The following is a 104414-nucleotide window of genomic DNA, read 5'->3' as shown; positions in this document are numbered from 1 at the left end:
ACGGCAGGCTGCTCAGAGCCTCGTCCACCCTCATCTGGAAGAGCTTAGGGCTTCCATCACCTCCAAGCACAAGCTGTTAACGAGGCTGGGGTGTTAAGAAGATGGAGACCACCTCAAGAAGTTCAGGAGAAGAAGCAGCAGGAAGAAAAGGCCTGAAAGTCTAAAGGAGAAATCCACAGAGTCCGGACATGGCAAGACATTAACATAGAGGATTCATTCTGGTGGCAAGCTGCATCCTTTCTCCATCAGTGAGCACTGCCCAGCCAGCTTAGGCTTCTCAGAGCCTTTTTTGGGGTGCTGAACTAACTAGGGTGTCACCTGAGACCTAAGCACACAGAGGTGCAGCCTCAGCAGTGCCCAGCACAGGGGCATGAACACTGCCCTCCCAGTCTGGCTGGCCACGGCATTATGGAATGACTCAGGGTCGCTTTCTCCCTTGGAAGCCGACAAGAGGAGGAGTGAGTGTGGCACCATGACCTGCCACAGCACTGCCTGCAGGGGGGGTGGACAGATGACCTGGAAAGCTCCCTTCCCACCCAAACCCTTCCACGATTCCCACTGCTTCCTCCCCACTCACCCACTCCAACCCCTGCAACACTCAAGCGTCCTCAAACAGCCTGGCAAGCACAGGCTGCTTCCTCCACCCCACCTCAGAGCAGGGGCTGCTCACTGCTGTGCCAAAATTCCCTCCTCCCTTCCCTGGCCTCTTTCCAGCAGTGCCAAAGCACAGCAGATAGGAAGAAGACGACAAACAAAATCCTTGCTCTCTGCCGATCCCTGGTGCCAGCCCCAGAGCCCAGCAGCAAGGTCCTACCTTCTCTGCCAGCTGCCTGCCAGCTCCCAGGCTGGTGCCAGCCCAGCCCAGCCCTTCTCTTTATGCAGCCCTCGGGCTCTTGGGCTGCTCTCTGCTTTCTCTTTGTGGAGACAGTGAGGAGAGCTTCTCCCTTCCCGGAAAACAGGACTCTGACAGCAACCGAGTGTGAAAGTGAAACTGGGAGCCGCTGCCTGCACTGAGCTGCTCAGAAGGCAGCACAAGCCCCAGACACACACATTCAGCTCTTAGACCAAGTCCAGGGCTGGGCTCTGCACAGGGCTGCCTGGTGCCACTATCCAGCTGCTGCCTGCACTCAGGCAGAAAGGCAGCAGGCACTTCGCAGCACATGGAGCTGCCAGCTGGGAACTTTATTGACCTGCTCCTTTTAACCCCTGGATCAGTGATTACAGAAAGGTTTGAAGTGCAGGGGACCTCTTGAGGTGAACTTGTACAATTCCACTGCACTCAGCAGGGACATTTCAACTACGGCAGGCTGCTCAGAGCCTCGTCCACCCTCATCTGGAAGAGCTTAGGGCTTCCATCACCTCCAAGCACAAGCTGTTAACGAGGCTGGGGTGTTAAGAAGATGGAGACCACCTCAAGAAGTTCAGGAGAAGAAGCAGCAGGAAGAAAAGGCCTGAAAGTCTAAAGGAGAAATCCACAGAGTCCGGACATGGCAAGACATTAACATAGAGGATTCATTCTGGTGGCAAGCTGCATCCTTTCTCCATCAGTGAGCACTGCCCAGCCAGCTTAGGCTTCTCAGAGCCTTTTTTGGGGTGCTGAACTAACTAGGGTGTCACCTGAGACCTAAGCACACAGAGGTGCAGCCTCAGCAGTGCCCAGCACAGGGGCATGAACACTGCCCTCCCAGTCTGGCTGGCCACGGCATTATGGAATGACTCAGGGTCGCTTTCTCCCTTGGAAGCCGACAAGAGGAGGAGTGAGTGTGGCACCATGACCTGCCACAGCACTGCCTGCAGGGGGGGTGGACAGATGACCTGGAAAGCTCCCTTCCCACCCAAACCCTTCCACGATTCCCACTGCTTCCTCCCCACTCACCCACTCCAACCCCTGCAACACTCAAGCGTCCTCAAACAGCCTGGCAAGCACAGGCTGCTTCCTCCACCCCACCTCAGAGCAGGGGCTGCTCACTGCTGTGCCAAAATTCCCTCCTCCCTTCCCTGGCCTCTTTCCAGCAGTGCCAAAGCACAGCAGATAGGAAGAAGACGACAAACAAAATCCTTGCTCTCTGCCGATCCCTGGTGCCAGCCCCAGAGCCCAGCAGCAAGGTCCTACCTTCTCTGCCAGCTGCCTGCCAGCTCCCAGGCTGGTGCCAGCCCAGCCCAGCCCTTCTCTTTATGCAGCCCTCGGGCTCTTGGGTGCTCTCTGCTTTCTCTTCGTGGAGACAGTGAGGAGAGCTTCTCCCTTCCAGCAAAACAGGACTCTGACAGCAACCGAGTCTGAAAGTGAAACTGGGAGCCGCTGCCTGCACTGAGCTGCTCAGAAGGCAGCACAAGCCCCAGACACACACATTCAGCTCTTAGACCAAGTCCAGGGCTGGGCTCTGCACAGGGCTGCCTGGTGCCACTATCCAGCTGCTGCCTGCACTTAGGCAGAAAGGCAGCAGGCACTTCGCAGCACATGGAGCTGCCAGCTGGGAACTTTATTGACCTGCTCCTTTTAACCCCTGGATCAGTGATTACAGTTGTTGTCAGAGAGAGTGATTGGCATTGGAATGGGCTGCCCAGGGAGGTGGTGGAATCGCTATGCCTGGAGGTGTTGAAGCCAAGCCTGGCTGAGGCACTTAGTGCCATGGTCTGGTTGCTTGGCCAGGGCTGGGTGCTAGGTTGGACTGGCTGAGCTTGGAGCTCTCTTCCAAGCTGGTTGATTCTATGATTCTATGAATGACAGAACAACTGCTGACCCACAAGCTCAGCTTATCAGTAAGGAATCAATCATGGAATGATAATCCCAAAACACAAACCAGCAGAGCCTGCAGCCAGTGACATAGAATCATCATAGAATCAAGCATGTTGGAAGAGACCTCCAAGCTCATCCACTCCAACCTAGCACCCAGCCCTGGCCAAGCAACCAGACCATGGCACTAAGTGCCCCAGCCAGGCTTGGCCTCAACACCTCCAGGGATGGTGACTGCACCACCTCCCTGGGCAGCCCATTCCAATGCCAATCACTCTCTCTGGCAAGAACATTCTCCTAACATCCAGCCAAGACCTCCCCTGACACAACTTGAGACTGTGTCCCCTTCTGTTTCTGGTCAAGCTGCTTTCAGTTTCGGCAGCCCTTTCTTTAGACATGACAAGTTTTTGATCCTGGAAAACTTAAATTTTTTTTTGCCAATGTCTTTTCCACATCAGCTGATAAAAGTGCTACTTTTCCACCATCTGCCCTAGTGAGGACACCTCTGGAGAGCTGGGGCCAGTTATGGGCTCCTCACTCCAGAGTGAAAGAACTACTGGAGGTGGTCCTGCAGAGGCTATAAAGTTACTGAGGGAAATGAAGCATCTCTCTGATAAGCAAAGGCTGAGAGATCTGGGGCTGTTTAGCCTGGACAAGAGCAGCCTAAGGGGATCTCAATGCTTAGCAATAGCTGAAGGCCAGAGGCCAAGAGGATGGGGCCAGACTCTTTTCAGAGGTGCCCAGCAATACAACGAGAGGCAATGGGCACAGGATGGAACCCAGAAGGTTCCACCTGAACATGAGGGAAAAGTTTCTCCTTGTGAGGGAGCTGCAGCCCTAGCAGAGGCTGCCCAGAGAGGTTGTGATGTCTCCTTGTCTGGAGAGATTCCAAACTTGCCTGGATGTGATCCTGGGCGACCTGCTGTGGGTGATGCTGCTTTAGCAGGGAGGTTGGACTGGATGATCACCTGAGGTCCCTTCCAACCCCTACCAATCTGTGATTCTGTGAATTTCTGAGTGCTGGTTGGTTTCTTCCTGGAATCACAGAATCAGTCAGGGTTGGAAGGCACCACAAGGACCACCATCTAGTTCCAAACCCCCTGCCATGGGCAGGGACACCCTACCTGAGGAGCAGGCTGCCCACAGCCTCATCCAGCCTGGCCTTAACCTTCATTACTATGAGGTCATAGTAATGTCAGGGGTTAATGCAAGGGCTAACCTGCCTGCTCCCCAGCACAAGAGAGGAAAAGTAACACACAAAACTCAGGGTTGAGATAGAGATAAGAGTTTAATACAACATAAGATATCATAATCACAATGTGTAATCACTTTAGCTAATAGCCTAATTAATCCAGTAATGTAATGCATGATCACCATAGCTTAGCATACGTGCAGAAGTGCAGTGAAATACAGGGGGGTTGGAGGGAAACCCCAGCACAAAACAGAAACCCAAAGCCAGCAGCTGCCCAACTGCCACCCATCTCACTGCCATGCCTGCAGAAAACAGCCAACCCCCATGAAACCAGAATCCAAAAGCAGCAAGCAGAACAGGAAGCTTCTCAAGTTGCAATCTGAACCCATAACACTCTGCTCCAGGTAGCATTTTCAATTTTCCACATTGGAATCAGGGCTGTGGAGACTTGTAGCATTTCCTTCTCAAACACAAAGTCACTGCAGTTCTCCCTTCTTGTTAACTTGGCCACGAAGCCTCTCCAGTTCACCAAGTGCATCATCCTTTGTAATTGTCTTCCACAACGGAGGGATTTCTCCTTTGCCCTGGAATCTTCCACTGTAGAGCTTCTCCAAATTCACTCTGAAATGATACACAAACCATTTCCAGTATGCTTGCACGGATGTGTCAGGGGGAATGTTCCAAGTGTTGTAAGGATATCCTGCCTCCCTGTATTTCTTGTAGGGGATCCATGTGTCTGCATCAAGCAGGAACAGGTTATCGCTTGCAACATTGCTAGAGCAGATGTCAATGACCAGATGGTCTGTCTTATGCCACTTCCCCCCTGCTAAAGCTTGTGGACGATGGAAGAAGACCTGATGGTTTCCATCGTGGTTTTGTATGGTGTTTGTGCAAACAGACCCACAAAAGGGACACATATTCCAGCACCCTGCAAACTGCTTAGCCAGGATTGTGTGAGGCTGCTGTTCGAATGAGCTCATATCGGCACCAGCAAGCTCTTTCTTGAGTTGATCCTTCATGAAACACAGTGCTTCTGTCATGGCATTATTCAGGAACTCTATGTCTGCTATCTCCTGATGTTCAATGCTCTTCAGGTCCCTCCTGGGCAGGTTCAGCTCCGCTGCAAGCCTGCTGCAAAAATTGTCCAGCCAAAGGGAGATTTTGTCATTCCTGTCCTTTCGGTCCTTGACAACTTTGGTTGAGGCAAAAACTGCTGACTGGATGCTTTCGTAGAGGTGAGTAAGGGAGTCATCCAAAAACTTCTCTAGCCTCCTGTTCTCATCTAAACAGTACTTCCTAACACGTGTCTTGATGTAACGCTCCAAAGCATCTTTTGGGTTGATTAAGTACTGCTTGAAGTACTCAAAATTCTCTTTCTCTGCCAGGTACTTCAGTAGGCAAACCTCCAGGGAGTACCTGTTGCCTGTGAATTCTGGGACCTTACCCTTCACGTCTCGAGCTATGGCAAGGGCTGTCCTCTCGTAAACTGCCTGGCGAAGAGCTGGAGAAATCTTGTCACATAAAAAACCAGCAAACATGGTGATGGAGGTGGCTCCTTGGCAGGAAATCTGGAAGCACCTGAAGAAATCTTCTCTCTTGCTCTCCAGGTAGACAGTTGGATCATTTGCCTCTTCGAACGCCTCGCGCATGGCTTTAAACCTCTTCGCTGCCATTCTGCACAGGTAGATCGAGAGATCTATCCTGTAGTCTTTTTTGAAGCTGTATTTTGCATGGCTGGGGACGGTGTCCATGCCCTTCTGTACCTCGTTCAGTATCTCATGAATAAAACTTCGGCTGTAATCCCTTTTCTCCTTCTCTTTCCTGTCGATGTTCGCCTCCACGCGCGCTATGATGTTCTTAGTGATGTAGTTGATATTCTCCACCTCGGCGCTATCCAAAGTCCCGCTGATGATGCCCCACTTTTTTTTCTTGGCAACATGTTTCTCCGGGTCAAGAGCAAACTGCCTGTATTTGGGAAAGGTCCTGATTCGTTCATGTAAGTTGGGCTCCTTAAACTGCTCTAGGAGGACATTTTCTATTTCCACATCAATATCCACTTTTTCCAGAGGGGGAGCATCAGAGGCGACCTCAATAATCCAGGTAGCCCAGAGGGAAATAAAGTTGTCTCGCAGTTCCATTTCTCTGAGCCTCTTGCCTTTCAGAGACAGAGCCAACTGCCTACTCTTTTTTAGGAGCTCGTTTTCGTAGTCTGACTTCCTCTCATCCAATTTACACTGGCTCTTCTTCAGCTCAATGAGACTCTCACACTTCTTTCTTGTTTCCAGGAGAAGAGAGTCTTTTAGTTCTCTCAGCTTCAGTTCTGTGCTGCTCTTCCACTGGACCAGGATCTCACTGTCTGTGTCTTCACTGAAATATTGCTCCATCTTTTTCATGATGGCATCACTTGTCTTTTGCAATGGAATCTCAAGGTCTTCTGGTGTGATTTTCTGCAAGTCTCCATTGCGAATCCTATTGTCCAGTTTCACCTGCAAGTCTAAGACGTAACTCCTCAGCTGCCAGGTCCAGTCACTAAACGCGGTTTCCAGTTTCTTGTATGTCGCAATCTCCACTGAGTTCTTGAAGCTGAACACAAAGTTTTCGTTCAGCAAAGCACTCCAGAGGTCACTGATACGAACCTTCAAGCTTGAGAGCCTCAAAACACTGCCCTGCGACTCCTTCTTGGCAGCTTGGAGGATTTTGGTTTTTAATTCCTGAACGTTCTGGCTGTAGGTAGGGTTGGGTGGTGCCATCGGGGGGTTTCCTTCCCACAGGTGGGCAAAGTAGTGGATGTGGGTGTTCACATCAAAGCGGATGACGTCGCTGAAGCAGGAGGCATCACAGAATTCCTGCTGGGCAGCTGTCACTGTCATTTTGTCCAGCTTTTCCTGCAGCCGTCTTTGCCCTTCCATGTTCTGCTCCTTGGCTGTTATCTCTCCCACATTTTGGTGTACGAACAGGCAGCTGGGGGAAAGATTGACCTGCTTCATCCTCAGAAAAGCCTGCACAGCAATCTGAAGGACATCTTGCATCTCCGAAGGATTTTCCCCAAAGATATTTATCAGAGTCATGTTGCCAATGCCAATGACAAAGGTGGCCAGCTCGTTGTCATGATTGAGGGACTGTTTGTTGGCCACCTCTATCGCACGAAGCCCCTCTGTGTCAACGACTAGCATGTAGTCAAAGCCAGCATCTTCTTGCAGCTTCGTGTCCAGTTTAATTAGCTGCATAAATGCTCCCCGGGTGCATCTGCCGGCACTGACGTTAAACTGGAGACCAAACATGGCATTCAACAGGGTTGACTTCCCTGTGCTCTGGATGCCAAGCACTGAAAGGACGAACACTCGCTTATCTCCCAGCTTCTCAATTAACCTGTCAAAGACTGCTCCGATCCATCGTAACGGGACGTAAGATGCATCTCCATCCATCAGCTCAATGGGGTATCCTGAAACCATCAGATCAACTGCAACGTCAGGCAGTTTGGCAAAACACTGATCCTTTGAGTTCATTGACTCCAGAGCTTCGTAAATCTGCCCTACCTCTCTTAAAATGTGCTCAAGGCCAATAGAGGAATCGTTGATTTCGTTGGAGAGGGCCTCTAACTGACTCAGGCGCATGGATTTCAGATCATTTTCCTCACTGCACTTCTTCATGGCCAGGATGTCAGACCATAACTGGTGATACCGTCTCTTGAGTTCATCCAGGCGATCAGAGGACAAGTCATCCATAAAGACCTTCATCCACTGCAAGAAGTATTTCTTGGTATCTGCTGTCTGTGACTGGAAAAAGCCAAGGAACGACTTCATCAGCTCATTGAGGGGGAACGCTTTGCGCAGTTGCTTTCTCCTTATTTCTGACTTCTCTGATTCGGTTTGGCTCCGGTGATGCTCTATGCTCTTGTTCCCCTTCTCCTGCAGGCGAGTGAGCTCTTTGTCCTTCTTGCACCACATGTACCACAGCTTCCCTTGAAGAGGCAGCAGCTGGGATTTCATGTCACGCAACCTCTCCTTCTTCAGAAGCTTCACCAGCGCCTTTGCCTTTTCTTTGGCCGCCACACACGCTGCTGTATCTTCATCCACTAAGAAGCCGTGCTTGCGAGCTTTGTCCTGGCAGCCATCGAGGCTGAAAAGTGTGTTAGACCCTTCCAGCAGATCTTTGATTGTCTTGGTCAGCTCACCCACTAATTCTGCTTCGTTTCTGTTCTTGATACCTATTCTTACATTGTGGCCAGATCGTCCAGCTGCGACTTTCTCTTTTTCAGTGAAAAGACAAACCAAAGGCCTTTGCGACTCCCACAGCTGACGTAAAATCATCATCCCTTTCTTGTCACTCTGATCAGACTCAGCTACCAGAGCCACGTTCACAGCAGATATCTCCTGCAGAAAACGCAGCTGCTCTTCGGAATCCCTCGCGTCCCCACGCAGGTTACAGAAGGCCACGCAGCAGTCAAAGCTGTCATCGTCGCTGCCCCTGGGGCAGTACCAGGAGATCTCCACCACACCTTTCATCAGCAAACAGTCTCTGGTGCTGCCTTGGCAGTGGCGGTGGAAAAAAGTGTCATGCTTGCATTGGCTCAGCAAAGAGTTCAGGATTTGAGACTTGGAGGAGGAGGGAGAGCTGCCGATGCGGATGAAGGACACGATGGGTGTCTCTGCCTGGTAAATGAGTTTGTTTTTGTAACTGTTAATCCTTGTTTGCTCTCCCAGCTTCTCAGCCTCCTTCCAGCTCTTTTTGATTTGGCTGAGGGACCAGATCGGGAACTCAATCTGTGAAGTGCAGGGGTTTGGTACCAGGAGAGGTAACGCAAACTGGCAGAAAGCAAGTTTTGTTGAGATGTATTGCCTCATGAAGTCATCAGCACAATGGAAAATTGCCATCTGGAGGTCCATGGGGTGCACATGGCTGTCCCCAGCTGCAGATTCAGATGCTTGTTCCTCCAAATCAGAGAAAAAGTCATCAAAGGAATTTGAAGGTTCACACTCTTGCTCTGTGGGTTTGGGCACAGCTGCTACTGGGTTGCTCTGGTTCTTGCAGGTCAGGTACCTCACTCTATAGTCCACAGTCAAAAGCTTTTGCAAGAAGTAAAATGGTAGCTCGCTGTCCTTGCTGGGCTGACTGTCATGTAAAGGTGTCTTGTATATGATATGGAAGTCTTCTGTCCCCATTTTCCTTGGGTAGTGACTTTCTAGCCCAAGGCGCTCAAGCAAATGGAGAAACTCTTGGTTTGCAACAGGTTGGTTTGCTTGGGATTCACTGCCTTCTGGTTTGGATTTGGACTGACTGGAAGGCTCTACCCTTTGAAAAGTGTCTTCTATGTCTTGGATTATACTGGCTTTCTTCAGCTCATCCCATGTGTCATCCACGTGCCCCTCGATGAAAGAATTCAAGTCACTCTCCAGCATCTCCCAGTCTTTGAATCCCTTGTGCTTTTTGAGGAGGGTTCTTATCTCCTCAAGCCACAGAGCTTCCTCTTTCTGTTTCATAACGTCCTTGCTGTGGCTGCGGCTCTCATGATATTCTTTCAGCTCCTTCAGGGCTTGCTTGGCCTCTTCCTGCCTCTGCTTTGTCATCTTCAGGCGCTCCTTCTGCAGCTCCTCAGAAGTTGCTTTGCTGTCTGTGACTTGTAGGAGCTTTCGGAGGGCTCTGGTTTCCCAGGGGTACCGAACTTTGCACTCCAGCTTCAGGTAGTCTTCATATTGCAGATGTTTCAGGGCTTCTATGGACTTCACTCCCAGTACCTCAGACAGTTTGGGGAGCCAGTATGTATCATCCAATCCTTCCTTCATACAGGCTTCTGCCAGTAGCCTTCTGGCAAGAAGTGCCTTTTCATCATCCCCCAGCACGTCCTTCTGGGAATCCATGGCTGCAGAAGAAGGAAACAAACACTGTTTTAAGTGTGTTGTAAAAGGTCTCAGCCTCTCATCAGAGGGCTCCCAGAGAATTCTAGAAGCACAGCTCTGGTTTGGTTGGAAGAGAAATTTGAAAGCATCAAATCCAACCGTTAACCCAGCACTGCCATGTCACCACTAAATCATGCCCCTCAGCACCACATCTGCGTGGCTTTCACACCACTCCAGAGATGGAGACTCCACCACTACCCAGAGCAGCCCATTCCAGGCTTGACAACCTTTCAGAGACAGAAATTGTTCCTTGTGTCCAATCTAACCTGCCCTGAGGTCATTTCCTCTGAGGCCATTTCCTCCTATCCTATTGCTTGTTCCCTGGGAGAAGACAATGACCCCACCTCACTCCAAACTCCTTTCAGGAGATTGCAAAGAATGGGAAGGTCTCCTCTAGGCCTCCTCTTCTCCAGGCTCAACAAGCCCATTGAGTCCACCACTCCTCAGCAGCTCCTAGAGATTCCCAATACCCAGCTCCTGGAGCCAAACCTGGGGTGCCCCAAGACCCAGAGATCTCCATTCTGAGACGATGGATATGCCTCCTGCTTCCCATTTCCAGGTTCAACCCTGAAGCTTAGTTTGTACCCCAGAGACAATCCAAAGGCACACACTGACTCGGACACAAAATCTGTCATAGACCAGGTGCTGCCTTCAACAGCAGCCATGGATACCCTACAGGGCTCAGTGCAGTCAGTTGTGGACACTCCTGAACCCCTCAAGCACCAGCACAGCCCCTCAGTCCAGCCAACACCCTCCTGCACTCTCTTATCAGCCTCACAGGTCTCCTGCTTGCTGGCTGGTCCAGCTTGAGGCTCACTGGCAAACACAGACACACCACACTCACAGAACACACTCACACCAAAATCCTAGCACCAGAGGCATAGGTTGTGCACTCTGTAGTCCCACTCCAGCTACCAACACAGCCCTTCATTCACATCTGTTCCTCCTGGGAGCTGCTTCCCAGCACACCAGCATCATAAGACTCTCACCAACACAGGTATTGAGCCAAGGTGCTTTTGAGTGGCCTCTTGGACACATAGGGAGCATTCTGTGTCATTTTTTTTCTGTATAGGGTTAACACTCCTGGGGGAGTGACCCTGAACCTGACCCTAGGGGTCTTGGCCCCTCCTCAGGGGTGGGCCACACTCCAGGTGATGGTTAGCCCACTCCCCCCACTTCCTGCGGTATAAAAGAGACAGGACCTCCCTGTCTCTTCCTCTTTCTCTTTCCCTCTTTCTCCCTTCCTGCGTTCATGATCACACACACACTGATACTGCATACCAGCCACGAGGCAGAGACACCATCACACTACTCGGGTTGTATCCATCCCTGTTTGTATTTTGCTGTTTTCCCTTCCTTATCCTTTGTAAACTCCCCCTACCTCCAATCCCTTTTTTCTAAGTTATTGTTAAACTTTTCCTTTTTAACTTCCAAATCGAGTGAGATTGATTTATTTGGGTGTCCCTACCTTTATCTCTCTCCCTGTCTTTTGGGGAAAGGAGGGGGAAGAGGGGAGGGCACTCTATAAATTCTATAAATTGTCATTGGGTCTACCAAATTTATAAGAGTCTCTGGGAACCTGCATTTGAACCCAAGACAATTTATTTGGCGCCCAACGTGGGGCTAGGTAGAAAGAATTCTTTCAGAGAAGATTTGGAAGTTAAAAAATGGATATTCTGACAGTCTTAATCATTAACGCTTTTGGATGTCTGTTTTGGGGCTGGCTGTTAAAGTTTATAAGTTACCATGTCTTCTGGATTGTCATTGATATGCTCTGGGAATATTCTAAGCATTTGCCTGCCCGAGTCTATGCCTATTTCCTGAATTCTGTTAGTAATATCACGGTGTTTAGAAATGTTTCTGGAACATGGAATCAATCTGAGTATATGCATTGGAGCACAGAAGCTCCAGATATTTTGGGGGGAAAATGGTACTGGATAGCTGTTATTTCACTGTGTGTAAATGTGGGTTTGGGAATGAACAAGGTAGCTGTGAACTGGGACACGTGGAAATATCGGGTGGGCGCCGCCATTAGGATGCTTAGGGGGAGGGGTGGTGCACACTGCCCGAGCTGCAGCTGCGGGGGTTGGGCGACAGGTCAGGCTGTTCCGGCCGCCCCGAGCGCAGGCACCGCCCCTAGCGCGGCTCCGCCCCGAACTCCGCCCCCGGTCCCGCCCAGGGCAGCCCCCCGGACCCTGCCCCCTCAGCCCAGCCCCATCCATCTTGCCCCCATCACCACGCGGCCAGCCAAATCAAACGCAAACCCTCCCGCAGATACCGATCCAGGGCAAGGGACCTCTTCGGGAACCAGCACCCCCCAGCAACAGCAACCAGCTGGAAATGGACCTGATAATGGAGTGATCCTTATCAGCTCCACGCCCAGAAAGGAAATCAGGCACATAAGGCAGGAGTATGCAAGGGCAAACGGACAGTCCCTTTTAGCCTGGCTTTTGAAATGCTGGGATGCAGGAGCAGAAACCGTGGACCTAGATCAGAGGGAGGCAAAGCAGCTGGGATCCTTGTCGAGGGATGGAGGTGTGGATAAGGAGCTGGGAAGGCTCGATGGTACCCACTCACTTTGGGCCAGGCTTCTGATAGCTGTGAGGTACAGGTACCCGACTAAGGATGACATGATTTTCCATCCCCTTAGATGGACAGATATGGAACAGGGTATCTCATACCTGAGGCAAATGGCGGTTCAAGAGATAATTTATGGAGCCGACCAGAGGCCCTCGGACCCTGATGATGTCCGCATGAAGCCAGCCCTCTTAAAGAAACTGACTCAGAGTGCCCCTTCCACATATGCCCCCACATTGGGAGCACTGCTGCTGGGCAGAGACCCCAACAACCTTCCCGCAATCAGGGAGTTTGTGAATGACCTAAGACAGTTTGAAGACAGTTTGTCGAGGAAAACCTTAATTGCCACTGTAGAGACCCTCACCCAAGAAATGAACGAGCTAAAAGCCTCTTTCTCTGAAATGCAGAAGGCAGAGGATGACTGCCCTTCACCTTCAGAATGGGTGCAAGTCTCAGCTGTAAGGAACACACGCCGTGCTCCTCCTCCTCCCCGCAGGAGACCAGCCCAGAGCAGACAGGGTACACACAGGGGGTCACTCTGGAGAACACTCTGTGACCATGGGGAAAACATGGACAGATGGCATGGCCAGCCCACCTCAGCTCTATGGGCCAGGGTAAGGGAACTGCAGGGGACAAACACAGGGAATAACTCCTCCAGAAGAGGGGTTGCCCCAGTGTCCCGCAGGCAGCCCTCTCGCTCAAGGGGTGGTGAAGCCAGTAACTCAGGTCCATGTGCCTCATGCAGTCACACTGCTCAGAATTAGAGGTGCCCTGTCTCCAGCCAGGCGGAGGCCAGGGATAACAGAGTATATTGGGACGTGTTTGTGAAATGGCCTGGCACTTCTGAAGCCGAGAAGTACAGAGCGTTGGTAGACACCGGTGCCCAATGCACTCTGATCCCCTCCAGCCACAGGGGGACAGAAACTGTTACAATTGCAGGAGTCACAGGGGGGTCTCAGGAGTTGACTGTGCTGCAGGCTGAGATAAGCCTCACCGGGAATGTGTGGGAGAAGCACTCCATAGTAACTGGCCCTGATGCACCTTGCATCCTGGGGATCGACTTTCTCCGGGAAGGGTACTTTAAAGATCCGAAGGGGAACAAGTGGGCTTTTGGCATAGCAGCTGTAGAGACTGCAGACAAAGAGCAGCTGTCTATCATGCCTGGCTTGTCAGATGACCCTTCCGTGGTTGGTACCCACAAGGTGGAAGATGTTAAGTTACCTATTGCTTCTCGTGTAGTTCATCGCAGGCAATACCGCACCAACAGAGACTCCCTGCTACCCACACAGCAGCTGATTCGCCGCCTGGAGCAGCAGCTTGTCATCAGCAAGAGCCACTCGCCCTTCAACAGCCCGATATGGCCAGTGCGAAAGGAGACAGGGGAGTGGAGACTCACGGTGGATTTCCGAGGCCTGAATGAAGTGACTCCTCCAATCAGCGCAGCCGTGCCTGATATGTTGGAGCTGCAGTATGAACTGGAAACGAAGGAGGCCAAATGGCATGCCACAATCGACATTGCTAATGCCTTCTTCTCCATCCCCATTGCAGAAGAATGTAGGCCACAGTTTGCCTTCACCTGGAGAGGAGTCCAGTACCACTGGAACAGACTGCCTCAAGGGTGGAAGCACAGCGCTACAATCTGCCATAGCATCATCCAGACTGCACTGGAGAAGGGTGGCGCTCCGGAACATCTGCAGTACATCGATGACATCATTGTATGGGGTGAGACAGCAGAGGAGGTCTTCCAGAAGGGTGAGAAGATCATTAATATCCTGTTGGATGCTGGTTTTGCCATTAAGAGAAGCAAAGTGAAAGGGCCTGCCAGAGAGATCCAGTTCCTGGGGGTTCGATGGCAGGATGGCCGACGCCACATCCCTATGGATGTGGTGAATAAAGTGGCCACTATGGTGGAACCCACTAACCGGAAGGAGACACAATCCTTCCTGGGGTTTGTGGGCTTTTGGAAGATGCACATTCCCGGGTACAGTCAAATTGTGAAACCCCTCTTTGACGTTACAAGAAAGAGGAATAACTTTGGGTGGGGACCTGAGCAGCAGGTGGCATTTGACCAGATCAAACGAGAGGTGGTCCATGCCATGGCTTTGGGACCAGTTCGAACCGGCCCAGAGATTAAGAACATTCTCTATACAGCAGCCGGTGAGAATGGTCCTAGCTGGAGCCTATGGCAGAAAGCTCCTGATGAGACAAGAGGCCGCCCACTCGGGTTCTGGAGCAAGGCGTACAAAGGCTCAGAGAGCAACTATACCCCCACAGAGAAAGAAATCCTAGCTGCCTATGAGGGAGTCAGAGCTGCCTCTGAGGTGATTGGGACGGAGTCACCACTCCTTTTAGCTCCAAGGCTTCCAGTCCTGACTTGGATGTTTAAAGGGAAGGGTTCGACTCCGCACCATGCCACAGATGCCACTTGGAGTAAGTGGATGGCTCTGATAACTCAGAGGGCTAGGATGGGGACTCTCGAACGTCCAGGCATTGTGGAGGTCATCACCAACTGGCCAGAGGGCACTGACTTTGGAAAGCCAGCAGAAGAGAAGGCAGTGACCCGTGCCGAGGAAGCCCCCCCATACAGTGACCTTCCTGAGGAGGAAAAGGCATATGCTCTCTTCACAGATGGATCCTGCCGCCTGGTAGGCAGCAAGCGGAGATGGAAGGCTGCCGTCTGGAACCCTACACGCAGGGTTGCAGAGGCAAGAGATGGAGAAGGTGAATCCAGCCAGTATGCTGAGGTGAAAGCCATCCAGCTGGCCCTGGACATTGCAGAACGAGAGCAGTGGCCAATGCTATACATCTACACTGACTCATGGATGGTAGCAAATGCCTTATGGGGGTGGCTGAAGGAGTGGAAGAGAAATGATTGGCAGAGAAAAGGGAAGCCTATTTGGGCTGCTGATCTCTGGCAAGACATTTCTGCACGCCTGGACAAACTGCCAGTTAAAATCCGACACATCAGTGCTCACATCCCAAAGAGCAGAGCCACTGAAGAACAGCAGCATAACCACCAAGCTGACCAGGCTGCCCACATCTGCCAGATTGACCTGGACTGGAAGCACAAAGGTGAACTGTTCTTAGCTCGGTGGGCACATGACTCTTCTGGTCACCAAGGAAGAGATGCCACATACCAATGGGCCCGAGACAGATCCGTGGACATATCCATGGAGGCCATAACTCAGGTTATCCATGAATGTGACATCTGTGCCACCATAAAGCAAGCTAAGCGCATGAAGCCTTTGTGGTACGGGGGACGGTGGTCAAAGTACAGGTATGGGGAGGCCTGGCAGATTGATTACATCACTCTACCTAGGTCTCGCAGTGGCAAGCAGTATGTGTTAACCATGGTGGAGGGAAGCACGGGGTGGCTGGAAACCTACCCAGTACCTCATGCTACTGCCCGTAACACCATTCTGGGCCTGCAGAGCCACATCCTGTGGAGACACGGTACCCCAGAGAGAATAGAGTCAGACAATGGGACCCATTTCAAGAACCACCTTGTAAGCAACTGGGCAAAAGAGCATGGGATAGAATGGGTTTATCACATCCCATACTACCCACAGGCTGCAGGAAAGATTGAGCGACACAATGGTCTGCTGAAAACCACCCTGAAGGCTATGGGAGGTGGAACTCTCAGAAACTGGGAGAAGCACCTTGCAGAAGCCACTTGGCTGGTGAACAGCAGGGGATCAGTTAACAGAGCTGGTCCTGCTCAGTCTGCCCTACTGCCCACAGTTGAGGGAGATGGAGTTCCTGTAGTCTGTGAAAGGAATCTACTGGGAAAGACTGTGTGGGTTGCTCCTGCCTCTGGTGGGGGAAAACCTATCAAAGGGGTGGTATCTGCAGAGGGTCCTGGTCACACATACTGGGTGATGATGGAAACTGGTGTTATCGAGTGTGTCCCTCAGAGAAATCTCTCTTTAGCTGAAAAGGTTTTGAAATCTCAGAGTTGATTCCATGTGTTCCAGATACTTTCAGGTTATCTTGTATTATAGTTGTATCATAGTTGTATCATAGTTGTGCAATACTTGTATCATAGTTGTGCAATACTTGTATTATAGTTCATAAGGGGTTACAAGTTGTTTTTGTAGTTATACCCTCACCACTACACGGCGTCCAACAGAACCTACATGACAGCAGCAGCTATCCAGAGTCCTACAACATCGCATCACACCACGGCGTCCAACCAGAACCCTGCATCTGATTCGTCACTGATGCCCTGCAGTGAGAGACTGTTCCTGATTTCCCTCCGGAGGATGTCTACAGCCATCTCATCCACACCTGTTCCCCTGATGCCAGACACCAAGAGACTGTTCCTGATGTTTTTCTTCACAGAGGGAAAAGACTTTTTTTCCTGAGTTCCAACAAGAACTGTTCCTGTTTCACTGACTTTTTCTTCTGTTCCTGTCCTGCTCACACCTCACCAACCTGCACCGGACCAGAGGAGCACATCGCCCTGAGATACAGCCGGGGACCAAGAAGGACTTCACGAACTCTTAACCCATGGACACTTTTCCCATCTTTGGAGAAGAAGACTGTTCTTAGGAAGGTGGAAGTGGTCTAACCAAGGGGTGGAATGTATAGGGTTAACACTCCTGGGGGAGTGACCCTGAACCTGACCCTAGGGGTCTTGGCCCCTCCTCAGGGGTGGGCCACACTCCAGGTGATGGTTAGCCCACTCCCCCCACTTCCTGCGGTATAAAAGAGACAGGACCTCCCTGTCTCTTCCTCTTTCTCTTTCCCTCTTTCTCCCTTCCTGCGTTCATGATCACACACACACTGATACTGCATACCAGCCACGAGGCAGAGACACCATCACACTACTCGGGTTGTATCCATCCCTGTTTGTATTTTGCTGTTTTCCCTTCCTTATCCTTTGTAAACTCCCCCTACCTCCAATCCCTTTTTTCTAAGTTATTGTTAAACTTTTCCTTTTTAACTTCCAAATCGAGTGAGATTGATTTATTTGGGTGTCCCTACCTTTATCTCTCTCCCTGTCTTTTGGGGAAAGGAGGGGGAAGAGGGGAGGGCACTCTATAAATTCTATAAATTGTCATTGGGTCTACCAAATTTATAAGAGTCTCTGGGAACCTGCATTTGAACCCAAGACAATTTTCCTTTAAAGCCACAGAAGATTTTGGTAATATACTCAATGGATTGTGGTGGCTCCAGAGCTTTCCCCCACCATGAGATTCACCAGACTAACTCAGCTGGCTGGGAGTTAAGGATGAAGCTGAATTTTACAGCATAGCACAAATTTACAAGCCTAGATACAGATATTTACAACTCCATACAAATATAGACAAGTTAAAAGTAAACACCCTCCTGAACAGCAGAACTGCCCAGCAGGGCTCCCAACTAACTCCCCTCCTTCCTCCAACCCCTTCCCTTATCTCAGAAGGCTTATGTGCAGGGGTGAGATGCCAGATAAGGAGTTAGAAGCAGAATGATTAAATTGAGTTATACAAGTCCAGGCAAAGGAGTTAATGAAGCAAGCTGCAGCCAGACAGAGACTGAGAATCTTTGTTTATGTTCTCTCTTTTTATATCCCTGGAGGTGTTTAAAAGGAGAATGGGTGAGGCACATAGTGCCATGGTTCAGTTAGTTCGAAGGGTTAGGTGATAGGTTGGACTTGATGACCCTGGAGGTCTTTTCCAGCCTGGTTAATTCTGTGATCTCTAAGCAAAAAAAGTGGGTAACATAGACATCGCTAGTATTTACTCTTCACAGCCAATGATCTGATTTCTCTCATTAAAATGTTCCACTTAGCCTCAAACCAGCACATGGGTGTAAGGTTGTGGTGGAGGGTTGCACAAGCCCACAGCCGCTGTTCTTAGCTGTGGGAGAATTTCTCCTGCAGAGGGGCATGAAATGTAAACATGAGACCTTGTTATGAGAAAAGGACCTTAAGTTAGGAGGCACTGTGAGCACCCTACACACACCTGCTGGGGGCTGACCCTTGCCAGCCCCTGGGGTGGAACCACAGGTTGTTTTCATAAAAATAACCTATCTGTGCCTTACACATAACTTTGAACCAATCTGTATTGTCCACTTGTGTCAGCCCAGTCTGGCTGGATACACCTCCTCTGGGCACTATTTAAGATGCTGCATTACCTTAATAAAATTGTACCGATCGCACTCACACACACACACACGCACACGCACGGCACTCGCGTTGTGCTGATGGCACGGCACGGCACAGCTCGGCACGGCTACAGAGCCCACTCGTCTGCGCTCCAATCCGCGCCTCGCCGGCCTCTGGACACCAGCGCCCAGCTTGGCTCGTACCCGCGGAAGCTCAGACAGCACGCCCCAATCCACGATGTTTGGGGCCTTTCAAACTGACTCCAGCCAGTGAGTAGCTGAGAAACTCGATCTAAGCCAGAATGATCTCTCAATAAGCCTACCAGTGGCACCTTCAAGCCACAGACTCTCTTCCTAAATCCTTTCAAATCTTTGCTAAGTTTCTAATTTGTTATTCATAGACGTTCTGTAATAATAATCTCACAACCGCATGCAAAGAACTTAGGTGGGGCAGTTATAGATAAGTTTGGGGAGGGGGATTCCTAGTATATATAATATCAAATCTTTTTAAACTCTTTAGAAATCGGCCTCGTATTTCATTCCCCCAAAACCCTGACAAACTCCTCCACGACATAATGGCGCAGACAGACGAGGCAGGGTTTGCAATGAACGAATTATTTTACAGAATGGCATCTATTGTTAACCTTACAGATTTAAAACAGGCTATGCAAGATTTAGCTAGACCGGAGCAAATTATAGAGAAATTGGCAAATAATGTGATCGAGTTGTGCACGAATTTGCAAGACGCAGATAAAGAAAAATCTATCATGCTCACGGCGTGCACAATTCGAACTCAAGACGAATTTAATAACATGAAAAATATTATCAAGAGTCTCAGACTTAAAATGAGAGAAACGGTAGAGAGTTTAAATGAGAAAATCAGCTACTTGAAGAGAGTATCAGAAAACTCAAGACGGGAGAAAGAAAGACTAGAAGTTCAGTATCGTGGACTGCGTGACTTACTTGCATTGCAAATCGAGAAAGAGATTGCTCCTGCCAAAACACCGAGATTATTAACCGAATCTGCGATCCCATCTGAGGACCCCAGAGTTCATTCTTCCGAAGAACGGTCCGAATCGCCGACTTTCCAGGACTTGCCGGACGCAGCAATCCCGGAAGGGACACCCCCGCAGCAGTCGCCTCTGCAGTCGCCACTGCAGCCACAGCCACAGTCGACACCAATCCCTTCACTGCCACCATCATCACTGCCGCGAGGAACCTCCCGCCACTCCAAAGCATCCCAGATGACCCCCCATACCGGATCGCAGTCACGCCGTGACCAGGACCACGCGCAGCACCGTCAGAAAGAGAAGCACCGATCTGAGCGACAGTCGCTCAGAAGTACACCAAACAGCAGCAACACGGAAGAGGAATGTTATGGAGGAAAGTCTTTCCACCTGAGACCCATGTTTAAAATGGAAACCATCAAGGGAAAGAAAGGCAAAGGTACCACAACCACATGAATCCAGCCATACTCCGGGGCTAAACTCCGTGAGTTAAGGGAGATTTTTGCCCGTGCACCGCACAAGTCAGTGACTGACTATGTCTGCCGCGTGGTGGATAACGGGGCAGATTCAATAGTCCTGACTCGCGATGAGGTAAAGGGATGTTCCTGGGGTCCCGAAGTGTTCCTAGGTGCAGGTCCCGAGGGGGATTATGCATTAAGTTCTAGAATATTTTATTGAGCAGGTTCTTTGGATCCAATGGACAGGCAAGAACCAACAGAGGTTCATGTTTCGGACTCTGCCGAATTAACCGAAGCGATCAAAAAACTCACATGCATACAAGCTGTGTATCAAAAGGGGATTTATCCGTATCCTTTGGATGCCCCGATAGACCCAGAGAGACTGAAATTATTAGTAAGGGGTCTCCCAGCAGCTCTGAAAGGCATGTGTGACGCCAAAAGGGAGCAGATTGAGTGGGCGTTAGACTCGGACAATCAAATGGGGGATACTTTACCCCACCACACTATGTGGGAAGAGCTGCTGGAGGAATTGTCCACCAAAGGGCGAGACCTGGGCTCTTCCAACCCTGTGCCCTCACCGGCACTCTTTCACAAAAGGCGGCAGCCAGGAAACAAAGGCAGCAACATGGCCGCCCTGGGCGGAAAGAAACAGGAAGCGCGGCACGCTAAGGCATACACCTCCTCTGGGCACTATTTAAGATGCTGCATTACCCTAATAAAATTGTACCGATCGCACTCACACACACACACACGCACACGCACGGCACTCGCGTTGTGCTGATGGCACGGCACGGCACAGCTCGGCACGGCTACAGAGCCCACTCGTCAGCGCTCCGATCCGCGCCTCGCCGGCCTCTGGACACCAGCACCCAGCTTGGCTCGTACCCGCGGAAGCTCAGACAGCACGCCCCAATCCACGATGTTTGGGGCCTTTCAAACTGACTCCAGCCAGTGAGTAACTGAGAAACTCGATCTAAGCCAGAATGATCTCTCAATAAGCCTACCAGGGGCACTTTCAAGCCACAGACTCTCTTCCTAAATCCTTTCAAATCTTTGCTAAGTTTCTAATTTGTTATTCGTAGACGTTCTGTAATAATAATCTCACAACCGCATACAAAGAACTTAGGTGGGGCAGTTATAGAGAAGTTTGGGGAGGGGGATTCCTAGTATATATAATATCAAATCTTTTTAAACTCTTTAGAAATCGGCCTCGTATTTCATTCCCCCAAAACCCAGACAAACTCCTCCACGACAAAGGTCTAATTCATAGAATCATAGAATCAACCAAATTGGAAAAGACCTCCAGGCTCATCCAGTCCAACCTAGCACCCAGCCCTGGACAATCAACTAAACCATGGCACTAAGTGCCTCAGCCAGTCTATTCTTGAACACCTCCAGGCACAGTGACCCCACCAGCAATGTGGGCAGCCCATTCCAATGCCAATCACTCTCTCTGACAACAACTTCCTAACAACATCCAGCCTAGACCTCCCCTGCCACAACTGGAGACTGTGTCCCCTTCTTCTGTTGCTGCTTGCCTGGCAGAAGAGCCCAACCCCACCTGGCTACAACCTCCCTTCAGGTAGCTGTAGACAGCAATGAGGTCAGCCCTAAGCCTCCTCTGCTGCAGGCTGCACACCCCCAGCTCCCTCAGCCTCTCCTCACAGGGCTGTGCTCCAGGCCCCTCACCAGCTTCCTTGCCCTTCTCTGGACACCTTCCAGCACCTCAACATCTCTTTTCAATTGAGAAGCCCAGAACTGGACACAGCACTCAAGGGGTGGCCTGAGCAGTGCTGAGTGCAGGGGCAGAATAACCTCCCTTGTCCTACTGGCCACACTCTTCCTGATCCAGGCCAGGATGCCATTGGCTCTGCTGCCCACCTGGGCACACTCCTGGCTCATCTTCAGCTACTGTCTACCAGCACCACCTTGCAGCAGAAGCTCCTATTGGTCAGATCCTTGACTTTCAGAAGACACATGCAGCCAAGGTTCACAGCTCAGACCCAGCACACTGCCACATATCAGGCTGGGTAAACAACAACTATGAAGTGTCTAGAGTTGGAAGGGACTTTCTTGTGGCCTTTTGGTGGCCCTCTCTTGCTCCAGCCTCCATTCAGGGAGTTGTAGAGAGCAAGATGGTCTCTCCTCAGCCTTCTTTTCTCCAGATGAAACAACCCCAGTTCCCTCACCTGCTCCTCACAAGACTTTGTAGCTCAGTGAGCCCATGATTCATCCAGACATCAAGGCAGAGATGTAACCTGCCCATGGGCACATGATAGGTCAACTGACTTATCCATGGATGCTATCACCCAGGTCATCCATGACTGTGACATCTGTGCTGCTGTTAAGCAGGCTAAGCAGATCAGGACCTGATGGTATGGTGAGAGATGGTCACAGCACAGGTATGGTGAAGCCTGGCAGGTTGACTACATCACTTCACCTCAATCTCATTCTGGCAATCAGTATGTGCTAACCATGGTAGATAACAAGGGAATGGTTGGATAACAATGGTAGATAACAGGGAATGGCTGGATAACAAGTTAACCATAGCACAGCAATGTGCCCTTGTGGCCAAGAAGGCCAATGCGATCCTGGGGTGTATTAAGCAGAGTGTGTCCAGCAGATCGAGAGGTTCTCCTGCCCCTCTACTCTGCCCTGCTCAGACCTCATCTTGAATACTGCCTTCAGTTTTGGGCTCCCCAGTTGAAGAGGGACAGGGATCTGCTGGAGAGAGTGCAGCAGAGGGCCACGAGGATGATGAGGGGACTGGAGGGCATGGCTTATGAGGAGAGGCTGAGGGACCTGGGGCTGCTTAGTCTGGAAAAGAAAAGACTGCTCCCTACAATAGGACAAGGAGCAAGTTGAAGCAAAAGAGGTTCCACCTCAACACAAGGGGGAACTTCTTTACTGTAAGGGTCACAGAGCACTGGCACAGGCTCCCCAGAGAGGTTGTGGAGTCTCCTTCCCTGCAGGTGTTCCTCTGTGATCTGTGTTAGACAGCATTGTCCTGCTCTGGCAGGGGGTTGGACTCGATGATTTCCTTGGGGCCCTTCCAACCCCTAACATCCTGTGAGCCTAAGATCTGTCCTGGGAGATTTTGCCCAGGAGCCCTAATGGTCTCTAACAGCACAATTTAAAGCTGTTTCCTCTTCTCCTATCATTTCTTCCTTGGCAGAAGAGATGAATCTCTACCTCAACCCAGCCTCCTTTTGGGGAGTTGCAGAGAGCAGGAAGGTCTCTCCTCAGCCTCCTTTTCTCCAGGGTGAAACAACTCCAGTTCCCTCAGCTGCTCCTCACAAGACTTGTGCTCAAGACTCTTCACCAGCACCCTGGCCTTTTCTGGCCATGCTCCAGCATCTCAATTCCCCTTTTTAAAGTGGGGAGCCTGACAAACAAACACAACATTTGAGCTGCAGCCTCAGCAGTGCCCAGCACAGGGGCATGAACACTGCCCTCCCAGTCTGGCTGGCCACGGCATTATGGAATGACTCAGGGTCGCTTTCTCCCTTGGAAGCCGACAAGAGGAGGAGTGAGTGTGGCACCATGACCTGCCACAGCACTGCCTGCAGGGGGGTGGGCAGATGACCTGGAAAGCTCCCTTCCCACCCAAACCCTTCCACGATTCCCACTGCTTCCTCCCCACTCGCCCACTCCAACCCCTGCAACACTCAAGCGTCCTCAAACAGCCTGGCAAGCACAGGCTGCTTCCTCCACCCCACCTCAGAGCAGGGGCTGCTCACTGCTGCCCCAAAATTCCCTCCTCCCTTCCCTGGCCTCTTTCCAGCAGTGCCAAAGCACAGCAGATAGGAAGAAGACGACAAACAGAAGCCCTGCTCTCTGCCGATCCCTGGTGCCAGCCCAGCCCAGCCCTTCTCTTTATGCAGCCCTCGGGCTCTTGGGTGCTCTCTGCTTTCTCTTCGTGGAGACAGTGAGGAGAGCTTCTCCCTTCCAGCAAAACAGGACTCTGACAGCAACCGAGTCTGAAAGTGAAACTGGGAGCCGCTGCCTGCACTGAGCTGCTCAGAAGGCAGCACAAGCCCCAGACACACACACTCAGCTCTTAGACCAAGTCCAGGGCTGCCTGGTGCCACTATCCAGCTGCTGCCTGCACTCAGGCAGAAAGGCAGCAGGCACTTCGCAGCACATGGAGCTGCCAGCTGGGAACTTTATTGACCTGCTCCTTTTAACCCCTGGATCAGTGATTACAGAAAGGTTTGAAGTGCAGGGGACCTCTTGAGGTGAACTTGTACAATTCCACTGCACTCCGCAGGGACATTTCAACTACGGCAGGCTGCTCAGAGCCTCGTCCACCCTCATCTGGAAGAGCTTAGGGCTTCCATCACCTCCAAGCACAAGCTGTTAACGAGGCTGGGGTGTTAAGAAGATGGAGACCATCTCAAGAAGTTCAGGAGAAGAAGCAGCAGGAAGAAAAGGCCTGAAAGTCTAAAGGAGAAATCCACAGAGTCCAGACATGGCAAGACATTAACATAGAGGATTCATTCTGGTGGCAAGCTGCATCCTTTCTCCATCAGTGAGCACTGCCCAGCCAGCTTAGGCTTCTCAGAGCCTTTTTTGGGGTGCTGAACTAACTAGGGTGTCACCTGAGACCTAAGCACACAGAGGTGCAGCCTCAGCAGTGCCCAGCACAGGGGCATGAACACTGCCCTCCCAGTCTGGCTGGCCACGGCATTATGGAATGTCTCAGGGTCACTTTCTCCCTTGGAAGCCGACAAGAGGAGGAGTGAGTGTGGCACCATGACCTGCCACAGCACTGCCTGCAGGGGGGTGGGCAGATGACCTGGAAAGCTCCCTTCCCACCCAAACCCTTCCACGATTCCCACTGCTTCCTCCCCACTCGCCCACTCCAACCCCTGCAACACTCAAGCGTCCTCAAACAGCCTGGCAAGCACAGGCTGCTTCCTCCACCCCACCTCAGAGCAGGGGCTGCTCACTGCTGCCCCAAAATTCCCTCCTCCCTTCCCTGGCCTCTTTCCAGCAGTGCCAAAGCACAGCAGATAGGAAGAAGACGACAAACAAAAGCCCTGCTCTCTGCCGATCCCTGGTGCCAGCCCCAGAGCCCAGCAGCAAGGTCCTACCTTCTCTGCCAGCTGCCTGCCAGCTCCCAGGCTGGTGCCAGCCCAGCCCAGCCCTTCTCTTTATGCAGTCCTCTGGCTCTCGGGGTGCTCTCTGCTTTCTCTTCGTGGAGACAGTGAGGAGAGCTTCTCCCTTCCCGGATGCTGGGAAAAGTTCGGTGGAGCTCTATGGGAAGATGACTCTTTGATCACCACTATGGTTAGATGGCCAAATCCACTTTATTTCCGTGATACAGTGACTTATATGCACTTCTAGCAAGAGGTGGGCTCCACCAAGATTGGTTGCAGTCAGAGGGTCCAGAGTTACATGTAAGGTGTGCATAGGTTAACTTACCACAACATTCTAAGGGTCAGCCTCCCAGACCACCCACTCCAGCCCCTTTGGTTATCTAGTCTCTGCCCACTGCAGCTGTGTGTGGGGTGCTCAGTTGTTTACAGCTCGATTTCCTGGGCTACCAGGGCTCCAAGGACGTTCCCAGCACGGGTTGCCCATGTTTATCAATTCTTGTGTGCTCTGCTAAGGAGAATTTCTCCAACACCCGGAAAACAGGACTCGGACAGCAACCGAGCGTGAAAGTGAAACTGGGAGCTGCTGCCTGCGGTGGAGCCCAGCCAGGCAGCTCAGAGGGCCACAGAAGCCCCAGGCACACACATCAGCTGTCCCATCAGAGGGTGCATGGTGCACCCATCCAGCTGCTGCCTCAAGTTTGGGATGCAATGGACCTTTCAAGGTCATCTAGTCCAAACCCCCTGCAGTGACCAAAGCCCAAAGAGCAGGTTGCTTAGAGTCCCTTTTACGCTGACCTGCAATATCTGCCTCCTGCCTTGGGCAACCTGAGGCTGGGTCTCACCATCCTCTGCCCTCTGTCAATAATATTCTTCCTTCTATCTAATCTGAGTCTCTCCTCTTTTAGTTTAAAACCATCATTCTTGTCCCATCACAACAGACCTTGCTAGAAGCTTTGTGCCCATGTTTCTCATCCCCCCTGTTTCTCCCTGGAGCCCTCTCTTCTCCAGGCTGAACAATCTCAACTCTCTCAGCCTGGCCACACAGCAGAGCTCTTCCAGCCCTTGGATCATTTTTGTGGCTTCCCCTGGGCCTCCTCTAACAGCTTCATGTCTTTCCTGTGCTGAGGACTCCAGAGCTAGACACAGCACTGCAGCAGAGTCTCACCAGAGTGGAGCAGAGGGGCAGAATCCCCTCCTTCCACCTGATGGACCTGCTCCTTTGCAGCCCAGCACACCGTTGGCTTCTGGGCTGTGAACAGACATTTCCAGCTCACATCCAGCTTTTTAGCCACCAGCACCCTCCAGTCTTTCTCTCTCCACAGTGCTGCTCTCAGTCCCTTTATCCTTTGGATTGTGACCAGCCAGCCAGTTTGTCATCCACCAAACAATCTTCCCACCAGATCTGCCCTGACTCCTCCTTTCTCCACTCCTGCATCACCAGTGCCCTCTCATCAGAGCTGACTTTGCATCCACCCTTCAAAGAGCCTTGCAGGATGCCCTGAGGGAGATGCTTCAGCGACACAGATGCCCATTTCAGGGGCTGCATCCCTCCGGCTGCCCTGAGGGAGAAGCTCCAGCCTTGCAGGCACTGGTCCCAGAGGCACACAGTGCACTCCAGCGGCAGAGAGCAAACAGCAAACCACTGTTTCCCTGTGCCGAGGTCACGGCCGCAGACTGTGCTCTCCCTTATCAATAATTAACACCACGAGGGAGCTCCTGAAGCCTTTCTGCAAGGGAGTATCACCCTCTTCTCTGGCCCGGGGGAGGTTGGCTGTCTCCTGGTGATTGGATTGTTGTGCCCTATCAACACCCTGCGGTGTGGCCTCACCAGTGCCCAGTACAGGGGACCCAATCACTGCCCTAATCCTCCACTACAGCTCGTCCAAGCCATCCTGGCACCGAAGGAGGCACCATGCATAAAGCAGGGTGGTGCCACTTACACCCCACCCTGCAGATCAGCCAAGCATCTGCTGGCTGTAAGCACACCAGCCCCAAAAGGGTCCATGTTCATACCAAAGCTAGGGACCAGCCACTTTCAGATGGATGCCCCCCACCCCAGGGTGCACCCCAAGGGCCTTTCCAGCTGTGTGCCCACAGCTATGATGTGCCTTTTCCTGAGAAAGTGGGCATGAAAGAAAGATACAGCCCAGCTCCAGCCCCTCAGGGTGATGCCACAGTCCTCCAGCCTCACCACCACCATCAGCTCCTCACCTCAGGGCTGCTTCAGTGGAATCCTAAAGGTACCTCATGGGCATTATTCAGGAATCCACAAAGCTGCTCCCCCCAAACCTGCCTCTGCACTGCCCAGCTGATGCTGCCTGCCCAGAGACTCACTCATATCTTGGACACAGACCTCCTGGCCAGAGCCAGGATGTGCAACTTCTTGGATCAGCCTTGATCGAAATTTGGGAGCAGGAGCTTCTCTCTCATGATCAGGAAGATGTTTATTGAGGTTCTGCCCCCCTGCCAGCCCTGGGCACCAAGATGAGGCATTTCCCCAGTGCAGTGATGCCATTAGGTCTTGTGTCTTCAGGCCTTTGGGTGGGCGTTGTTTTAAGGCAGTGCCATGTCCAGCAGAACTGGTGGTGGGTGCAAGGGCAAAGGGAAGACTACACAGGGATGAAGAACCTTAAGACCAATGAGGCTTTGGTAGCTGAGGTGTCACGGGACATGAAGCTCGGGTGATAAACTTCTCTTGGGAGCTTGCTCGAAACTTGGTAAATGAGAACAGAAATTAGCAAATAAGGAAGAAGAGACCAAGAGTTTATGCAGAGGACAGCTGTAGAAATTCTGGCAGGGGGCCCCATGACCTCTCAAAGGCCACCAGAGAGATGCACCAGACGTGTAATAGATACGCAGATATAGGATCATAGAATCAGTCAGGGCTGGAAGGGACCACAAGGAGCAGCCAGTTCCAACCCCCCTGCCATGGGCAGGGACACCCTGTCCTAGGTCAGGCTGGTCAGAGGAGGGGCTGGAGAGGCACTTCTAGGGCATGGATGTAGCAGATCTTCTGAGGCTGTGGGACTGGTAGGGCTCACCCCAGCTCGCCAGAGCTCATGGGATTCCATGGAAGTCAACAGTGGTGTGAGGAGTCTGGTGGCCACCTCTTGGTGCCTCGCCTGGCAGCACTGGCCAGGTATGGGCATCTTCAGGGGGCCATGGTGACTTCGGGGCTCCCCTCAGCACCTCTCTTTTCTCATGTGATCACTTCCAGCTCCTGCTGGGTCCTCCCCATGGCACCATCTCTCCTCCTGCAGGCTCCAGGACTTCCACAGGGACATCATCTTCATTCTGGGGAGAGAGGTGATGGCAATCACAGTCAACCCAGGCGGTGGAGTCCATGGCACCCCCTAGCATCATCACAGCCGGCGACCACCCTCGACGCACAGCGAGGGCGGCTGGGTGCTTACCCCCCACGATGCTGAGCAGCTCCCTCAGCTCCTGCCGCAGCCGCAGTTGCAGCAGCAGCCGCAGCAGCTCCCGGCGCCGGCTCCGCGGGACCACCCCCATGCGCCGCAGGCTCCTGTCCGTCAGCCGCAGCAGGACCCGGCCGGACACTTGGTGCTCACGGAGCAGCTCCACCAGCTCCTCGGCGCCGCCCCGGGCAGCCAGCCAGGCACCCACCTGCTCCACCGACCACTGCCCTGCCAGCTGCTGCTCCCACCGGGCACCCTCCGGCACCTGCGCCGCGGGGAGAACGCTGAGCTGGGCTGGGCTGTGCCCTCGTCCCGCAGCCTGGCACCTCCTGCTCACAGGAGCCATGGGCTCAGGCTGGCACCTGCATGCCAGACCTCCCCTTCTCGGCCTGAATCACAGAATCAACCAGGCTGGGAGAGACCTCCAAGCTCAGCCAGTCCAACCTGGCACCCAGCCCTGCCCAAGCAACCAGACCATGGCACTAAGTGCCTCAGCCAGGCTTGGCTTCAACACCTCCAGGCACAGAGACTCCACCACCTCCCTGGGCAGCCCATTCCAATGCCAATCACTCTCTCTGACAACAACTTCCTCCTCACATCCAGCACAGACCTCCCCTGGCACAACTTGACACTCTGTCCCCTTCTTCTCTTGCTGCTTGCCTGGCAGAAGAGACCAACCCCACCTGGCTACAACCTCCCTTCAGGGAGTTGGAGGCAGCAATGAGGTCAGCCCTGAGCCTCCTCTGCTGCAGGCTGCACACCCCCAGCTCCCTCAGCCTCTCCTCACAGGGCTGTGCTCCAGGCCCCTCACCAGCTTCCTTGCCCTTCTCTGGACACCTTCCAGCACCTCAACATCTCTCTGGAATTGAGGAGCCCAGAACTGGACACAGCACTCAAGGTGTGACCTGAGCAGTGCTGAGTCCAGGGGCAGAAGAACCTCCCTTGTCCTGCTGCTCACACTGCTCCTGATGCAGGCCAGGATGCCATTGGCTCTGCTGCCCACCTGGGCACACTGCTGCCTCATCTTCAGCTACTGTCTACCAGCATCCCCAGATCCCTCTCTGCCTGGCTGCTCTCAGCCACTCTGTCCCCAGCCTGTAGTGCTGCTTGGGGCTGTTGTGGCCAAACTGCAGAACCCTGCCCTTGGCCTTGTTCAGTCTCATCCCATTGGCCTCTGCCCACCCATCCAGCCTGCCAAGGTCCCTCTGCAGGGCTCTCCCACCCTCCAGCAGCTCCACAGCTGCTCCTAGCTTGGTGTCATCTGCAAACTTACTGATGCTGGACTCAATCCCCTGCTCCAGATCAAAAGTAAAGACACTGAACAGGACTGGGCCCAGCACTGATCCCTGGGGCACACCACCAGTGCCAGCTGCCGACTGGATGTGGCACCATTCACCACCACTCTCTGGGCCCAGTCCTGGTGTCTGCCCCCTCAGAGACCCACAGAATGGTTTGTGATGGAAGGCACTTCCCCAGATTATCTGGTAAAGCAGGCTGCAGCCAACAGAGCAGGATTCTAAGAGCCCTGTTCAGCCTGACCTGGAATGTTTCCAGGGATGGGGCATCTTCCACCTTCCTGAGCAATGGGGGCCAGACCCTCATACTGGAGAATTTCTTCCTGCTACCTAGCCTGAACCTCCCCTCTTTTAGTTTGAAACCATTACCCCCTGTCCTGTCCCAACAGGCCCTGCTAAAATGCCTGGACCCACTCCAACAGGTCTGTGTCTCTTATGTGCTGAAGACCCCAGAGGTCTCACCAGAGCAGAGCAGAGCAGCAGAATCCTCTCTGCTGGCCACACTGCTTCAGATGCAGCCCAGGAGACTTGGGTTCCTTGTTCCCATTCTCTGCCCATGGGTGCCCCCCAACTCTTGTGGCCCAGCCAGAGTTACCTGTGAGGTGTCTCCAGCCCCCCATCACCTGCCCACACTCACTGTGGCCGTTGCACATCCCTCCAGCGGTGCCTCTGCCCTATCCTGCCCCTGGGGGTCCATCTGGGGCAGCCTGCAAGGGCAGCTCGGGTTCCCTGCAAACAGAGTTTCATCAGCTGGGGGTTCTGGGGCTTGCCCCAGACCAGTCTCTGCCCACTAGATAAACCCACCCAGCCCCTTGCCCTGCAAAGCACTCCATGCAGTGGTCCTAGCTCACTGCCACCTCCCTGAGGGGATGCGGGCAGCCATCCTCAGTGCCACTCAGTTTGTGTTCCCTTGCCCCCTCCTCAGTAGGAAGAAGCTGCTCACCAGAGTGCCAGGCCAGTGCCCACAGCCAGGCCCCATTGCCTGTCTCCCTACATGTGTGTGCAGAGCCTGACACACCCAGGAGGGGTGAGATCAGCCCTGGCTTGCCCATGCCTGCTACCTCTGAGCCTCAGGGTGGGGACACCAGCCCAGTACAGATCCCCCAACTCAGCTGGGACCCCTTGCCCAGCCTCACCTCCTCCACCTCACCCCTCCACCCTGGATCGATGCCAAACACCAAGAGAATGAAAGAAACCTTTGCCCTGGCCCTGCCTCTGTAGGCACAGTCCCATGCAGGACAGCCTGGCCTCACCCAGCAAACAGCACTGCCAGGCTGTGAGGGACACCCCCATACATTTTCAGGGTCACAAAAGAACAAAGGCAGGCTCCACCCATGCCCAGAGCTGGTGAAGAAGCCCTGCAAAGGCTCCCCCACCTTCCCTCCCAGTTCACTGCAGCTGGCTCACCCTCTTTGCCCCAAGCATCATCCACACACAGAGGGGCACAGGACTTACCTCAGTAACTTCACCTACAACGATGACAGTGGAGAGGGTTGCAGCATGTGGAGAGGATACAGGAGAGGCACCAGCAGAGCAAGCAAGGGAAGCAGGATGAGCCTCAAGGATGAGTCACATCCTGAAGGGCCTGCCCACAGAACATGCAGGAACTCAACCCCCACCTGCAACAGCCCACAGAGCTGCTCTGCCCCCACCTCGAGGTCCTGAAGGGGGATTCAACACCTCAAACTACAGCAAAAATGATCCACCATGGAAAAGGCAGGACAGATCAGAGCTGCAAGAGCTGGCCAAGGACACCAGCAACACACTTGCATAAAATTATCAGATCACAGCTCCAAAGGACCTTTAAAAGTCACCTGGTCCATCCCCCTTGCAGTCAGCAGGGACATCTTCAACTAGAGCATAGAAGCACAGAATCAGTCAGGGTTGGAAGGCACCACAAGGAGCAGCCAGTTCCAACCCCCCTGCCATGCCCAGGGACACCCTACCCTAGAGCAGGCTGCACACAGCCTCACACAGCCTGGCCTTAAACACCTCCAGCCATGGGGCCTCAACCACCTCCCTGGGCAACCCAGTCCAGCCTCTCACCACTCTCCTGCTCAACAACTTCCTCCTCCTCTGAGCAGGTGGCTCAGAGCCCTGCCCAACCCGAGCTGGAATGCTGGCATGGATGCAGCACCTACCACCTCTTTGGACAGCCTGGACCAGTGCTTCACCACTCTCACCACAAACAATTTCTTCTTTAAATCCCTTCTTTTAGTTCAAACCAACGACAGCAGCACCACGGAGGATTTCCAAGCAGGAATAAACTAGAGCCACTCACTGTCACACCTGTCCCTTATCTCGGGTGTGGCTCTGACCTGCAGGGCCAGGAGGCAGCTGGTGGGTTGCAGAAGCCATTTCCTCCCTACGGAGGAGTTTGTAAGTTGCTTTGGTTCAGGCCCCCATCAGCAGCCAAGCACCACCCAGTTGCTCACACATCTGCACCTCAGCTGTCTGGGTGGGATGGGAAGCAGAGCTGGGTCCATATGGAAAATGAGACCTCACAACAGGCAGAGTGTTACCCGGAAAGATATGATTTAACCCAGGGGTTATGCTCCAAAGCCCTTGCACACCTTCACCCTGGTCAGGTGAAATACTTATGCTGCCAAATCACACCTACTCAGTGCAGGGGTAGGGGTACTGCAGTTAGTGCTGGGAGTAGGTGGAGTTGTTGCAATCAGTTCCTGGAATTCATTTCCATACTGTCCCAACCCTTCACGCATGCTCATTGCCACCTGGTGGCTGCTTTTGGGGTCTTTGGGAGGAAGGCTGACGTCTTCCTCAGTCTGACCTTTTGTCCACCTGGCATCAGTTGTGGGTCACATTCTTGGCTGGAGTCTCCAATGTGCTCATCTTTGAATACAGCATTCTTAGAGTCATAGAGTCAGGGTTGGAAGGCACCACAAGGAGCAGCCAGTTCCAAGCCCCCTGCCATGCCCAGGGACACCCTACCCTAGAGCAGGCTGCACACAGCCTCACACAGCCTGGCCTCAAACACCTCCAGCCATGGGGCCTCAATCTCTCTGGGTGACCCAGTCCAGCCTCTCACCACTCTCATGCTCAACAACTTCCTCCCCACCTCCAGCTTTGCTCCATTCCCCCCAGTCCTGTCACTCCCTCACAGCCTCTAAAGTCCCTCCCCAGCTTTTTTGTAGCCCCCTTCAGATGCTGGAAGGCCACAAGAAGGTCACCTGGGAGCCTCCTCTTCTGCAGACACAACAGCCCCAACTCTTTCAGTCTGTGCTCACAGCAGAGCTGCTGCAGCCCTCTCAGCATCCTCCTGGCCCTGCTCTGGACACACTCCAGCATCTCCACATCCCTCTTGCAATAGAGGCTCCAGAACTGGATGCAGAACTCCAGGTGGGGTCTCAGCAGAGCACAGCAGAGGGGAGGAATCACCTCCCTGGCCCTGCTGGCCACACTTCTGCTGCTGCAGCCCAGGCTCTGCTTGGCTTTCTGGGCTGCAAGTGCACACTGCTGGCTCCTGTTGAGCTTCTCCTCCAGCAGCACCCCAAGTCCCTCTCCTCAGGGCTGCTCTCCAGACACTCATTGCCCAGCCTAGATTTGTGCTTGGGATTGCCTCAACTCAATGCTGACTCCACCACCTCCCTGGGCAGCCCGTTCCAATGCCAATCACTCTTTCTGTGAAAAACTTCCTCCTAACATCCAGCCTAGACCTCCCCTGGCACAACTTGACACTCTGTCCTCTTCTTCTCTTGCTGCTTGCCTGGCAGAAGAGACCAACCCCACCTGGCTACAGCCTCCCTTCAGGGAGTTGCAGACAGCAGTAAGGTCACCTCAAGCCTCCTCTTCCCCAGGCTGCACATCCCCAATTCCCTCAGCGTCTCCTCAGAGGGCTGTGCTCCAGGCTTGCAGGTCTCATCCAACCTATAATGGCAACAATGGCTAAGTTGATATCATCTCATTGGAGCATCAAGAGCTTTATGTCTGGAAGCACAGCTTGAACCTTCCCCTTGCTGCTTCTGCTGCACTCACTGCTATCTTCCCTCGCTGCTGTTTTGGCTGCTGCTGCTTTTGCTGCTTCACTGCCACTCGACCCCTTCCCCATCTTCCTTCAGGTTATTATGTTTCTGTAGTAGTTTAGCCTCCTTATATTGTTATATTTAACCTATAAGAAATACAACTTCATTTTTCCTGACTTTCCAAAAAAATCCATGTTGCAGTGAGTTTACTCTACCAGGGGAGGGATCCACCCTAAGCCAGGACACAGATAACTTTCATTCCACCAGTTTATTGTTGTTAACCTCAGTGACAAGCATTTATCAGGAACAATTCACCAAGTCCAATGCTGTTTGGACTCCCTCCTTACAAACCACATCAGCCAACTCCATTTGAATCCTCCTGAGACAAGATGTTACTCCCCTCAAGGCCACTTTAACTCATCCCCACCAACCTCCAGCACGTTACATTCTCCTTATCTCCAGAGTTCATTCTCTTTGGAATAAGTTTTCCTCTTCAGGGAGAGAAAAATCTTCCTTGTTCAAGAGTGACAGCAGAAATCAAATCTCTGGAGACAAGGATCCTGAAGAGACTAAGAAGCAGATTTAAGGTTTTTTCTTCCTCTCCTGGAAATTGAAGAGACTAAAAGCCATCAGAATTTGTTTCTTCTCTCCTGGAAGTGGGTTATTCCTTGTAGCATGCTTGTTAGTTGAAAATTACCAACTGAGCAGATAAAAGGTTGGGTGTTTTTTTAAACAAAGGCCACCAAAAATCCTTTCCAAGAAGGATTGTTGTGTTCTCATTAGTGCATTGAAATAGCATTGCCAGGGGCACGGAGGATGAAGCAGCTCCTCAGCAGTTGCTTGTCCTCTCACTGAGGGTAGAGCTCCACTAACATGGCATGGCCCTGGAAGGAGACAGAATGGAGAGAGAAATGTCACAGAAAGGGCAAACTGTCAGGCATGCTACTCAGCAGGACCTGCCCATCTCAGTCCCATCTTGAAATAAAAGGAGGGATGAAAATTCCATGCTGATTCACTGAGAGAACTCTGCAGACACTGGTTTGATGGCTTTGGGAGAGCACAGATGGGCCTCAGGCATCTGGTGCCGTGGCCTCCCTCTCTGACCAAAGGCAGAGGCTCACCCCCAGAGGCCCAAATGATGAACTGAGAATGAATCATAGAATCAACCAGGTTGGAAGAGACCTCCAAGATCATCCAGTCCAACCTATCCCCCAGCCCTATCCAGTCAACGATACCATGGCACTAAGTGCCTCATCCAGGCTTGGCTTCAACACCTCCAGGGACGGTGCCTCCACCACCTCCTGGGCAGCATCAGGACCAGTGTCCTCAGGTGTTATGTCCCCATGAAGATGCCACTGCTTAGATATAATCATAAAGGTTGAAAGAGATCTCCAAGATCATAAAGTCCAACCAATAACCCAGCACTGCCAGGTCACCACTAAACCATGTCCCTCAGCACCACTGCTACATGTCTGTTAAATCCCTCCAGGGATGGGGACTCCACCACTGCCCTGAGCAGCCTGTTCTAGGCCTTGGCAACACTCTACATGAAAAAATTGTTACTCATGTCCCTCGTCCTACTGGCCACACTGTTTCTGATACAGGCCAGGATGCCATTGGCTCTCTTGGGCACCTGGGCACACTCCAGAGGTCCCTTCCAACCCCTGCCACGCTGGGATTCCAGAATTCATCAGACCAACAGGAGCAGAAACATCACTCCTGCCCCTCACCAAAAGGAACAGTGCCATGCAGCATTGTTACCTGCCCTCCTGCAGCACAGGCAGCAACCAGCCCATACTGTCCCCCCTCCTTCTTCAGTCGGTGGGCAGCAGTGATCACCAGACGGCAGCCTGTGGCACCAAAGGGATGTCCCAGTGACAGGGAGCCCCCCCAGTTATTGAACTTCTCCAGAGGAGGGGCTCCAACCTGCAAGAACACACAGAGGGACACACAATCACCTGCCTGGAAGTGGATTGTTTGACCTTCTCAAGACAATACCAGACCTGTGACCCAGGTTGGCCATACAAAAGTTCCTCATCATGGACACAGACAAAACAGCGCCCAAGGCTTTAGGGCTTTGTCCACAGCCATGCAGGTGCCTCCTGAGCTGGCATAAGGCATGCAGTAGGGCTGAGCTCTTCCCACTGGTTTTAATTCCCTCCTTTCCAACAATGACTATCACGGCTCTAGGTCTCCACCTCCTGCTGACAACCGGAACTGGTCCCAGAGAAGCTGCCCGCAGTGAGATTTGCTAACCAGGAGATCAGCAAAGGCAGTTTCTCCTCACAGAGCACAACCAAAGCACTTTGCAGCACTGGCAAGCCCTGCTGCAACGAGGAACAAAATTAACCCACCCCAGCCAGCAAACTGAAGCTAAAAGTACCCTGACTGTGTCTTACCTTGGACTTTCTGCCCATGTAGTTTTGTGCAAACCAGTCTGAATCCATTGCTTTCAGGTTAGCCAAGATCTGCCCCTGGATGGGAAGAGAGGGCAGCATTAAGCAGGATAATGGTGGGCTTTGAGGAAAGCCTAAGGACAACACCAACAAGTAGGAGATATCCCAAAACTGACCATAGCCACAAAACTAACACAACCAACAGGAAAACAACATTTTACAGCCTCCAACCTGCTAATTCACCTTTGCTAGAGAAAGATCTTCTCCAGTTCATAAACCATCTCACCATAGGAACACACCCCCCTGATCCAACTCATGAAGAAGCTCATGAAGCTTCAGAAGCAAGATGAAGATGGTTAAGGTGGCCAAGAAGGTCAAGAGCATCATGGCTTGCATCAGCAACTGTGGCCAGCAAGATGAGGGCAGCAATCACCCTCCTGTACTCAGAGCTGCTGAGGCCACACCTCGAACACTGGATGCAGTTTTAGGCCTCTCACTTCAAGAAGGGCATGGAGGTGCTGGAGCATGTCCAAAGAAAGGCAACGAAGTTGGTGAAGGGTCTAGAGCACAAGTCTTGTGAGGAGTGGCTGAGGAACTGGGGTTGTTTAGCCTGGAGAAAAGGAGGATCATAGAAGACCTTCTGTCTCTCTACAGCTGCATTACAGGAGGCTGGAGTCTGTCTCTTCTCCCATGGAACTACCAAGGAGACAAGAGGAAACTGCCTCAAGTCATGCGACCAGAGGTTTAGGCTAAACATGAGGAACAATTTCTCCCCCAAAAGGGCTATCAAGGCCTGGGACAGGCTACCCAGGGAAGTGGTGGAGTCCCCATCCCTGGAGTGCATTAAAAGCAGTGCAGATGTAGTGCTGAGGGACATGGCTTAGTGGTGACCTGGTGGTGCAGGGTTAACAGTTGGACTCAATGATCTTAAAGACCTCTTCCAACCAAAACCATTCTATGATTATTTCATATGAAGGTCTTGGGAAAGTAAGATTGGTTTTAATGTGTTATTTTAGAGGACTCTGGTTGGTTCCAGCAACATAAACCCCACTCAGCACAGGCTGTGCCAGTGTAAAATGTTGGATGTTTAAAATAGGTTTAGTACTTTTAGTCAGACATAAAAGCAGCTACACCTGTCTGCATTTAGCACAGGTCACAGAGTCATAAAGGTTAGAAAAGACCTCCAAGAAATAGTCCTAAGACCTTCCACCAACACAAAGGCAGATGTCTACTGAATGGCATTTTAGAGTTAGGGACATGCTTAGCGTTCAGAGTACTTACAGCAAAGGCTTCGTGGAACTCAAACACGTCGATATCAGCCATGGTTAGACCAGCCTTCTCTAGAACTTTGGGAGTAGCATAGGTTGGGCTGAGGAAGAGTTAAGAAAGACAAGCCCTGCATGACTGAAACCAACATTCCCTTTCCCCACAGCAGCCCACGTTGCATTCCTTCTCTGTAGGATGTGCAGCTCCCTGCCTGTCCCACTCCAACCAAAACACAACCTCAAGGAACCGCTGCTAGTACCAACACGCTGAGATGCTTCCCAGCAAATCAGGGTGAGTAGTTCTGACACTGCTGCTCTCCCACATCAGCCACCTCCCCCTCCTGAGGAGTTGAAATATCTCCTAAGATGCTTCACAACAAACATGTAATGGCAAGTCAAGGCTGCCATGCTAGTGTGGATTGTTACAGGGTGTTCTCCATCATCATCACCTACCCCAGTAGCAGCTGGTCCTTTGGATCCTGAGACACATACACAAAGTCCCTGCACAGGAGAAATGCTGTTAGTAACAGGAAGAGGAGGAGGAAGGAAGACTGGCATTCAGAGGCCACACAGAGCAGTCCCTGTTTACCTTAGGTAGGCCTTTGGTTTGTAGCCCATGGCTAGAGCCTTCTCCTCAGACATGAGCAGAACCGCCGAAGCGCCGTCTGTCTGGAACAGGCAGAGAAAAGCCAGGTCAGTGCCTGGAGAACAAGCACATGCTGAGCACCAGGCCAGCCTGACAGCCTCCAGCACAGCAGCTGGCAAGAAAGGACCTGCATACAACCACAGCTCCAGGGACATCACCCTGCCATACAGGACAAAGAATAAGGCTGCGTGACTGGGAAAGGGAGGGGACAGAACGAGGGGGAGTGGGGACGGATGGACAGAACAATGTTGGCCCACACATCACTGAAGCACTTCCCCACAACTTTCCCTGGTTTCAAACAGGATGGAGGTGCCTTAAAAGAATCACAGAATGTTTTGGGCTGGAAGAGTCCTCTAAAAGTCATCTACTTCAACCCCCACCCTGCAGTGAGCAGAGACATCTTCAACTAGAGCAGGATGTTCAGAGCCCTGTCCAACCTGACCTGGAATGTTACCAGGAATGGGGCTTCCTGATGCTTGAGCAACCTGCTACACATGACCCTGCTTTATCAGAAGGGGGGGATTAGATGATCCCCAGAAGTGCCTTATGACCTTCTACCAGGCTGAGATTGCCATTTCTCACAGGGATGGCAACAGGCATAGAATAGAATCATCAAATCAATCAGGTTGGAAGAGACCTCCAAGATCACCCAGCCCAACCTAGCACCCAGCCCTATCCAGTCAACCAGACCATGGCACTAAGTGCCTCAGCCAGGCTTTGCTTCAGCACTTCCAGGCACAGAGACTCCACCACCTCCCTGGGCAGCCCATTCCAATGCCAATCACTCTCTGACAACAACTTCCTCCTAACATCCAGCCCAGACCTCCCGTGACACAACTTGACACTCTGTCCCCTTCTGTTGCTGGTTGCCTGGCAGAAGAGACCAACCCCACCTGCCTACAGCCTCCCTTCAGGGAGTTGTAGGCAGCATTACCAGGAAGGAGGAGTTGGCTGCTGTGACAGTTCCATAAGGCTTGACAAAAGCTGGCTTCAGCTTGCCCATCTGCTCCATGGAGGAAGGACGGATGCCGTTGTCTTTGGTGACTGTATCTTTGCCTGTTGATGACAAAGGCACGATCATGGCACAAGAGTCAGCAGTGAACTTGCAAACCAGGCCTCCAAGGGCAAAAAATCAAATCAAGCCAGAAAACTCTGGGGCTCATAGTTATGAATTCAGATTATAAAGCCTAAATCAGTGTAGGTTAGTGTGGAAGCTTTGAGGAAGAACAAAATACAGGCATCTTCAGCTGGACCAAGTACTTACTGGGCCACAGGTAACTGTGGCTCTGCAGAAGTTGAGGTTTTTCTAGGGAACTAACTACAGAGTGAAAGTGACCCAAAGGAAGAGGTATTACATGAAAGCATGGGCACTGGCTGGTGGGTGGTGAGGGTTAGGGTGTCAAACCCTGGAAACAGGCTGCCCAGGAAAGTGGTGGAGTGCCCATGCTTGAGGATTTTAAAATCCCTGTAGATGTGGTGCTGAGGGGACATGGTTTAGTGGTGGCCTGGCAGTGCTGGGTTAATGGTTGGACTCACATGGTCTTAAACGACCTTCTCCAACCAAAACCATCCCATGGTTCTATACTTAAGCAACAACTGCCAGGCCTGGTGAACTGCAGCCTACCAAGCAGAATGCATTTCGGCTCTTCTTATCCTATCACATAGAACTCCTACCAGCTCTTTCAGGAGCTCCAAGACAGAGAAATGTGACTTAACAAAGCAGGATTTTATTAGGCTTCTAGTTGTTGACAGCTGAAGTCAAGCTGACCATCTCTTGCCTGACTGAAAGCACAGGGGGATTCTATGTCCAACCACTCTGATCTCCTGTGCTCTAACACCACAGATACAAGAGCAGCAGGATAAAATCTAGATCTCTGAAGAGATGGCTGTGCATTTATAGAAGCATGTTTAGAAACTGGCTCCTATGTCAACAGATTTCAAAGCAGAAATAGAGCATTTCAAAGAGTCAAAACCCATATTAGATCCACAGATGATCATCAGCCTGACCCCAAGACTTGTCCTGCTTCCCTAAATCAACTTCTCTTTACCCAACTAATACCTGCTAGCAATGGAACACATCTCACCTGGCACTTTGAAGGGTACCACATCAAGCAGCAAGCCTCCATCCTGAGCTTTCTTGGCCAGGGTGTGTGAGCGGAGGGCATACTCGTCCTGCTCCAAACGAGAAACGGCGAAGGCAGCGGCCAAACGATCAGCAGAGTGCCCCATGGTCTCGCTGGTGGAGAACTCTGCCACAGCTGGGAGCTAGGAGCCAACAAAAATCAAGTCAGGACATAAAAATCCCTGTCCCTGGGCAGTTACATCCAACTCAGGTATTGGTTCAGCCTGCAGAGTCAGCTCCTTGGGTCAGGTGGAGGAGTTAATACTTAAGCTACACAATTAACACGCCAGAAACTGTCTGGTGAGAAGTAGGAGATGAACTTGAGAGAGGGATTTGAGGATGCTGGTGGATGAGAAGCTCAACGTGAGCCAGCAGTGTGTACCTGCAGCCCAGAAAGCCAAGCGGAGCCTGGGCTGCAGCAGCAGAAGTGTGGCCAGCAGGGCCACGGAGGTGATTCTCCTCTCTGCTCTGCTGAGACCCCACCTGGAGTACTGCATCCAGCTCTGGAGCCTCTGTTACAAGAGGGATGTGGAGATGCTGGAGCGTGTCCAGAAAAGGGCCAGGAGGATGCTCAGAGGGCTGCAGCAGCTCTGCTGTGAGCACAGACTGAAAGAGTTGGGGCTGTGCAGTCTGCAGAAGAGGAGGCTCCCAGGGGACCTTCTTGTGGCCTTCCAGCATCTGAAGGGGGCTACAAAAAAGCTGGGGAGGGACTTTTGAGGCTGTCAGGGAGTGCCAGGCGTAGGGGGAATGGAGCAAAGCTGGAGGTGGGGAGCTTGAGAGTGGAGGTGAGGAGGAAGTTGTTGAGCAGGAGAGTGGTGAGAGGCTGGAATGGGTTGCCCAGGGAGGTGGTTGAGGCCCCATGGCTGGAGGTGTTTGAGGCCAGGCTGTGTGAGGCTGTGTGCAGCCTGCTCTAGGGTAGGGTGTCCCTGGGCATGGCAGGGGGGTTGGAACTGGCTGCTCCTTGTGGTCCCTTCCAACCCTGACTGACTCTGTGATTCTGTGAACTTGTGATGGGTTTAGGAAATGTGATTTAAAATGAGGTCCAGGCTGCTGGGTTCAAGAATTGCATTAGGTTTGCAGACACAGACAAAGAGCAGCTGCCTTGGGCATCTAACAAGGACTCTGCCAGGGAGGGTGACTGGACTATTTGGGTCACAGTGAAACAACACATCCCGAGACCTTAGAACTCCTTGTCAAATACCTCCTCCAGCAAAACCAGAGGCACCAGGTGAGCTCAGCTGGGCTTCAATTTTTCCAGCAGCACACAGGAAATCCCTTGCACACATCCAGGTCTATCACTTTCATCTCTTATTTGGTCTTTGGATCTCATCTCTGCTATACAGATACTCTACAAGGCAGAGAGCAGTGGCACACAGGCAGCTGCTTCACAAAGAGCTCGATGACTGTGAGGAAGGAAGTGTTTTTCCTTCCCACCACCAGTATGTTGTAATTCACCTCTCTCAGGAGCTCCAAGACAGAGAAAAGTGACTCTTGACATGCATGAGTTAGGGGTTGACCTGCTGGAAAGCAGCTCTGCTGACAAGCACCTGGGAGTGCTGGGGACAAGTTCACCTTGAGTCAGCAATGTGTCCTTGTAGCCAAGAAGGCTAATGGTCTCCTGAGGTGCATTCAGGAGAGTCCAGCCAGCAGGTCAAAAGAGGTTCTCCTCCCCTTCTACTCTGCCACAGCTAAGACCACATCTGGAGTCCCGGGCCCAGTTTTAGGCTCCTCAGTTCAAGAGAGACTGGGAACCACTGCAAAGAGGTCAGCAGAGGCTATAAAGATGCACCTCTGACATGGTAAAGCTGAGACCTGGGGCTGTATAACCTGGAGAAGAGCAGCCTGAGAGGGGATCTTCTCAGTGCTGATCAATAGCTAAAGGGCAAGGGACAAGAGGATGGAGCAAGACTCTGCAGCGCTGCTCAGCCACATGACAAGGGGCAATGGGCACAAACTGGAACCCAGAAAGTTCCATCTCGCATGAAGAGAAACTTCTTTCCTGTGAGGGTACTGGATCAGGCAACCCAAAGAGGTTGTGGAGTCTCTTTCTCTGGAGGTATTCCAAACCTGTATGGACACTGCAATCCTGGGCAACCTGTTGTGGGCAACCCTGCAGGGGACATGGCCTAGATCACCTCCAGAGGTCCCTTCCAAAGCCCAACATGGTGGGATTCTGTGACATTAGACTCCTATCTCATCTTGAGATAGCCAGCACAGCTTCACCAAGGCCTGCTGTGACTGGACCATCACTTCTCTTGGGAGGCAATTCCAATGTCCAACTGTTCTCATGGTGAACCTTTTTCTTTCAGAATCTCCCCAGGAGTAACTTGTAGCCATTACAAAGCATGGAGCTACAAGTGCTATGAGATCACAGGACTTTAAAGGTTGGAAGGGATCTCCAAAGATGGAGTCCAAGCCCCCTGCCAAGGCAGGATCCCATAGGGTAGTTCACTCAGGAATGCATCCAGGCAAGTTTTGAAAGCCTCCAGAGAAGGACACTCCACAACCTCTCTGGGCAGCCTGTTCCAGTGCTGTAAAGAAGTTTCTCCTCACATTGAGGTGAAACCTTCTGTGTTCCCAGTTTGTATCCACTGCTCCTTGTCTTATTGCTGCTGACCAGTGAAAAGAGATTGGCCTCATCCACTTGACACCCACCCCTCAGATATTTGTACACAGGGATATGATCTCCTCTCAGTCTTCTCTTCTCCAGAGTAAAAAGCCTCAGGTTTCTCAGTCTCTCTTCACAGGGTAGATGCTCAAGTCCTCCAGTCATTCTTGTGGCTCTGATGCACTCACTGATTGCAGTTTTATGCTCAAGGTCAGAGAACTGCTAGAGACAAAAAGCCACAGGCACCCTAAGTCCCTAGAGGTGTTCAAAAAGAAGACTGGAGGAGGCACTTAGTGCCATGGTCTGGTTGACTGGATGGGGCAGGGTGCTAGGTTGCACTGGATGAGCTTGGAGGTCTCTTCCAACCTGGCTGATTCTATGATAATTTCTCTTCACTGGGGCAAAAAAAGAGAAGAGCTGAGACAACTTCTTTCCACCCTGCTACAGGCCACTGCAGCTAAACATCTAAATGCCTTGAAAATTACCTCAGGAACAAAGTAGTCAGGGCGGATTCTGGAAATCAAGGAGAGCCTCTGGCCCAAGGTCTTGGCTCGGTTGAGGGTCAGCATGGTCTTCCTCATCTTCCTGCTGTGTCGAATGGGGACGTCAGACATTAGCTCCACACCCCCTGCCACCACAACGTCGCACTGCCCAGCTGCAATCATGCCCACACCTGCAGAACAAGGCAGAGTCTCCCATGAGCTGTGGCAAGAAGGGACACTTACCCTCTGGCTGCCCCAGATTTGCTTTTCTTCTCATAGAATCAACCAGGTCGGAAGAGACCTCAAGCTCAGCCAGTCCAACCTAGCACCCAGCCCTGCCCAAGCAACCAGACCATGGCGCTAAGTGCCCCAGCCAGGCTTGGCTTCAACACCTCCAGGCACAGAGACTCCACCACCTCCCTGGGCAGCCCATTCCAATGCCAATCACTCTCTCTGACAACTTCCTCCTAGCATCCAGCCTAGACCTCCCCTGACACAACTTGACACTCTGTCCCCTTCTTCTCTTGCTGCTTGCCTGGCAGAAGAGACCAACCCCACCTGGCTGCAGCCTCCCTTCAGGGAGTTGGAGGCAGCAATGAGGTCAGCCCTGAGCCTCCTCTTCTGCAGGCTGCACACCCCCAGCTCCCTCAGCCTCTCCTCACAGGGTTTGTGCTCCAGGCCCCTCACCAGCTTTTTTTCCCCTTCTCTGGACACCTTCCAGCACCTCAACATCTCTCTTGAACTGAGGAGCCCACAACTGGACACAGCACTCAAGGGGTGGCCTGAGCAGTGCTGAGTCCAGGGGCAGAATAACCTCCCTTGTCCTGCTGGCCACACTGCTCCTGAGACAGGCCAGGATGCCATTGGCTCTCCTGCCCCCCTGGGCACACTGCTGCCTCATCTTCAGCTACTCCCTACCAGCACTCCCAGGTCCCTCTCTGCCTGGCTGCTCTCAGCCACTCTGTCCCCAGCCTGTAGTGCTGCTTGGGGTTGTTGTGGCCAAAGTGTAGAACCCTGCACTTTGTCTTGTTCAATCTCATCCCATTGGCCTCTGCCCACCCATCCAGCCTGCCAAGGTCCCTCTGTAGGGCTCCTCTACCCTCCAACAGATCCAGACCTGCTCCTGGCTTGGTGTCATCTGCAAACTTACTGATGCTGGACTCAATCCCCTGGTCCAGATCATCAATAAAGATACTGAACAGGACTGGGCCCAGCACTGATCCCTGGGGCACACCACCAGTGCCAGCTGCCAACTGGATGTGGCACCAAAGTCAGTGTTGTGCTGAGGGACATGGCTCATTGATGGCCTGGCAGTGCTGAATTAATAGCTGGACTTAATGATCTTATAGGTCTCTTTCATCCAAAACAATTATATCAATCCTCAGATGATTACTCACACTCATGAAGCAGCACAAGTTAGAGGAAGGTTGCTAAGTTCAGTCTCAAACCCACAACCTGTCCTTGCAGCCAACATACCTGTGGTCATAGCCTGGTTTGAAGAAATGCAAGCCATAGTGACCGTGTGGGCTGGAGTTTTGTCAGAGAAACCTGCTCCCAAGGCAGCCTAGGAGCAAGAAACAACAGCTGTTAAAACCTCCACCTTTTGCTTTGTGGGGTCAGAGCTACCTTGTGCTCCACAGCACACCACTACAGATTCAGCTTAGAACAAGCACATTGAGCTTCAATTAGGGAATTACTGCAGCAGCTCTGCCCCCTATTGTGAATCTGGGAGGAGGAGATGGTGCCTGCCAAGGCTCTTAACTGCATTATGTGGGCAGTCACTGGCCTTGCACATTAATAAAGGAAATTAAATCACACATTTCACCATTTCCAAGTTCCAGCTACTTGACATCATCTTTACTTCACTTTATTTGCAAAGGCAGTATGTGAAAGGAATTATTTGGCCTTCTCAGGACACTGAAGAGAAAACATTTCCTGTTCAGAAAAAGCAGCTCCTCCCCTGGCCCAGCCTCCCACCACGGGATAACATGACCTTCCCTAGTTGAGACTTGGCCAAGTAGTTTAAAGTTCACAAGCTGTTCCCCAGTTATAATTACACTGCAGCCTCATCTGACTGGCAGGTGACCAAAGCAAGTATTTGCATAGCCAAGGCTAAAACCACTGATGGAAAAGGAGAGCCTCAGAAGCTCCTGAGTCTTTCCAGCCTGGGTTACATCAGGCTATTTCCCAGAGAACAACAATAGAATAACAATACCTTTATTGATGATCTGGACCAGGGGATTGAGTCCAGCATCAGTAAGTTTGCTGATGACACCAAGCAAGGAGCAGGTGTGGATCTGCTGGAGGGTAGCAGAGCCCTGCAGAGGGACCTTGCCAGGCTGGATGGGTGGGCAGAGGCCACAAGGTCAAGGGCAGGGTTCTACACTTTGGCCACAACAACCCCAAGCAGCACTACAGGCTGGGGACAGAGTGACTGAGAGCAGCCAGGCAGAAAGGGACCTGGGGGTGCTGGTAGAGAGTAGCTGAAGATGAGCCAGCAGTGTGCCCAGGTGGGCAGGACAGTAAATGGCATCCTGGCCTGTCTCAGGAACAGTGTGGGCAGCAGGACAAGGGAGGTTATTCTGCCCCTGCACTCAGCACTGCTCAGGCCACACCTTGAGTGCTGTGTCCAGTTCTGGGCTCCTCAGTTCAAGAGAGATGTTGAGGTGCTGGAAGGTGTCCAGAGAAGGGGAAAAAAAGCTGGTGAGGGGCCTGGAGCACAGCCCTGTGAGAAGAGGCTGAGGGAGCTGGGGGTGTGCAGCCTGCAGAAGAGGAGGCTCAGGGCAGACCTCATTGCTGTCTCCAACTCCCTGACGGGAGGTCTAGGCTGGATGTTAGGAGGAAGTTGTTGTCAGAGAGAGTGATTGGCATTGGAATGGGCTGTCCAGGGAGGTGGAGTTGTCATCCCTGGAGGTGTTCAAGCAAAGGCTGGATGAGGAACTTAGTGCCATGGTCTGATTGATTGGATATGGCTGGGTGCTAGGTTGGACTGGATGATCTTGGAGGTCTCTTCCAACCTACTTGATTCTATGATAATATAAGCTCTGATAATATGACCTATTGCTCCTGTACTTTACTCGAGTGATCAGCTTCTCTCTGTGTATATGTGAGTTGTGTTTTCAGGCTGCTAAAGTAACAGGCAGGTAAGAGACTTTTTGGCAAGCATTTGTAATCCTGGCACACACTAGCTGCAGAAATCAGACTGACAACAGGAAATGCTGCACATGACTCACCTCTCGAGCAACATTGCTGGTTTTCACCTCCTGGATAACTGTGCCATACACGATGTAATCCACAACATCCCGTGGGACACTGGTCCGGTTCAGTAACCCCCTGCAGAGAAGAGCACAAACAAACTGCATCTGCAACACCCAAACACTAACAGGACAAGAAGAAACACCCTCAGGTTGTGCCAGGGGAGCTTCAGATTGGACATGAGGAATAATTTCCTCCTTAAAAGGTTTGGCAAGCTCTGGAATAGGCTGCTCAGGGAAGTAGTGGGAGTCCTCATCCCTGGGGGGGTTGAAGAGACTTGGGAAGTAAGTCCCTCAGCAACACAGCTTAGTGGTGACTTGGCAATGCTGGGTTTAACAGCTGACCTCAATGATCTTAAAGGTCTTTTCCAATCAAAACCATTTTGTGATTCTAACATTGGGAACCCCAGCAGTTCACTGTGTTTTCTGGGCCCTCCTAGCATTCAATTTACTTACTGCAGTGCTGCTCTTGCCAAGTCGTGTGGCATAAGATCTGCATACCTGGAAGTTGAAGAAGAGAGGTAGAAACTTAGGGCTGTCAGGAACCAATACATGTGACTACTTGTGATGGTTTGGGTGTTACCCACCCCCCCAACACACTCTTATGAAATCACCCAGACTAGACTCAGCTGAGTTGGAAATTAGAATGGAGCTTTATATCTGCAGCTTAGCACAATATACAAACAGATATTCACAGTATCTACAGCTACAGACAGAAATATACAAGTTAAAAAGTGATACAGAAACACAACAGCCCTCCCAGAAACCAGAGTCCCCAGGAGGGGCTCCCAACCACCCTTCCACCTTCTTCCCACCCCTCTACATTCAAGGTGAGTTTGGAGAATCAGCCAGGGGGGTTAGGAAGCAGAAGGATTAGTTACACAGACAGCAGGTTAGAGCATGCAGCCAGAGCCAGAGAGCAACTCTGTTAATTATGTTTGTGTTCTTGGTTTTATACATCTCAGCAAGCCTGTGAGTGCAGCAGACATCACCACTACTTCCTTTTCACAGCCTATAATCTAATTCCTCTCACTAATATATCCCAACTAGGCTCACACAAGCACACTACTTCACAGTAAGCCAACAGCAGAAATGGTGTTGTAATAAAACATTTCACACTCCAGGTTGTAGAGACAATCTGTGTCACCATCCCTGAAGATGTTCAAGAAAAGACTGGCTGAGGCACTTGGTGCCATGGCCTAGTTGACTGGATAGGGCTGGGGGATAGTTTGGACTGGATGAGCTTGGAGGTCTCTTCCAACCTGGTTGATTCTATGATTCTAATGCAGCATACAATCACTGTGCCACAAAACCATTCAAAAGCAGAAGAAAGAGGATAAACAAATTCCCAATCCATCTGAACTAAGTTAGGTCTAGTCCTAGTTTAGCTGTGAATTCAGTGGCAAAAGCCTGGCAAGGGGCAGCTGCGGGTGGGGGGCAGCCACAAGCCCAGCAAGGGGCAGCCAAAGGTTCTTTGCAGATTGTCCTGTTAGTCCTATGAATTTTCTGTGGATTCACCAACAGCTTCCTCCAGATGTGCAGCAAATCTTCATTCCTCTCTGGCTCCATATAAAGAGACAATCATCTTCTGATTGGCTACATCCATAAGGTAACCTGGAGTAACTGTACAGCCTAACTCATGGTCACTTCGGTTCTTTGAGCATAACTACAGCAAAAGGAACAAAAGCTTCTCACAGACAGATCCTGCTGCTAACCACCTCAGCATCTATTTTCTTCTCCTTTTATACTTACGAGGTGCCAGACTGCAAGAAGGGGGTACGGACTCCCTCCACCACAACGATATTCTTCACACCACTCTTGGCTAAGGTCTTCTTACTCTTGGGTTGGACTGCCAAGAGAGAAATTATGTTAAAAGGAATAGCAGCAAGCTTGAAGGAAGATGCTCTTAAAACTTCGATACCCGCCTGAACATGAGCCAGCAGTGTGCCCAGGTGGCCAAGAGAGCCAGTGGCATCCTGGCCTGCATCAGGAATGGTGTGGTCAGCAGAAGTAGGGAGGTCTTTCTGGCCCTGTACTCTGCACTGGTTAGACCACACCTTGAGTACTGTGTTCAGTTCTGGGCCCCCAGTTTAGGAGGAACATTGAGATGCTTGAGCGTGTCCAGAGAAGGGCAACGAGGCTGGGGAGAGGCCTTGAGCACAGCCCTACGAGGAGAGGCTGAGGGAGCTGGGATTGGTTAGCCTGGAGAAGAGGAGGCTCAGGGGTGACCTTATTGCTGTCTACAACTACCTGAGGGGAGGTTGTGGCCAGGAGGAGGTTGCTCTCTTCTCTCAGGTGACCAGCATCAGAACAAGAGGACACAGCCTCAGGCTGCACCAGGGGAAATTTAGACTTGAGGTGAGGAGAAAGTTCTTCACTGAGAGAGTCATTGGACACTGGAATGGGCTGCCCGGGGAGGTGGTGGAGTCGCCGTCCCTGGAGCTGTTCAAGGCAAGGTTGGACGTGGCACTTGGTGCCATGGTCTAGCCTTGAGCTCTGTGGTAAAGGGTTGGACTTGGTGATCTGTGAGGTCTCTTCCAACCCTGATGATACTGTGATACTGTGAAAATTGTCCTCTTTGATGCCTAGGTCAAAAATAGAGTAGGTAGGACACCCGAGTTGTCACCTTGCCTCTGTGAAAAATTATTTAACAACCCAGTACACCCCCATCAGCAGAGACTCATCTCTAGCTACGTTAAGGCAATGCTCCAGCTGAGGATAAAGGCCTGTAACTCCTTGTCCTTGTTACCACTGACATCAATGGTGCAGGAAGGGACACCTTTAAAATTGCTGCACAGCTTAGAACACAAATGAGGCAGAACAAATTCAAAGCCTTGGCTAAGATCTCTGTGCTAGTTTGAGGCTAGCTGGCATATTTTGGTGGGGACACTGTCTCCCAGAAATCTCCCTAGGTGGGGGCTGGATGAGTGGACAGTGAGGTGGGTTGGGAATTGGCTTAAGGACAGAAGTTAGAAGACAGAGATTAGCGGCAATGTCTAGGCAGAGGCCTGTAGCTCACAGTGTTCCCTAAAGTTCAGGACTGAGTCCATTCTTGTTCAACATCTTCATCAGTGATCTGAAAGAAGGGGCAGAGAGAACCATCAGCCAGTTTGCTGATGATACAAAACTGGGAGGAGTAGCTGACAGCCCATCAGCCTGTGCTGACATTCAGCAAGACCTGGATAATCTGGAGAGTTTAGCAGAGATGAGCCTCAGTAAATTCAACAAGGATAAGTGCAGGATCCTGCACCTGAGAGGGGAAAAAACCCTGCACCAGGACAGGTCTGTGGTTGTCCTGCTGAAAAGCAGCACTGTGGAGAAGAACTTGGAGTGCTGGTGGACAACAAGTCCCCCATGAACCAGTAAAGTGCCAATGGTCTCCTGGAGTGCATGAAGAAGAGTGCAACCAGCAAGTCTAGGGAGGCTCTCCTCCCTCTCTACTCTGCCTTTGCGAGGACACATCTGGAGTTCTGCGGCCAGTTTGTTCCTGTGAAGGTGCTGGAGTCCTGGAAGAAGCTGCCCAGAGAGGCTGCAGAGTCTTTCTCTGCAGAGATTCCAAACCTACCTCAACACAATCCTGGGCAACCTGCTCTCCCTCACTCTGTTTTAGCAAGGGGGTTGGACTAGATGACCTCCAAAGGTTCATTCCAACCCCCACCATGCTGAGTTCTGTGAAGATCACTCACTTGGGGAAGAGCAGGGACAGAGTAACTGCCTTACTTGTGCTCTTACTGCACAGTAAAGGCAAGATAATTTCAAAGTAAATCAAAACAGTTCAAGAAGTCACCTAACTCGCACTCCCAGAGGGAAGCAAAAGGAGTGCATATAGTTGTTGTGGGTAACTTCCTTCTGGAGTGACTGAAAAGAGAGTTCAGTGAGAATGTGATAATGCAGTCAGGCCTGCAAATCTTAATAAGCACATGGGGCAGTTGCTTTTACCAGCAAGAAAAGGATAGACACAAAGCAGATTAAGACTGCACTATAGCAAACATAAGCACCAGGAACTCCAGTGCTGTTCTTGGGTTATACCAGGTTCCCTGTTCCAAGGGGCAGCTGCTCTCCAGCCCAAAATCCAGGCAGCTCAAAGCACAAGTTACCTAAGCAACCCTTCCACAACAAATACCAGATCACTTCCAACTATTCACTAAGGGCCACAGCTAAAAACCCACGTGTCACTGCACACATCCAGCAGCTTCACTGAGACCTGAGCCTCTTAATGGTCTCAGAGAGAATGGACTTCAGAGAGAATTTCACAAAGCTTCTCCTTGTGAGGGACAATCCCCTTCCCTCTGGGAAAGTGAGCTGGTTGTGCCTGAACAGTTACTAAACCTGAAGCTCAGCCTCTCTGTTTGGGTACTAGAAATAGCAGTATCAGGTGACAAAGAGGCATTGCTGCTGAGAGCAAGGCTGAAAGGACTTAGCTGCCAACAGAAGTTTTCTTTCACCAGAATGGTTTGGTCTAGAAAAGGCCTTTAAGATCATTGAGTCTAACCATAAACCCAGCACTGTCAGGTCACCACTGAAACATGCCCCTCAGCAACACATCTAAATAGCTTTTAAAACCCTCAAGGGATGGGGACTCCACCACTTCCATGGGCAGCCTGTTGCAGGGTTTGTCAAGCCTTTGAAGGAAGAAATTGTTCCTTGTGTCCAACCTAAGCCTCCCTTGGCACAGCTTAGAAGCACAGAATTGACTTGGTTAGAAAAGACCTTCAAGATCATAGTCCAACCATTACCTAACACTATCAAGTCTAGCACTAAGCTATGTCCCTCAGCACCACATCTCGGCATCTTTTAAACACCTCCAGGGATAGTGATTTGAACATCTTCCTAGGGAGCCTTGTTCTAGTGTTTAATAGCCCTTTCAGTGAAGAAGTTTCTTCTAATATCCAACCTAAACTTCCCCTGGTGCATCTGAGGCCATTGCCTCTTGTCTTATTGCTTTTCCTTGAGAGAAGAGTCTGACCACCACCTTACCCCAACCTCCTTTCAGGGAGCTGCAAGACAGCAAGGCCTTCCCTGAACCTCCTTTTCTCCAACTAAACAACTCCAGCTTCCTCTGCCACTCCTCACAAGACTTGTGCTCTAGACCCTTCACCACTTTCAATGCCCTTCTCTGGGCACACTCCAGTACATCACTTTCTTGAAGTAAGTGGCCCAAAATTGTGTGTTCACAAAACTAAACACATTATTTGTGTGCAGCTTCATGAGCTAAGGCTGTCTGCCCTGTATTTGTGAGGTTTGCATAGGAAAAAAAGGAGACAGCTTCATAAATAGTCTCTTTTAGTACAAACCCACTGAAGATTCCAGGTGTTTTCAACTTTACCTGCAGCTTGTAACTGCGACGAGCAGCTGAATGATTGAGCAACTGAAAAAGAAACAGAGAAATAGGGTTTGTCAACCCTGAAATTTAATCATACAATCACAGAATCAACCAGGTTGGAAGAGACCTCCAAGATCATCCAGTCCAACCTAGCACCCAGCCCCTTTGTTTCTGCAAGGATTATTAAAAAGAAGAAATAAAGTGATGGCATAGTAAGGTGAGTGAACATTAAGATCTGTGAGGTATTTTTCACTTTGCTCCAAAAAACAACACTGTTCATAGCACCCAACATGAAATTCCCCCTCACAGAATCAACCAGGTTGGAAGAGACCTTCAAGATCATCCAGTTCAATCTATCACACAGCCCTGTCCAATCAACTAGATCAAGGCACTAAGTGCCTCATACAGGCTTTTTTTGACCACATCTCTATTAAGGTGCCAATAGAGCAGAGATTCAGGTACAAGCAGCCAGCCCAGACCCAAAACTTAGGACTTTCTACCTCAGCAATTCAAGCTTTTAATAAAAGCAACAATACTTACAGACCCTGGCAGCCCATCCTGAGGAGGCAGGGAAATTCCTGACAGCATGGCCCAGCATGGAACTCATTTTGATATCTAGAGAGCTGGAGAAAGACTGGTAATTAATCCAAACAGGACTCAGAGCAATTCCAAGGTGAACAACCTGCCGGCTCCACAAAAATGCAAAAAAAGCAAATTAGAAAAGACACAGTAAGGACAGCAGCACAGAAAATTACTTCCTGTCACACTTTTGGAACAGCACTTAACTCACAAGGAGCCTGGCTTATGACTGTGGCCTGCAAATGTCCCTGTAAATAAATACTCACCTCTGCAGTGACCCAGCAATGTATCAACAGCAGCCAGCGTGGCTTGATTCCCTTCCCAGTAACTGTTCCACTGCCTCCCCCACTGGAAAACTGTCCCAGTGCCCAACCAATCTCCCTGCCAGCCTGACTCTCCTGATGCTTTCTCCTTGGCACAATTTCAGGCCACTAGCTCACACTTTAACCATCAGTTCAAACCTCAGTATCTTCTGCTGCACGACCCCATAGGAAGCAGGACAAAGTGGTATCCACCACCCCAAAATCTTGCTCTGTAGCTCTCCCAAAGCTCATTCCAAAATCGTTTCCCCACAAACCAAACTTCATTTGCAGTTTTTACTGCTCAGGGTAAAGAAAAGCTCCTTCTCTGGCTGCATCACAACAGCCTTCACCCACACACACTTCTATTCCCTAGATGTTCAGGGAAAAACCTGTAGCCTTAAGTCTTCCCCATCCCCTTACTGCTGCTCTGTACAGCATTAAGATCACACCTTACAGCTCCACTCCTATGTGCCACACAGCATTCATCAGCCACCTGTGCTGGCATCCCACAAGCCAAGTGTAGGCTTCTAACACCAGGAAAGGTGCAGAACACAGACCTCCTCCTTCTGATCATCCTTCTCTGTCTCGTCCCCCACCCCAACTGAATTTTCTTCCCACTGACAAAACAGCTCCTTTCTGTGTCCCCAAACCAGACCGCCTCGCTCACCTGCTCACCTCTCATGATACTCACTCACCTCACTCATCACAAGAACTATGCCCTCGAATTTCAATAACCAATTGCTCCCCTAGTAGAATCATAGAATCAAGCAGGTTGGAAGAGACCTCCAAGATCATCCAATCCAACCTAGCACCCAGCCCTAGCCAGTCAACCAGACCATGTCACCAAGTGCCTCATCCAGTCTTGTCTTGAAGACCTCCAGGGACAGTGACTCCACCACCTCCCTGGGCAGCCCATTCCAATGCCAATCACTCTCCCTGTGAAGAACTTCCTCCTAACATCCAGCCTAGACCTACCCCGGCACAACTTGAGACTGTGTCCCCCTACCAGGATAGCCTTTTGCCCTCCCACATCGACCCGGACAAAGCTTTCTGGAGGCTGGAGCATCAGCCCTGTTGGCACAGCAGTCCCTCATCCCCTCCCTCTTTCCACAGCCCTGACCCCCGTACGCACCGCACCGCCTTTCCTGCACGGACTCACACGACAGGTGTGGCGCACCAACAGCGGGCACAGGCCCCCCGCACTTGCGTCTCGTCCCACCACACACTCACTCCCCTTACCCGGCACCACCTCCTCACACCGGGCAAAGCTCCCAGAGCCCCTCCGCACTCCTCAGCCGCGCACGGGCAACCCCGGCCCAGACACGCAGCCTTTCGTGAGCTAAAAGCAACGTAAGAGGTGCCCGAAAACCACACACGGCTACTACACCTCCCCGGTGAAGCGACAGGCCCCGCCTGTCACCTTCGCACCTAGCGCTCTCCTTCACCTTTCACCTGCTTCCCTCCACCCACCCACCCGACTCACACACCCATTTCTACTTCCTTCCCCTCCTCTCCCCGCCCGGCCCCTCCGCCTTCCCCCTTTTCCCTCCGCAGCACCCCCAGCCCGCTCCCCACGCCACGCACCTCCGCCCTGCGCCCGGCGCCGCCCCGCACTGCCGCTGCCGCCACCGCCCGCCGCTGCCGCCACCGCCCGCCGCGCCGCCACTCACCAAGGACCCCGCGCCCGCCCCACCCTCCGGGCAGCCCAGCGCCCGCCTGAGGGACACCACCCGTTCCACACCCCCTGCTCGCACTCTCCCCCTCTCCACGTCCGGCAATCCCGGCTCGTATGGATACCGGAGAGCGTGGAGCGAACAGGCAGAGCCCCGGGCAGCCTAGGGCGGGTCCGCGCCGGCAGGGCTGAAGCGGCTAAGCCCTGCCCTCCGGCTGGCCTCTCCCTCATTCGACCTCGCAAGATGGCGGCCGCGGTGCGAGCTATCGGCAGCCTCGGGCGCTTCACGGCCGCCACCAAGTACAGCGCCTGCCGCCCGCCGCCCGCCGGTGAGCTGCCGCCGCCTGCGCCTGGGGCGGAACGGACGCGGACCGCGGGGTGGGGAGGGGTCCGGTCCCGCTGCGAGCGCGTATCCATGTGACTGAGTGAGGGTGGCACTGGGCGAGCGAGGAGGAGGTCAGCGCTGGGAGGAGCAGGGAGTCAGCGGGGGAGGGTCTCTGAGGAACGGAGCAGGGGGTGATCCGGGGTGTGAGGAAACCGTGGGGCCCGGGGGAGGCTGTGAGGCGAAGGGAGTTTGAAGGTGAGGGAGCCGTAGGGCGGGGGCTGACGCCGCGGAAGGGTCCCTGTGAAGTGTGTTGGTGTCCCGCATCCAGAGGTTGTCCCACAGCCTGTGAACGGCGCAAGAAGCGTCCCTGGCGTGTCTGTGGTCACCCTTTACCGCGGTTTCCCCAGGGCAGAGGTCCGTGCCTCCGTGTCCTCGGGGGCCGTGGGGGGCAGGGGGGGGTGTGCCCCGCGGGGCAGATGCTCCTGCTCCGGTCCCCACGGCAGGCTGCCGTTCGTGTGCCCGACCGCGGCCCCTGTGTCCTTCCACTCGTTTTGGGAGCCCGTGTACGGCTGGGGATCCTGTGACCCTGTGTGAGAGGGCAGATCCCCCAGGCAAGGTTGTGTGAGCTGATCCACAGGGCGAGAGCGTCCTTCTGTCCCTCCACCTGTGCATATTGCCCGTGTCCTTTGCCATGCGTGGCAGGGCGAGTCCCCGTGTCCTTGGATGTGTGGATCCTGGGGCTGTCTTAGCGGAGGACACGGGGGAAGGCAGTATCCCTCTGCCTTAACGTGGCTGGGGAGGACATCCCGAGCGATGTTACCGTTTTCAGGTGCCTGATGTGTATTTCCATTGATTGATGCTCCCTTGCGATCCGACCCAGGCGTGGTCTTGGCACCCTCCTGCCTGTTGGAGGCTTATGATGCCTCCGTGCAGAGCTGCCAAAGCAGGGAACCGCCAGGGTGCCCCTTGGAAGGCTCAGAGGTGTTGGAAACCAGTTCTCGTTTCTACACTGTGAAGGGCCTCGTGGTCTGATGTCGACATTGACCTGAAATCCAGCAGCGTTTTAAATCTAAAACGTGTTTTACTCGTGGTGTTAAAGCAAGTGCTGGTTGTCACAGGAGCAGTGTGCTGCGACTGATAACAAGCAGAGCTGTGGTAACTCCAGGGCTGTCAGTGCTCAGGCTGTCGTTGCTTGTAACTGGCAGTAGAATCATAGAATCAGTCAGGGTTGGAAGGGACCACAAAAAATCAGCCAGTTCCAACCCCCCTGCCATGCCCAGGGACACCCTACCCTAGAGCAGGCTGCACACAGCCTCACACAGCCTGGCCTCAAACTCCTCCAGCCATGGGGCCTCAACCACCTCCCTGGGCAACCCAGTCCAGCCTCTCACCACTCTCCTGCTCAACAACTTCCTCCTCACCTCCAGGCTGACTCTCCTCACCTCCAGCTTTGCTCCATTCCTCCCAGTCCTGCCACTCCCTGACAGCCTCCAAAGTCCCTCCCCAGCTTTTTTGTAGCCCCCTTCAGATCCTGGAAGGCCACAAGAAGGTCACCTGGGAGTCTTCTGCAGCCTGCACAGCCCCAACTCTTTCAATCTGTGCTCACAGCAGAGCTGCTCCAGTCCTCTGAGCATCCTCCTGGCCCTGCTCTGGACACTCTCTAGCACATCCACATCCCTCTTGTCATGGGGGCTCCAATACTCTTTGTTTTGCTGATGATAGCAAGCTGGGAAGAGTGGCTGACATACCATCAGGCTGTGCTGCCACTCAGCAAGACCTGGATAACCTGAAAAGTTAGGCAGAGGCAAACTGTGAGGTATTCAACAAGGGTCCTGCACCTGGGGGGGAGTATAACCCCCTACACCAGTATGGATTAGGGGTTGACCAGCTCTACAAAGAAGGATTTAGAGTGCTGGTGGACAAGAAGTTGTCCATGAGCCAGCAATGTGCCCCTGTAGCCAAAATGGTCAGTAGTCTCCTGGGGTGCAGGTCAAAATAGGTTCATCTCCCCCTCTACTTTGCCCTAGTAAGGTCACATCTGGAGTTCTGGGCCCAGTTCTGGGCTCCCCAGTTCAAGAGATCCAAAGAACTGCTGGACATAGCTCACGAGAGGCTACAAAGATGCTGAGGGGACTGGAGCATCTGTCTGAGGAGGAGGAGGAGGTGAGAGACCTGGAGCTGTTTAGCCTGGAGAAGAGCAGACTGAAAGGAGAATCTTCTGAATGCTGATCAATAGCTAAAGCACAGGGCTGAAGGACTGGGGCCAGACTCTTCAGTGGCTCATAGTGACAGGACAAGGGGCAATGGGCACAAAGTGGAACCCAGGGGGTCCATCTGAACATGAGGATAAACTATTTCCTGTGGGGCTGCTGGAGCATGGGAAGAGGCTGCCCAGAGAGGCTGTGGAGTCTCCTTCTCAGCAGAGTTTTCAGATGTGCCTGGCCATTGTTAGGAGCTGTGTGTGACCCTGCCTTAGCAGGCAGATGGAATTAGGTGATCTCCAGAGGTCACTTCCAACCCTCACCATGCTGGGATTTGTCACAAACAATCCTGGGGCTACTGCAAGGATGCTGTCACTCACTTTAATATCATTGTGAAAGTTTGTCAGAGAGGATGCAAACCTCTCCAGGGCAGGCTGAGAGACATGCAAAAGCAGGCAGGAGAAGGCAGTGTGAGCTTGAGCTGGCTGTACCTGCTGAGCCACATGCCATGTGCTAGCAGGTTCTCAGAGGGGGAAGGAAAGCTCAGTTTGGTCAGAGATTGCCAGCTCTGTGCTGTCAGCTCGGAGGTAGAGGCTGAGCAGTTGCCCTGAGCTTCAGCTCCTTTGCTCCTCTGGTGTTTGGCTTGGTCCAGCACTGAAAGAAGGCTTTCCTCCAGAACCATCCATGGATGCTGTTCCCAATTCCAGTGGCAAGTCACATCTGGGTGAGTAAAGGGGAAGTGCTGGACAGGGATGCAGCTGAGGAAATGACAGAGAAAAGAGAAAGTAGGAAGAAACAGATCCTGGCTGGACTGCATGAAAGGGGTGGCTTCCATTCTCCAAGTTCTCAGCAAAGTCCTGAGGGCACCTGCCTGAAGTGTTGGTGTTCAGTCTCTAGATGGACTTTTCATTGGCATGAGTGAAGTGGTGGAATGGCATCGATAATCAAAGGCTTTTAATTCCAGAAGGGACGTCAGTGAAATGGCAGAAGCTCACATCTGGCTTCCTTCAGCATCTGAAGGAGGCGTTTCCTGGCACCCATCTTGGCAGGTTGCCATCCCAGTGCGGAATGAGTCAACAACTAAAGCAGATGTGACCAAGCAAACGTGCTCTTAGTTTTCAGATGGGTTTTTCCACAGGTATCCTGGCCTCTAAAATAAACCATGCCAGGTTAAGGAAGCCTTGCTCCAGTACCAAACTGCTGTTACTTCAATGGCAGAATCGTTCCAGAAGAGTTTGTAGTAAAATGTAGATTTCTGTAACCCTGATTATGTTTTGATTCCCACTTTGTATCTTTTGTTTTGCTAAAACTGAAGAGCAAAGTGGAATTCAAAGTTTAAGGGAGCTGCTGGAGAGAGTGCAGCAGAGGCTGAAAAGATTTTGAGAGAACTGCAGCATCGCTCTGAGCAGGGAATGCTGAGAGACCTGGGGATCTTTAGCCTGGAGAAGAGCAGGCTGAGAGGAAATCTTCTCAGTGCTCATCAATAGCTTAAGGGTGAAGGGGAAAAAGGATGAGGCCCAGCAATAATCACAAACTGGATCCCAGGAGACTCCACCTAAAAATAAGGAGAAACTTCTTTCCTGCCCAGAGAGGTTGCGGAGTCTCCTTCCCCAGAGAGATTCCAAACCTACCTAGATAATGTAACTGTGGAGCAACCTGCTGTAGGTGACCTTGCTCTATCGGGGGGGTTTACTAAATCATCCAGCCTCCAGCATGTTGGGATTCTGGGATGAGCCCTATATGCTCCTTGCTTCTCTCCGGGGTTCTGTGATCCCATTCTGTTTGCAGAGCTGATGTGGAGGGAAGCAGCGCAGAACTGATGTGAAGGAGGAAAGCGAGGCAGGAACATGGAGAGGCAGGGAAAAGATAAACCAACCATTCGCTTTTTGTTTCTAATCGAGGTTGTTTGTGCTGCCACTTTTTACTACCTCGTGGGCAAGCACTGAGGAGTGATTTGCTGCTTCCCTTCCCAGCAGATGCCTGGTTGATAGCGTGGGAGGAAAACGTTATCACTTGCCTCAGAGCTGAGGTTCGTTTAGTGTCGTGTAAGAGAACAAGGGGACACAGTCTCAAGATGTGCTGGGGGAGGTCTAGGCTGGATGTTAGGAAGAAATTCTTCCCAGAGAGAGTGATTTGCCATTGGAATGGGCTGCCCAGGGAGGTGGTGGAGTTGCTGTGCCTGGGGGTGTTCAAGCAAAGCCTGAATGAGGCACTTAGTGCCATGGTCTGGTTGACTGGATGGGGCTAAGTTGGTCTGGATGATCTAGGAGGTCCCTTCCAACCTGCTTGATTCTATGATTCATTCTCCTTCCTGCCATGTGCAGCAAAACAGGATCAAAGCAGATGAGTTCATTAGGATGGTTCAGTCCTTGCCTTCTTTTTGAAGCTGTAGGACCTTTATTGGGTTAAAACAGTGCTGTAAAATTGCTGCTTGTTCTGCTGAGGAGCATCTGTCAGCAGAGAAACTGTCAGACGGTGCTGGAAAATGAGCATTGGTGCTTCATTTCAGGACAAGTTGAATTCAGCAGGCAGAAAGTTGAGGGGAATAATGTTGTCTGCAACAATCTGGGTATTGTCCTAAGAGAAAATGACTTGGAAAGTAGCTTAGTGGTGAAAAGCAGTTCCCTGGGTGTTTACAAACTGGGAATGTGGGGCACATGACCCAGACAGAGGCACACCACGAACCTGTTTGACGGTGCAGCCTGACGCTGAATTTCCATCCCCGCGGTGTCACACCATCTCTCCTGGGCTTGGGGAATGGAGCACAAAGGTCAGTCCCTCCCTCCAGTGCCAGAGACAGCGTGGAGAGAGGGCCAAAGTGCAGCAGACAGCTCTGAGCCCATGTCACAAGGCAGCCTGGAGGGGAAGGTGCCTGTTGGTCAGGTGCAGGCTCAGGTTTTGAGTGTGTTCTCCCTGGATTTTCTGCTGAGAGTGGGAATGTTTTGTTCCTGAATGGTTTACCAGCACTGAGCATTAAACCTCCCTGGCAAAACTGGCTGTGCTGTTGTTGCCCTGTCCAGCTCTGGGATCCTCAGCACAGGAAAGATATGGACCTGTTGAAATGGGTCTAGGTGGGGTCATAAAAATGCTCTGTAGGCTTGAACTCCTCTGCTGTGAGGACAGGCTGAGGGGTTGGGGTTGTTCAGCCTGGAGAAGACAAGACTCCAGGGAGACCTTCTTGTGGCCTTTCAGTACTTAAAGGGGCCAGTAAGGAAGCTGTGGACAGACATTTTAGCAGGGCCTGTTGTGGCAGACCAAGGGATGATGGTTTAAAACTGAAAGAGAGGAAGATTCAGAGTAGAGAGAAGGTAGAAGTGTTTTACACTGAGGGGTGGTGAGACCCTGGCCCAGGTTGCTCACCTGGGGTGGTAGATGGCCCATCCTTGGCATCATTCCATGTCAGGTTGGACAAGGCTCTGAGCAACCTGTTCTAGTTGAAGGTGTCCCTGGTGACTGCAAGGGGGTTTGGCTAGGGGAGCTTGAAAGGGCCCTTCCCCCCCAAACCACACTCTGGTATGGTGCTTGAGGAGTCACATTTCTAGTGGAGTTTAGACTTCATGCAGCTTTGGCAGGGATTCACTGTAGGTCTCCAGTGATGGATCCTCTTGGTCAAGATCAGATCACTGGAATGGAGCTGAGATTCAAGACTCAAGAGAGATGTTGAGGTGCTGGAAGGTGTCCAGAGAAGGGGAAAAAAAGCTGGTGAGGGGCCTGGAGCACAGCCCTGTGAGGAGAGGCTGAGGGAGCTGGGGGTGTGCAGCCTGCAGAAGAGGAGGCTCAGGGCTGACCTCATTGCTGGCTGCAGCTACCTGAAGGGAGGCTGTAGCCAGGTGGGGTTGGTCTCCTCTGCCAGGCAAGCAGCAACAGAAGAAGTGGACACAGTCTGGAGTTGTGTTGGGGGAGGTCTAGGCTGGATGTTGTTAGGAAGTTGTTGTCAGAGAGAGTGATTGGCATTGGAATGGGCTGCCAGGGAGGTGGTGGAGTCGCTGTGCCTGGAGGTGTTCAAGAAAAGACTGGCTGAGACACTCAGTGCCATGGTCTAGATGACTGGCTAGGGCTGGGTGCTAGGTTGGACTGGCTGAGCTTGGAGGTCTCTTCCAGCCTGCTTGATGCTGTGATTCATTCATGTCCTGAGGACAGGCTGTGTGTGATTCCTCAGCGTGAGTCAGGAAAGTGGCATTTCACTTGTGGACAGAACTTGTTCACTCCATGGTCTGAGTTTGAGGAGGGCTTTGTAACAAAGGGGTTTGTCTGGGTGCTTCTGCATGGGATTAGTAGGGTTGCATCAAGGATGGTTTTGACAGATAGAGGTGAGGAGGCGAGAATAAATATTTTGGGAGCTCTTTTTGTTGCTCACCCAATGCCTATCCAAGGATTTCTGAAGCAATATGTGGTGTGGCACGAAGACATGGTTCTGCAGAGCTGTTCTGGGGTGGTTAGGCTGGGTTGGCAGAGAAGTTAATCTGCAGGCTCAAAACTTCAGTGTGCAGCACAGTCTGTGGTTTAGCATGTGAGGAAGCACTGAGTTGTGGGGAGGGGCAACAGCTTAAAGCTGCTGCTTCAGCTCTTAGGGAAGACTTTGCTCTGAGTTTCGCTGGTATTGGGAGCCCTTCCCCCTCTACTCTGCCCTAGAGAGAGTCCAGCAAAAGCTGCAAAGATGCTGAGGATACTGAAGCATCTCTATGAGAAGGAAAGGCTCAGCCTGTTTAGAAGAGCAGCCTGAGAGGGGATCCACTTAATGCTCACCAATATCTAAAGGGCAGGGAGATGGCACCAGACCCTTTCCAGTGGTGTCCAGCAACAGGCACAAAGTAGATTGTAAGGAAAATCTTGTTTCATGTCAGGTTGCTGGAGCACTGGGCCAGGCTGTCCGGAGAGGTTGTGGAGTCTGCCTGCAGACTGAGATCCCAGGCAACCTGCTTTGAGTGACCCTGCTTGAGCGGGGAGGTTGGAGTAGATTGTCTCCAGGGGTCCTTTCCAGCACCCACTGTGTTGGGATTCTGTGAATGTGTGCTGTGAAAGTCATCCCTAGAGCACAAGTCTTGTGAGGAATGGCTGAGGGAATTTGGGATACTTAGCCTGGAGAAAAGTTGGCTCTCTACAGCTCCCTGAAATGAGGTTGGAGGCAGGTGGGGATCAGTCTCTTCTCCCATGGAACAAGAAACAGGACAAGAGGAAATGGCCTCAAGTTGCTCCATGGGAGGTTTTGGTTGGACATGAAGAACAATTTTGTGCCCAAACATGCTGCCAAGGCCTGAAACAGACTGCCCAGGGCAATGGTGGAATCCCCATTGCTGGAGGGATTGAGAAGCTGTGTGGATATGGTGGTGAGGGTTGTGGTTTAGTGGTGGCCTTGACAGTTGGACTCAAACATTTTGAAGGTCCTTGCCAACCTAAATGGTTCTAAATTCATTTGTGTGGCTCTACTAAATTCTGGAGGTGGCACAGATCAGGCCAAGAGAAGGAACTGGCTCATATTCAGCACCTTGCAAAATGTTGTGCTTAGCAGATGAGGGGAGATGAGAGGATAGGTTGCTGAAGGAGAGTTAAGATGAGACTACAAAGAATCCCTTTAACATCTCTGCTGTCTTTTCTTCAGGTTATGCTTGCCGTAACATCTCCACCTCCACTGCCCTTCAGAGTAAGTGTAAAGCTTTTCTATGCAACTTCATCTCTGAGGTCCCTCTCAACCTAAGCCCTTCTACAATCCATGTTCTTAAAATCCACTGACCACAAGGTTGAATTCCACTGACCCATCTCTCTCTGCTTCCAGACAGAACCCACGTTACCTATGATGTCAAAGGAGATGTTGCCGTCGTACGCTTCAACACACCAAATTCCAAGGTACTCTCTTAGGTTAACAGGTGGAAATGGCAGGAGTAGGTGCTGGTAGATAGTAGCTGAACATGAGCCAGCAGTGTGCCCAGGTGGCCAAGAGAGCCAATGGCATCCTGGCCTGCATCAGGAACAGTGTGGGCAGCAGGACAAGGGAGGTTCTTCTGCCCCTGGACTCAGCACTGCTCAGGCCACACCTTGAGTGCTGTGTCCAGTTCTGGGCTCCTCCATTCAAGAGAGATGTTGAGGTGCTGGAAGGTGTCCAGAGAAGGACAACAAAGCTGGAGAGGGGCCTGGAGCACAGCCCTGTGAGGAGAGGCTGAGGGAGCTGGGGGTGTGTAGCCTGCAGAAGAGGAGGCTCAGGGCAGACCTCATTGCTGTCTTCAACTGCCTGAAGGGAGGCTGTAGCCAGGTGGGGGTTGGTCTCTTCTGCCAGGCAATGAGCAACAGAAGAAGGGGACACAGTCTGGAGTTGTGTCAGGGGAGGTCTAGGCTGGATGTGAGGAGGAAGTTGTTGTCAGAGAGAGCGATTGGCATTGGAATGGGCTGCCCAGGGAGGTGGTGGAGTCTCCATGCCTGGAGGTGTTGAAGCCAAGCCTGGCTGAGGCACTTAGTGCCATGGTCTGGTCGATTGGCCAGGCCAGGGCTGGGTGCTAGGTTGGACTGTCTGATCTTGGAAGTCCCTTCCAACCTGCTTGATTCTATGATTCTCTGTGGAAAAGCCTGACAACTTTCCTAACCTGCAGCTTTTCAAAGCTGTGAGCAAAACAGAATTAGCAGAACAAGTGTTTGGGGTGTTTAATTAGTGAGACATCTGAAAAGGCCTCCTGGAAATATTTTGTGTTTACTAAGTTAACTTGTCCCTCACTGGCATAAGGTACTGCTAGATCTTGCTAAGCTCTTGCATTCAACACAGTTAAGGAGAGTCTCTGTTACATACAGTGGGGGAAAAACAGCTTAAAAGCTCTTTAAAATCTGGGTTTGAGGTCACAAACTCACTGTCAGTGAGGTTAAGGGAGAAATTCTTAATGATAGGTTGCTTGATGATCTACTACAGGGTTTCATCAGCAGTCTTGAGCCCTTCACTCCAAGAAGGACAATGTGATGCTGGAGTGTGTCCAGAGAAGGGCAACAAAGCTGGTGAAGGGTCTAGAGCACAAATCTTGTGAGGAGCTGCTGAGAGAGCTTGAGGTATTTAGCCTGGAGAAAAGGCAGTTGAGAGAAGACCTTCTTACTCTCTACAAGTCTCTGAAAGCAAGTTGGAGTGAGGTGGGGACCAGTCTCTTCTCCCAGGTAACAAGCGACAGGATAAGAGGAGATGACCTCAAGTCACACCAGGGAGAGGTTATGGTTGGACATAAGGAGCAGTTTCTTCCCCAAAAGGGTTGTCAAGCCCAGGACAGTGCTGGAGTCCCCATCCCTGGAGGAGTTTCAAAGCTGTGTAGATGAGTGATATGCTTTAGTGGTGACCTGACACTGATGGGTTAGTGGTTGGACTGGATGATGTTAAAGCTCTCTTCCAACCTAAACAATTCCACAGTTCTAATGATCTTAGTATTAATGCCACTGTTTCATGGCAAAGATGGAATTAACTTCTCTAGCAAATCTGGGCTCGATTTGAGCCCCCTAGGACCATTACAGTTTTGCCATGCAGTGATCTGGCTGTTGGGTGAAGACTTGGATGGTCTGTTGGGTTTTTTTTTGCTTTCCAGAAGGCAAATCTTGAAAGGCTGCAGAGCTGCTTCAGTCAGACCTACCACTGGCTTTGGCCTTTTGTTGTCAGTCTCATTCTCTGTGCTGGTTTACTGATGAAAGTATCTGAAGGGAGCCTACAGGAAGGCTGGGGAGGGACTATTGACCAGATCTTGTAATGACAGGACAAGGGGGAATGGGTTTAAACTGGCAGAGGGGAGATATAGAGTAGATGTTAGGAGGAAGTTCTTTCCAGTGAAGGTGGTGAGACACTGGCACAGGTTGCCCGGGGAGGCTGTGGCTGCTCCCTCCCTGGAGGAGTTGAAGGCCAGGTTGGATGAGGCCTTGAGTAACCTGCTCTAGTGGGAGGTGCCCCTGCCTACAGTGGAGGGTTGGAACTGGATGATCCTTGAGGTCCCTTCCAACCTAAACCATTTTGTGAATGAATCCAGTGTTTATGCAGTGGTTAAACTCTGCTGTCTCCTCAGCTGCCTCTTTACAATGCTTATTTGCTGCTTCCAGGTAAACACTCTCTCCAAACAACTCAACTCGGAGTTTAATGAGGTAATGAATGAGATCTGGGCCAATGAATCTGTCAGAAGTGCTGTCCTCATCTCCTCCAAGCCAGGCTCTTTCATTGCTGGAGCAGATATTGAGTAAGTACTGAGAGTGCTTGAAGTTAAGCTGAAGGAGCTTCCTCTGAAGCTCAGCCTCCAGATCTTGTGGTCTGTGTTGGGGAAGTCTCAACATTTTGTCACTGACGTCTCCCCAGGGGTGAGGCAGAGGTTAGGAGGGAAACCCATGTGCTAGTGTGCTCAAATGAAGTTAGGACCCTGATAGAGAGGAGCATGGTGAGTCATTAAACCTCATTTGGCTGCAAGCACTGGATCATTCCTTCCTGCATGCTGGGGTGCAGCCAAGAAAACCCCTCCTGGCTCTGGGGTGAGCATTGTCCTTTGGTCTGGCTTACAACAGGAGCAGGTCATTTACATGCAGAGCTTCGTTTAAGCTGGGTTTGAGTGCCTGGCAGTCTGCCAGCGTGGCCCCTTGATGAAGGCAGCATTTGGTGCTCTGCCACTTTGGAGCATCTCAGCAGCCTCTCAGGCAATCCAGCATTGGGTTTGCAGGGTGTGGGTGCTCTCGTTGAGTGTTGGTGTGCTGTTGTCCTGACATTGAGTAGGGCAGAATATTTGTTTAAAGACATTAAAAGCTCTGAGGGGAAGTTAAATTGCAAATAAACACTTCAGAAACTTGTTTGGTTTGGTTTGGTTTCTGGCTGGCCTTATTCAGGGGCAGAAGCTCAATGTCAGGAGGCAGTAGCCAGGGCTGGTGGTATCTGCTGATCTCAACACTGCCAGCCTCCCAAATTGTGCCTGCCTGGCAAATGTAGCTGCCTTTTGTCAGAATAATTAGCACAGGGAGGCTCTAGTTGGCAGAGTGCAACACCAGGGCACCAACCATCTGCTCCTCTAAAAAGTGATCCTGGGCTCTCCCCTCCACCCTTCCTGGCAAGTGCTTTGAGGCTTCCTAAGGCCCTTCCTCCTCTCTCCCAAAGGCTTTCAAAGCTCTAATACAAGGAAACTCATTCAGGGCTTGCAGGCAGAGCCCTGTGTCAGCATGCAGTGACTTAACCCGTGGAATTTAGTAGTCTCCTTGTGTTGTCTGTTAGTCTGAGAGCGAGTAACTAAATAGCTCTCTCCTGTCCATCAGTCAGTGGAGCTTTGTGGGAACAGGCCATTGAAACATTCTCATTTTACTGCCATTTTCTCAGTGCTTTTCCCATTCTGACCAGCCTTTCTGCCTCACTGCAGCATGATTGCAGCCTGCAAGACCGCTCAGGAAGTGTCTCAGCTCTCTCAGGAAGGACAGAAGATGCTAGAAAAAATTGAGCACTCTCCGAAGCCCATCGTAGCTGCCATCAGTGGCTCCTGCCTGGGAGGAGGACTGGAGGTATTCTGAGTCTGAGCAGGAGTGGGAGTCAGTAGGGCTGGTTCTCTTAAACTATCCTGATGCCTGCAGGGCTGAGAAGGATTTGGGACCTGACATGGTTTCATTCCATCCATCCAAATGAGTCTGTGGCAAGTTAATGGCTCAGTCGTGCTTCAGGGCTCTGCTGTGCTAGTTTGGCTGCTTCTGTTGAGAGCTAAGCAAATGTGAACCTGTGTGGGCCAAGTCAATACTTAGGTTAGAGCACCCCAGGGAAAACTCCTTGTTTCCAGCAGCCATTGGATGGGGATAAATGCCTCTGGCAGAGTCCAGGCTGGAAATTGCTGTTTTTCAGATGAATTAAGTGTTGTTTCCCAGCAACTTTTAAAGGTGGTTGTGAGAGGGATGAGTGTAGGAGCGTGGGCAGGCTCCACCTCAACCTGCCTACTCTGCTCCAGCACCTGCCACTTCAGGTAGATCCAGAGAGGTGAGGGTCAGTGGCAAGAGCCTGGAAGACCTGAGGCTGTTTAACCTGGAGAAGAGCAGACTGAGAGGGATCTTCTCAATGCTCAGCAAGAGCCAAAGGGTAGGGAGCAAGAGGATGGGGCCAGACTCTTTTTGAACACAGTGGTGCGCAGCAACAGGACAAGGGACAACAGGTACAAACCAATCCAGAAGGTTCCATCTGAAGATCAGGAGAAATTTCTTCCCTGTGAGGATGCTGGAGCATTGGAAGAGGCTACCCAGAGAGGTTGTGGAGTTTCCTTCTCTGGAGAGTTTCCAAACCCTACCCAGCTGCAATCCTGGGCTGCCTGCTCTGGGTGACCCTGCTTTAGCAGCGGGGTTGAACTAGATGATCTCCAGAGGTCCTTTCCAACCCCCACTGTGCTGTGAGTCCATGACTTGCTTTATAATCAACATTTAGGGGTTTGTCATCTACAGTAATTCCTGGAGCAAAGTTTTCTAAACCAGAATAACCTCTTCAATTACAGAGTGAGTCCTCAAGCAGCACTCTGGTGACAGAGCTGAACTTGGTGGTGCAGCAATAAACCAAGTATCATAGCTGATCCATTAATGGGCTCATGCTTTCAGGGTAGTAAGCGAATTCCTTTAGCCCCTGGTGGTCTAGATGAGAGTATTTATAAACAGCTTGGCTGAGTTTAGGAGTTTCATGTTCGTGTTGTAGCTGCTTGCTGTCACCTCCCTGTGCGTGTTGCTCTTGCTGGGGGAAGCCATCGGTGAGCACCGTGGGGACTTGGGTGGTTGGATTAGGGAGTTGGGGAAGCACTGGCAGGAAAGCTTGAGGCAGTGTGTAGAAGAGACCTGTGTGATGGGTGTCCAGTTTTCCTGTGGTCACTTACAGGGAAGCCTTTTGTTTTCTTTCTTTTTTTTCAGGTTGCCATTGCCTGTCACTACAGAATAGCAACAAAGGACAAGAAAACCGTCTTGGGAACACCTGAAGTGTTGCTGGGTCTCCTGCCAGGGGCAGGGGGTACTCAAAGGCTGCCAAAGATGGTAAGGAGGAGAAAGAACTTCACTTGGTAGCTCTTTCTTTCCATTTCTCTCTCACTCTTCCATTCTGAAATGTCCTTTCTACTCTTCCAGGTGGGACTTCCAGCTGCCTTTGACATGATGCTGACTGGGAGGAACATACGTGCTGACAGGGCAAAGAAGATGGGTCTGGTTGACCAGCTGGTGGACCCACTAGGTCAGACATGATCCTTCTTAGCTCTAATTGATGCCTGTCAATTAACCTCTCTACCTGGGTGGAGAAGGCACTGATGCAGTCAACAGTCCAGTGAGGGTAAAACATATGGCCTGGGAGGGAAACCTCTTAAAGTTCATCAAGAGCAAATGTAGGGTCCTGCACCTGTGCACCAGAACATGTTAGGGGTTGATATGCTGGAATGAAGCTCCATGGAGAAGGACATGGAAGTGGGGGGTGGGGGGAACAGGTTCACTGTGAGCCAGAAACATGCCCTTGTGGTCTCTTGGGCTGTGTTAAGAAGAGTGTAACTAGCAGGTCAAGAGAGTTCCTGCTCTCCTTCCTCTGCCATAGTGATGCTAGATCTAAGTATTGTGTCCAGTTCTGGTCTCCTCAGTCCAAGAAAGACAAGGAACTGCTAGAGAGTGTCCAGCAAAGGCTACAAAGATGCTGTGGGGTCTGGAGCATCTCTGTGAAGAGAAGCTGAGCGACCTGGAGCTGTTTAGCCTGGAGAAGAGCAGCACAAGGATGGAATCTTCTCAATGCTGATCAATAGCTGAAGGTTGAGAGTCAAGTGGATGGGGCCAGAATCTTTTCAGCGGTGCTCAGCAAGAGCACAAGGGGTCATGGGCACAAACTGGAACCTATGAGGCTCCATCTGAAAATGAGGAAAAACTTTCCATTGGAATGGGCTGCCCAGGGAGGTGTTCAAGCAAAGCCTGGGTGAGACACTTAGTGCCATGGTCTGGTTGATTGGCCAGGGCTGGGTGCTAGGTTGGACTGGCTGAGCTTGGAGGTCTCTTCTAACCTGCTTGATTCTGTGAGGTCACTGAAGACCTGAACCAAGCAGCTCAGGGAGTTGATGTCTCTTTTAGCCTGGACACAATCTTGGGCAATTTGACTAAGCTTCAGCAGGGCAGTTAGATTAGATGATCCCCAGAGGTGCTTTGCAACCACGCTGGGATTCTTGCACTGCAACGTCCTTACTATGCTCTGCAATGCAATATCCCTTCCCCCCTTAGAATTATAGGTGCAGGCACACTGAAATCTCAGGTTCCTCCTAAGCCCAGTGAGTAGGGAAAGGGCAGGAGGGAGGGCAGGGCTGCTGGCTCTCTTGCATAAGCTAATTATACAGATAAGAACCTGCCTTCCTCATTTATCATGTCAGGAGGACAGATTGCAAGCCATCATGAAAGGAGCATGGATGACCAATGTCTATATTTATGCAGCCTGCAGATGTTAATCTCTGTGACAAGATCTTGAGACGAAGCCAACCTCCACAGCTGAGGTGCTCTGAATTCCCAGCTGACTTGCAGTGGGAGGAAGAAACTCACTGCAAACTGCAGATTTCCAAGTGCTGAATGGGCTAGGGAATGATTCCTTGCTTCTGCTGCTCTTACACTAGAGGGGTTTTCTTGGAAGGTGACTACATGGAGGAGCCAACCATCCATAGCTTTCACTGAAAGCTTTGAGGAGTTGCAGCCAGGAGTCATAATGGAAAACTCTGTGCCAGAGCTGCCTCTGTCATGCAGTTGCACAGTACTGAGCTTGATTTGGCCATGCAAGGCATGGTCACAGAACCCTGGTGGTCTTTAGCTCCTGATGGTGAAGAAAACCAAAGAGGCAAAAGGAAGTCATGCTGCTGCCTGCCCTGAGAAATGAAGCTCTTGAGTGTGTCCTGTTTCTAAGCTGAACAGCCCCAGGTCTCCAAGCTTCTCCTTGTCAGAGATGCTCCAGTCTCTTCAGTCTCTGCTTGGACTATCTCCAATTGGTGTTTTCTTAACTCTCCTGAACAGGGGAGTCCAGATCTGGACTCCAGAATAACCTCACTATGGCAGAATGGGAGGAGAACCTCTCCCAACCTGTTGGCCACACTCTTCTGAACATGAAGGAGACCTTTTGCCTTCTTGGCCACTAGAGAACATCAGTGGCTCAAGAGGAACTTCTTGTCCACCAGCATTCTCAGGTCCTTCTCTGTGGAGATGCTTTCCAGCATCTCTCCTTGTGCAGGAGGTTATTCTTCCCCACATGCAGGACCTTACACTTGCTCTTAACCTGTCCTTGTGCAGGAGGTTATTCCTCCCCACATGCAGGACCTTACACTTGCTCTTAACCTGTCCTTGTGCAGGAGGTTATTCTTCCCCACATGCAGGACCTTACACTTGCTCTTAACCTGTCCTTGTGCAGGAGGTTATTCTTCCCCACATGCAGGACCTTACACTTGCTCTTAACCTGTCCTTGTGCAGGAGGTTATTCTTCCCCACATGCAGGACCTTACACTTGCTCTTAACCTGTCCTTGTGCAGGAGGTTATTCTTCCCCACATGCAGGACCTTACACTTGCTCTTAACCTGTCCTTGTGCAGGAGGTTATTCTTCCCCACATGCAGGACCTTACACTTGCTCTTAACCTGTCCTTGTGCAGGAGGTTATTCCTCCCCACATGCAGGACCCTACACTTGCTCTTAGTGAACTTCATGAGGTTCCCCAACACCCAGCTGCCCAGGAAGAGATGTCTTTGGTTGTGTTGTCATATAAAACACACATTCATGCTTGACTTAAAACTGCTTTTACCACTCCTTACTTGCTTAGACATGAATTGGCTTTTCAGAGCCAGCTAAGGTGACTTTTTACTCCACTGCCTTGCTTGAAGGAAACTTGAATGTTCTGAAGAGCTGTTCAGCATCCTAGCTCAGACCTTGTAAGTGTGTGGGAGGAACAAAAAGCCATGCAGGCCTTGGAGGCATTCCTTGTTCATTCAGAGAGCAGCCAGTGCCAGAAGGCGTTTTGCTGCTTCTCTCATTTTCATTCTCGGCGTCTGGGGGAAGGCAGCTGTGAGTGGAGTGATGTGGTGGCTGACTGAAGAAGGCTTGGAAGGAGAGAGACTGCTAATCAGGAGGCAGTGTCATGAGGTATCATCAGCTCTCCTTCAGCAGGGGGCTCCACAACATTCACTTGGTCTGTTTACTCCTGTGCCCAGGTCGAACTCCAGCATAACAAAACATGCGAGTCCCTGGAGTGCATTCAGAAGTGTGGTCAGCAGGTCAAGGAGGTTCTCCTCCATGCCACTCTGCCCCACTGAGGGCACATCTGGAGTAGTAGGGCCAGTTTTGGGCTCCTTGGTTCAAGAAAGACAGGGAACTACTTGAGGGAGTCCAGCAGATGTGCAGGGACTGGAGCATTTCTCTGAGGGTGGGCTGTGAGGGCCTTGGGGCTGTTTAGTCTGGAGAAGACTGAGATGGGATCTTCTCTCTCAGTGATTAGCAATAGTTAATTTGAGGTGGGAGGTGTTGAAGTGGGTGGGAGGGGGGCAAGATGATGGAGCCAGACTCTTTCCAGTTGTGCCCAGCAACAGCATGAGGGGCAGTGGGCACAAACTGGAACCCAGAAGGCTTCTTTCCTTTGAGGGTGCTGAAGCACTGGACCATGCTGCCCAGAAAGATCTCCCTCTCTGCAGAGTTTCTAAACCTACCTAGATGCCATCCTGGGCAGCCTGCTGTGGGTGACCCTACTGTAGCAGAGCAGGGGTGGACTTGATCTCCAAGGGTCCCTTTCAACCCTCTCCATGCTGGGATTCTGTGAGTTGACAGATTGGAGCTCCTACAGTAGAAGACTACAAGTGAAGTAAATGCATATATATGGGGTTTGACCACCTTGCCTGAAGAGTTCTTGGAGATCAGACCTGAAAATAAGCAGCTCTTCTCTTCAGCTGTGGTATCAGTCTGCTGCTTGTGGGCCTTGAGCACCCAAGCTAATGGAAAGAGGAAACCAGGTTCAGACTGGATGTGAGGAGGAAGTTGTTGAGCATGAGAGTGTTGAGAGGCTGGACTGGGATGCCCAGGGAGGTGGTTGAGGCCCCATGGCTGGAGGTGTTTGAGGCCAGGCTGTGTGAGGCTGTGTGCAGCCTGCTCTAGGGTAGGGTGTCCCTGGGCATGGCAGGGGGGTTGGAACTGGCTGCTCCTTGTGGTCCCTTCCAACCCTCACTGATTCTATGATTCTATAGGTGTTCACATCTTGTAGTACATGAGGTCACTAAAAGCTGAAGGTCTCAGACAGGTTGCCTTGAAGACAGTTTAGAAGCTGCAAAGGTTTGAGCTCAGAAATCCCAAATGCTCTCCACTTTCCACTAGGTTCTCTAAGATCCACTGAGTGTTGCTGAGATGCAGACTTTGCAGCAGCTCTGGGATGATGAAAGACCTTGTTTTATTTGGGCTATTTTCCCTTGGAGTGACTCTGATGTGCTGCCAGGGCATGAATAGAAACTTCCTTAGAGTGAGTTTTCATCATCTGGTCAAAACTTACCCACTCCTTTGTTTGTTTCTTGCTGACAGACTCTCCAGCAGGCAGCAACATTTGGGGTCTGCTGAGTTTATGCTCTCAAGTCTTTATGTGGAGAGAAGTGAAACTTTAAAGCTGAAGACCTCAGGTTTTGATGGAGGGCAAGAGGAGTGGGAGGTGAAAGAGGAGAGGGTTTCTCTTTTGCTTTTGTTCTTCCAACTTTATCCTGTGTCTAGGAGCAGTTGCCTGCTGTGGGGTGTTTGCTGCCATCTGAGGACTCTGTGCAGCGTCTGGGTGTGGTTGGAGCAGTTTCTAGCAAAGGTTAATGAAGTTAATCCAGCTGTGAGGACCCACAGCTGTAGCCACACCAGATTTATTCTGCTACTTCAAGAAGCAGCCCAGGACTGCACTTTTGGCTGCAGACTGCTTCTGGTAGCCCTGTGCCATTGCTCTCTCATTTCAGTGAGTCATTACTCATTGTATTTGCTCCTAGAAACTGAAGTTTTACACACGGACAGCCCCGGACTGGTGATACAAATCCTGTGCTTGGCAGTTGTGCTGGTTTGAGACTAACTGAAATAGTGTACTGAGAGAAATTAAATCCTTAGCTGTGAAAAGAAAGAAGAAAAACAACATGTGGCCTATATCATTCATTCTTCTGCTGAGAAAGGCAACTAGTCAAAATATAGCTAAGATGAGCACTTCACACACACACTGCTCAGCTCTCACTTCAGGCTGTGCCTTCTTTCTGGTGGTCTGGTCCCTGACTGACTGCCTTTAACTCTCTGATCCACCTAACCCCTTCTTCCTCTGACCTCCTTGTCATCTCTTTTTGACATCTCACCTCAGATCTCCAGATTTATCATGTGAGATATACTTGGGTTGATCTGGTTGTTTTCTGAAGGGAAGGAAAAAGAGGGAGAGGGAAGGGGGGGTGGGTTGGGAGCCCTCCTGGGGACTCTGATTGTTTCTGGGAGGGGTTTTGTGTTTCTGTGTTACTTTTAATTTGTATATGACTGTGTGTATTTATGTCTATCAGCTTGTACATTGTGCTAAGCTGTAAATGTGGCTTCATTCCTTGATTTCCAGCCATCTGACTCTAGCCCAGGTGATTTTCTTAAGCATGGGGGGGGCAGGTAACTCCCAAACCATCACAGAAGTCATGAAGCTCACCCTGAGAGATTGCTGAATTTCGTTTTGTGGTGCCTTGCTTCCTTCTGGGACAGCTTCAGGTTAGCACATGTGGGCCCCAAGGTGGATGACCAAGCACTGGATGAGGCACTTAGTGCCATGGTCTGGTTGACTGGATAGGGCTGGGTGCTAGGTTGGACTGGATCAGCTTGGAGATCTCTTCCAACCTGGTTGATTCTATGATCTCTAGATGTTGTGCAACTGGCACTGCCTTAAACAAGTGAGCAGATCACCATGGGCTGTCTCATCTGTGCTTCTCTGTTGTAACCCACCAAAGACCACTTGTGTTGTATCTCCTCAAGGCTCCTCTTCTGTTCACAGGGCCAGGTTTGAAGACTCCAGAAGCACGGACAATTGAGTACTTGGAGGAGGTGGCAGTTGACTTTGCCAGAGGACTGGCCAACAGGACTGTGTCAGCCAAAAGATCTAAAGGGTTAATGCAGAGTAAGTCTGTGGTCATAGTGGTCAAATCCCAAGGGATCTACACCTGGGGAGGAATAACCCCTGAACCAGGACAGGGTAGGTGTTGATCTGCTGGAAAGCAGCTCTGCAGAGAAGGACTTGGTAGTGCTGGAGGACCACAAGTTCACCATGAGCCAAGAATCTGCCCTTGTAGCCCAGAAAACCAGTGGTCTCCTGGTTATATGAAGAAGAGTGTGACCAGCAGGTCAAAGGAGGTGCTTCTGCCCCTCTACTCTGCCCCAGGGAGGCCACATCACAAAATAAACATTGATGAAGTCACCCCTCAGTCTCCTCCAAGCTAAGAGCCCCAGCTCCCTCAGGCTCTCCTCCCTTAATCATCTTTGTGGTTCTGCACTGGACTGTCTCAAGCAGTTTTATGTCCTCCTTGAACTGGGAGGCCCAGAACTGGACACAGTACTCCAGAGGCATCCAATTCTGGGCTCCCCTGTTCAAAAGAAACAAGGAACTGCTGGAGGGAGTCCAGTGGAGGCCATAAAGATGCTGACTGGACTGGGAGCATCTTTGTGAGGAGGAAAGGCTGAGAGACCTGGAGCTGTTTAGCCTGGAGAGCAGTCTGGGAGGGGGTCTTCTCAATGCTCACCAGTAGCTGAAGGGCAGGGAGCCAAGATAATAGGGCCAGACTCTTTGCAGTGGTGCCTAGTGACAGGATAAGGAGCAATAGGCAGAAACTGGAACCCAGGAAGCTCCACCTAAACAGAGGGACAAAATTCCTTCCTGTGAAGGTGCAGGAGCACTGGCCCAGGCTGCCCAGAGAGGTTGTGGAGTCTCCTTCTCTGGAGAGATTGCAAACCTGCTTGGATGTTGCAATCCTGGGTGACCTGTTGTGGGTGACCCTATTTAGCATGGGGGTTGGACTGGGTGATCCCCAGACATCCCTCCAAACCCCACCATGCTGGGATTCTGGGATTGACTGTAGTGAGTGTAGTCCAGGTTTACTTCTGTGGGATGTGTGTGCTCCTTTTTAACTTAGTGTGGAAGATGGAATTATTTCCTCATGTAATCATCTCTTGAACCAGCAGGGTTGGTAGAGAAAATGCTACTCTGCAGCTCTGGTCTTCAAGTGGTGCTGCCAGAGCTGCAGATGCTGGCTCCTGAAGTGTCCTGGAAAGGTGCCAGGCCTTGGGGAGAAAGCATCAGCTCTGTCCAGAGGTGTATCTGTCTTCAAAAGCTGTAGTAGCAAATTCTGTACCAAGCTTGTGTGATCAGGTGAGAAGAAGCACATGGGTCTGCTCTGTCCTAACCCTCTTCAGTGGCTCAGTGATGCAGGTAGACCTCAGAAATGATGACCATCTGTATGAGTTCTGCTGCCCAGAGCTCATTCTGTCACCAGTTATATTAGAAGGATACTTCAGCCCTAACAGAGACTCTGCTTTTTGAAGACCCATAGAAACCCTTCTGAGAACCCCACCTGTGGCTGATTTTCAAGTGTAGGTTGCTGTTGCAGATCTGCAACCCTCACATCTCTACTCTTACCTTTCAGGTTAATCATTTAAAGTCTGTTGGTGCATAAAGCACTGTGCTGAGACATGTTTTTGTCCCATCTTGCAGAGATAACAGACTATGCCATGGCTCTGCCATTTGTGAGGCAGCAAGTCTACAAGACAGTGGAGAGCAAAGTTCAAAAGCAAACCAAAGGACTCTACCCTGCTCCACTAAAGATCATTGAGGTAATTCCCTCTGCAATGCCCAAAAAAACCCCAGAGTGAAGGTGGATCTATGGGATGGCAAGGTGATAAGTGGTTCCTTGCTCTGAGTCAAGCCATACATTCTCAGCTTCACAGAAGATCAGCCCTGATGAGGGCTGCCTTTGTGGTATAGCAAACAAGCATGGTCAAATGGAAAGTAACATCCTAGAGTGGGGAAGCATTAAGAAGAGTGTGACCAGCAGGTCAAACTTGGTTCTCAGCAGGTCAAATGGAAAGTAACATCCTAGAATGGGGAAGCATTAAGAAGAGTGTGACCAGCAGGTCAAGCTTGGTTCTCAGCAGGTCAAATGGAAAGTAACATCCTAGAATGGGGAAGCATTAAGAAGAGTGTGACCAGCAGGTCAAGCTTGGTTCTCAGCAGGTCAAACTTGGTTCTCTCCTCTCTGTTCTGCCCTAGCAAGGCTGCATCTGGAGTCCTGCTCTAGTTATGGGCTCCCACTTGAAAAGAGGCAAGGAACTACTGGAGAGACTTCAATGGAGGCTACAAGGGTGCTAAAGGGAACTGGAGTGTTTCTGTGAGGAGGAAAGGCTGAGAGACCTGGGGTTGTTTAGTCAAGAGAAGAATGAGAGAGGATCTTCTCAATGCTCCTCAATAGCTAAAGGGTGGCAAGAGGATGAGGCCAGACTCTTAAGTGATGCCCAATAATAGTGTAAAGGGCAGTGGGCACAAACTAGAACCCAGAAGGTTCATCTGAAGATGAGGAGAAACTTCTTTCTTGTGAGGGTGCAGGAGCACTGGACCATGCTACCCAGAGAGGTTATGGAGTCTCCTCTGGAGAGATCCCAAACCTAGCTGGACAGTTTGACCCTGAGCAACCTGCGTGTGACCCTGCTTTAGCAGGAGGCTTGGACTAGATGATTCCCAGAGGTCCCTTCCAAGCCCCCAGTGATAACCATCACCAGTTTATGTGGTACTGGTGCCAGTAAGAAACAGGTCAAGAACATCATTTGGACAAGAAGAAACAGCCTCAAACTGCACCAAGGGAGGTTTAAGTTGGACATGAGGAATAATTCCCTCCCCAAAAGGGTTGTCAGGCCCTGGAACAAGGCTGCCCAGGGCAGCAGTGGAGTCACCATCCTGGAGGGCTTTAAAAGCCATGTAGATGTGGGGCTGAGGGACATGGCTTAGCGGTGACCTGGTGGTGCTGGTTTGGAGGTTTGGACTTGATCTAATTTCAAAGTCTCTCCAAACCAGCTCTGTGTAAGGATCCAATTGGAGGGGAAGGCTTAGCTGGAGTACCTTGTCTGTGAAATTTGCAGCTGCAATTTTTCCAGGTGTCCTCTTCCAAAGATCTGATGGAACCTGTTGAAGCTAGGAAGATAGATTCTGCTGATTCCATAGCACCCAACCACACAATGATTGAGATCCCTCATTGTTGTGGCTTTGGTTTGGATCCCCTGGAGTAAATTAACCAAACTCAGAGCTGGGAATCAAAAGGAAAGTTATAGTTACAAAAGTGGACTAAAACATAGAAGCATAAATTGCAATGAGCATATACAAAGTATATTTACAGCTCAGCAACAATGCAAGGACTCCCTTGTAGGATAATTCAGCTTTCCCCAGCCTGAGCATCCTAGAGGGACTGCTAGCAGCCTCCCACCCCCACCTTTCCTTCTCAGAACCTCACAAACAAAGTTATGAGTCAGTTGAATCATAGAATTGTCAGGGCTGGAAGAGACCTCAAGGATGACAGAGTGTTAGGGGTTGGAAGGGACCCAAGGAGATCGTTGAGTCCAACCTCCCTGCCAGAGCAGGACCACACAATCTAGCACAGATCACAGAGGAACACATCCAGACAGGCCTGGAAAGTCTCCAGGGAAGGAGACTCCACAACCTCTCTGGGCAGCCTGTTCCAGTGCTCTGGGACCCTTCCAGTAAAGAAGTTCTCCCTTGTGTTGAGCTGGAACCTCCTGTGCTGCAGCTTACACCCATTGCTCCTTGTCCTATCCCAGGGAGCAGTGAGCAGAGCCTGTCCCCTCCATCCTGACCCCCAGCCCTCAGATATTTATAAACATTGATTAAATCCCCTCTCAGTCTTCTCTGCCCCAGACTAAACAGCCCCAGGTCCCTCAGCCTCTCCTCATCAGGCAGTGCTGCAGTCCCCTAATCACCCTTGTAGCTCTCCACTGGACCCTCTCCAGCAGATCCCTGCCCCTCTTCAACTGAGGAGCTCAAAACTGAACACAGTATTCAAGGTGAGATCATCTAGTTTCAACCCCCCTGCCATGGGCAGGACCAGCAGAAGGTCAGAAGGGAGATAAAGGAGCCATGCAAGCAAGGAAAGCTGCAGAGAGGAGATAAAAAGGAGCCCAGAACAATTTTGTGCTATCAGGTATAAGCTACAAACAAATGGGATCACATAAACCTATCAGTGCTCAGCCACTAACTTGGCTGGAGAGCAGCCAGGAAGAAAGGGACCTAGGGGTACGGGTAGATAGTAACTGGACATGAGCCAGCAGTGTGCCCAGGTGGGCAGCAGAGCCAATGGCATCCTGGCCTGCATCAGGAACAGTGTGGCCAGCAGGACAAGGGAGGTTATTCTGCCCCTGTGCTCAGCACTGCTCAGGCCACCCCTTGAGTGCTGTGTCCAGTTCTGGGCTCCTCAGTTCAAGAGAGATGTTGAGGTGCTGGAAGGTGTCCAGAGAAGGACAATGAAGCTGGTGAGGGGCCTGGAGCACAAACCCTGTGAGGAGAGGCTGAGGGAGCTGGGGGTGTACAGCCTGCAGAAGAGGAGGTTCAGGGCTGACCTCATTGCTGCCTCCAACTCCCTAAAGAGAGGCTGTAGCCAGGTGGGGTTGGTCTCTTCTGCCAGGCAAGCAGCAAGGGAAGAAGGGGACAGAGTGTCAAGTTGTGGCAGGGGAGGTCTAGGCTGGATGTTGTTAGGAAGTTGTTGTCAGAGAGAGTGATTGGCATTGGAATGGGCTGCCCAGGGAGGTGGTGGAGTCGCTGTGCCTGGAGGTGTTGAAGCCAAGCCTGGCTGAGGCACTTAGTGCCATGGTCTGGTTGCTTGGCCAGGGCTGGGTGCTAGGTTGGACTGGCTGAGCTTGGAGGTCTCTTCCAACCTGCTTGATTCTATGATCTATGAACTTTACTTTTATTCATAGTCTCTGGAATGTTCCTGTTCTTACTTACAACAAGGAACCAGGTTGAAATATTAACTCCAAACCATAGCACTCATCCCCTATGAGTTATGCAGGCATTGTGCTGCTTACAGACACTGCACCCTGGAGGTGCAGCTAAAGAAGTCAACTCACCAAAGCCCAGCTGTTGACAGATGTGACTTCACAGCAGCTTATCTTCATGGCTTTTTCTAGGTAGTAAAAACTGGTCTGGATCAGGGGCACGACGCTGGATACCTCAACGAATCCCAGGTAAGGAGGTGAGATTACTCCCAGCTACAAGCAAGTTGTGCAGCTGGGAGGGAGGATTGAAGGGCCATGTAAATGCAGTGCTGAGGGACGTGATTTAGTGATGGCCTGGCAGTGGTGGGTTAAGGGTTGGACTTGGTGATTGGAAAGGTCTCTTCAAACCAATGGAGTTGAACACAAATGTGTTGACCCATGCACAAATACTGGTCACAGGTGGCTCATGGTGGTGTCTGGCAATGGGGCTGTGAAAAGGTCTGTCCTGAAGAACCCCAAAAAGAAATGTTTGTTGAGGTCTTGCATCTGTGAAAACAATTTGTGCCTTTTCTTCCTTCCTCTGAGGTTCTCTTTACTCAGTCAGCAGGGTGGAGCAGGTCTAGAGTAGGCCACAAAAGCGATGCGAGGGCTGCAACCCCTCTGCTGTGAGGACAGGTTGAGGCTGTTGGGGTTCTTCAGCCTGGAGAAGAGAAGGCTCCAGAGAAACCTTCTTGTGGCCTTTCAGTACTTAAAGGAGCCTATCAGAAAGCTGGGGACAGACTTTTTAGCAGGGGCTGGTGTGACAGGACAAGGGCTGATGGTTTTAAACTAAAAGAGGGGAGATTCAGATTGGACAGAAGAAATACAAATGGTTGATGCTGAGGGGGGTGAGACACTTGTCTGGGTTTTCCAGAGGGGTGGAAGATGGTTCATCCCTGGAACTATTTCAGCTCAGGTTGGATGACTTAGATGATTCCCAGAGGTCTCTTCCATGCTGGGATTCTGTAAAAGACACCCTTGGGCCACTGCTGTCAGTGTGAATTGACCTGTTCCATGTTTTTCACAAAGCCTGAGGGCATTCCCCTTCCAATTGGAAGCCACTGGGACTTCCACAACATCCCTAGCTAGGGCAGGATAGGAGGGAAAAGATCCCACATCCATGAAATATGGTCCAGTCACTGGGAAAAACAGAAGTGGCTCCTGCATTGATCTCATAGGACCTTGCAGCTGCTGGCTGAGTCACTTCTAGCTTACCATCACACCAATGAACTGCTAGGCAGTGCTCCTCTCAAAGCTGTCTTGGCATGGTGGAACTGAGCTCTGAACCTTTCAGTGGGTAGGAAGGAGATGGAGGTGGAAGTGTTGTGGTTGCTGCTGTTCAGTGGCAGGAGCCCTGCCCCTCCAGACACAGGCATTAGAGGTGCACACTTCCAAATGCTTTAAATTCTGGAAAGGGACACTGAGCAAACAGCTTCCCACTGCTTTCCAGCAGCCCATGTGGGAAGCAGTGCTGCACAGTGAGCTCTGCTTCACTCAGAAGGTGCCTCTGGGCAGGGATGCACCTACCCAGTCCTTTCCTAACCAGGTTACCCCTCTGCACCCTGTTACACAGCTGACCATGCCCTCTTCTTACCACCAGTAAGTTGCAGATGACACCAAGCTAGGAGCAGGTGTGGATCTGTTGGAGGGTAGGAGAGCCCTGCAGAGGGACCTTGCCAGGCTGGATGGGTGGGCAGAGGCCAATGGGATGAGACTGAACAAGGCCAAGGGGAGGGTCCTGCACTTTGGCCACAACAACCCCAAGCAGCACTACAGGCTGGGGACAGAGTGGCTGAGAGCAGCCAGGCAGAGAGGGAGCTGGGGGTGCTGGTAGAGAGTAGCTGAAGATGAGGCAGCAGTGCCCAGGTGGCCAGGAGAGCCAATGGCATCCTGGCCTGGATCAGGAGCAGTGTGGCCAGCAGGACAAGAGAGGTTCTTCTGCCCCTACACTCAGCACTGGTCAGGCCACCCCTTGAGTGCTGTGTCCATTTCTGGGCTCCTCAATTCAAGAGAGATGTTGAGGTGCTGGAAGGTGTCCAGAGAAGGGCAAGGAAGCTGTTGAGGGGCCTGGAGCACAGCCCTGTGAGGAGAAGCTGAAGGAGCTGGGGGTGTTCAGCCTGGAGAAGAGGAGGCTCAGGGGTGACCTCGTTACTGTCTGCAACTCCCTGAAGGGAGGCTGTAGCCAGGTGGGGTTGGTCTCTTCTGCCAGGCAAGCAGCAAGGGAAGAAGAGGACAGAGTGTCAAGTTGTGCTGGGGGAGGTCTAGGCTGGATGTTAGGAGGAAGTTGTTGGCAGAGAGAGTGATTGGCATTGGAATGGGCTGCCCAGGGAGGTGGTGGAGTTGCTGTGCCTGGAGGTGTTGAAGCCAAGCCTGACTGAGGCACTTAGTGCCATGGTCTGGTTGCTTGGGCAGGGCTGGGTGCTAGGTTGGACTGCCTGAGCTTGGAGGTCTCTTCCAGCCTGCTTGATTCTATGATCTTTTTGCTGTGCATACTGGAAGTGAGATGGCTGTTACATACCAAACTCTCCACTTCTTTCTCCCCCTTCCTCCAGAGCTTTGGCCAACTGGCAGCAACCAACGAGTCCAAGGCACTGATTGGACTTTACCACGGGCAGGTGCGCTGCAAGAAGAACAAGTTTGGAACACCTCAGCGAGAGGTGAAGTAAGTGCAAGCCTGGCATTGCCTGAGGAGCAGGTTGGAGGACCTCTGCTCTTGGGACAGAGTGGCTTGTGTATCAGAGAGATCTCCAGCCTCCTGATCCTCTGCACGTCAGAGGTCTCTCCCACAAGTGACGTCTCCTTACCTGACCTCACTAAAAATAGCGCCTGGGTGGACAGGATCTCTGTAGTCCTGATGGCAGTAGTGGAAATGGAGCTATTTCTAGCTCTGAATGTGTCCCCTCCCTGTCCCTTTCTGTGCAGGACCCTGGCAGTGTTGGGAGCAGGGCTCATGGGAGCTGGGATTGCACAGGTTTCAGTGGATAAGGGAATGAAGACCATTCTGAAGGACACAGCTCAGAATGGCTTGGACAGAGGACAGCAGCAGATCTTCAAGGGGTACGTGAACGAAAAGGAGTTTGCTTGGGATGGACTGGAGGTTGTGGAGGTTGTGGGGTCTCCTTCTCTGGAGACTTTCAAGGCCTGTCTGGATGTGTTCCTCTGTGATCTGTGTTAGACAGTATTGTCCTGCTTTGGCAAGGGGGTTGGACTCAATGAGCTCTTTGGGTCCCTTCCAACTCCTAACATCCTGTGAGCTTCCTTCAGTCAAACTACTTCCAGGCACCTGACACCTCTCTTCCTTTGGAGCCTTCTACCTTCATATGTCACAAATGGTTCCTTTAAGGTTGCCCTATGCAGTGTCCTGGGATATTGCTGTGAAATAGGCCCAGTGTGGACTCAGCTCCTTAGGTTAGGTGGCCAACCTACCCAGATTTAGCTTTTAGACTTAGCAGTACCTTGTAGAGTTAAGCAGGGAGGGAAAGAGTAATCCTGGCTGCCCAGAGGCCCTTGTCAAGGGAGGCATTGGGTCAGACTTCTCAAAAGCTGGATCTCTTTCCCTCTGTCCTCCTGGCTCAGCAGTAATAGTGCTCAGCTATCTGTCCTCGGGAATGTCAGGACTGACCTTCAGGCTGAGGCACCAGCTGAGTGATGTGAGCATGGCTCTCCTTTTTCCAGAGGGAAGGAGGTGCCAGGAAGCAGAATGTTAGTCCTGCAGGATTGGAGGTTACAGAATTAATCATAGAATTGTTCTGGTTGGAAGAGACCTCCTAAAATCATCAAGGCCAACTCTTTACCCTTCACTGCCAGGTCACCACTAAACCATGTCCTTCAGCACCACATCTACACAGCTTCTAAACCCCTGCAAGGATGGTGAACTCCACCACTGCCCTGGGCAGCCTGTTCCAGGCCTTGGCTTTGTTGCCTTTCTTTGGACACGCTCCAGCACCTCAATGTCCTTGCAATGAGGGGTCCAAAACTGAGCCCAGGATTTGAGGTGCAGCCCCATCAGTACTGAGTACAGAGGGATGATCCCTACCCTAGTCCTGTTGGCCACACTCTTGCTGATCCCAGCCAGGATGCTGTTGGCCTCCTTGGCACAGACTGGCTCATCTCCAGCCAGCTGTTGACCAACCCCCCGAGGTCTTTTTCCATCGAGCAGTTTCCAGCCACTCTTCCTCGAGCCCAGAGAGTTGCATGACATTGTTGTGACTCAAGTGCAGAACCCCGTGCAGGAGATGGTCTTTTGGGTCCCAGCTCCAGGAGGGAGGGATGCTCTTGGTGTCATGGTTCACTCCAGCAATCTGGACTGGCCTGCTGGCCCAGGAACTGTGACAGGACTGTCCTTCCCTAGGCTGAACAGCAAGGTGAAGAAGAAGAGTTTGACATCGTTTGAGAGGGACTCCATTCTCAGCAACTTGACAAGTCAGCTGGACTACAAGGGGTTTGAGAAGGCAGACATGGTGATTGAGGCTGTGTTTGAAGACATAAACATCAAGCACAAAGTGCTGAAGGAAGTGGAGGCTGTGAGTATCGGCTCTGAGCACCTTGTGTGCTAAAGACTCTGTCCTGTCCTGTGCATCTGGGCTTGTCACACCTCTGTGTTGCTGTTAGGTTCTTTTGTTGCAAGCTATGTCAGTGTGGGGGTGAGTGTTCTGGGCAGCCTGCTGGTTCCCTAGGGATATTGAGTAAGGAGTTGGTAGTTCTTAGCTGAGCAGGGCAGTTCTGACATTCCCTGACTCCCGAGAGCCACTCCAAAACCACTTCTACATTGTAATGTCCTTTGGTATCTCCACTGCCTGCAGTCCTTTAACTTGCTGCCACTGCCCTTTTCTGTTCAAGAGCACATCAGGGGACAGAATCACACGGCCATGGTACTGCTTTGTGCAGCTCATTGCCATGTCTAATGTGGCTGTCGTGTTCTAGTAGGAACATGAGGGCTCTGAGTCTGACATTGCAGACGTGGGGAGAGTTCAGGAGCAGACAGACAGGCTCCTGGTTCAGAATTAGTTCTAATGCTGTCTGCCTCAGCAATGAAAATGAGATTTGCTGGGCTTTCCAGGTGCTGGGCTTTTCCAGGGCTCTGGATGGGAGTCTGGAGCTCAGATGTTAACGCTGCCTCTTCTGCTCCCTGCCACAGGTGATACCTTCTCACTGTATCTTTGCCAGTAACACGTCTGCCCTTCCCATCAGCCAAATCGCTGCTGCTAGCAAGAGGCCAGAGAAGGTGAGTCCCTAGTGCTACTTGCCTGCCTTGCTTCCACTCTGCACTGAGCTGCCTCTTAGTGGCAAACTGGTTTTGCTGTGGGTAAGCACTGGGACCTTCTGTTTCCTCCTCAGAATGTGAAACACAGCTCATCCTCTGTCCCTACTGCAAGCCTCCAACAAAGAGATTGTGATCTTGGGGCAGGTAGGAAGGGATGAAGGTGGACTCATGCCCTTAGTTTGATGTTGGCAGGTAGGTGATAGCCTTCAGGAAGCATTCATGCATACAGAAGGGCAGAGAAGCTGTGGAAGGACAAGAGGCTCTGGCCAGCCTGACCTAGGATAGGGTGTACCTGCCCATGGCAGGGGTGTTGGAACTAGATGATCCTTGTGGTCCCTTCCAACCCTGGCTGATTCGATGATTCTAAGAGAAAATGGCTGAGTGTCCAATGCTGGGGAGTCCATCACTTCCCTGGGAAGATTAACAAGTGATAGGATAAGAGAAGAAGGCCTCAAGTTTTGCCAGGAGAGATTTAGGTTGGACACGAGGGAAAATTTCTTCCCTGAAGGTGTTAATCCAGCCCTGAAGCAGGCTGCCCAGGGAAGTGATGGAGTCACCACCCCTAGGGGGATTTAAAAGCTGTGTAGATGTGGTGCTGAGGGACATGGTTTGGTGGTGACCTGACAGTATGGAGTTAACAGTTGTACAGGATGGTCTGAGAGGTCTCTTCCATCCAAAACCATTCCATGGTTCTAGAAGTGTTCCAGGGGCTGATTGTCCTTGCTGTGAAAACCTTTGCTCTCGTGTCCAGCCAGAGTCTCTCCAGCAGTAGCTTTGTACCCATCACCTTTCATCTTCTCCATGTGACTCCTCGTGACAAGGAAGATGGAGACTCCCTTTTTACCCTTTAATACTGGAACATGATGATAAGGTCTCTGCTGAGCCTTCATTTCTCCAAGCTGAACAAACCCATTTCTCTCAGCCTTTCCCTGTATGTCAGCTTAACAGTCCTTGGATCATCTTAGTGGCCCTTTTGTGGACCCTCTCCAGCCTATCCACATCTTCTCTGGACTCCCTCCAGCCTGTCCACATTTGGGTGTTGTACAGCAGGGACCAAAACTAAACCCAGTGTCTCAGGGGTGGCCTGACCAGTGCTGAGTAGAGTGGGATAATGACTTTGTTTCTGCTGGTGATGCCCTTATTGATGCAACCAGCACCCCATTGATCCCTGATGCAGGGGAGAGCAAGGAGTTTTCCTGCTAGATGATCCCATCTGCCTCTCTGAAGCAGGTGGAATGAGGAGGCAGTAGAACCTGGGGAGAAGGAGATGGAAGCTGTGGACCTCAGCTGGAAAGTGCTACACAAATTCCAACACAGTTACCACTGACTGGTTCTCTGAACCCCTTCAAGGGTCTCCTATCTGCCCAGGGTTGCAGAAGTCCTCTGGGCTAGATGATTATTGTGGGTGGCCTCCAATTGAAATAGCCTAAAATCCAGGCAGTAATAAAGTGTATCCTAGCTGCTGGAGGTTCCTGTGCTCTTTGTGAGCCTCCTCCTCGTTTGCTCTTGGACCTTAGTTGCATTGGAAGTGCCAACTGAGTCTTATTTGTCCAGACATGCAAATAACTCACTCTTGCTGCATAAGATGCCTGTGTAATGATTCTTCCTGGGGAAACTAATAGGAAATCAGTTCACTAATTAGTGTACTTTAATTAGTTTTGCAGTTTGCAGCTCCCCTGCAAGGTGATCTTCATGCCAAGTGTAGCTTCCAGGAGCCATGAAGGTGACACGCTGATGACATGGTCCTGCTGAAGTGAGGCACCCAGTTGAGTCATCACTTAAATGCTGCTCCTAGAGGAAGGCTGCACTCACCTCTGTGATTAGGCTCTGGAAACCTGCTGCTTTCTCCTTTAGTTTCACTTCATCACCCAAAAAAAACCACCAAGGCAAAAAGTTCTTGAGCAGAACACGAGGACTCTGCCAGACACCTGTCTCCATGACTGCTGTTCTGGTTTTGCAGTCCAGGAGAAGCAGCACCCAGGCCTGTGCCTGCAGGGCCTTGCTCAGGTGGTTCTTGCAGATCACACAGCATTTGGGACTCACTCAGGGACTGAGCTTAGCTAAATTTGCTACCAGGTTTTGCTGCCAGGGTGTTAACAAGTCCAGAGAACTCTGAGCAGCACTTTTGGTCCTGTAGGCGTCATACAGAACCCCAGGATTGGTAAGGGTTAGAAGGGGACCTTTGGAGGTCCAAATCCTCTGCTAAAGCAAGGTCACCCACAGCAGGTGGCTCACAGTCATAACATCCAGGTGGATTTGGAATCTCTGCAGAGAAGAAAACTCCACAACCTCCCTGGGCAGCTTGTTCCAGTGCTCTGTCACTGTCACAGGAAAGCATTTTCTCTTCATCTTCAGGTGGTACCACCTGGCTTCCAGGTTGTGCCCATTGCTCCTTGTCCTGTCACTGGGCACCACTGAAAGGAGTCAGACTCATCCTTTTGCCCCTCACCCTTTAGATATTGATCATCATTGAGAAGATCCTCTCTCAGGCTGCTAAACAGCCTCAGATTTCTCAGCCTTTCCTCCTCAGAGAGGTGCTCCAGGACTCTCTCCAGTAGTTCCCTGTCTCTCCTGAACTGGGCCCAGGACTCCAGATGTGGCCTTGACTCCTGGACACACCAGGAAACCATTTGCCTTCTTGACCACAAGAGCACATTGCTGGGTCATGGGCAGCTTGTTGTCCACCAGCACTCCCAGGTCTTCCTCAGAAGAGCTGCTGTTCAGCAGGTCAGCTCCTAACCTGTCCAGTTGCAGGAGGTTATTCCTCCCCAGGTGCAGGACCCTACACTTGCCCTTAACAAACTTCATGAGGTTCCCCTCTGCACAACTCTCCAGTGTGCCCAGGTCAAACATTCTCACTGAGACAAGAGCTGTGGAGCGTGTGCTGTGTCCTTGGGAAAGCCAAGGAGGAAAGGAGTGCAGTGTACACTTGCAGCCCAGAAAGCCAAGCAGAGCCTGGGCTTCAGCAGCAGAAGTGTGGCCAGCAGGGCCAGGGAGGTGATTCTCCCCTCTGCTCTGCTCTGCTGAGACCCCACCTGGAGTACTGCATCCAGTTCTGGAGCCTCTATTCCAAGAGGGATGTGGAGATGCTGGAGTGTCCAGAGCAGGGCCAGGAGGATGCTGAGAGGGCTGCAGCAGCTCTGCTGTGAGCACAGACTGAAAGAGTTGGGGCTGTGCAGGCTGCAGAAGAGGAGGCTCCCAGATGACCTCCTTGTGGCCTTCCAGGATCTGAAGGGGCCTCTAAAAAACCTGGGGAGGGACTTTTGAGGCTGTGAGGGAGTGGCAGGACTGGGGGGAATGGAGCAAAGCTGGAGGTGGGGAGACTGAAAGTGGAGGTGAGGAGGAAGTTGTTGAGCAGGAGAGTGGTGAGAGGCTGGACTGGGTTGCCCAGGGAGGTGGGTGAGGCCCCATGGCTGGAGGTGTTTAAGGCCAGGCTGTGTGAGGCTGTGTGCAGCCTGCTCTAGGGTAGGGTGTCCCTGGGCATGGCAGGGGGGTTGGAACTGGCTGCTCCTTGTGGTCCCTTCCAACCCTGACTGAGTCTATGATTCTATTCTGTGAGTTGGAGAGCACTCCCATTGGATACAGTGGAGCATGTGGCTGCTGCACTGTGCCCGTGGTGGCCTGCTTCCCTCTGCACTTGGCCACTTGGTTTAGCTAACTGGAAAACCAACCCTGAGCTCTTCCTTCTGCCCAGGTGATTGGGATGCACTACTTCTCCCCTGTGGACAGAATGCAGCTGCTGGAAATCATCACCACAGACAAAACATCCCAGGACACGGCGGCTTCTGCGGTTGCTGTTGGCCTCAAACAGGGCAAGGTCGTCATTGTGGTGAAGGTGAGAGAACACCACACACAGGATGAGCTGGGTCACAAATCCAGGGGCAAGTCTGTGTGCTGACAGGAGGCTGAAGTGTGGCTGTCAGGTAAAAATGGAGGTTAGAAGGCAGCAGTTGATCCAACGAATGTCCCTTGAAGGTGCAGGATCAGCCAGCATGAGGAGCTGGCAGTCCTGCTCCCCACAGATTCTAGGAGGCTGATGTCTGCAGTGGCACCTGAGGTGGAACAGAGCCTGGGCAGGACTCTCAGCACCTCTTCTCTCTTGACAAGCTGCAAGGACAGAGAGTCAGTCAGCACTAACACTCCTCCCAGGTTTAAACCATAGCTAAGAAATACATGTGCAAGTGTAGGGGAGGAGAGCTCTGGTACCAGGCAGCAGGAGAAGACTGAGCACAGTGCAACAAGGCAGCAGCTGAGAACAAACAGCTGTGTCCTGTAGGAAGAGGCAGCAGAGCACTAGAAAAGCCATGGGCCAGTGCTGCTTTGGTAGGCTGGTTGGAAGACATGGCCCTTGAAATGCAGCTGCTTGTGCCCTGTGGTAGAAAGCATCAGTGATGCTGGTTGAGCTGTGTGGGAGGTTCAGCTGAGAAGCTTGGGGCAGTCTGAGTGGCTTTGGTGGTGTCTTTTCCTCTGCTGTGTGAGGTTGCCACAGTCCTGTGATGCTGGGAAAACTGGCTTGTCCAGAAGTTCTGCAGGCATCTGTAAAGGCCTGGTGGAGACACAGTGCTGCTGTGATCTAACCCTCACTCATCCCCACGTCAGAACGGCAGCCTGCAGCTGGTCAGTTGCAGCCTGCAGCTGGTCAATTGCTTCCTGAATTTGGGAGCAATGTCAGAGGTGACATGAGCAGTTTCACTTGCGCTGAGCACCCCCTTGCCCCCCATCATCCTGCTGGGCTTGGTGAAGCAAGAGGCCATCTACAGCCTGCTTGGGACCTCCAGGCACTATTTTAAGTGTCAGCATTGCTGGGATCTTCCAGGGGCTGAGTCCATGGAAAGCCTTCAGACTGCTGAGCCCTGCAGGAAAAAGGAGTTAGTGTCTCTGCCATGCACATCAGTGCCCAAACTGCAACCTGTACTGTGAAATGTGGCATCTTGTGATGCCAAGAGAGGCCATGGTCTTTCAGTTTGTGCTCACCTGCCTTCCTTCTGCCCTTCTAGGATGGGCCTGGCTTCTACACCACCAGGTGCCTGGGGCCGATGCTGTCAGAAGTGGTCCGAGTTCTCCAGGTGTGTATCTGCCAAGCTGTTGTGTAAACTCTGCTGCCTTCTTGCCCTCGATGGGTTGGACCCCAGCTCTGGACAAGGAGGGAGGTGGATAACCAGCTCTGGCGCCTGTGGTTGTCCCCAGCCTGCTCGTGGTTGAGCTGGGGGCTGATGAGGCCTGGCACAGGAAGTGATGAGGTTCTTTCCTGTCTGCATGGCACCAAGGGGGAGTCGGGAGTGCTGCAAGCATCATTCCACTGCTGCTGTCTGTAGTCCAGCAGCTAATGGGGCTCCTGGCAGGCCATGGCCCAGGATGAGCAAGGGCTTTCTGCCCCAACACTGACTTTCTCACCCAGAGAGATGATTCCTTCCCCTTCCCTCCCACAGGAGGGCATTGACCCGAAGAAAGTGGATGCCATCTCCACAGCCTTCGGCTTTCCCGTGGGTGCTGCCACACTGATCGATGAGGTGGGGGTGGATGTGGCCACACACGTGGCCGAGGACCTCGGCAAGGCCTTCGGCGAGCGCTTTGGAGGGGGCAGCATTGAGTTGTTCAAGCTCATGGTGCAAAAAGGCTTCCTAGGTGAGACAGGAGCTTGTTTCAACCCAGGGCCTTTCCTTTGAAGAAAAGCACAAGGATCCATCAGCCTGTGTGGCAGGGCAGGGTAGTTGGAGAAACAGTCGTGGGAATGAGTTGGGAATCACTGCCAGCTCCATCCTGGATGCACCTTTGGCTGCAGGCAGAGGCCTGTCTTTTACAGAAGCAGCAGTGGAAGGCAAAGATGCTGCCCAGAGCAGCAGGCTGGATCTCATGGACCTCTGCACTTTGGCCACAACAACCCCAAGCAGCACTACAGGCTGGGGACAGAGTGGCTAGAAAGCAGCCAGGAGGAAAGGGACCTGGGGGTACTGATAGATAGTAGCTGAAGATGAGCCTGCAGTGTACCCAGATGGACAGGAGAGCCAATGGCATCCTGGCCTGGATCAGGAGCAGTGTGGCCAGTAGGACAAGGGAGGTTATTCTGCCCCTGGACTCAGCACTGCTCAAGCCACCCCTTGAGTGCTGTGTCCAGTTCTGGGCCACTCAATTCAGGAGAGATGTTGTCCCTGGTGGCACTGGGTGCCAGAGACAGCTGTGCCTCTGTGAGCACACCAGGAGAGAGCAGTATCCATCCAGCTTTTGTACCATGACAGCTGTCAGCCTCCAGTGCCCCTACTGTGACCAGACCCCTGGCAGTGTCGATTACTCAAGAGATCATCTCTGTCCCTGCCTCCCAAGTGCGGACAAGGCCCCTGCCTTTTTACTGCCGTAGCCATGGCAACAGTGGTGTTTGACTGTCCTCTGGAACCTAGTGAAGACATTAGCACCTGGCACAGCAGCAGCATCTTGCCAAGGACTGAGCTTGGATGTGGGCCACCCTCTCTTTGTCCTTGGTGAGGCAGCAGTCAGAGCCTCTGAAGCAGAGAGATGCTGCCCGAGCCAGGAGGGTCTGTCTGCCAGTGCTAGCAGGAGCAAATGAGAGGGGAAGGTGCTGCAGGACATGTGGCAGGATGTGACTTGTCTCTCTTTGTCCCCGACAGGTCGCAAGGCAGGGAAAGGCTTTTATGTTTATCAGGAGGGGGTGAAGAACAGGAGTGTGAATTCTGGCATGGATGAGATCTTGGCACGGTTCAAAATGCCAGCCAACCCCGAGGTGTAAGTAGCTGTGTGTGCTTGGGCTGGCTCCCACCCCAGCTCCTCCTCCTGCCTCAGAGCATGAGGCCTGAATGAGCCTTTGCCATGCCCACCTGCCTGCTTCAGGACACATCACAGAACTTAGTCCTTGTTCTTATCAGGACAGCCTCAGTGAGAAACCATTCTCTGCCCTACCCCAGTCTGTCTCCAGTGTGTGCTGGCTTCACAGAATCTCAGCATGGTGGGATGGGAAGGGGCTTCTGGGCATCATCTAGTCCAACCCCCCTGATAAAGCAGAGTCACCCACAGCAGGTTGCCCTGGGCAGGTTTGGAATCTCCACAGCCTCTCTAGGCAGCCTGTTCAGTGCTCCAGCACCCCCACAGGAGAGGATTTCCCCTGGTGTTGATGTGCTCCTACATCCATTTGCTGTGTCACCTGCGCAGCCCTCACAGAGTCTCCCTTCACAGCTGCACTGATGAGGACATCCAGATGCGCTTGGTGACGAGGTTTGTGAACGAGGCAGCCATGTGCCTGCAGGAAGGGATCCTCAGCAACCCTGTGGAGGGAGATATCGGTGCTGTGTTTGGCTTGGGCTTCCCACCGTGCCTGGGAGGTAAGCAGGCTCTTGGGCTAGGCTGCATGGCACAGCTTGAAAGCTTCCTCATGGGCTTGTTGAGAGGGCTCCAGCCACTAGCAGTAATGCAGCTAATAAGGCCAAGTTTGAGCTGCAGGCTGACAAGCCTGAGTGGCTTTTACTCACTGAGCCAGAGGTTGTCTCTGGCCTGAGCCAGCATTCCCTGGTAAAGCTGAGCTGATAACCTCAACCCTGGTGCACAGAGCTTCTCAGGCTGAGGTGCTGGCCAGGAACACAGACCAAATGCTTCTGGACCTCTCAGCAACCTGGCCACGACCTGGACAGTAGAACAGTGTGGCTGAGGTTTGGTTCACTAATGAAGGGTTCTTGACCAAGAGATGGTGCTTCAGCTGAGGACTTCTCCTCCTTGAGGCAATCTGTGTCCCCTTGTTCAACCAGCAACAGAACAAGGGGACACAGTCTCAAGTTGTGCCGGGGGAGGTCTAGGCTGGATGTTAGGAGGAAGTCGTTGTCAGAGAGAGTGATTGGCATTGGAATGGGCTGCCCAGGAGGTAGTGGAGTTGCTGTGCTTGGAGGTGTTGAAGCAAAGCCTGGCTGAGGCACTTAGTGCCATGGTCTGGTTGCTTGGCCAGGGCTGGGTGCTAGGTTGGACTGGATGATCTTGGAGGTCTCTTCCAACCTGGTTGATTCTATGATTCTATGAATCTCAGACTAGGGGAGCAGTCATCATAGAATTGTTTTGGTTGGAAGAGGTCTTCAAGACCATCAAGTCCAGCTGTTAACCCAGCACTGCCAGGTCACCACTAAACCACATCCCTCAGCACCACAACTACAGGGCTTGTAAACCCTTCCAGAGACGGTGAGACTCTGTCTCTGCCCTGGGCAGCCTGTTCCAGGGCTTGACAACCTTTCCATGAAAGAACTGTTCCTCATGACCAACTTATACCACCCCTGGCACAACTTGAGGCCATATCCTCTTGTCCTTGAGAGAAAAGACCAACCACCACCTCCTTTCAGGGAGCTCAAGTGAGGTCTCCTGTGAGCCTCCTTTTTCCTCCAGGCTGAACAGCCTCCTTTCCCTCAGCTGCACCTCACAGGATTTGTGCTCTAGACCCTTCACCATCTGTGCTCCAGCTTGTCCCTCTGCTTAGGGCAGGCAGGCAAGAGCAGCATCCTGCATTGCCCTGCCAACAGACTTGAGGATTCTTGGAGGATGCATCAGGCTGAATCCTGTGCTGTCACCTTCCAGATTACCTTGGTGCCTCCTGCTTCCTTGTCCCCAAGGGGACACATCAGAGAGAAGAAAGGGAGAGGCACCAAGGTGATCTGCTGCTTGTCCCCTGCAGGTCCCTTCAGGTATGCAGATTCCTATGGAGCCAAGCAGCTGGTGGACAAGCTGCGGAAGTACGAGGCCGTCTACGGCTGCCAGTTCACACCCTGCCAGCTGCTGCTGGACTATGCCAACAGCCCCGGCAAGAAGTTCCACCAGTGAGCCTGGCCTGTGATGCCCTGACAGCTCTCCAGCTATGCCCCATCCTCTCTAAGTTAATCTATGAAGCCACTTCGAGGGGAGACAGGAAAGGAAGGAGGATGGCAGTGGGTTGCCTTCAAGTCTTTGTAGTCATTTCAAGTGCCTACTCCACTGCTGTGTGTTGGGCACCTCCGTCCCATGCCAGCGCAGGAGAATTCCTTTGGTCACCTCCATGCTGCAAGCTGCTGGTATGGCAGGCAACGTCCAGCATGCAACTGGCCTCCAGGCTTTGCCTTTCCATCAACCTCCAACGAAATAAATCCCCACCTCCTGGGTTTGGCCTCCAAGCCTGCTTCTCTTCCCATCTCACTGGGGCAGCAGGAGACCCCTTCAGAATGCGAGAATAAAGCCCGGGGCAGGCCTCTGCCATCCTCTCCCTGCTCCCCTGGACCCACAGCGGGGCTGGTGGGGAAAGGCAAGGGGCGGGGGGTGGCAGCGCAGAACAAAGGCAGGCTCTGTCACCTCCGCCATCAGGCAGCCTCCAGCTCTTTTGTCTGGCCCCGGAGCGTTGCCGCTGGGTTCTCCTGGCAGATGGAGCTGCCGGTAATTGCCAATCAAGCAGCCAAAGGCCAGAAGGGTCCCCCGTAGGGAGAGCTCCGCTTAAACTAAAAGGCTTTAACTCTCTGGGCACCTGTCACTGAGTTCAGGGCTCCAGCTCCCTGGCTCCAGCCTTTGTCCTGCAGCCTGGCAGGCTTTGGGCCGGGAGAGGGCTGCTGCTGCTGCTGCTCTTTCCGTGGCAGCCTTTGCTTGTTTCTCCTAGTGACTGGGGCCGAATTGTGCTGAGACATCATCTCCTCCCACCTTGCTGCCTGTGGAGGTGGTGCCTAGCCTTCAGCCCTTCCTGAGGAGCATGCAGCAGCCCCCATGACCTGTCTGTTGTGTGGGGACCTGTGCTGCGTGCTCTGAGCCACAGCTGGGGCAGTCCTGCTTCTCCTCTATGGCTGAAGAGCTGGGAAGATCTGGTCCTTGTGGCCCCATCCAGCTCTGTGCAGAACAAGGTCTGGGGAGCTCTCTAGTCCCTGGGACAGCTCACCATAGGCCTTGGGAGAGTTGGGTGACAGAGGCAGCCCTGAGGGTAGCTTTCTGCCTCTCTTTCCCAGGCTCAGCTCTGTCTGTCAGGCAGAGGAACTTCCAGGCCCCTGAAATCACTCTGGAGCCCAGAGCAGTTCCCAGAGCACCACTCTCCAAGAGCTGGAAAAGGTGTGTGAGGATGGGAGCCTCTATCCTATCTCCCCCAGCAGCTCCTTTCCCTCCCCCCCAACAAGCAAGGCCCTTCTCCAGTGCCTGACTTTTATCCTGTATGTTTATTACACTAATCCACAAGGATTAAGTTAAACCAGTCAGCACAAACTCCAGGATTTTCCAGCCCCTTTGGGCCAAAATTACCTTCCAGTGTTAAAATGGAAAGGGGAAAGGCAATAGGGCTGAGCTGCTGCGGCGGGGGCAGACCTGCAGCCAGTGGGCACTGCCAGAGCAAGGCACCTCCCCCAGGGCAGGGGGCTAGGAGGGGAGAGAGCCAGACCTGCGGTCCGGGTGGCTGAGGGACCCCCAGCGGCCTAGGAGATTAGATCTTAGGGCGCCAGCCCTTAATGAACTGCATGATCTTCTTCACCTGGAGCTTGGTGAGGTGGAAGTCGTCAGCCAGGATCTCCTCGCTGAGCTGGACGAAGATGCTGCCGTCGATGCGCTCGCGGGCGAAGAAGCTGACCACGTCCTCGGAGAGGCCGATGAAACGCAGGCACTTGGAGACCTCCTCCAGCGAGAGGGCCGAGAGGTCGGCAGGGGGCAGCCAGGGCGAGCCGTCGCCGCTGGGACGGGAGGCTGCGGCCGGCGGGGGCCCCCCGTCACCCCGCCCCGACGGTGGCACCTCGATGATGCCCTGAGCCAGGTAGAGGCGGGTGACCCCCCCCTCGGCCCCGCGCAGGACTGCTGGTGACAGTGGGGCTGCCCCCTGGATGACGATGCCGTCCCCCTCAAAGCCCTTGGGGGGCCGGGGGGGAGGCACCGGCTCCTCCGCGGGAGGGAAAGGCTCCGGGGAGGAGGACGAGGGCGCGGTTGGGGCCGAAGGTGGCTTGGGCCACTCGGGGCTTTCCGGCCACTCAGTCGGGCCGGCAAAGGGGTTGAGTGCCCCAAAGGGGGCGAAGCGTTTTTGGGGGTGGGGGGGCTTGAGGCGGGGGCAGCTGCGGAAGGGCTTGAGCGAGGGCTCGGTTGCTGCCAGCGGGGTCGAGCAGCTGCTGCCCACGCCAGCACCCGCCTCGGCGTATGCCCAGGGGTCCGACCAGGAGCTGGGGGCCGGCTGAGTGGCAGGGGTCAGCGTGGCGGCGGGCAGCGGGCGCCCGGGGGTGTCCCCAGCTTTGCAGTCACCCCAAGCGCAGGGGTAGCAGTACAGGGAGTAGGCGTCGGGCGAGGGCGAGCCGCTGCCGCTCCGTGGGACCGACCTGCCGGAGGAAGCGGGTCATTGTCACCATCCCCCCCAGGCTGCTTTTCCCTCCCCATCCCCGGGGACTGCCCACCCCCACCGCATTATTCTGAGCTCCTCAACTGCAGCCACCCCCCCACAGTACCCCAATGGCCCCAGAGCCACTCACCCATCGTGGAGCCCCGAGGAGTAGTAGGAGAGGCTGGGGCTGGGCGAGGGAGCGGGTGCCAGCTTCAGGCAGCGCAGAGGTGTAGGGGGGCTGCAGTGTGCTGGGGGGCGGCTGCCCCGAGGTGGCACTGGGGGTGCGTTCAGCAGCCGGCACTCCTCCTTCACCTGGAATAGAACCATCAGGCCCCTGGTGACGGCGGCAGCTGCCCCTGCGGATGGCAGGGCTGGAGGGGGCGATGGGGGATGCTCAGGGGCAGCCAACCCCAGTTAAGTCACAAAGCTCTGGGTATCAACGGGGAGCCCTAAGAAGCTGTGCACCCCATGGTGCAGGGGAGCCCAAGAAGTAGGGGGTCACCGTGGTGACAGGGAACTTGAAATGTTGAGTAGCTGTTGTATAGAGGAGCCCTGGCTTCACAAGCCCCAGGGCAGGGGACCCCCAGAAGATTTAGGTACCCTACAGTGTTGGAAAGGCCAACAGATTCAGATACTCTATGGTGCAGAGAGCCCTGAGGAGCTGGGGACCCTGTGGTACAAGGAAGTGCTGAGAATTTGGGTACCCTCCCTGGTTATGGGGAGCTGTGGGGAACTGGGTACCCCACATTGTCGGGGAGCAGACAGATTCATGCAGTCTATGGTGCAGAGAATCCTGGAGAACCAGGGGCTCCACGGCACAAAGGTGTCCTGAGGGTTTGGGTACCCCCTGAGAATGGGGAGCCCTGACAAACCGGGTACCCCGTGGTGCCAGGGAGCCCAGAGGATTTGGGTGACCAGAGCTAAGGAGGGACCCCAAAGCCAGGTGACAGGACTGACTGCCAGCCTCACAGCACCCGGGAAGGGGTTTGGGTTGGCCGTGCCACAGGGCAGCAGCTCAGCCCTGGAGTTCTCCCCCCCATGCCCATGGCACAGGGCTTCAGCAGGTCCATGCCAAGGCTTTCCACTCGGCTATCCCCGTGTCACTCCCCTGGCCGGAGTGGCTGGTGGCACCCCAAGAGTGTTGTTCCCCATCCCTGGATACAGGACCGTAGCTCTTACCGCCTCTGACTTGGGTGGCACAGGGGGTGGGTTGTCCCCACAGGGCTCATCCCCGGCCACACCAGGGCGATGTGGGGAGCCCAGCGGGGTGCCGACCCCGAAGGAGACAAGGTCCTGCCGGCCGGGGACGCTGCCCGGCTCGCAGCACCCCTCCAGGCTGGGATTGCTCCAGAGCTCCTCATAGGGGATCTCCAGCGGCTCCTGAGTCCTGAACTCGGGCTCAGCCCAGTCGGGCGTCATGTATTCCCGGTCGGGATCGGGGAAGTCGGGCAGTGGGGTGTGTGGGGTGCCCATTCCCAGGCCCCGCGGTCCCTGGCAGCGGGTGGTGGGTTCTCGGGGGGCCCCGGTGCTGCAGGCGCAGAGGGACAAGCGCTGGAGGGGCTGGGTGAGCTCCTCCCGGGCACAGGCGGGCAGGCAGAGCCGCAGGCGCCGGGGGCTGGCACACTCCTCCAAGAAGTCGGGTTTGGCCTCCCGCACGGCCCGCGAGTACTCGTCGGGGTTGAAGCGGTCGTGGCAGTAGGCGGCACTGTCCCGCAGCAGCTTCTCCAGCTGGGGGTCCCCGGCCAGGAGCCCCTCGGGCAGCTGGAAGCGGGGCATGTCCGTCAGCAGGAGGAAATGGAAAGGGACCAGTTCGTCTCGGCGCAAGATGCAGCAGAGCACCACCGTCTTGGAGATGATGCTGACCAGCTTGTAGCAGTGGCCCTCACGGATGGCGTGGAGGTCGTAGGGGTTGCGTGCGGGGCGGCTGGGCACGGCCACGTTGACGGGCAGCCGCACCTTCTCGATGATGCTGCGGATGGTGTGCTCGCCCTCCTGCAGCCGCAGCTCCAGCGGGCTGCGGGTGCTGAAGCGACCCTTGCACTGGAAGGGCAGGCTGAGGCTCTCGTTGGTGCGGTGGTTCATGCAGATCAAGCAGGGCATCTTCCCCTTCACCTGCCTGGCCCCCGCGGCCGGCCCGGCCTTGCCCAGCTTCCTCAGGATGGTGTTGAAGCGCGACTTCTCCTTCACCGTCTTGGCGCAGAGGATCTCGGCTTGGCCCATCAGCGTCAGCTCGTCCCCGGCGTGCAGCGTGAAGTTGTACACCTCGCTGTCCTCGCTGAACTCCCCGGACACCACCTGCCCGGCCACGGAGCCGCCATGGGACACACTGCTCTGGCACACCCCCCACTATGTCCCAGCGTCACCTTGCACTGTGCCCTTGATGCCCTATCACCACCCTTTGGTGTCCCACCGCCACCCCGTAACCTGCCACCACCTCCCTGCTCCCCGCTACTGTCTCCTGGTGTGCTCACACACACCCCACAACAACCCTTGGTGTCCCACCGCTATCCCCTGCTTTCCCATCACCATCCCTTGCAGCTCCGCCGTCCTCTCCTGATGTCCCACCAACAACCTTCACTTTACTACCACCCCGATTCCCACCACTACGCTGTGCTGTCCCACCACTGCTCCCAGTGTCCCACCATTTGGCTCACTATCCTCTCCTGATGTCACAGCACTTTAGAGGTTGGAACGGACCTCCAGAGATCATCGAGTCCAACCTCCCTGCCAAGGCAGGCTCACACGGAGTAGTCTGCACAGGAATGCATCCAGGTGGGTTTTGAAAGTCTCCAGAGCCAGAGACTCCACAACCTCTTTGGGCAGCCTGTTCCAGTGCTCTGTCACCCTCACTGTAAAGAAGTTTCTCCTCACGTTGAGGTGAAGCCTTCTGTGTTCCAATTTGTAGCCATTGGTCCTTGTCTTACTGCTGCCACCACACCCTTGTACCACTGTCCTCAGTGTCCCACCCTCTCCTCCTTGATGTCTCACCACCAATCCCCAATTAATGTTCCACCACTCCACTTTGTTCTCTCTGTTGCCCGCTGCCCTCCTGCAGTCTCACTACTGACCCCCGATGCCCCACCACTTGTTCCTGCTGCCCTCCCAGTGTCCCCCTCAGCTGCCCCTTGCTGTGCCCACACTGACCTTCACACTGAAGGTGATGGCTTCCATGACAAAGACACGATCTGGGAAGATACTGGCCACCTCCTCCACGCTGTTGAAGTACTGCACAGGCTCACGGATGTCACGGTCCTGGTCCAGAAGCTTGAACTTCCCTGCGTGGGACAGGGTGATGAGGAGCCCATTGCCAGTGCTTGGCCCCATGGACCTGCTGTGACCCACCTTATGACCTTTGCAAGGGACAGCCACCCTCAAGGACTGCCTGGGGTCCCCATCACTTTGTAGGGTGGAGGGGGAGCACTTCTGTGGGCTTCACCCAATGTGTCCAGCTGCTGCCAGGGAAAACCAGAGTATCTCCCCCATCTCTGTATCCTACATGCATAGCATCAAGGAGGGGCGTTTGGGTGGCACAAATGCCTGGGCACATGAGTTATCCAGGCCCCCCTGAAGCTGCAGGAGTCACCTCAAAGTGGCTGCAAGAAGTGGCTCACAGATGAGGAACACTCCTGGAGTGGAGCCAGAAGAGCAGCCAACATTGCAGGGAGCTTCATTGCCCACCAAAACCCATCCTCGGCCACACTGGGACCCCCTTCTGGCCCATGCCTCAAGTGGGAGAGCCAGGAGGGAGGGCACTGGGGTGGGAGTGGGGGCTTTGCAGCAGGGATGAAGGAGGCAAAGGCATAAGCAGTGGTGGGGGCTGTGGCCGGGAGTGAAACTGCCATTGTTGGCACGGGCTTGGCGGGGACAAGCCTGAGGGGAATATTAATCCCCTGAGGTGTCCGTGCCAGAAGCTCCACCACTGCCAGCCCCATGCCAAGCCATACTGAGCTCAGGGCTGCCCCTCACAGGGCAGGCTTCTGGCTGGGACTATGACATCGGGAACACTGGAGTGGGTCGAGGTTGGACTCACAGTGCCTGAGCCAGGGGCAGCCGCACATGCTGCAGTGGCCAGCTTGGTCTGGCCAAGCCCCCACCCCCCACGCTGGTTAACACACTGCGCGGCCCTCCCCTCCTTGCTCCCCCCTGGGGCTGGGTGATTAACCCCTCCCCCCCTGCACTTCCCATTATTTATTTATTAGCTGGACTCATTACCGACATGGCGAGCACTTAGAGCGGGCATTAGGGCTTCTGCTACAGCAGCCGCTGGCATCTCGGCACCCTCATCTGCAGCGCCAGCCCCAGCCCTCTTGCCATTCCTGTCCCATCCTCATCACTCCCTGGCCTCATCCTATCCCCCTCTCTGTCACCATCCCATCTCCAGCACATCCCGTTCTCATCAATCCCCATCCCCAGCACATCCCACCCTGTTCCATTCCCATCCCTCTCATCCTCTGTTCCCATCCTCATCTCCATCCCCAGCAAGTCACAACTGCATCAGTCTCCCTCTCCCCATCCCTTTCCTACCCATTCCATCTCCATCCTCATCCTTGTTCTTATCTTCATCCCCATTCCAGTCCATCTTCATCCCCTTCCCATCCCATCCCAATTCCCACATCTCTGACCTTATTCCCACTTCATCCCAACCCCATCCCCGTCCCCATCCCATCCACACCCCTCTCCCATCCCCACTTCCATCCCTTCCCCTATCCCCATCCTTGTTTTTGTCTGCATCTCATCTCCATTTGCATCCTTGTCCCTATCACATCCCCTCCCATCCGGATTCAAATCCCAACCCATCCCTGCCAGCCCTCAACCCCCTCCCCTCAGCTGCTCAGTTTTGAGCCACACACTGGCAGGACCAGAAGGGCCAAGAGCACCCCCCCAGAGCAGCACATCTCCCCCACACGGGGCCATACTGGAGCAGCCTCAGTTCAGCCACCAGAGGTGAGGGATTCCCAGCCCCCGGGGGACACTGGCACCCTTGTCCTCGTCCCTTGCACCTGGGTACTGCAGCGGGATGTCGATTTTGGGGCCGATGACGTAGTGTCCCTCCTCCAGGCTGTGCGCCGTCACCGTCGTCCACTGCCGGCACGAGTGGACCAGCAGCACGTCCTGGGCGCTCACCCCCTCCACGCGCTCGCCTGCTGGGGGACGGGGCCGTCACCATCCCCGGGAGACCCCAACGGCCTCCCTGCGGCACCCTGGCCTGGAGCTGGCTGGACAGACAGCCAGCGGGATGAGCAGGTGCCTGCTGCCAAGAGCCACCAGTTGCCCAGGAAACTATTTCTTTGTCCCCCCTGAAAAGCTGCCGCAGCCGCTGCAAACAACAAGTTTATTGAGATGGGGCCGGCGCAGGGGCCCCCACGGCTGCTGCACCCCGAGGCCTCGGGCTCCCAAACCCGGGATGGCACCCAGCACCCACCCCTGGCAAGGCCTCAGCACCCACCCTGCTCCTGATTACCCATCCTGCTCCCCGGGGACGGAGTCTACTCCTGAGAGATGGACCCAGCTCCGAAGGAGACTCAGTCCCTGCACCCATCCCTGGCATGGCCCCAGCATCCAGCCAGCTCCCCAGGGACGGATCCAGCTCTGGAAGGGGCTTGGACTCTGCACCCCACTCCCCTGTACCCCCATGCTCCCCACCCAGCCTGTCTGGGGTGGTCCCAGGCAGGCTGTTCCCCAGGCACGGTAGCTCCGAGCCCCCACCAGCCTGGTGCCACCACCCTGATAAAGCCTCTGAGACCCCCGCGGGAGAAGAGTCCAAAGTAGAGTCCCTGGACCCGCGAGAGCAGCTTGCTCAAGTCTCACCTGGCCCTCCAGTTTCTCCCATCCCTCCCTCCAGCCTTCCTCCCTCCTCACTCCCTCAGTCTTCCACTTTCTGTCCTCTTCAAGCCTCCCAACTTCCTCCTCTAGCCTTCCTCCTCCAGCCTTCCTCCCTCCTCCTCCCCATCCCTCTAGCTTTCCTGCCTCCTCCTCTCCAACCTTCATTCCTCACCTTTCCAGTATTCCTATATCCCTCCTCACCCTTCCACCCTCCATTCCTCCTTCTAGCCTTCCTCCCTCCTCCTCCTCATTCTCAAGCTTTCCTCCCTCTTCCCCATCCCTCCACCCCTTCCTCCTCCCTCCTCATCACTCCAGCCTTCCTCCCTCCCTCCTCCTCATCACTCCAGCCTACCTCCCTCCTTCCTTCTGCTCCCTCTATCCTTCCTCCCTGCTCCTTTCCGTCCCTCCAGCCTCCCTCCTTCCTCTTCCTCTTCACTCTCATGCCCTCCTCCCTCCTGCCCATCCTTTCTCCCTCCAGCCTTCTTCATTTTCTCCTCCTCTTCGTCCCCTCCAGCCTTCATATCCCCTTGTGTACTTCATCCCCCACGCTCGCCCCGGCCCCGCTCACCCTGCCCCAGGCAGACGAGGGTGGGCAGCCGGCACTGGCTGACGATGGCATCGAGGGGCAGCGCCGCGGGGCTCCAGCGGAGCCGAGCCAGCCCCGCCGCCAGCTTCTCCATCGCATCGCGCCTCAAACCGGCCCCGGGCCGCGGGGGGCGGCGGCGGCCGCGCCGGGCTCCATCGCCGCCCGCCACCGGGCCGGGGCAGCGGCGGGGCCGGGGGGCGGCGGGGAGCAGGCAGCCGGGAGCCGCCCCCCTGCCCGCCCCCGGCCCCTCCTGCACGCCCGCCCCGGCAGGCGGGGGACCCCCCCCCCCCCCTTGCCCTGCTACTCGGCGCCGGGGGCGGAGGGAAGCGGCGGCGGGCGAGGAACCCCCCCCCCGCCTTGGCCAGGCATCACCCCGCTGGGGACCCCCGAGACGGGGGCTGCTCCCAGCGGGGGGCGGGGGGCTCAGCCCCGTCGCAGCGGCTCCCTCCGGAGGTCCCGGGCGGGATGCTCGGCTGCTGCCTTTGGCCGCCGAGATAAAGGGGCAGGGGGGAGACCTCAACCCGAGCAGACGCCAGGGCTGGAAGGGCAGAGACGGGGCGGGGGCAGATGGGGACGATGGAGGTACGATCCGGGTGGGGCGGAGGTGGAGACCTCGATGCTGCTCTACACCTCGGTCCCCCGTGGGATACTCCGACCCACCGCTGCTGCACAGACCCGAGGCACGAATGGCACCAGCGCGGGGAGCAAGGACCGCCCCGGCAGGGACATCAACATCACGGCCCCCCCCGGGCAGGGACATTAACGTCACACCGAGCAGGTACTCCCACAGCCTGGGGAGCCGCAGCCGCCCCAACCTGGGGGCACCAACCCCGGGGGGTGCTGCTGGAGACCCCAACCACTCCTCGAGGATCTGACTGGACACAAGGAGGGTGGAGTGGGGCAGGTTAAGGCGGGGGGGGGACGGGGAACGACACGGAAACACACACGACACGGACGAGGAGGACTCAAAGGTAGCGTTGAACAGTAGCGGGGTCCTGCGGGGCAAGGTCCAAACACAAAACTTGATAGAACAAGCAGGGACAGGGTTAGGCATGGAGGCAAGACAGGGATGGGAAAGGAGTAACTACAGGGAAGGAAGCAGGACTGGCATGGAAGAGGGATGGAAAGGAGCAGGGATTGAGAAAGGAATAGGGACAGGGAAGGTGAAGGAATAGAAATGTGGATAGAGGAGGGACAGGGACGAGAAAAGAACAGGGATGGGAAGAAGCGGGGAAAGAGATGGAGCAAGGATGGGGGTGAGGGATGGAACAAGGACAGTGGTGGCCGGAGCAGGGATGGTAACAGCAGCAGGATGGGGTAAGACTCAAGGCTCGCTGACAGGGATGACACTGACGAGCAGGACACTGAGAGGTGCCAGTCAGTGCCTGTGGAGGAAAGTCCCGGCTGGGGCCCCGAGCCCTGCCAGGAAACCCTCACACAACCACCACCGCAATGGCAATGGCAGCTACACTGTGAGCCCCCGGGCCTGGCTAGAGCAGCTGAGCCAAGGTGACTCGGTCAGGGACGAACTTCTTCATCCTCAACAACACTGGGGTGAGTCCCCAGAGGTGGGAAGGAAGGATTTGGGATCACCGAGCTGCTCTCCCATGGCCTGAGGCATCCAGGATCTGCTCCTGCAGCAGCCATCGTACACCGGCAGCCTCAGCGGCAGCTTTACTACTGAGCGCAGCACGAACCCACCCTCCTGCTTACCGACACCACGGCAGCAGGAGGGCAGAACCATGCCCTCTGCCATCCCGTGCCACCGCAGGGGAGCGATGTCTCCGACCTAGGAGTGCCCGAAGGCTGTGGGAGACTCTGGGGGGCACCAGCTGACTGTGGAACAGGGGTGGGCAATGGCAGATGATCGTGCTGAGTGGGAAGGGACGCCAGCTCGGCTCTAAACACAGCTGCCTGCTGGCACAGGCGCTCCCGGAGAGCTGGAAACCCCTCCCCACACTTCACATCCACGCTAGGACCTGCGGAGGTAAAGCCTGAAACAGCTGCTTTGCTGAAGTGCATTTCCAGAGGTCCTCTCAAAGAGCTGGAAATCCCCTGGGTGCCGCAGTCATAAGCCCAAGAGGTGGGGATATCCCCACCCACGGAGGCTCCACGTTGGGGTCAGGCAGATTCCAGCAGCCTCAGGCCCAGTGTCGCACTTGGCTCTGTCCTGCCCTCGAAAAACAACAGAAAAGCCTGGATGAGGCACTTGGTGCCATGGTCTGGTTGACTGGATAGGGCTGAGTGCTAGGTTGGACTGGATGAGCTTGGAGGTCTCTTCCAACCTGCTTGATTCTATGACTGAAGCTTTCCTCCAGGAAAGACAGAAGGTAACATCTCTACCCCATCAAAAGCACTCAGAGGTACTGAGCGACCACCTTGCACTGCTCAGGTTTCATCTGTGTGCCAAGCTGCTGGATCTACGAGCACACAGCAGCTCAGAGGAAAAGCTTTTTCAGGGGAGAATCTCATTCTGGCACCCACCTCCTCCGAGGGGCAGCTGCAAACCTTAGCCCTGCCTCCCCACCCCGGCACTTAGGGGGCTGAGGTATT

The 104414-nt window shown here is 52.9% G+C and overlaps 5 protein-coding genes across 9 annotated transcripts; 1 reads left to right on the top strand and 4 right to left on the bottom strand.

Annotated features, from left to right (window-relative positions):
* Positions 1-4025: 4025 nt before the first annotated feature.
* Positions 4026-19504, bottom strand: LOC135176992 (interferon-induced very large GTPase 1-like). The gene is made up of 2 exons (XM_064146556.1): positions 19454-19504; positions 4026-9786 (listed from the first exon to the last, which is right to left on the bottom strand). The coding sequence occupies exon 2, from the start codon at positions 9782-9784 to the stop codon at positions 4403-4405; it is 5382 nt and encodes a 1793-aa protein (XP_064002626.1). The 5' UTR covers positions 9785-9786; positions 19454-19504; the 3' UTR covers positions 4026-4402.
* A 7892-nt stretch (positions 19505-27396) lies between these two features.
* Positions 27397-31296, bottom strand: LOC135177163 (sterile alpha motif domain-containing protein 12-like). Its single transcript, XM_064146804.1, has 4 exons — positions 31227-31296; positions 30409-30500; positions 28471-28741; positions 27397-28351 (listed from the first exon to the last, which is right to left on the bottom strand). The coding sequence occupies exons 2-4, from the start codon at positions 30466-30468 to the stop codon at positions 28347-28349; spliced, it is 336 nt and encodes a 111-aa protein (XP_064002874.1). The 5' UTR covers positions 30469-30500; positions 31227-31296; the 3' UTR covers positions 27397-28346.
* A 2711-nt stretch (positions 31297-34007) lies between these two features.
* Positions 34008-54692, bottom strand: HADHB (hydroxyacyl-CoA dehydrogenase trifunctional multienzyme complex subunit beta). Of its 2 annotated transcripts, none has more exons than XM_064146555.1 (16): positions 54529-54692; positions 52391-52473; positions 51854-51895; positions 48280-48376; positions 46984-47028; positions 46507-46606; positions 44750-44837; positions 43277-43464; positions 40146-40326; positions 38996-39117; positions 38005-38084; positions 37869-37916; positions 37432-37519; positions 36154-36228; positions 35516-35680; positions 34008-34638 (listed from the first exon to the last, which is right to left on the bottom strand). In XM_064146555.1, exons 2-16 carry the CDS (start codon positions 52455-52457, stop codon positions 34603-34605), a joined length of 1422 nt encoding a protein of 473 aa, XP_064002625.1. In that variant the 5' UTR covers positions 52458-52473; positions 54529-54692; the 3' UTR covers positions 34008-34602. The 2 variants fall into 2 exon arrangements, with proteins under 2 accessions (XP_064002625.1, XP_064002624.1); XM_064146554.1 differs by lacking the exon at positions 54529-54692 and adding an exon at positions 54316-54390.
* On the top strand, positions 54513-93299 carry HADHA (hydroxyacyl-CoA dehydrogenase trifunctional multienzyme complex subunit alpha). The gene is made up of 20 exons (XM_064146553.1): positions 54513-54732; positions 62529-62570; positions 62703-62773; positions 64979-65112; positions 66268-66406; positions 67778-67897; positions 67988-68090; positions 73876-73998; positions 75586-75704; positions 79059-79115; positions 81458-81567; positions 81828-81962; positions 83257-83428; positions 84043-84129; positions 87863-88003; positions 89166-89234; positions 89598-89793; positions 90792-90906; positions 91354-91499; positions 92828-93299. Exons 1-20 carry the CDS (start codon positions 54648-54650, stop codon positions 92971-92973), a joined length of 2310 nt encoding a protein of 769 aa, XP_064002623.1. The 5' UTR covers positions 54513-54647; the 3' UTR covers positions 92974-93299.
* Positions 93300-94297: 998 nt separating this feature from the next.
* GAREM2 (GRB2 associated regulator of MAPK1 subtype 2) lies at positions 94298-102027 on the bottom strand. Of its 4 annotated transcripts, none has more exons than XM_064146549.1 (6): positions 101844-102027; positions 100453-100596; positions 98597-98727; positions 96632-97747; positions 95601-95764; positions 94298-95450 (listed from the first exon to the last, which is right to left on the bottom strand). In XM_064146549.1, the coding sequence occupies exons 1-6, from the start codon at positions 101953-101955 to the stop codon at positions 94577-94579; spliced, it is 2541 nt and encodes an 846-aa protein (XP_064002619.1). In that variant the 5' UTR covers positions 101956-102027; the 3' UTR covers positions 94298-94576. The 4 variants fall into 4 exon arrangements, with proteins under 4 accessions (XP_064002619.1, XP_064002620.1, XP_064002621.1 ...); XM_064146550.1 differs by having other exon boundaries at positions 100453-100593; XM_064146551.1 differs by lacking the exon at positions 100453-100596.
* Positions 102028-104414: the final 2387 nt, after the last annotated feature.

Source organism: Pogoniulus pusillus, chromosome 7 (genome assembly GCF_015220805.1).
Source record: "Pogoniulus pusillus isolate bPogPus1 chromosome 7, bPogPus1.pri, whole genome shotgun sequence".
Classification (NCBI taxonomy): domain Eukaryota; kingdom Metazoa; phylum Chordata; class Aves; order Piciformes; family Lybiidae; genus Pogoniulus; species Pogoniulus pusillus.
Note: the sequence above shows the minus strand (reverse complement) of the source record. Positions and strands in the feature narration are given on the sequence as shown.

Bases quoted from the DNA above. Each gene is read 5' to 3' on its own strand.
- GAREM2 (XM_064146549.1), bottom strand. From the start codon at position 101,955: ATGGAGAAGCTGGCGGCGGGGCTGGCTCGGCTCCGCTGGAGCCCCGCG. The intron at 98,728-100,452 runs GTGCAAGGGACG...TGTCCCACGCAG, and splicing joins CATCCCGCTGCAGTACCCAG to GGAAGTTCAAGCTTCTGGAC. The intron at 97,748-98,596 runs GTCAGTGTGGGC...GTGGCCGGGCAG, and splicing joins CCATCACCTTCAGTGTGAAG to GTGGTGTCCGGGGAGTTCAG.
- LOC135176992 (XM_064146556.1), bottom strand. From the start codon at position 9,784: ATGGATTCCCAGAAGGACGTGCTGGGGGATGATGAAAAGGCACTTCTT.
- HADHA (XM_064146553.1), top strand. From the start codon at position 54,648: ATGGCGGCCGCGGTGCGAGCTATCGGCAGCCTCGGGCGCTTCACGGCC. The intron at 67,898-67,987 runs GTAAGGAGGAGA...CTACTCTTCCAG, and splicing joins CTCAAAGGCTGCCAAAGATG to GTGGGACTTCCAGCTGCCTT. The intron at 73,999-75,585 runs GTAAGTCTGTGG...CCCATCTTGCAG, and splicing joins ATCTAAAGGGTTAATGCAGA to AGATAACAGACTATGCCATG.
- LOC135177163 (XM_064146804.1), bottom strand. From the start codon at position 30,468: ATGGACCCCCAGGGGCAGGATAGGGCAGAGGCACCGCTGGAGGGATGT. The intron at 28,742-30,408 runs GTGAGTGTGGGC...CCCGCGGCGCAG, and splicing joins AGGGATGTGCAACGGCCACA to GTGCCGGAGGGTGCCCGGTG.
- HADHB (XM_064146555.1), bottom strand. From the start codon at position 52,457: ATGAGTTCCATGCTGGGCCATGCTGTCAGGAATTTCCCTGCCTCCTCA. The intron at 47,029-48,279 runs GTAAGTATAAAA...TTCAACTTCCAG, and splicing joins TTCTTGCAGTCTGGCACCTC to GTATGCAGATCTTATGCCAC. The intron at 38,085-38,995 runs GTAATGCTGCCT...TGCCTGTTCCAG, and splicing joins CAGCCAACTCCTCCTTCCTG to ACAGACGGCGCTTCGGCGGT.